General features: G+C 37.5%; 1 protein-coding gene across 2 annotated transcripts; it reads right to left on the bottom strand.

Annotated features, from left to right (window-relative positions):
- Positions 1 to 14,605: 14,605 nt before the first annotated feature.
- Positions 14,606 to 108,133, bottom strand: LOC145985192 (integrin alpha-PS3-like). Of its 2 annotated transcripts, none has more exons than XM_083118914.1 (24): positions 107,933 to 108,133; positions 103,960 to 104,081; positions 94,061 to 94,170; positions 92,628 to 92,757; positions 85,914 to 86,014; positions 83,750 to 83,798; positions 81,375 to 81,509; positions 80,856 to 80,944; positions 75,145 to 75,360; positions 73,808 to 73,919; positions 72,768 to 72,950; positions 70,877 to 71,050; positions 69,884 to 70,026; positions 67,727 to 67,856; positions 61,807 to 61,954; positions 53,091 to 53,319; positions 51,089 to 51,252; positions 32,393 to 32,477; positions 30,071 to 30,184; positions 27,370 to 27,643; positions 23,546 to 23,645; positions 23,035 to 23,167; positions 21,853 to 21,930; positions 14,606 to 16,177 (listed from the first exon to the last, which is right to left on the bottom strand). In XM_083118914.1, exons 1-24 carry the CDS (start codon positions 108,106 to 108,108, stop codon positions 16,067 to 16,069), a joined length of 3,306 nt encoding a protein of 1,101 aa, XP_082975040.1. In that variant the 5' UTR covers positions 108,109 to 108,133; the 3' UTR covers positions 14,606 to 16,066. The 2 variants fall into 2 exon arrangements, with proteins under 2 accessions (XP_082975040.1, XP_082975041.1); XM_083118915.1 differs by having other exon boundaries at positions 21,871 to 21,930.
- Between the last annotated feature and the right edge of the window lie 3,802 nt (positions 108,134 to 111,935).

Genomic DNA, 111,935 nt, shown 5'->3' with positions numbered 1-111,935 from the left:
TATGTGCTTCATCATCTAAAAAAATCTTCAGTACGTTCAATTGTGCATATCCGGACAACATCGGTTTTTCTCGATTTACTCCTTCAGGAAATTTTTGCTCACTTTGGGATTTACGTTGTTGAATTCCTTATAAAATAAGCTTTCCAACGATATATGACACGTATTCCTTAGGAAAAGGACGTAAACTAGAGTCTTACCTTACATTGGAAAAAAAACCCGCTCACACGTCATCTTGTCAAACTTCCGCGTGGTTGCTACACTGTGAGGGGGTTACATAACCGAACGCACGGAACATTTGATTCACGTAGTCGACGGTAATGGCGGCACGAGCTATCGTACAACATAGATGCATGATTGACGAAAAATACCTTATTTACAGGCAAAATACGTTGCACGATTCTAAAAAACAATTTCCCCGGCTTCAGAAAGTCCCCAAGAACGCAAATCCATAAGTACTTTCTCGTCTTTTCTCCTGTAAATTTTAAGAAATCCGTCTCCGGCTTATACTACTGTTTACCCCGATTAGTTTATCTGTGCGTAAAGTGGACTTAAAACATAAATTCAAATTCTTGCAACCAACAATTTGTTCACTGTTATATGTTGTTTTTGTTATGGACTACTGCTGCCATCTATGTCACATGTGTGGTGCAAAGGGATTTAGTAGTTGGATTAATCAAATCGGGTTTAGGGCTCTTAGTATTCAAATAATGTATCTTAAATTATTTCGTGGTTAGGTTAGGCAGGCCAGGTTTAGGGCTTTTAGCATTACAATAATTTCCATAAATGCTTTCAACATCTTGTCATGTAGGTGCTGGTGGCAGTGGTCTGTGGAATGCCTTGTTATTGGGAAGTGAATTTATTTGCATAAAGTACCTTTTACATCTTCTTTTCGCCAATAAATAGGACTTTTCAGAACTGCAGACAGTGCTGATTACTTTCAGAAAGATTCATATTTACTTTCACAATTATTTCCAGTATTCTGCGATAATTTCTCTTCTATGAACTAAAAATGCCTTGTTGATGGGAAACACGGTTGCTTGTTCAACGTACTTTGTACTTTCTTTTTTCACCGATAAATTGCACTTTTCAGAACACTAAACAGTGGTAATTACTTTCACCAAGGTTCAAATTTACTGTAACAATCATTTCTACAATTCTTATTAAGTCTTTTGTGCAGAACAGTATTCCATGTAAGCTCCGTGTTTCACAGTCAATGGCAATTTGTTGGCTATTGCCTAGCGTAGAGACATGTAAATTCAGTTTGCAGACCAAACTCTGATTGGTATTTATGTATGTTAACACATGCTTCAGAGTGTTGGTGATTACTTGTTGCATGTTTTCTGGAGAACGAAGAATTTCTTCTTTCCACTTGCTCCTACATACAGCTGACAGCTCACGAGAAGATCCTTGATGAAAGTGAAGTGATGTAGCAGTAGGAGACTCCACTATTAGGGTGGGGGAATGCACCCTGGTCTCGCTGTAACAGGTGCAGCTATTCAAGTCATGCTTCCCACTTCCAAAAGGACACTGACTGCAGTGGAAGACTTCCTGCTACGACTAAAACCTGCAAATGGACACGTCTTCTCTGTTCCCCTGCACCGTGCCTCTGCTCATATGGGAATATTCTTGTGGGCTGACTGACTGTATGATACTTTGCTTATGAGCAGCCATTTGTTTTTACTGTTGTCTTGGATACAGACTGCTACTGCATCAATTTGCCGTGCATGGGGTGTGAAGCATTACATCCCTAAATGCTCTTTTTGTTGTTGTTGTTGTTGTTGATGAGTTGTCCACTTTATGCACAGATAGGCTAATTGGGACTGAACCTACAGTTTAAAGTGCGATCCGAAACACTATGTGCCTCCACCAGGTATCGAACTCAAGACACCTTGATTACAAGGTGACGACGCTACCACTGCACCATCCGGAAGGTGCTTTTGTTGTTAGGTGGGTAAGTTTTTTGGGCTCTTGTCATTCAAATAACGTCCATAAAAATTTCCAATGTTTAATCATGTAACATCAGGACTCAAACATGACACCTCCTTTGAGTCTTTCATGATAATTCACCAGAACCCTTTGTCTGAGATGACTGTAAGAGCACTTTCACATGCACAAATCTTGTTGGGCTGTTATCAGCGACGACATGGACACTTACAAGGGTGTTGCACATGCACTGATAAAATCTGAGTTCTTGCCGATACCTTGGAGGAGGTTACACAAAGTCATGACCAAAACCTGAAAGCAGAGATGGCTCCTACCTTCATTTTACAATGCAACTTCTTTACGCAGCTAAAATGTATGATTTGGGATCTGTTCCCCTTTTTCATTACCTGAGTTGCAGTGTGGGTTGGTTCAACTGCCGAGATGATCTCCCGCAACACACCGACCTATCAGTGGCTGTTCTGGTAAATGTATGGTGTAGGGCAACATGTGCAGCTTTATCATTAACCCCTGTTGATTTCTGGTGCTGATGGTAAGTGTCAGAGCATTCATTGGTGCATGTGCAAATGATCTAAACCAAGAGCAGCTGCAAAATGCAGAAGCTCACATAAGATACTTTTCAAATCATAATATCTCCTGTAAAATAATACTTAATGAAGCTTTGGACTAAATTACGAGAGTTGAAAAGTTCTAAGAATGACCGACAGATGGCTGCAGTAGTTCAGAATGATGCATGCCAGTGGAATCCACCACCCTTCGAGGGAACACATTCACAGTATCACCCAAGCACCTTCCCTTGTTTTGTGTCGAGAGGCAGGAACAGCAGAGCAGGTGTGAGTGTAGTGCAAAATGGAGAAGATTGAGCACCGTGCAGTGATAAAGTACTTCGTGTAAAAGGGAATGAAGGTGACAGAGATCCATGCTGAAGTGAAGGACCCTTTAATGGAATCTGGTCCTTCATTTGTCACTGTCTCAAATTGGACTACCGAGTTTAAACATGACCGTGAGAGTTTAAAAGATGACTCACATAGCGAAAGGTCAAAATCAGCAAGGATGGCAGAAATAATTGGAAAGGTCCATGATATGGTGTTGGAGGACCGTCGTCTGAAGGTACGTGATATTGCTGAAGCTATAGGCATCTCAGGTGAACGGGTGTTTCATATTGAGTGTCCAATGAATGTCTGGCCCGTTTTAAGAAGAATGCAACAGGTTTTGTGTGCAGATTTATCACTACAGATACACTACTAGACACCAGAGACAAAAGAACAATCAAAAAATGGAAGCATCATGATTCAGCACCACCAAAGAAGGTGAAGGCTGTCAAATCAGCAGGAAAAATCATAGCGTCGATTTTTGGGGGTGCGAAGGACATTCTTTTGATAGATTATCTCCAAACTGGATCCACCATCAATGGACCATACTATGCTAACCTCAACCAACTGGACACAAATATTCATGCAAAAAGACCAGGATTGAAGAAGAAGAAAATCATCATGCATCAGGTCAATGCCAGCCCACACACGTGTGTTGTTGCAATGGCAAAAAATCAATAAATTGAAGTATGTTTTGCTGCCACACCACCTTATTTGCCTGAACTGGCACCCGTAGATTCTCATCTGTTCCCATTTTGGTACATAATTTCTCACAATTATTACGGCTTTTCATGACTTAATACAAGCAGATTCGTGTTCTACAAACAACAAAATTGAATTGATACTCATTTCTAAAGCTAAAATTATTTCCTTATCACCTTGTCATTTTTGGACCCTGCTTTTTAAAATATTATTTGTCATGTTATCATGGATTTCTAATGAAAATAGAACAATATCAAAAAGCACTCTTACGAAAATCATTAAATTCATTAAAAAAAGGGGGGAAGTGAACTGTAAACCATCACAACAAGAAAAGTAGATAATTAATTTTGAGAAAGACCAAACTTTACTGTTTATCCCAATCAGACATGAACATTAACAGTTATAAGAGATTATTGACAGAGCATTAGGCTTGTGGCAAAGTATGAAACAACACCAGTATTCTTAGGAAGTAAATTACATAGAAATATCGTACCATACCCCGTTCGATTAAGAAATATTGACCCTGGCAGGCCTTGTCAGCTCCTGCTCAGAATGTGTAGAATAAGCTTTCTACAGGAAATGGTAAGAACACTGGCCTTTGGCAAGAGGTGACGAGAGGCCAAGCGAGTGTTTAAATACGTGCGCATGAGAGCGACACGAGGTCTTTTAATCTGGAATCATCGGAGAAGCAGGAGCTACTGGTCTTATTTCTAAACCGAACAGGGTAAGCTAGTCTACACCCATTCTGCCATTTGCATTGCTCACTTCAGTCTAGAAATGAATCATGAGTCTATTTTAATGAATAGTTAGATATTTGTACCTGCCCGTTCAGGGCTGTCTCTACCATCAACTAGTACATCCCTATTTAAGATCCCTGCGTTCAGAGGAACGCTACGTGGTGGATTGATGCGGTCATTTTCATTTTCTTTTGGAAATGAAAAGCGTCATGCCTTGTTTTTATTCATTTATATAATTTGAAATAAACGAAAATTGAAAGGGTAGGCATCGCTACGTGGTGAGATGCTTGGGCTTTTCATCCATTTTACGGAATTGTGATGAAAATTAGAGCTACGTAGTGGAGTTGCGGAATTATTTCATTTATTTCACTCTGAAATAAATGAAAATTGAAATTTGTTAAATAGTGACATGTCAGAATTGTTTTTTTCTCCGCGAATCTTTATTTTTGGGGAAAGCTGCGTAGCACGCAGTTTTAATGTTAATGATGGTTAATGTCGATAATCAGCTTTAATTCAGTCCTTACCCACCACACCCACCCAATAGGCTAATCACCCGCTGCATTAAAGCACATTACAATGCGGAGGAAACGAAAATAGAATGTTTCCTTTGGTAGCCACGGGCAATGAGGCAACAGCTCTGCGCCCTTGCTTCGTCGCGGTTTTCCGCGTCGATGCGATGTGGCATAAGGTACGTCCGTCATTCCGCGCGCCGGAAGGTTCGATGTCGGACATTCGAGTGTCATATTCCGCCCAGAATTTGGCCAGCCCGGGCACGTCTACCGACGAGCCCTTGTCATTCCGCTCCTAGTAACGCCGTGGTTCGCTCGAACTCGGTACCTTCGGTCAGGCCCTGATGGCTATGACAGAACTACCACCTGGGAAATTATCATCAATTCCCAGGATTTTATCTAAATTTTGAAAGTGGCACTTGATTTTGATGACCCTTGTCCTTGCAGTAGTCTCTTGAAATACAATTTGGTATTTTTTTTACATGCATTTGGTGCGTGACTTATAAGAGTTCGGCTATACACGATACGACTCAATCACACAATGGTGTGTGTACTTAGTGGGTCACAGCAGAGAGTATTGCTGAAGTTAATTGTGTTTTTAATTAATTAAAGTCCTTTAAAGTTTCAATTTCATATATATTTTTAAAACAGACCGTAACTTGTTAATGATCCGAAAAGTAACGCCGTTTGTGTTTATGTGTTTTAAGTTAAACTGTTAAAGATTATCGCAAGGAGGATATTTAATTTTATCACGTATAGTTTTGAAATGCACAAGGATCAGTGGTCGACTCACTCGTAATTTAAAATGACTGAAATCTCCTCGCCCCGAAGATGGGAGCCTTGGTACTAATAATTGTAGTGCAAATTGATAAGGAGATAGTCGAGAGAATACACGAGTCAGTCGCAGAGCATTTTTATTTTTACCTTGTTTAAGGAATATTTTTTTTACTAAAGTAAAGTTAATATGTGAAAAAACGAAACGCTAATTATATTTCTAGGAATAGAGGAGCAATTATATGTCCGCTACTATACGCTGGCGTAAGTAGTAAGAGTGACGCTACCATTCGGTTAGAGTATAACCCGCTCGTTGATTCAATGTTCTAGCTAAGGATTAATAATAGGTGTTTTTAGTTGTACGCGCAGAAATACCGGTAGTGAAATATAAAAGAGTGCGCAAATGTTTATATATATGTTTTAAGGAATAGAGGAGCAATGTTGTCCGCTACTAAAGGTAGTAAGTGTGACGCTCCCTTCCATTAGTTTTAAGGTTATGTCTTCCCCTACGAATTAATTGTGTACACAGAGGTACCCGTAGCAAGAGGAATGACACTGTCATTGTAGCGCAATGACATAAGAATGACTTAGTCTGCATGACTTTTAGTTTATTAAAACACCATAGTTAGGCGTAAGCCAACTTGTAATGAAAAGTAGAACGAGACGTAAGCGGTATTCAAGGCATGGAGTATTTCACATATTAACGAGATTTTTTTGTTATTATCCATATATTTATTGTCTCCTTCAGCTATTTATTAAAGGATAGCTTAATATTCCTCCTTTTGCGTTTTCTAGCTTTGAATTTTAAATACCTTAAATTTCATGTGTATATTATGATATTTATATTTCAAGTTACGGCATTCCTTAATGTTTAAATAAACACTCTTCAGCATTATTCAACAGATTTCGTGTGGTTATTTAATCGCATCGCAAATCACTAAATAGCGATAAAAGTTAAAAAGGTTGTTTAAATAAAGGCAAAACTGGTTGTCATTTTTTTTCATTAAATAACGATGAAGTATTGCGAATAGTATAATCAATCAAGCCCTCCCTTTAGGTATAATCACGTTTACATTCCGTCAGCTTACGATAGGTTTAAACACGCAAGTTTAATCTCTGCACCGAAAGCACGATTCATTCGTTGTTTTCCTTTTGTTCCTTCGAACTCAGGATATGTGCAGTCGCAAGACTCAAGTCCAGGATTTTCCTCCCATGCAAGTCGCCAGATTTCCGTGCGGAAATTTTCACATTCGAGTTAGTGGAAGAAACATATCTTATTTCAGTCTCGGAGAGAGAGAATTTGATGACACCTTTTTTTTCGTCTAGTGTCGGGATGGATGCGGAATTTGTTGTAGATGAACTTTACACTCCTCAAGTGGCTTCGACACTGAAATTCCTAGCCTTCCAACGAGGTGTGAATAATAGCCTCTTCAAGGGCGCTTATTTATGCGATTTTTTTCCTCGTTCCTTCAGAATTTTCAAAAGTTTCCCGAATGAAATTAATTACTTCTTACAGATTAATTTCGTGTTAATCTTCGTAAAGTAGGTAATAGTGAGTAATTGTGCTTATATTTTAATCTCCCACACGTCATAGACCTTAGTTGAAGTAATTAATGATCTTAACGTCATTGGAGCCATGTTATTTACTCTTTTATTTTACTTGTGGCTAGGTCCGTTTTAACAGCTGTGACGTTACCAAATTTTGGGTTAATTATTTTTTTTCGTCAGTTCCTCATTTTTACAATGTTTTGACACTTCTGACATGATATTAATGGATTTCGTCGGGTTAATTTTCTGATTCCAGGGGATATATTTTATACCATCTACATATTACTTTTATATATTTATCAATATTTAATCCTAGATATTTTCGTTTATTTTATTGTATATTGATCATGTCCCAACAAAGGGCATTTGGTGCCATGTCATAACTTTAGTTTTATAGTGCACATTATTTTATATTTGGGAGAAGCCAGGGGCTATATATATATAATTTAGTCAATATATACATATATTACTTTTGATGAAGTTAGATTTTTATTTTAATGGTGTTCCAGTGTTAAGGCGTCAAATAACATTTTCCGCCTTTTACTTTCTTTAGCCTTCATTCAAACTTTGTTTTTATACTTTATATCACTTATTGGGCAGTTTATTTTATTTTAGTTTCCTTACTTTTACTCATGATTTTCACTTGCCTATAAAAGACGATTACTTTCCACATTTTCTATATATTTTTAATATTGAATGACTGTGAGCAATGTAGTTTATTCCTATGTCCAACCTGTTTCCTCCCCTGTTCGGGAATTCCAAGAGTTCAAGGAATTTCGAAAAAGTCCAGTGATTTTTGAGGCCGGAAGAAGAACGCATTCCTGAAGGCTTTGGAGCTCACCAGCCTCCTTTGGTTTTCAGCGGTGTATGTCACGTAGCAGCACCGAAAATCCTATTCCAAGTGACATCCCAGGATCGGATCAGCGTCAGAAACATCAGAAGAAATGTCATCTTACAGAGCAAACCCCCCCCCCCCCCACGACTCTAACCCCCTTAAGAAGAAGCATGAACATCTTTCATGTACATCGTCCCCTTTTGCTCTGTAAGGCCAGGCAGTGTCCTTCACCACATATTGGAACTTTCCGGGTACAGTCAACGACCCAAATGTGTTGAGACCCAGCCCTGTGGATCAGCAACCTGCCAGGCCACCTGTGACGTTTCATCCTACCAGTGGCCATAATTACTGTATGCAATGGCGTCTGTTGTGAACTTTCGGGGGCCTATCCTAACATCCCCCCAATGTTCGCCATTGGACAAGGCATATTTTTGGGGCTTGGCACCGCTAGTTGGAGTGGCTTCCCATGGACTACCCTGTGTTCGCCCGCCCCACGGCCAACGTCTTTTCATCTGACCTGTACTGAACAGTATTCCAGAACTTTCCACACCGGGATTCGAATCCGGTCCCCCAGTGAAATTGTGATCAGTCAAGAACCGTGTAAGTCACAGAACAGTGCTTCGTACCCCAGGACTCCGGGGTTGGAATGTATTTGGATTGCCCTGCCGTCTCATTTCTCAGGTCATAGTGTGCACACATAGTGTGCTAAGAACGTCAGTGGCATAGTGCAAACATAATCTTCAACTATTTTTTTTTAATCTTCGTGTGGTTGTGCGCAGTCCAGTGGAGCTTGGTGTTTACCACGGTCTTTTTGCTCTCGCCTCGAACTGTCATCCTGATGAGGCGGAAGATTGCGAGCATGCGGCATTAAAGTTTCTCACGGATTACGTTCTGTGCTTATTTAGCACTTGTCGCAAGTTGCATGTATTCGCGTTACGATGCAGTGTGTTGAACTTTCCGCTGACTCCACGGACCTGCGAACAACACTTTATATCGCATGTTGACCAACCGTCAGCATTGTTGATTACGAAAGACTCTTCCAGCGTGTGGCTAATGTAAACATAGGACTTTATTTCAGCATTCAAGCTTGATCTTAATTCTGTTTCATTTAATTTTCGGTGAAGGGTCTCCGACATTTTTTTTATTATTTTATTTTATGTAACCTTTTTTTTTTCATGTAATAAACAACAACCTTTTAAATTTTGGTGAATGGCAGAAGGTTCAATTTAAACTTTTCATGACTACAATTTCAATTTTAGAAATTGTCTTGCAAGAGGGGGTGTCGTACCATACCCCGTTCGATTAAGAAATATTGACCCTGGCAGGCCTTGTCAGCTCCTGCTCAGAATGTGTAGAATAAGCTTTCTACAGGAAATGGTAAGAACACTGGCCTTTGGCAAGAGGTGACGAGAGGCCAAGCGAGTGTTTAAATATGTGCGCATGAGAGCGACACGAGGTCTTTTAATCTGGAATCATCGGAGAAGCAGGAGCTACTGGTCTTATTTCTAAACCGAACAGGGTAAGCTAGTCTACACCCATTCTGCCATTTGCATTGCTCACTTCAGTCTAGAAACGAATCATGAGTCTATTTTAATGAATAGTTAGATATTTGTACCTGCCCGTTCAGGGCTGTCTCTACCATCAACTAGTACATCCCTATTTAAGATCCCCGCGTTCAGAGGAACGCTACGATATAATATTAGTGTTAGCGGCGGCTCTAAGGGGAGAGATGCCATGCCATGGCTTTACCTTCAGAAAAAGCACTTGTGTCGCCAAAATATAAAGTGTTCCCTGTGCATAGCACCATGCCTTGAAGGCGTATAGGGGGTGTGGGGGTAACGCCCCACACTTTCTTGATCCGGTCGTTAATGGGGGTGTAGTTAAATTAATACATTTACGGACTAGGAGATTCGAAACTTGCAAGCGTTCAAGCTTACGGCTGCCGCATTCCCACCTGTTCTCTCACTTCCTCCGGGCTATCTGAGGCAGAGACATGTGCAGAAGCATGAAAGAGTCTCCACAGGAAACTGGGAAGGTGGTGGTAGCCATAACACAACTAACCGAGCCAATTTTCAGCTGGCACAACACAAGAGCTTTCGCATTGTGTTGACATAGTTGCAAACTTCAGAGAGAAGTGGCTAATCCTGACAGATTGTAATACTCGTTGGAGAAGTAATTTGCGAGAAAGATACTTTCCTGCTTACTTGGGAAGAACGAATGTAATATCTTCCCAAATTTATATAACCATTTAGATAGATGCGTCTAAAGAGCCATCCAGGCTTTTTTGTTATCGATTTCTTCCTTAACCTTTAGTACGCCGGGCGGGTTGGAGGAAAGTAAGCCCAGTGTCGCCGAGGCTTTTTAGCGTGAAATTTAAATTTGTATACATAATGGAGAAAAATCGTAATAACTCTGGCACTATGGGACCAATCTACTTCGGATAACTTTTGTTTTGCAGCTAGAACATCAGCGCATGCAACCTTGTAAAATTTGGAAGCCCCAACTGCAGGGGGGTTTACGGGCGGGGGTCGCATCCCCCGAATGGCAATGAAAAAAACATAAAAATGTGGAGTTTGCCCTCTCTTCTCCAGCTATTTTATGAAGAAAATTTTGGAACAACTTTCTAATAGTCTGGAGGGAGTAATGTTTGTGTATATATAATGCCCTGTTTTTGTATCTCGTTACATTTGTACTTGATACAGAGTCTGAAGAAGACCTTGCTAGAAGGTTGAAACGTTACGCATAGTTTATGTTTTTAATAAATTACTGCCTTGGTCAGCATATTTAGTTTTTTGTTAATAGGAACGAAGTGATTGTGAGTTGCTATGTGTAAAGTACATGTTAAATATGACAGTGTGGGTTCTGGTTTATTGGATATACATCAAGATGATATAATATTATTTAATTTCAATATGAGTTAAATATTCTTTCATTTTTAGTTATATTTCTATTACTAATTATGTTTAAAAGCTCAGGACTGATAAAAAAGGCAATATTTCATCAGGAGTGCTCGAAAAATGTTCTTCAGAGCTAGGCACCAGCTCCGAAAATCATGCGCCAGGAAACTATCTACTAGCAATTGTGCATACTACAGTGTATTTCAAAAGTCGCACAACCGAAACATCGAAAATGTATATCATGAAAACCGTAAGAGGTATTTACACCAGGTTTTCTGCACTAAACTAATCATGTACGCTATCACTGGGTTAATAATTTTATGTTAGCATGTTGTTAGCATGTATCCGAATAAAAGCAATTGCATTATTTTAAAAATATTGTTAATTTGCTGAAAACATCTGAGAATTGATTTTCAACAATATAGTTTACCAACGTAGAAATTTTCAGCGAAAAATGCAGGTTCGACCAGGACTCGAACACTGGTCTCTGATATACCGTGCCATTGCTCTAACCAGTGAGTTACTGAGCCGGCCTGGCCTCGCCTGATTTTTCGCTGTCGCTGTTTTACCTGTGTGGAATCTTCTCTGCCAGTGCTGCTGCAACGGGATCTGTTGCCTTTGAAATACAGTAGACTTCGACGTTGCCTGGTTCCTCCCAGCGTGAAGATCAGGCACACACAGGAAATGTACTACATAGAAATTTTCAGCGAAAAATGCATTAACATCTCTACGCTGGGAGGAACCAGGCAATGTTGAAGTCTACTGTGTTTCAAAGGCAACAGATCCTGTTGCGGTAGCACTGGCAGAGACGATTCCACACAGGTAAAACAGCGACAGTGAGAAATCAGGCGAGCCCAGGTCGGCTCAGTAGCTCAGTGGTTAGAGAAATCGTACGGTATGCCAGAGACCCAGGTTCGGGTCCTGGTTGAGCCTGCATTTTTCGCTGAAAATTTCTACGTAGTACATCTTCTGTGTGTGCCTAATCTTCAATAATAATACCAACTCTTAACAATTTGTGGGATCATTTGTTGGTGTTGACTAGTCGTAAAACAGTTGCTTTGTGAGGTACAGCAGAAGCAGGGGATTTTTCTTGGAAAACCTCTTGCACATGAGTGTAAGAATGAGTAGTAAAATACTCTTCAGCAATGCACACGTGCTGCTCCAAATAATATGCCATGCTGAATCAATTAAAAGAACAGGCATAGTAGCGTCGAAAGTGAGCGAAGAGAATTCAGTGTAACCAGAGGCAGACTAAGATTCTCTTAAGAGTCCAATTTCGGAACAAAATCTTGGTTTATGATTTTTCACGTAAATGTTTAGTCAATACTTAGGCACATGTGGCATGCGTCTGTTGACAATATTTCAACCTGCTAGCATTGCCATATATGTCCCAAAAATGGCACTTTTTCACTCAACCCATAAAATCGCCAATAAAAAATCCATCAAATGTTGCACATGCCAATATTGGTCGGAAATGACACATTGACCTGGCATCAGTCATCAGACATCTAATTATGACCCTTTGATAATTTCTTACGTATTTTTCTCATTCAAAAGTGCATTTCTGGAAAAAAAAAAAATTAACGCTTCGTTCCGCCAGTTATTAATTTATATAAATTTTCTGTATGGAGAAAACTGATAATTTTAAGCATTGACAAATATCTCAATGGATGAGACTTTATAATGCAGAAAACCCGGTGTAAATATCTTTTATAGTTTTCATGATATACATTTTCAAAGTTTGGGTTGTGCAACTTTTGAAACACACTGTATAAGAAGCTGAGCATCACGGTATTCAAAACATCGCTAAATCATTCGAGAAAACAGGAAATGGGGTGTTAGAGGACGAAGAGTAAGAAATTATTACTGATTCTCTGGAATGTTTACAACGTTGATTTAAAAAAAAACAACTTTACTAACTTACGCTGTACTGCAATTTGAACTTAGAATCATCAAAATTTCATACATATTACTGTATAAGATCACAGTCTCCAGGCTGAAATTTTTAGTTGCCATGGCGACCGGGATTTTTCGAGCCCTGTTCATCAGTCTCATAAATAATTTCAGAACCATGGTAATTCACATGGGAAATTCAGGTTTCATACCTGGAATGAGTGATCTCAGGTTGGATATTTTCCATGATGTCCCTATGACTCTAAGGTTCACCCTGTCTCTAATCAATGGGTACTTCAGGGATATGGTGGTGGTGGTCGGGTGGGGGGGGGGGTGCTAAAGGCAGCTGGAGCATAGAGCATAGTGGTGATCACATCACCTCCACTATGACCAAGATTGAGAATGTTTCATACCTTACCTCCAAATCCATTATGTGCCTTCATAATGTGTTGCAATGCACAGGTTCACACCCCACGGTGACAAGAAGCATTCTACTGTATTGTGACTTGTCTGTAGATCTGCACATACATGGGGAATGCACTTATAAGGAAGATTATGCAAGGGAGATGAGAGAATTCTCTCTCATCCAGTTCGATCATTGAATAACTGGTCAAATGTCAGTGTTTATGGTGTGTATGTAGGGGTTCAGTTAGTATTATGTGTGTGTGTGTGTGTGTCAACATAATTGGGAAATGTATTCTGTACTGAATAAAGGTGTTTGTACATGATCAACTGAATCATGAACAAGTCGTTGAATTGAATGCTTAAAATCGAGCATTCATTTTCAGCATTTTTATCGAAAATATTGAAAGGCCAAAAAGGGCACATGTAAGCGATCATAGAAAAATTGGGACATTTTCACATTTTACCAAAATGTGACAGTGTGTGTGGCATGAAATGAAATAGACTAGCAATTAGCCATAACAATTATCATAATTTTCTTCCCAAATGAAGATTTAAAGCATATTAGAGACTCAAAAGAAGCGTGATGTATTTTCTCTGCATTAACAATCGAAATGTAATCTAAGACACCAAAAACAATGTGAACACCACAAAATAATTTCATAAAAATCTCATTTCCACAGATATACAGATAGTTGTTTTTAATTGTGTTTGTCTGGACTTCAATTTAAGATAACACAAAATATTATGTTTAACCATTGGTTGTCAAATATATTTTATTATCACATTACTCATTGCTGTAGAAATATACGTCATTCTTGGTTGTACAATTGCAATTAAATAAATACAGACAAGAATGTTCCACCGCTCCTCCTTTCACACACACAAGTTCTTTTCGATAATCTATTTCAATAGTATGTGCTCTGATTGGTCGACAGTCGGTCACGAAATACTTTCATTAGAACCATTCCTATTTAGAAATTCTTGGGCAGTAACTACGAATACGAGAAGCAGCATGACGTGTACTCTGATGCCACTTCCTTTAAATATGCCATTCAAGGAGTTGTTCGTGTTTCATTTGATCGTGTATAGATAGCTTTAGTAAATAATAACATTCCATACCCAACTTGTGCTCTTTACAGGTTTTCTGTTTCTATTTTATTAAATGTTATTTATATTAAAAGTTATTCTCCTTTCATTGAATTAATTGATGGTTATTTTACATTGCTTTTCTATCTCTCATGGTGAAAATCAACATTAAGATTGAACTAATGAAAAATATAATAGACCAACCCATATCTGTGTCTTACTCAGGATTCACACATCTAACTCCTGGCACCATAGCAAGCAATACCAACCACATGCCGTGCTTAATAGTATTTCATTTTTCTTTTTTTTTTCCATTTTATTGTACAATATAAGAACAGGTTAAGTGGAATTAATACGCCTGATATACATGACATTTGTTTACTCATAAAACTAAAATACAGTGTATTCAGATTATTGTTAGCTGAACTCTTTACCTTAATAGCAGTTAACTACAAATTGTGTAATTCCGTATTAATTTTACCGAATGTGGAAGTAACTGTGAGGTCCCATGTTTAGGTCCAAAGATTAAGTTTGCATTTTAATCTTGAAGAGAATCTCAAGTTTGAGAATACATTTCATATTTGACATTTTTTATTGAATAATTGATTGTACACACAAAATACACATGTCATATGTACATTAATTATAATTGTGGGGAAATATTTATATAGCCTATAAGGTGCTTCAAAATTATTGTTGGCATTTCTGTGCTCTGTAGTTTTCAACAGAAAAGAATTAAATAAAACTGCCTATAGAATATGAAACAGCAAAGTTTTATTTGGCAAAATTATTCTTATATGTCTGGGAGGTTATAATATCTTACTTCAATGTTAAAATTGTTCCAAGAGAAAGTAGCGTACTTATTTCAGTCTTTTGAAACAAGGTTTATTTTCACAATGCAATGTATTTAAGAAAACTCGACATGGAAAATCTCTCTATATTGGTTAAAACTGTCGCAAGAGAGTGGTAGCGTTCAGCACCAAAAAGGAGTAGGAAGACAGAGTACTTTGCAGGAAGATGATGATTTTTCTTTAGGTGAGATTTCGTAGCAAGTGAAACTCTATGAATGACCCTTTCATATTCTGTGGGATTTTTTTTTCGTCTTTAGTTTGAAAAATTTATGTCACGAAATGATAATTTTGAATCACCTTGCAAACTATGATTTCAAATGTAGGATAGGATGGCATTCCTTTCTGTACACAGAAAGTGTCTCACACCCAGCCCAATTTTAGGAAACTTTAGATCCTGTGCACAAACTAGATCTGCGAGGCCTTTTTATTTTGAAAATTGAAAATATATACAACTTCCATTTGTCATAAAAGTATACACTAAAAGCGACATTGTTATTAATTTGAAGTTTCAGTTCACTTTATGCACAAATAGAATAATTGACACTGGACCTAGAATTTAATGTAGGATCCTAACCACCATGTGCCTTCACTGGGTTTCAGACCCAGAACACCTCAATTACGAGAATAATGTTACCACCTACCACCAGGGGACCTGAATATCAGTAATTACTATCTATTTTATACACAAATGCACATCTTGCAGCTTCCTATCCCCATCAGGAATTTCAATTTCCTTTTTCTATAGTACCTATTGCTGATTACAAATGAACTCTTCTTTCTTCTTACAATTCAGTAACATCACACACTCACACACATGATGCACACACATATATATTTGGAAGCAGGTTGTGGGGGAGGGGCAGGTCAAAGGGTGAGGCCCTGTGCAGTGAACCCCTTACAGCAGCCCTGGTCACAGCTACTGTGGTTTGTCCATTTTTCAATCTCCTTCCATTTTGAAGTTTGATGTGTACATAAATAGCAAAGAGTGCTATAATATTATTGTATGGAAACAGTTTCTAATTTTTTCCTTGACTTTTTACTTCGGTTTCGTCACGGGATTCTGCAAAATTTTCATAGGTGAATTCATCGTCGTCATCTTCCTCTTTCTGTGAAATTTCTTGAGCAATCTGGAAATAGAACATGTGGATGAGACACATTTCAATAATGGCAATAAATGTAGCACCATAATGCATCAGGTGATTCTATGGAGAAAACCCAAATTGTTGTTACATCAGTGTTATATGTGGGCCAATCCATGAGTTCTGGGTGTGACAATCACATGCTTCAAATCTAAATATTTTGTAAACAAAGACATTGAGCTCATCCACATCATCATTATAGTTTCAGAATGATGACATTGTTACTGTCCTGAAGAGTGAGCTCTGTGAAAAATGTTGTTTTATTGCAATTCAAGAATAACGGGAGTTCCGGGTGTGACTCGCACAGTGGTAAAAGCTTCACCTACCACCGCACAACTTAAAAACTCTGTGAATTTTTACAACTTTTTTATCCATCATATTGTTTTGGGGGAAATGTAGATTTTAACCTTTCATCTCATGTCTTTTATTCCAGCAAAAACATTTTTATTTTTACTGTTATTAATTTTTAAAAAAAAGTTCCGGGTGTGACCTATGTGAATACCTCATTAATTAACTCCATTTAATACCATATTACTCACCTAATACTTTAACTGAATAATATCAAAGGGGCGAAGAACCTCCTCAACTCATATATTTTAATAATATCCAAATTTATGTGTGAAAATTACAAATTTATTGTGTATTGCTTATACACTCAAGTCTTAATGTAAAAAAGACAATCTTTATCACATTTTCCACTTCTTTTTGTTAATCTGTGTTCTTAAAGCCATTCAAGGACATGTAAATATCAGATTAGTAACTATTTAGTGTCCCGCACTAAGCTAAAGCTAATGCTTAAGTTTAATTCTGATTAAATAGTATTTGGATTAATTTTACTTTTTGAAGTGGTAGGATCACTTTGTCATGGATTAGCCCATCTATTACACATTCTACCTATCTGTTACAGACCTAAGGCCCACTGACCAATTCATCAGCAGGTAGTATAAACCATAGTAAATAGCAGAGCCTCCCAAAACTTATACAACTATACCATTTTGTTATTAGGGTGTGGATTTATAAGCACCAAAGGCAAGCAAACAGGTACTTAAAAAGTCACTATAAAAGAGAAAGGGCACTAAAATAGGCAGAGAAGATGAACATGTTTCTTTGCCTGTTTCACATTTATTCATTTGAATTTTTTGGTTGCTTTTCTGTAACTTGTGGCTAATCGCTACAATGGTGATGAAACTGATGAAGGAATACTCACCTTGGAGAGAATCAAAGTCAACTAACTAACTAACTCTCTAGCCTTCTTAAACCCGAAGGTTCATGGCTGCAGCAACACAGGCCTTCCATCTGTCCCTATCTTGAGCAAGATCTATATACTCTTTCGCATCCCTACCGATTTCCTTTAGGTCCATCTCAACGTTGTCCCTCCATCTTCGTCTTGGCCTTCCTACAGGTCTCTTACCATCAGGTTTCCCAACAAGAATCCTGTGAACTCCTCTTTCCTCTCCCATTCGTGCCACATGGCCTGCCCACCTAAGTCTTCTTGATTTAATTATTCTAATATCATCTGGACATGAATACAAATTATGTAGTTCTAAATTATGTAACCTTCTCCACTCACTCACCTGTCTCCTCATCCCTTTTAGGTCCAAATATTTTCCTGGATCTTATTTTCAAATACTCTCAATTTATGTTTCTCTTTCAATGTAAGGGACCAAGTTTCACACCCATATAATACTACAGGCAAAATTACTGTTTTGTATATTTTAACTTTTAGTTTCTTAGATATTAAACGAGAAGACAAAAGTTTATGAAGAGAGAAGTAACATGCATTTCCTGAATGAAGCCTGCTTTTCATTTCCTCTTAATATAATTTTCATTTGTTAATATTACTCCTAAGTATTTGAATTTGGAAACTGGTTCAAACGAGTTGTTATCAATAATTAGATTTTGATTATTACCTAACACTTGGTTTCGGCCTGTAAGCATATATTTAGTTTTCTCTTTGTTAACTTCCAAACCTATCTCTTTAGCAGTTTTGAAAAATATTTTAGCATTATTCTTAATTGTATTTATATCATCCCCTAATAAGTCTACATCATCTGCATATGCTAACAACTGAGTCATACCATTTAATTTTAGTCCTTCTTTAGTTTCTTTTACCTTCCTAACAGCATATCCTAAGGCAAAATTAAAGAGCAATGGAGATAATGCATCTTGTTTTAACCCATCATGAATTGTAAATTTGTCAGACACATTAATACCCACGCGAATTTTACTTTCTGTTTCACTGGTGCATACTTTTATCATACTAACAAGCTTCTTAGGTATTCCAAACTCTACTAATATATTATATAATTTATCTCTTTTGACCGAATCATATGCTTTTTTGAAATCAATGAATAGCTGATGGACATTTTGATTATATTCCCACTTTTTTCAAGTGTCTGTTTGATGTGAAAAATTTGATCTGTAGTTGATCTGTTACGTTTAAATCCACATTGATAATCACCTATAATTTTATTAGCGTATGGGGTTAGTCATTAGTATTAGTCAAAGTCAGGCGACTGTGATCTTATGCTGTAATATGTATGAAATTTTGATGATTCTAAGTTCAAATTGCAGTTAGCAAATTTTTTTTTTTTATCAACGTTGTGAACATTCCATAGAGTCAGTAACAATTTCTTACCCTTTGTCTCCTATTTCCTGCTTTCTGAAATAATTTAGCGATGTTTTGAATACCGTGATGATCAGCATCTTATACAGAGTGTTTCAAAAGTTGCACAACCCAAACTTTGGAAATGTATATCATGAAAACTGTAAGAGATATTTACACCGGGTTTTCTTCATTATAAAGCCTCAATCCATTGAGATATTTTTCAATGCTTAAAATTATCAGTTCACTCCGTACAGAAAATTATATAAATTAATAACTGACAGAAAGCAGCATTCAATTTTTTCCAGAAATGAACTTCTGATTAAGAAAAATACGTAAGAAATTATCGAAGGGTCATAATTAGACATTTGATGACTAATGCCATGCCAGTCTGTCATTTGCGACGAATATTGGTCATGTGCAACATTTGATGAATTTTTGACTGGCGATTTTATGGGTTGAGTGAAAAAGTGCCATTTTTTGTACATATCTCCGTATATGGCAACACTAGCAGGTCAAAATATTGCTAACAAATCGTAAATTAAGATTTTGTGCCGAAATTGGACTTGAGAGAATCCTAGGCTGCCCCTGGTTACATTGAATTCTCTTCATTCACTTTCGCCGCTATTGTGCTTGTGTTATTAATTGATCCAGCATGGCATATTCATTGGAGCAGTGCGTGTGCATTGCTGAAGAGTATTTTACTACTCATTCTTACACTCATGTGCAAGAGGTTTTCCAATAAAAATTCCCTGCTTTTGCTGTACCTCAGAAAGCAACTGTTTTACAACCAGTCAAACACCAACAAATAATCCCCTCAAATTTTTCAAGAGTTGGTATTTATTGTTGAAAATCAGTTCTCAGATGTTTTCAGCAAATGAACAATGTTTTTTTTAAAAAATAATGTAATTGCTTTTATGTAGATAAATGCTAACATAAATTTATGAACCCAGTGATAGCCTACAGGATTAATTTAGTGCAGAAAACCCGGTGAAAATATCTCTTAACGATTTCTGATATAGATTTTCAAAGTTTGGATTGCACGACTTTTGAAACATACTGTAGTATGCACAATTGCTAGTAGGTGGTTTCCTGGCACCTGATTTTCAGAGCTGGAGCCTAGCTTTGAGGTAAATTTTTCGAGCACTGGTCAAAGTGGCAAATAAACTAGGGATAAGCGAAAATATCAGAATGGGCATTTATAGGCATTATTAAAATGCATTATCAGACTTGAAACAGTATGAATTAAATTTATAACATTAAAGCATATGTTTTAATGCAAAGGATGATGTGTAGCAGAAGAAGGTTTCACTGTGCATTGCACTTCTGCTGTAGTGCCTACCAAAACAGCAGTTGTTAAGTCACTATGAACATTTAATACAAGATCAAAAATTCCACAGCATATCAATTGCTCTAAGAAACACTATTTTTAAAAGCAATTATGAGGATCTGGTAAAATAATCATGAAGATTATTGCATTGCATTGCATTGTTCCTCCTCCCAACACCCGTTTGCAGCAAGTGGTAACAGACATTAGGCTGTTAATTTTATCAATCTTTGTAAGATGATTTGGATTGTAAGAGAAAGGGTATAAAATGAGGATTTCATTCCCCATACTTAGTGCATATTCCTTTCTCTTCAAATATAGATGACTTCCCTTTCTGACAGAAGCACTTACTTGGAGATGGTGATCTGAAATGTAAAAGCCCATGAGGCCCCATACAGAACTAAGTTGGAATCACTTATAGTTATTTTATATTTTTAAAGAAGGGGGAAATTTACATAAATAATTTCAATTTAGGTCAATTGATGATGTCGTGTACTATTTTTCTAGGACAAAACTATTGACAAAAATGTGAAATAAGGGGTGTCTCAGAAATATTTATGGTTTTTAAAACGATTAAAATAAATACTTAAATTTTTTGTATAAAGATAAATTTATTACCAAAAGAAAGCTTAAACATTAAATTTTTACTTGTGGAAAAGAGTATTGGACAAATGGTGACCGTTCATGTTTTCACATTCAATTATTCTTGAACTAAAGTTTTTGATCACTCGCCAAAGCATGCACGAGGAATAGCATTGATTTCATCTATAATTCTTTGCTTCAATTCTCTCAAATTTTGTGGCATTGGGGTGTATACCTTACTCTTAAGGTAACACCATAAGAAAAAATCTGCTGGTGTCAAATCGGGATTTCTCGGTGGCCAGTTAATGTTACTGTAACCATTGAAGCGATCTCTCATTGTTCTACAGTTCTCTAATTGATTGGCAGAATCTTGTGGTTTTGTATGGGTGGAAATGCATATCCTTGTGAATAATGCGATGAACTGTCAACTGATGCAAATGTAAAGAAGCTGCACACAGTCTTAACGTTTGGTGAGGATCCTCACTAACAGACTGGCGGACACGGTCAACATTTCTGTTCGATCTTGATGACCTTGGATGTCCCGGCGGTTTACTCGTCATAGTGCTTCCAGTGTTTTCAAACTTTCTCACCCAATATTTAATTAAATTTGCACTTGGGACGTCTCTCCTTCCTGCCAGGTTATAATGATCCCGATACAAATGACACACAACAACGTAAGAATCATTATTTTTATAAAATGCACGAACACAAAAAGCACGTTGCTGCCCTGTAAAGTGCTCCATGGCAACTAAATAATAACAATGTTGCCAAGCGTTTGCGATCTATCTCATTTCTCCATAATGTGCGAATTGCCCCAGAGGGTGGATTCAAAAACGAAAATATTTCTAAATTTAGTCCTCAAATCATCTTTAATTTATATGCACTTTATGCCCATGCAGGATAATCAGAACTGGAAATGCCTTTTTAAAATTGAACCTGAACAAATGTGAAATGTACCTCTATTTGGAATAACCTCTAGATCACGAGGTAACAGGTTTAGTGGGTACACTACCATGCAGGCCCTAGACTTAGAATTAATGTTTTTGATTAATGGATTTCAGTATCAGTAAATTTTACATATAATATGTATATATTTAAAATGACATTTTTCAGTAATAATAATTTGGAGGTAAGCTGAGTTCAACTTACACCTTGCGTTCTACCTACTTCGTCCTCTTTCTTCAGTTCTTCTAATTCCTTCTTCTTCGTCCTCTCAAAGAATCCACACTGAAAAGTAAACAGTAGCAGTCAAAAGTTACGTAGTTTTCTGTACTTTGGTGTAAAGAAAGAGTTATATATCATGTTGCATATCAGTAACATAATGAATAAAACATCACATACCATGATATATTTCTTATCATTATACACCGATGTGTATAAAAAGGTGGCATTCAATTTTGATTTTCTAGTATTATTATGTATCCTTACAAATAGAATGAATTGTAATGCATTTAGAATATTATTTTAAAAGATTTTAAAATATATTTATGTGATTAAATTTTAATACTTTTTTATATAGTTGATATTGTCAGTTCGCAATACTGTTTATAGCCATGAACAATTTGAGAAGAAGCATATTACAAAAAGTTCCAAAAAGTATCACACTTATATTAATGTTTATAGCATCATATTCCATATATTTCATGTATCAACAGGAAGTTTTGAAGTATTCTCAGATAATTTATGCATAATAGCATTAATATACATTTGACGAGTTGCAAATTAATATTACTATGATGTTAATGAATATGTGAACCATCTGTATCAATTGAAAGTGTTTTTAGTGTTCTAACCTGAAAAGTGATGCTCTACCTAGGTATAACAATGACAAATGAACACATATATTGCCATTAATTTGTTTACAAAACCCTAAATAAGTTAAATTTATACTTCTAAGAATGACTTTAATTGTAAGAAACTAAGAGTTAAGAAAAATAAGTATTTCATGAATAATAATTTTTCTTAACTATCAGGATGAATATTGGTATGCTTGGATCAACCATTGTTCATGGTAAAGTGGTTATTGTGGAATGCTTCAAAACCAGGGTTATACGTCTGATCAACCTCTCATATATGCATGTGGACTGCAGAGCGAGCAACAGGACGGGAGCATTGTAACGAGTGTTGCTCGTTTGATGGGAGTGCTTGCTGGCCTCCACAAGTGAGTTGCTTGCACCTTGTTTAAATCATGGATGTTTCTTTGTGATTATCCCTTATCATTGTGCTTAAACAAGTGAGTTAGAAAGGCAACACTGAGTAACCAAGAGTATAAAATTAGAAGAAGGCATTATTTGGTGTTTGGCAGTCAAATATCTAAATATTGTTACTTACCTTAAATAGTATTAATATCAATACAAAGAATACAAGCAATCCACCAACAATAGATAATGCAATTATCCAAGTTTCCACAACAGCATCTTGTATGCTACCAAGGAATAATGTATAAACATCCATCTCGTTCTGCCTGTGAATCAAAGGAAAAAACAGAAAAAATAAATTTTATGTGCTGACACTTGGCATAAAATTAAATTAAATACATTCCTTAGATTACATTTATATACCTTGTCTCGTAAATCCCTAAAATATATTTACTTTTTCATAACTATGGTGCTCACTATGTATTACTAAGAGTAAAGATAGAAGTTATATGATAATGTTCGAAATTAGATGTCAAAAGTTTCAAAATGCAAAATTCAGGAAAACCTGTAATACTTTTGGGGATATTGATAGAGTAACTTGGGAAAAGATCAGAAACTCTCAACTGTTCCTAAGAGGGTGATGGGAAGAGGAGGAGGAGAGTGTAGATTGAAATCGTAAGTAAATACAGTTTTTTAAAAGTTACCTTTCATATATATCTGATGTTAATACATTTGAAGGTTCTAATATTGTGACTTTCCCACTTGTAATAAGTTTTACCACATCTCTTGTTCCCATCAGTGGCTCTGAAATAAAATAAGATATTTTTTCCATCAATTATATACATTGTGAGATATTTTGAAATATTTCTATTAACTATTGTGATTACATAACACTTCTCATGATTCATTTTGTTTAAGAAATGAAGTACAGATGGACTGATATAAATTTTGCCAATGTGATATTCCACCAATCTAATCTAAAGCTGCAAATGTTCCACTATAAATCTGAATGGTTCATTCATCTCTTAAAGTAATATGTGTAACCCAGCATTTTCACACACATGAAAAAACTGGAAATCTCGGGGTATTAAGAAAAGAAATCTCAGTCCCAAATTTCAAGTCCCAATAAAACACTGAAGGACTAGAATATGCCCCTGCCTGCCAATAATGATAATTTCAACTAGTGTGAACTAATAACACTGGTCTACAAAAATACACTTTTTTTTAATCTTCAGAAATAAAACCATACATTTCTAGATCAGTTTTTAATGCTGATCATAAATTTAAATCTAGATTTGTGCTGACACCCACCATTTTTTCATAATAACCCTCTTTATTAGAATGAAAATTGTCCTTAGTCTGACATATACAGCAATATTGGATTGGTAAATATTATTCAAAAATGTGAAAATGCCCATGTCTGTTGTAACATTGTACACTGCATCAGGATCATCACTATACAACATCCAGCAGTAGTCTGCCATCATAGAAACCTTGGTAGTGCTGTTCCCTTGTCTCAATGTCCTGGTAAAAATGCTCTCCTTTTTCGTCACTCACATCGCCAAGGTTTTTAGGGAAGCTATGCAATTAGAACTGCAGGAGAGTTCTTTTTCCATTGCCATCACCAAGCACGTTAGTAACCCAAGTTTTATGTGCAGAGGAGGAAGAAATATCTTCTTAGGATCAAGTCATGATTCCGTATTCGATAGTGGCAGACTCAGGTGTCATGGTATGTTGAATTGTTGAATTGGTGTTTTAAGTCCACTTTATGCACAGTAAGGCTAATCGGGACTGGACCTACAGATTAAAGTGGGATCCGAACCACTTGTGCCTCCACCGGGTATCGAACCTGGGACACCTTGATTACAAGGTGACAGGTGTCATGGTATCAAAAGAAGTGTTCGGCAGGAGTGTTCTGCCACAAAAGAAGTGATGTGGGTGATGGAACTAAACATAATTTTATAAGGAACATGGAAGACCGAATAAAGAAGATATGCACAGAGAAAGGGGAAGAAGAAACCAAGATTAATAGCCTGTGGGAACAACTAGAAGAGAATGGCTATGAAAAGAAAGACAGACACAACATCAACAAAAGAAGGAAAGAGATAAAAGAGAGAGGACTGGAAGAGAAGGAAGAAAAAGAAAAAGAGAGATGGTTTGGTATAAGAAGTATGGGCGATGCCACAGAGAAGATATGCAAAGTGCTGAGGAAAGTGGGTATAAGAACTTACAGGAAGGGAGGATGCACTATTTTAAGTATAGCCAGCAAGAAGAAAGAAGAAAAGAGAGAGGAAGAAGAGGAAGGGGTTATCTACGAGGTGTATATATAGGGGAAACGAAGAAGAGACTTAAAGACAGGTTAAAGCAACATATGGATGATGTGAGATTGAAGAGAGACAGGAATGCCATATTCAAACACACTAGAGAAACAGGACATGAAGTTGAATGGGATTCGGCTAGGCAAATAGGAAAAGGGAAGAGAGAACTAGTGAGAAAATGGAAGGAGGCCAAAGAAATCGAAAAGAAAGGAGAAGACATCATGAATTGGAATGGAGGACTCAAGATAAACAAGGAATGGAAGAGTGTGTTAGAGAAAGTTGAAAGAATGAAGAAAAAAGAAGTATGAACAAGGAAGAAAGAAGAGAAAAGAAGGAGGAGGAGGTATTCATCCATAACCAAAAAGGCAGGAGGGGTGGGGGAGTGGTAAGCAGGTGGTTCTAGACTCTTGCTAATCTTGACCTGTCAATCATCTGTCAGTTTAGTAGACCCATTAGTCAACAACTGTCAGGAGGTGATATGTTTAATTCCTTTGGAGAAATCTTCCTAGATAAGGACTGTCAACTTGATTTGTTGTTGTGTGGTTTGTGACCCTGCTGTGTGTATGTAATCTTTCTGTGTGTAGTATATTTCATCACTTTAGTTTAGTTCTTCCTCTGAGGAAGACCCTGATACAAGGTTGAAACATTACCTGTTAAGTGTTTTTATCTTAATAAACTGCCTTGGTCAGCAACTTAGTGTTTATCTTTCTGTTTATTGCAAACCAAGTGGGAAATTGAAGCAGCTGAATTCAAACGTTTCATCAGATGACTGCCCTGTGGTGGCAGCAGCTGGCAAATCAGCTGATTGGGACATCCCTATACGTTACACCCGCTGAATTTCATAACCCTGTCTCATCTCAAAAAGTGCTGGGGAAAAACTAAGCATAGATTTGGAATCAGGGGGTGAAACCTAGTCTACAACACCTATTAGTTTCTCTGATGATTTTTGATTGTAGACCAGTCTAATTATAACTTTTGAAACTTGTTTTATACAAGCTACTTTGAAGATGTTGGCTTTAGATATGCCGTTATTTTGCATTACAGATTAATTGATATTGTCTCCATTTGTAAACATGTTCTATATGATGTGTTTGAAATTTATTTTATGCACTGTAATGCAGTTTTCACACACATTAGATGAAGGGCCGGGTAATGAATCCATAACGCACAGGCCCAGCCAGCTCCAGTTTCGGAGACCGCTAAGCATGAAAAATCTATAAATATTGCTCAAGGGCATGTTTAAGTAGCTACGGACGTCGTAAACCAATGCAGGGTTCAGGAAGGGACAACTAGACAGCGCTGCAATTTCCTACCCAACCCCTATGCATAATCAACAGAATAACAATAAACGCCAGCGGTCTGTAAGACCGCACGTGGGAAGTTAAGGGTTAATTATGTGCACAAAAATTTCAACTTCGTATTATCAAACCCACCGCTGGTGCATGACATTCCTCGTCTCGTCCCTCCTGTCGAGAAGAGGTAATTTTAATCCATCTTAGAATTGGACACAGTCGTCTCACCCATGGTCATTTGCTGCAGGAGCTGAACCCTCCAATGTGTCGTATATGTAATGCTGTTTTAGGTGTTCGACATATGTTTCTCGAATGCGCCGATTTTACTTTCCTCAGACAGAGTTTTAACTTTCCCAATGATTTATCCTCCCTGTTGGAAGATGATGACAGTCGTTTAACACATGTTTTTAACTTTTTGAGAAGAGCCGGTCTCTTCCACTGTCTACGAGGAAGTTTTTTTTTGTGTATCCTTACCTTTTTAATGTGTTTGCCCTTGCAGGTCCATATACAACCTTGCACTTTTACCCTTTTTCAAGGGACTTTTTACATCCCTTTTTAATTCAGGTAAGGATTTAGATAAGGGGATTTTCACCCATATACATTGAAGGCTGCAAAATGGCTACATGCGCCAATGCACCTCTTTCTTCCACTGTCGACGTGGTAACTTAGCAAACAGACTAGTTACCAAGGCTACTTAATGGCAGTGGGCGCATGGAGCAAAATATTTTTTCGAGTTTCTCATCATGATGGTGCGAACTGGGTTTGCAAATTATAAATACTTTACAATATATAGTACCTTTATTTTGGATACCTTTGATTCAGCCATCCTATGTAGTGTAAACTACTAAACTATTTGTAACTGCTACTTCTTTTTCATATTTTTTATTTTTTACATCTCATAAACTATGTAAAACTTACTTATTAATTTTGTGTTCATCACCATTTGAACAAGGATTCTAGCAGTAGATTGTGTTCTGATGAAAGGCCCTGCATAGCAAATGACTTTTGAGCACATTATTTTGGAATTTTGTGTACAAGATGCCAAAAATGTTCTATTTGCAGGAAGATTATTCACATCTCTCTTCTTTCTAGATAACTTCCCATTTCCAGCATCTGTATCGAAGCCCTCTTCTTTGCTTGACACCAGCTTTCCATCTGTTTCGCATGCTTTTGCCTGACCATCCAGAATAACCTAATATGAGAAGGTAAGATTGCTCAATTTCATATTATTATGTATGTAAGAGGGGTTCAGAGCACAAGTGGCAGAATTCTATTCAAGACAGTTTTGAGAAAAGACACACTTTGATAACTTAGCATAATGTTTAGCTGTTGGAGCACAAACATAGTGGTGCCTCTATGAGCAAGAATTTGAAACTTCGGAGATACTTATAGCACTGAAATGTTGATACTTCACAAGTTGTAAGCTATATGTGTAACTCTATTTCCATGAAAAGTGCTTGTCCTCTGAACTCCTCACATATTAAAAATGGAATATACTAATTAGCAGTGGCGAAGCCTCATAAGAGGCCCGGAGGCTGGGCCTACCCTAATATATTTGGCTATTATGGATTATTTTATACTTATAATTTCATTAAACGACGCCTTAATACAAGAAAACTGAAATTGTAGGCCTTACGATGATTTCCACAAATTTCCATCCCTGCCAGAGTCTCTATCATCACTTCTCCGAGGTCCTCAGCTGGTCCCATACCATTCTATGTGATTCATGCAGGAAAGCATAATTTCAGGGGCACGTTCGCCCGAAATGAGTCCAGCCTCATGCAGTGATGCCAACCCTAGCATAATTGTGCTAGACATAGTACAATTTGAACTTCGTTGGCACCTAGCACCCTGTGTTTGGGATAATGGTAAAATATAGCATCATCTATAAATATGCGCCCCTGGGAGACAGATAAATTGATTTCAGAGGAATATATTTTGAAAAAATAAATTTAAAGAAAAATTGCAGATCTTATTTGTTTCAAGCAAAAGGTAGCATGCCGATCCAGCCACATCTGGTCTACCGTCTTCTTTTCATCTTTTCTTTATCTTTCCTTACGTAGCTCATGAGGAACATTTTATTGAAAGAAATTGCTAGAAAGTTGGGGTCACAGATAAAACAAGCCACCGCCCTTTGAAGTCGTCGAATTTTCGCAAACTTTTTCAAGCGATTGAACCAATTATATTGTTAAACCATTGTAATTAATTTAGTGGAGGAAATTACCAATATTGTTTAACTAATAATCAACAACGCATGTTCACATCAAAACTGCCCCCAAAATAGATGCATAAAATGAACTTAAGACCTAAGTCATCCGAGCACAATTTAGTTGCATTTAACAAAAGTTTAATCAGCACACTTTTCCTGATTGGGGGGTTGGCAACGCTGGACACACGGTACAAACTGGGCTTCACATCTGTTTCTTGTCCAGCGTGGAGTGTCCAACGAGGGGAAGGGGAAGGTGAGGGTAGAATGGCAAAGGCAACTTGTTCCGAGGGAGATAAAAAATATTTCTATCCCAGTGTCCTGAGTTTTCGTTAGTTTCTCGATTTACTCCTCTGTGGCGTTGTTGTTTTTTTGTTATATTTTATCTTGTTTTTTTCTTTTCGTTCATTTGTTTTTTTATTGTTCTTTGTTTTTTTTACTTTGCTTTTTGTGCCACTTTTGGCTAATTTGCGAAGATGGGAAAAGGGTTCATATGATGAAATTAATCAGAAATATCCATGACCCGGCCGAGATTCAAACCCAGGACCCCTGGCGTCATAGCACGATGTGCTAACCACTTCGCCATGGGGTCGGATTTGATTGTTGTGAGCGTGAAGTGAGCAAGGGGAATAATGACTTGTATTACTCTGGAATGCTACAAAAACAAGCATAAAAGCCTATTACCGGGCATAGGAACATTGAGGACTGCCACTCGAATGATATCTAAAGCATCAATTTACAATAAAATCAAGAAATACGATTTACTAGTTAGCACACATCAAGAGTTACTATTCAGGTATGTTGATAGATGCAAGAATATGTTGTTACATTTTCAAAAATAACTTTAAAGGTTATATTTATTATATTTTAAAAAAGTCGCACCCATAACAACACGAACTCACACGCCTGTGCCTACCCTTCCAGCGACACCATGCTTCGCCACTGCTAATAAGCAGAGAATTGCAGAATGGTTTATGGGAAAAAATGCTCATAATTTTAACAATCTGAGGTTCTGCAAATTATAGCTTATTGAAAATATATGAAAGTTGTGATTCAACCAGAGACTGAACAGTAGTTCTTGCCATTCTTTGCCAGTGCTGTACCATTTAGTTACCAAGTTTCTGTAAATATTCTGTAGCTCGAGTACATCATTTCTCAATTTTTATAATTATTCTAAAAAACATAATTTTTATTCACATTTTCTTCAATCAAATTCCATTTCTTTCATAATTAGTGTAACATTTAAACCAAAAATATTATATGCTTTCAGATTTGTTGTAAGACTAAATAGAACTTTATATCCATTGTTAAAATTCTACTTCTAACCTCCCAATATTGAAATTCTTTACAAAGATTATTTTCTACTTTATTTTTAGTTTCTGCAGAATGTTGTAGGTAAAAAAATGAACATACCTTTGTTTCATATAAATTTACAAAGTATACAACTCCATCTTTTGATATGAAGTGAGTGGGAATTGTAATTTCCATAGCAGCCCATTTTATTGGACTCACATTGAATTTCTGTACCTGGAAAAGTAAATGATTGATTTTTAATTTATTTAAGTACAACATTCAACATTTCCAAGAAAATAAACTTTAAAGTAAAAAAGTGACATGAAAGTCAGAGTTTGTGAAAATGTTCAAATATTTGAAACACTCTAGAAAATGTATGTTGTTTGCTTGCCGTGGGTGGGAAACGAAAACACATTTCATTATTTTTTTGTCCCAACTCCTTTGTTGTTTTTTTTGGGGGGGGGTCAATTTCATAAGAGAAGATTCTTTTATTATTTTTTAATCTTTTCAATAATATTGAATAAACTTTATTCATTCAATTCACGTGCAAAGTTGAAGACATAGTTATGGCCAATCATTAGAAATCATGATCTGGAAAGTTATTTAAAAGCACCTGGAAAAGTGGGGAATCTTGTTTTGCAAATTGGATGTGAACGTGACACATGCTTATAGAAGTGAAATCAATATCAGCTGCTTTGGTGGTCAGGTGCATTGACTGATCTTGACACCGAAATCCTCTGTTCAAGTCTCATCGTGGACTTGGATATTCGTCTGTGAGTTCCACTTTATCAGTTTCCTACTCATTATCACCATCAGCCAATAGTGGCAGAAAAGAAATGCTACAATATTTCTTGTAATTATTTGACAATGCATTTGTGATATGGATAATTTTTGGTATAATTCTCTATATTCTTTTATTTCATGCCCCTTCTCTTTAGATTTGAGAAACGGCACCCATTCGGAGTTATTGAAGTGGGAAAATTATGTTTACAAGCAAATAGTGGCACAACGGCCAACCATATGACCGCGGCGTAGGGCTTTCCACAAAGAAATGCGGCATGCTGTATTCAAAAAAGCACATGGCAGATGTGTGAAGTTGATGCACAAAGGATTCCCCAAAGGAAGCGAATGGGTATGTTGAAGTCATGGGGATAGGGAAGGGTTTAGCGAGATGTGTTATCCACGGAAAGTGATATGTGGAGACTGACAACTAAGAAGAAAGCGAAGATCCATAGTGGACATCACCACTACGTAGAAAAACAAAGATGGTGGTGGTGCTGTGCTAGGTTGCATATGTGTCTACATGTTCACTGTGTGCAGAGTAGGGGTGCTGAGGGAACCACATCACAGACGATGTTCAAACTGTCTGCCATTAACTTCCACGCAGAGATGACAACGCTGAATCAAGGATTGTCTAGTGCGAGCAAACAACCCCGCAGTGTCTGCTATCGTCGCTGCGACTACATTAATGCGTGCAACGAGATCCTCGGCTGACACGACAGGTGTTTCGTATACGAGGTGTTTCATCTCTCCCCATAGAAAGAAGTCACCCTTCAACCATGGGAATTTGTACCCTGAATGTGACCACCAACACTGTGGAATTATCCTTATAATGAAGAACATGTCTGAATGTGAATTAACCACAAAAAGAGGACATTTTCTCATCAAGATTGCAGTTCGAAAAAAGTCAAAACAGGGAGTAAATATGGTGAACTGTCCCGACCAAATTGAAACATTTAGTAGCTTCGCATAAATGGTTATAAAACTAAAATTACTAAATATAGTAGACTGCAGACTTCTCTTTAAAATTCTTGTTTGAGAATTTTAGGAGACGTTTACATATATTATATCTGTTGTTGCCTATCTGCTTGGTAATGGGAAATAGGTCTATGGCAGTAGTGTGCCCAGGATTTTTGAAAGGGAGGGGTTTTGTATACTTTTTCTTGGTAGTCAGCTCTCATTTTGTCATATTTTCCTACCTTTGACGTTCTTTTTTAGGAATACTGGACCAAAGGGGGGGGGGGTTATAACCCCCACCAACCCCCCCTTGGCCACTGGTCTATGCCACCTACAAATTTCAATGAAGAAGAAAAGAAAATGGTCTAGGAGTAATTCTAAATGGAGATTTTTTTTTTCAAAATGTAAAGAAGATATCATGCTTGCTTGAAATAAGGACCATTGTGCAAAAAGGTCATTGCATAGACAGTCAAAGCTGCAAGGGAAGAACATTAAGTTGACTTTGTTGAGTTTAGCCCATATTTTGCATGCATTTTGTTGTGACCCTCTTGTATATTCATTATTTTCTTTACTTGAAAGCCAAAGTTTCCCTGAAGGAAAAATTTAAAAATCAGCAAAACTTAAAATCGACCGTTATCTGCAGTCTCCATTGTATTGAGATAATAGGAATTAAATCTAAAAGTTTATAAGTTTACTTCTACTTACAACATACTGATGTGCAAAACTGATATTTGGCAATTCTATATCTTCTGATTTAGTGTCAAAATGATATTGTTGTCTAACAGCTTGCCTGAAATGAAACCAGGAGAACAAATATTAAGATTCATGTCATAGTTCAAAACATAGATAGTTAAATGTAATCTTAAATATGTTTTATTTAAGTTTCTGGTACATCATATTTGTTTTGTATACCATATTTTTATAACACCATTAAGCCTTGTTTCCATGATTATGAAAAACTAAATATGCTGACCAAGGCAGTAATTTATTTTATTAAAAACATAAACTAAACGTAACGTTTCAACCTTCTAGCAAGGTCTTCTTCAGACTCTGTATCAAGTACAAAAGTAACAAGATACAAAAACAGGGCCTTATATATACACAAACATTACTCCCTCCAGACTATTTAGAAAGTTGTTAGGAACTTTCTAGAAGGTGACTTTCACTTTCACCAACTTTACTTTCACCTCAAAGGCTAAACTCAATTTCTTCCATATAGAATGTGGTTGGACTTTTAATCTCATGATCTTTTCCCTTCATTTTTCTTCCTTCTCCTCTCCTCTTTCTCTCTTGTCCTTTCCACTTTTTCTAACATCTTCTTCCATTCTTTGTTTAACTTCAGTCCCCCATTCCAGTTCATTATGTCTTCTTCACCTTTCTTCTCTATTTCCTTGGCTTCCTTCCATTTTCTCACTAGCATTCTCTTCTCCCTTCCTATCTGCTTAGCCTCATCCCACTCTATGTCATGTCCTGTTTCTCTCGTGTGTTTAAATATTGCATTTCTCTCTCTCTTAAGTCGTACATCATCCCTATGTTGTTTCAACCTGTCTTTCAGCCTTTTCTTCGTTTCTCCTATGTACACACTCTGACATTCTTTACATTTCACTTCGTAGATAATCCCTTCCTCTTCCTCTTCTCTGTTCTCCTTATTCTTGTTAGCATTCCTCGCTATTCCTAAGATGCTTCTCCCTCCCTTCCTGTAAGTTTTAATTCCCGCTTTCCTAAGCACTTTGCATATCTTTTCTGTGGTCTTCCCTATACTCCTTATTCCAAACCTTCTCTCTTTTTCTTTCTCTTCCAATTCTTCCCTGCCCGTTTTCCTCCTTCTTCTGTTTATGTCCAGTCTATCCTGCTTCTCATAGCCATTCTTTTCCAGCTATTTCCATAGGCTATTTATTTTGCCTTCTTTTTCACATTCTTTCATGCATATTTTCTTGATTCTGTCCTCCATATTCTTTATAAAATTTATTTTTGTCACCTCACTTACATCACTTCTTTTGTGGCAGAATACCCCTGCTGCACACTTCTTCTGATGCCAAGCGGTTTCAATTTCTTGTCCTCTATTCCTTTTCATCAATATATCTAGAAAGCTTAATCTGTTTTCTTCTTCTATTTCAAGTTCCAATAATATCCCTCTTTGTTCATCTTGAATTTCTTTGGCAAAAATGTCAAGCTGCCTCTTCGTTCCCTTCCATATGCCAAAGCAGTCGTCCACATATCTGCAAAACAGAATTATTTTGTCACCTCCCTTTTCTATCACTTTCTTTTCCCATTCATTCATAACCAATTCAGCCAATGCTGGGCTTAGACTGGAACCTATATTTAGTCCTTCACTCATTAACAATGCAATAATTAATTGCATTAAATGCATAAAATAATAATTATTGCATTAAATGCAATATTTAAACACACGAGAGAAACAGGACATGACATAGAGTGGGATGAGGCTAAGCAGATAGGAAGGGAGAAGAGAATGCTAGTGAGAAAATGGAAGGAAGCCAAGGAAATAGAGAAGAAAGGTGAAGAAGACATAATGAACTGGAATGGGGGACTGAAGTTAAACAAAGAATGGAAGAAGATGTTAGAAAAAGTGGAAAGGACAAGAGAGAAAGAGGAGAGGAGAAGGAAGAAAAATGAAGGGAAAAGATCATGAGATTAAAAGTCCAACCACATTCTATATGGAAGAAATTGAGTTTAGCCTTTGAGGTGAAAGTAAAGTTGGTGAAAGTGAAAGTCACCTTCTAGAAAGTTCCTAACAACTTTCTAAATAGTCTGGAGGGAGTAATGTTTGTGTATATATAAGGCCCTGTTTTTGTATCTTGTTACTTTTGTACTTGATACAGAGTCTGAAGAAGACCTTGCTAGAAGGTTGAAACGTTACGTTTAGTTTATGTTTTTAATAAAATAAATTACTGCCTTGGTCAGCATATTTAGTTTTTCATATTTTTATCAGTCTTCAAACAGTACAAGTCGGCTAAATTCAGCTTCTTTTTATTTTGCATATGAATATTTTATGGCTAAGCTAATAATAACCAGCACTATTCCCACCAGTGACGTGCGGTGACCTCGGCATCGTCACTAGGGGTAGCAATCGATTGTGTCTTCAAATCATCACATATCTCTTTCCATCCCCGACATCCAAATGTATAGATTTTAGTGTTGTTTCAACAGAGACAAAAGAATTAATTATTTCATAGATCCTAAATTATAACATTATGATAAAAAAAACAACTTTTTGGTTGGGCCTATGCACGCAAGAGCCACCCGCAGTGGTCTAGTCGGTAGGATGTCTGACTGCCACGTGGGGGACTGGGTTTGATTCCTGGAGTGGGTGATCTAAGGTCGAAATTTTCCGGCCTTGTCCCCGCATAAAGCTTGACGCCCACTGAGGCGCGGAGAAACGCAGGAACAGAAAGCAACAGAACTTCTGTTGTCTGCTTATATTGAAATCAAATGGTGTAACACCCACTACAGGGAAATACACGGAACCGAAGCTGGAATTTCCGTGCCAGAAGTCTGCAGGTTATCGCTCACTGAGATGCCGGAAATGCAACTGTTGTGTTCTGTTGCAATGTTTCCAGCATCTCAGTGGGTGTAAAGCTTAAATCTGCTCTGGGGCTCACTCAACCTCAAATCAACCGTGGTGGGTGTTATGGCAGCCAGAGCATGGTGCTGATTAGATCACATCACCTCCAAAATGGCCCGAAACTGAGAATGTGTGGGGCCCTACCCCACATCCCCTAAATATGCCTTCATGGCACGGTGCTATATGCATGAGGAACTTCACCTATGCACGCAAGCACGTGCACACACACACGCAGACAAGGAATTTTAAGAAAGCACTCTTTGAAAACAATAAGGACTTGAAAGAAGGGCATGGAGTTCAAATTCCGAGTACAGACTGAATGTTTAGGACTTTCCTCATTGCTACCATGAGTTTGTGAGCCATTTTTATTGTCGCATCACAATTAAAGTTCAAAAACCAGAAAAGTGACATGAAATGGCAAAAATGTAAATTAGCACAGCGAGAAAACTGATAAGAGATTTTGTGTACGTAATTTGACCCTTGTACAGTTTTTCCCAAGCCCGAACCTGCACCCCTTCACAAATATACAAATTTCAGATTTCTAGGCTTATCAAAATGTATTGATGAGTTCTCTACTTGCGGACAAGAGATTAGTGCAATAAATGGTGCACAATGGTTTGGATACCATTTTAGAGTGTAAGTCCAATCCTGATTAGCCTATCTGTGCATAAAGCAGGCCGTAGCCAGGCAGGGGCCAGGGGGGGGGGTTCAGCCCCCCTTGCATTGTCGTTAGCACCCGGTAAAACTATTGTACAATTTGTTTGTAGTAACAAGTGAAAATGTAGACAGCGGATATTATGTGCTCATAACTTGATGAAAGGACAAATTCACAGAACGAACATCAGCTATCACATTCCTTCATCTTGTTTATGAGCTGAAGTCGAAGTAGCGGCAAGTATTTAGAAGATTCTCTAGACTATAGAATGTCCTTTCACAGAGGAGCTTCTTTATCCGTACCTTTGCTGCTCCTGTTGCAGTCTCCCGTTTAGACAGAAATCTGCGACTTTGACATTATCATCCACATTCCTTCCATTGCATCAAAGATAAACAGTTCCTAAGTTTTGGGAACGAAGGGAAGTTTTATTCCTTCAGCTGGGGGTGGAATGTACAGTAGGCACTATGATTGAATATTGTGCATATTTTTGTATGATATAAATATTTGTATCATCAAAAGTAGTGTGTAGTATGTAATAAGGGGTGATGTCAATAGCAATTAACGCTTAAAGAGATGTGGCACGAATGGGAGAGGATAGAAGAGTTTACAGGATTCTTGTTGGGAGACCTGTAGGAAGGCCAAGACGAAGATGGAGGGATAACGTTGAGATGGACCTAAAGGAAATCGGTACGGATGGAAAAGAGTATATAGATCTTGCTCAGGATAGGGACAGATGGAAGGGCAGTGTTGCTGCAGCCAGGCATGTATCCAAGGGGGGGGGGGAGGCTTAGGGGGCTCGAGCCCCCCCCTCTGAAAGTTTTCAGTTTACACTAGGTAAAATGAGCTTTTTGTTTCTTGTGGTGTTAAATAAAATAATGTGTTCTTAATTTAAGGAGAGAAATAATTATCGAGGCAAGACAGAGAATATTCTATAACCCTGTTACAACTACGCCATCATTGTGGGTGTGTGTGTGTGTGAGAGAGAGAGAGAGAGAGAGAGAGAATGAGTCCTTTTGTGGTAATATTGTTTTTATGTTTCACATCACTATATTTTTTAGAACTGTGGATGCAAACGATTCATGAACACACGAAAATGATCCCCTGAAGGATCATCATCAGGTGAAAATGCACCAAAGCCAAATGAGGTTCTCTAGGGAAGGCGGATTGTGGACATTAGCTATTTGCTGCAGAGAATCATGAGCAAACGTCATGATCCATTTCAGTGTGGTGTTGCTGACATGAAAATTGCGAAGGAACAAAGAAATGGGTTGTCCAGCATAATTTTTCTTCAGTGTGAAATGCATGGTGTGTCTGAAGAGGTATCCACGGAAGATCCAAGCAAGACAGATAAATACATGTCCATTAATGCAGCAACAGTGTCTGGGATCCTTTCAACCGGGGGAAGCTTTTCTCAGCTGGAAGAGTTCACTGCTGCTCTGGATTTTCCGTGCATGGCTAAGAACACTTACGCCAAATATCACAGAAAACTTGGTACAGCCATGAGTAAAGCAGCGTGGGCACAGATGGAAGAAGCAGGACAAGAGGAGGCCAGGCTTGCAAGAGAAGTGGGAGACGTCGACAAAGATGGCACTCCACTGATTACTGTAGTGGCTGATGGAGCATGGTCAAGGTCTTACAAGACCAAATATAATGCATTGTCTGGAGCGTTAAGTTCAAAAACATTATTCTTTTGGCTGTTTCTTTATTTTTTCACTCCCCATAATAATTGTTGCCGCAAATAGTGATGGGTCAGATTTTTTATTTATTTTCATTTGCTTTATTTTACTTCGCTTTTTGTGCCACTTTTGGCTAATTTGTAGATCTTTTCCTTCCAGAACGTAATTTTTATATATTACTGACCAAGAACATGTAAATCTATCCCATCTTGTTATTGTTTTTATCTTTTGTTATTTTTTGTTTCTACTTTGTTGTTTCAGTGTAAAATGGCGAAATAAGACTGTATCTGAAACTCTGAATAAATAAATAAATAAATAAATAAATAAAAGATGGGGATGAGTGATGATACGAGGTGTGGCTAGAAAAAAACCGGACTGTTGCTACAAAATCTTTTATTGGTTATTTTGTACAATATGAACATTATCTCCTTCAAAGTACTCCCCTGCACTATCGATACACCGCTCCATACGAATCTTCCATTGCTGGAGACGGTGCTGGAAATCATTTTCCGAAACCATGTTCTTGACCTCCGTCGCTTTTGTTTTCACAGATTCTACAGTCTTAAATCTGGTTCCTTTCAGTGCTGATTTGACCTTTGGGAATAAGAAGAGTCGGACGGAGCGAGATCCGGAAAATAGGGTGGATATTCTTACACTGGGATCCCATACTTGGCCAATAAAGCCTTGACTGACAATGCCGTGTGGGCAGAAACATTGTCCTGATGAAGAATCCATGACTTGCTTTTCCACAAATGAGGTCATCGTCTTCTTACTCGCCCACGAAGGGTTCTCAGCATTGTAATAAAATATTGTTGGTTGACAGTTTGACCTTCGGGTACACAATTCGAATCAATTCACCGACATTTGCAATGTTTGATTCAGTTTTTGACGTGCAAGACCGTCCAGGATGCTTGTTGTCCGCGATAACTTCTCGTCCCTCTCTAAACCTTTGAAACCACTCAAATACTTCAGTGCGTGATAAACACACATCTCTGTACACTTCCTGCAACAAACCATAAGTTTCTGTGGCGGATTTTCCGAGTTTCGTAAGAAACTTCAGATTGATACGCTGTTCCACTTTCACACTTAATTTCTTTTCCGACGGAGCACAGATGTACGGTTCACTTCGTCCACAGACTACAGAAGAACTGAGCGCCGCGCACCCTGGGCAATCACACAGCCAGTAGGCAAGATATCACATTATCCCTTTCCGACCGAAGAGAGATTTCTGATGAATAAATTGTCACAAATTGAATTTTATTGATGTTTGGGTGCATCTAAACACAAATTTAGTAATTAAATTTTTTTGCCACATTTAGTTTTCTAGAAAAAGTACCCTCACGATAGTGAGTGTTAGGACTTATTTACTACCATAATCTACCATATAATTATTACTTTCAAAATGAACAGTCCGGGATTATATTAGAGAAAGACAATTTAATTACTTATTTGTGTGTGTGTGTGTGTGTGTGTGTGTGTGTGTGTGTGTGTGTGTGTGGTGTGTGTGGGGGTGGGTGTGTGTGTGTGTGTGTGTGGGTGTGACTGTATTAATGGTTGTAGTTATAGGGTAAATAATATATTTCCATTAATTACAGTTTGTAAGATTTTTTGGTATACCACATATAGCAAGTGTCAATTATTTACATTATAATCTTTTCAATACAACAGATCACGTATTTACCTAACAAAATTTACTTCAAGTCTTCAAACTTTGTTTCATTATTACAAAGTAAGACATCTACTTGACATGAAAGGCAACAAAACAATTTTTATCTCGTGAGAGGCAAAGATAACAATCACATTTTACACATCTTACTTTAGTACGACTTTTGCAATTGTCAAGGCGACAACAGCGTGGCGCAGGGATGCTGTCAAAAGTAGGGAAATGATCATTGCCATCGTATCTCTTGTTAGCAACGGGCTTCGGTGATGGAATGTAGCTGTTCTTTTTGTGTCTTTTGCTACATTCACCTACAGCATATTCTTCCATGTGTGATGATTCTTCAAGACTTGTTCTCTTCGCCGGTGTTGCAATTAAAGCTTCAGAAAGTTGCATCCTAAATTTAAGGAGATCATCTGTGTCTTTCCTTCCTAACTTATTTAATCGACAATCTTCCCTGTACATTTGCCAACAATTTACAACGCATAAGTCAAGGAAGTGCAACGTCACTTTCAAGGTCCACTTCTTTGTTTTGAACCATGTTCTGTAGTACTCTATTTGCTGATCACAAACATCAACACCCCCCATACTTTGATTGTACCTTTTCACAACGGAGGGACATGTAACTTCAATATATTTATTCTCTTTTTTGCTCCATCTCTTTACTTGCGAAACTGGCTCAATTCCACAACATGTTGATGCCATGAGCACTTTCTTATTGTCTTGCCATTCCACAATTACTATTTTGTCATCACCTCTCACATACTCGTAAGATTCACCTCTCTGCATTTTCCCTTCATGTAACCTGACACCTTTAATCCTGTTTGCCATTATTGTTCCAGTCCCTTCTATTCCTATTTCCACAAGATTTTCCAGTAATGGAAGTGTTACAAAATATCTGTCAAAATAAACGAAACTACCTTGTGGAAGGGAAGAAACAAGTCGGAACACAACAGATGGACCAAGTCCTGGCTCAGGACGCTCGACTGGAGTAGATTTTCCTTGATATATTTCAAAATCTAGGACAATTCCTGATGAACTGGTGACAACAAAATTTTTTAAACCTACAGGCCGTGGTTTGTTTTTTACGAACTGTTTCAGTTTGCAGCGACCTGTGAATGGGATCATCTGTTCATCAATGGAATAGCTTGAGAAATCTCGCGGTATTGATTTGCATCTGTTTCTCACAGCATCTATCAAAGGCTGGACCTTCCAAAGCTTGTTCCCATGTTCCTCTGTTGTATTTGTATCAACAAAATGCAGGTTTTGTCTCAACGCAATGAATCTGTCACGTGACATACATGATGAAATTCGTTCAACATTTATGCCCTTCTGCCAGTACATTCTTAGTCTTGGGTATGAAATGCAGCCCATTATCATGTTAATTCCAAAAAAGTGCTTAATTTCCCAAGATGTGGTTTTGATTGACCTCCCAGACTTTTGCACACTATATAAATTTGTGTAATGAGCTACAACTTCATAGAAGTCATCAGTAAAATATTCAGACAGATAATCCAACTGAGTCCGTACAGGAGGTGGATTCTGGAAAACACAATAAAAAATAATAAGTGAAAGGAATAAAAAGTTAGTATTAGAAAACCAGAACCCAGACTGTTCGATAGTGGAAAATGCTGAATATGGTTTAATGAGTAATAGATACAACTTTTCTGTGATTTCATTCCGTAATTCAGCATCTTACACAATATACATAATGTTTGTAAATAGCTCTTACCTCCACGGTTTCATAGTCCTTTGCTGGTGGATGTTGCTTTTCTGGAAATGTCTTTTGTTTAAAAAAAAGTCGTCTTGTACCAGGGACTTCCTTTGGAATCTGTCCTTCTTCATCTGCGTCAGAAGATTCACCATCACTTCTCTCTCTACCACAAATATCGAATATCTGTGCACCACGATTTGCAGCTTCTTCTTCACCTTCACTTGAGAGGCCATCAATGCCGGAGTCCTCTAGCAGCTGCAAGACAACATCATTGGACAGAGCTGGAAAGAATAATATAATATATTTATATATATTATGCATAATATTACATATTATTATGGAAAATATGTATTCACAAAATACAACAATAAGTGACTTCAAATGAAAACAAGTTTGCACCAAGAAATATATTTTCATTCCTTCTGAAGCAAAGGATCTACAGCAAGTACAACTGACACTTCACAACAAAAGATTATTCTGCACGCGAGCTTAAATTAGACCTGACCCTCACGATCGTGCGACTTACTTTTTACATCACAATACAAGCCAGAAATTAATACAGCAAGCGAAACTAATAATCTTATTTCAAATCTGACACTTTTGAGACAAAGAATTCACTATTTAAATTTGAAAACGGAAACAACAAACAACAAAAACAAGGAACTTACCTCTGGAACTCATTGCATCCACTTGTTGCTGCTATTTTCTTCCCTCCAAATTCACCAGCAAAAGCCGTAACGTCATACAAACAAAAGAGTAATGAAGCGCACAACAAGCACGGGCGTTGCATTCCGGTTTGAGTCGGAGAAGCGATCTCTGTTAACGGGAAAAAATTCAAATACCTACCCTCACGATCGTGTTTCCCCGGTCGCAAAGGGTTATACACCCATGCACCGCTTATCCTTGACGCGCTTGCCGTTTGTCGACAGCAACATCAATCCGTTTTTTTTCTAGCCACACCTCGTATGATGAAATTCATGAATGGACACTCACAAATATCTATGCCCAGGCCAGGATTTGAACCCAGGACCCCTGGCATCGTAGTAGTGATGTGTCAGGTTCGGGTATGAAAGGTAGTGGCTCTTGTGAAGTGCCTCACCCCCCCCCCTTAAAGAAAAAATAATGAGATGGTTCTCCTTCGTTTGTACTGTTCTGTTTTTACTTTCGTTTGTACCATTACGGTTCTGGAGTAATTCCAAATTAAAATTGAGCCAGCCTCTGTGGCGTAGTAGTTAGCACAGCGCACTACGAAGCCAGGAGTCCAGGGTTAGAATCCTGGCCTCGGTATTGAGTGTCCCTTCATGAATTTCATCATCATCTCTCATTCTCATCTTCGCGATTAGCCAAAAAGTCGCACAAGAGGGAAGTAAGTCAATCGAAATTGGGGCCCAGCATCACACAACCCCCAAATTCCATTTGTGATTACTCCTGAACCATAACGGTACAAATGAAGGAGAATTGAATGATATTGTATCGTGGGGTAGGGGGAAGGCATTTTACGAATGAAAGGTTGGTCAACTTTCTTAAAAGACATAAAAGTTCGATGCAGGAGAAGCTGAGAAAATGTTTTACCATTGGCGAAACCCGTAACTTGGGCGCTGATACAGAACGAGCGAGTGCAGTAAATAAATAATTAAACAATAAGTTCGGAAAAGCTAAACGTGAAATAATGTGGGAAGTGTTTGTGATATTTATAAATTGTGAATACCGAAAACTCAGTTTGTTCTTTTTCTTTTCAGGCTTGTATTATTGGCCACAGAACATGAAAGGTCTTATTCATTGGGATAAGAAACAAATACTGTTCCATGTGTGCTCGAGCTGAAGCCCACAAGTGCTACAGAAACTGGACTGATAGTTCCACAGGAATGGAATCTGACATTATTCTTGAAGGGTCTCAAAGCAGTGTTGCGATGCACGGTGTAAAATATGCACGGCTTATAGGTGATGCCGATAGCAGCATGCATAACAAATTGACAGATGCTCTACCATATGGCCCTAACTTCTTAATTGAGAAAATTTAGTGCAAAAATTACATTTTGCGTAATTATTCCAACAAATTAAAATACATTGTATTAAAGAGCAAGTTGGGAAGTGTTGCTTTGCGCTCGATTGTTCGTCAGAGGCTGTTGCGTCTTTGTTATGCTGTGACAAAAGCAATGGAGTTTCAATCGCAGCAGCGGGAATTATCGAGAGCCACGAGGATTGAGGAACTAAGAAAGGACATTGTTAATAGACCTAGTCATGTGTTTGGCGAGCACAAACACTGCCGGGAAAGAGGATACTTTTGTGAGGGCATCAAGGATGGAGGAAACAACTACATTCCTTCTCTTGCCAAATGTGGAATTTACCAACAGATCATGTCTGCTGTACATCGGGTTGCGTATCATTCCTTAAGTCTTATACGCAATGTGAATACGAACACTGCTGAGTCATACAACTCTTGTGTGGCGAAATTTGTTGGAGGGAAAAGAATAAATTTCTCATTTAGAGGCTCTTAACAAGTGAGGTGTGAGGTAGCAGTAACTTCGTTCAACACAGGAGGACAATTTCATCGGTATGTACACAAAGCCATGGTGACAGAAAGTCCAGGTGCTTTCACGAAGAAATTTGTGAAAAAGAGAAATGATACGACTAGAAAGAGGAGGCTAGAGTATCAAAGTGGCCAGCAAAAAAGAAAATGCTTCTATTGTTCTGTTGAAACTGGCCCAGATAAAGATTATGGACCCCTCTGTCAACAAGCGGACATGCCACCTCCAAAGTACGAGGAGGAAAAGAAGAAATTTTTGGACTCCCTTCGTTTGGCTGAAAAGGACTTGACAGAGCTGCAGTTAAAAACAATACGCCAAAGTCAGTGTCGACTGTGGAGACAGGAGAGAATAAAGAGACTTACGGCATCAACATTCGGCAAAGTCTGTAAATGCATCCAACAACTTTATGCTCCAACACAGTGAAAGCCCTCCTTTACACCGACAACACTAGGACTGCTGCCATGACGTATGGTATAGAAAAGGAACCTTTTGCTGTGCAGCAGTTTGAGGAACAGCATCATGTATCAGTCAGTCCTTGTGGATTGTTTTTTGACAGTGATCACTGTTATTTTGGAGCAAGTCCTGATGGCCTCATTGGTGATGATTGTTTGCTGGAAGTGAAATGTCCAGCTACAGCTAAAGACATGACACCAGTAGAAGCTGTAGTCAACAGAAAGGTTAATTTTTGTGCCATTACCTCCGACAGACAGATGCAGTTGAAGGTAAACCACAATTCTATGTATCAGGTGCAGGGACAGCTCCATATTACATGCCGCCTCTTCTGTTATTTTGTATTTTGGACACCTAAAGGTATGTTGGTGCAGAAAATAGTGCGGGATGACAAATTCTGGAGAGAGAAAATGGAAGTGAAGTTACAACAATTTTACATGCAGTGTCTTCTTCCAGAATTGGTCGATCCACGCCATACAAAAAGTATGGAAATCAGAGAACCCCAGTACATCCTTGATGCCCTCCAAAGTAATAGGAACAGAACACAGTCATCGTCACAAGTTAGTTCTGCACCATAAATCTATTGTGATATAGTTATAAAGTTTACAATTTTAATATATTTGTAGGTGTAGTTTTCAGTTTTTGTCTACTAATAGGTTTTATGTATTCTGTGTTATGTAATGTTTCCGTGGCTTATGTGTACTTTCAATTTCCCATCATGCTTGTTATTGGAATATTTCTTGGATATACTTGGTAAATTAGTCAATAAAAGTTATTTTTATAAAATCAACTATATTATGTATTGTGTATTATGTGTTTCATAACGTCCTTGTTTTTGTTTGTGTGCATTTTCTGATAGTTTGGTGTTTTTTGTATTTCCATATGTTCTTTTAATTTCTATTGTCTTTGTTCCTTATGAATCATCTGTATGTTATTATTAATGTGTCCTTTCTTGTGTTATTGTGTTTCAAAGGGTTTGTTTTTATTTTAATTCTAAGCATGTTTGTATTTGAATCCTGTACCGTGCGCACTGTAACTGCGTAACGGTGCATCCCTCGGGTGGTGGATGAGGGGTCCCCTTTAGTACGAAGGGATAGATATCACCTGTGTAAAAGCCTCAGAGCAAACAAATCAAGGATAAGGACATGAAACATGTAATTTGGCCACGGCAACCGAACCAGAGCCCACCCAATTACTGGTGACGTCACTGCTTGTCTCAATCTTCGCAAATTAGCCAAAAGGGGAACAAAAGCGAAGTAAAATATAGCAAATCAATAATAACAATAATAATGTTATTATTATTATTATTATTAACATTATTATTATTAAAATTATTATTTTAATTAATTATAATTTATTTCGTGGTTGCGCCTCTGAACCCGGTCCCCTTCACCAGAAGGCGATAGACAGCGTTATCCACTACGATATCGAGGAGGACTGAAAAGTGGCGTTAGAAAACAGAATACAGATTTTGGAATTTGTTGGTAACAACACGGAATAACCATCACCAAAACAATCGCACATACGAAATTCCAACCCAAGCTGAGTCGCTGGAGGGCTAATACTACACAGAAAATTTCAGTAGTCAACCTTGCCTCAGGGACAGACAGAAATCAAAACAAAAGCACTCTGAGTATGTTCGGTGTTCATTGAATGTTCTGTGAGGAAGGAATTTACAGTCCTGGGAGGATGGAGAGGAGAGCTTGGATGAGGGTCGGCACGTGTTTCTTATTTTGTGGGTGGTAGTTATATTTTTGCGTATACTATTTTTCGCTATTTGTAAGTAAAATACAGAGTGATTAACTTATATTTTAGAAAAGGAATCAAATGTTGACGTTGCACACAGAGAACACCATAACACTTCCTTGTAGTACGAACATTCAATTACACCTTTTATATTTTTTTCGCTATATCAAATTGAAGTGTAAAACAACCTTTTGCATCTTGTCTATAGCATATTGGATATGTGCGTGTTACTTACTATCTATAAACAAAAATACGTTAGAGTATTGAAATTGGTCTACTTACGTAAGTGAGTATGTGTTCGTATGTGAACTACGTTTCGGAAGCTTTACTGCTTCCTTCTTCAGGTGGTCATATTTTCGGCTTGGAACATCAAGCCACGTAGGAGAAGTGTCATGCGAGAATACTGGGTGAAAGGTTTGGGTTAAAAACACTTCATAGTGCTCGACATATACAGAATTAAAACTACCTTTGTTAAAAACCCTTAAAACTCTCAATAAAACACGTTAAAACCACCACTACGGTGTACTTGAGTGGCTGTTGAAAGCCCTAGTTCCCTGATAAGGTGAAGTGTGGTGGGGTACTTCCCCTCCCATGAGAGATCCCTCCCCTCCCTTTTTTTTCTCTCGTCACCAATCCAAGGAGAATTCGCGTTCCACTTCGGCTGCTTTCTTTACCTCCGAGGTGACATGGAAGCCTATCGGGGCACTTTTATCATTCATGTTGTCCCACTTTTTAAAAAAGCTAATCCAAACATCATCCAAATTGCCGTCGTCCCGGTTCAGTTTATTTCTGTTTCCCGCACAAATAAGTGCCGTTTCGTATACGTTCCTAACCAATTTACTGTTACTTCTTTTGATAACATCTCTTTTTATTATTCTATGCCCAATGTTTATTATATGCTCCGCAAGCCCCGTTTTTGGATCCCTTTCTTTGATATTCTTATCGTGTTCCCCCCATCTAATACGCATGTTCCGGCCAGTTTGTCCAATATATTCCATCCCGCAGTGGCATTCGATCCTATAAACCCCTTTTTGTTCATCGGGGCTACTTCGGATTTTTACCCTCCTCTTATAATCTGTGAAATGCTTTTCAATATTTGTAGGAGCTTTCGTCCCGCATTTCACACCATACTTTTTCACTGTTTTTTCAATTTTCTCCGTGAGTCCTTTACAGTACGGTATCCCAACGTAATGAACTTTACTATCCAACTCTCCCTCCTCACATTCCTCCTTTCCTAACCTGCTATCAGAATCGGGGTTCTCCTTCGCAATATTCTTTCTCGCTCCTCTGGCTAACACATTAATTTCATATTCGGAAAATCCATTCTTCATTCCTACCTCTATTATCCATGATGTTTCCTTTTCTTTTTCTACGTCATTACTACATAACCTCTCAGCCCTTACAAAAAAGTTTAAATAAACATTCGATTTGACCCTACTAGAATGTTCCGATGCCTTATTAATATAAAGATTGTCTGCTAGGGGTTTATGAAACACCCCCGTCCATATTCCCTTTTCAGTTTTAGTAATCCTTAGGTCTAGGTAGTTAATTTTACCTTCTACCGAGTTCTCCCTAGTGAAGCCTATTCTGTCATCTTGTTTCTCTAACTCAGCAAAAACAGTGTTAAGATCTTTTTCTTTTCCAATTATAAGGATATTGTCCACATATCTACCGTAATATAAAAGAGGGGAGGGATCTCTCGTGGGTGGGGAAGTACCCTGCCGCACCTTAGCACGGCTCCAGCCGCATGCATGCTTCACCTTGGCAGGGAACTAGGGCTTTCAACGGCCACTCAAGTACACCGTAGTGGTGGTTTTAACATGTTTTATTGAGAGTTTTAAGGGATTTTAACAAAGGTAGTTTTAATTCTGTACATGTTCAGCACTATGAAGTGTTTTTAACCCAAACCTTTCACCCAGTATCCTCACATGACACTTCTCTGACGTGGCTTGATGTTCCAAGCCGAAAATACGACCACCTGAAGAAGGAAGCAGTAAAGCTTCGGAAACGTAGTTCACATACGAATACATACTCACTTACGTAAGTAGACCAATTTCAATACTCTAACGTATTTTTGCATCTTGTCTAGTCTAACACATAACATACGGCCAAAGTACATCTACGTTTCGTGTGCTGCACTAAAGATGGGTAAATTGTAGAGGAAGAACTGCAGCGACGGAGGAAAATGCAAATGAAACAGGGAACTATATTCCATCGCGGAATAAGCCACACTCTCACGTTGGATCTGCTCGCGAAACTATCGTTGGTGGCTGCTAGTAATTCGGAAGTTTCACCACCAGATGCCTCAGACGTAAGACAGGCAAACTCGTCTCCTTGATCCATCACGTTAAAAACTTACTCTGACAATAGCAACTTTTTTACTTTGAAGTTATGTGAAATACTACATAAATGAGTATTTGATTAGTCAGTCTTCAAGTGACACACGTGTCACTTCTGTCGTTGATGCGAAAGCTTCCTTAGAGTCTGTGAATGTGTTACAAAGCACTATGGGAGGCTCTGTGAGACCTGGGCTCTGGAAACTATCAGACAGTATCAGTGAGTAAATTTGAACCAATACTTTTGATATGAACAGATAACAGAGTGGTTCAGTATAAGTAATGGACTAAAACAGGGAAGTGCTCTTTCCCAAGTGCTCTTCATAATTACAATGAATGCAATTAATGAAGAGATGGGGAAGAACATAGGAGAGGAAGAGATGAAGGCCATGTTGTTTGCTGATGACTTAGTAATATGGGGAAACAGGGAAGAAGAAGTACAGAGACAGCTTGGTAGTTGGAATGAGGAAATGAGAAGAGCAGGAATGAAATTCAGTGCAGAAAAGAGCGAGGTGCTAATAACAAGAAACAGCCAAAAATGAGCCAAGGATAAAGATGGACACGGAAGAGTTGAGGGTAGTGGAGAGCTTCAAATATCTAGGAAGCATAATTGAGAGAAGTGGAAGAATAGATGAGGAGGCAAACAGAAGAGGACAAATGGGTGGTGGACTATATCAAAGCATTCGAAGATTAATATTGAACAGGGATGTACCTATGAAATGCAAGAAGGTAATATACAACACATACTATGTGCCAATAATTACATACGGAGCAGAGACTTGGACAATGACATAAAGAGACAAAAGAAAGTTGCAGGCAGTGGAGATGACATTTTTAAGGAGTATATTGAGGAAGACTATAAGGGATAGAATGAGGAATGAGGAGATCCAACAGACAGTGGGTGTGGTGAAGCTTCAGGACAGGATACATCAGGCACAGATGAGATGGGTCAGACACATGAAGAGGATGGATGCAGAAGGACTACCAGTAAGAGCTTACAATGCACAATGAGTGGGAATAAGGCCAAGGGGGAGACCAAGATGTTGGTGGAAAGAGCAGATATTTGAGAGTTGTAGAAGAGGACAAGATTGGAATACCGTGGAGAGGAGTGGTGGAAGACCAGGAGAAAATGGAGAGGCTTGACTTCTATGCCGACCCAGCCAGATGCAAGAAACAGCAAGGGATGATGATGACTTCTGATATTGACACCATAAGTATCAGACGTCATTGATACATAGGCATCAGTATCAGCTCAATCCTGATTATGAAGGCTTTTTTAAACAGTCTAATTTTTATAAGAAAACTTATATGTTACACAATGTTCACTTTCTCTGAGCTTTCACCATATCAGGAGGCTGGACGACAAGATTTGGGTGAAAACATGGTTAAAGATAAAGAGTTGGTTGAGAGGACAGTCAGATGAGTATAAGACAAGATAGCACTTGGCCCGTCATGATGTTCATTCTTCCATGCCCATTTTTTTTTTAGGAAGCTGCATTATATGGTAAAAAATTGAGGAATGTGCTTTAAAATTTTAAATTACTTGTGTGAAAATGCCGTTTGGCATGGGTTATGCTTCATCTAAGCAAATATGTACCAGAAAAATCCTAAGCGCAGCAAGTGTTATGTTTTTGTTTTATTTTACATTAGTTTTCTTCCACTTTTTAGGTAATTGTAGTGTTGATAATGAATGATGATGTGACGAAATACAAACATCTACTCTTTTTGTCAGTATAATATAACTTTTCCCCATCAGTCTTCCTGCCGAAAGCACAGGGTGTGCAACAGTTGAGAACTGCTCCACCTGTTCTGTTTAACTGAGGGACAGTGGCAAGAGGGTTAATACAGAGCATTCCCTGACATTCGCTATAAGACTTGGCGGCAAGCGGCCGGGCGTCAGCACTTGTCTTTCCCGGTGGGGTCCGCAACAGTCACACGCTACAGTCTGTTTTTTTTTTTCGTGCTCCCTGCCTTCGCTCTCTTTCCCTTTCTGTTGACGTTGCAGACTGACACCAGTATAATCCTCCCTCGGAAGTTGTGTTGTGTCTTGTCTGTGTGTTGAAGATTGTGGCTTAATATGACACCACAAAAGTTTACATTACAACAAAGGATTTATCTTGTCGAGTGTTACTTCGGAAAGAGGAATTGTGGAGAAGTGCGAAGACGTTTTACAACGAAATTTCCTGGTGTTCCCGTTCCACATAGGACCACTATATTAAACCTCGTAAAAAGTTTAGAGTAACAGGGTCAGTTCTGAATAAAAGTGGAAAGGAAAATGGGAAAATCTAAAAAATAAAGTACACAAAGACAATCTGCACACCATCCATGAGTTAAAAGAGAGTATTGTACGAGAAATCGGGAGAATTACAGTAGACGAACTTGCACGTGTATATGCCAATTTCCTTCGGAGATGCCAGGAATGTGTTGCAGCAGAGGAACATCATTTTCAACACCTTCTGTAGTCAAGGTTAGTACACAATATGAAAACTGTAATTTTAATAGCCGACTCTAGCGACTGTTGCGGACCCCGTTCACCAGGAAAGACAAGCGCTGATGCCGGGCCGTTTGCCACTGAGTCTCGTAGCAAATGTCAGGGAATGCTCTGTACTAGGAACCAGCTTTACTTTGTTGGTTTGTACTACACCCCAAGATTTATGACTAGTTTCCCCTTAGATGGGGTAAACAAAAAACGTTATAAGAATTACTGGACTATATCCCTGGCCAAGACTCGACCTGAAATTTGTTTTAATGCATATTAAATGTTGATCATAAACCATTGTCATATCCATCTATTCTTATACATGGCTTGACTAATTTATAAATAATTAACTTCACTTATCTCTACTATAAGGTTAACCATGACAAGCAGGTGGCTGATTGAATGTGGTGGAAAGAAAGTGACAAAAATGTCCGTGTCCTTCATTGAAGACAGTCACAATATTTACCTGCAGTAACTGCATAAAACCAAAGAAAACCCCCAGGTTTGAACATGCAACCTCCAAAAGAATAATCCATCACCTATAATAATTTGGAATTATTCAGTAACTTACCCAAAAATTGCTAAGTCAGCCACATTTTTGAATTTCAATGGAAGGACCACTTCATTATCTTCCTCTCGTGTTTCGTTGCTGTCTGTTGTAGCCTGCACTAAGACAGTAATATCAGGTATTTCTTCAGTTATGGGACTAACATCCACCAACAAGATGAGAGGCCTCTGAAAGAAAGTAGAATAATTGTAAAATAATTTGCACATTATTGTTGTTGTTTATTTATAACAGAAAGTATGTTAAAGTTTCTATATTTTCAGTGGTCTGTGGTTAAAGAACATGTAATGCTGTAAAATATAAAATTCAACCAACTCAAAACAACAACCCGTGGTGCAACAGCCCATGAGGGCCAGGGCCTACCTACCGACTGCTGGGCTGCGAAGATGGGAGATCATCCAACCAGTTACAGGGTGACGTGTGGTCAACAGGATGAACCCCCAGTTGTTGTAGGTTTCCATGAACGGATTACGCTACTCATTCGCATCTCCCAAATTTCCTCACGATGGTGGGTCCCATACACAGGCTGAAATCTCAGGAGAAAAGTTGTTAGCTTCCCCCAGGAGACTCGAACTTGTGTGTGTCTCATAGCCGGAGCGCTAAGCACAATGCCGTAGACCGCATAACCATGGTAAGGGATTAAAATGTAAAATTCAATAAGGTAAAATCAGGGGCCCAATGTGCACATTTGAATCTTTGAAGATTTAGATATCAGATCTTAATGGATTTGCATATTGAAGATACAGATATTATAATCAGATTCAGGGTTCATGTATCATCCAGAATTCAAGATTTGGGTCTCAAATCCCAGATTCAAAATTCTGATATGAATCTCAAAATCTAAGATTTGCAGCTAGGATTCATTCAAAAATCAAGTTGTGCTGGATTCAGAAAGAAAATAATTTGAACACGTATCCCTAGTATACAGTGTGTTTTAAAAGTCATGCAGGATTCTAAAAACCTAAAGTAATAGGTTTATTACAACAAAATATTGTTTGACACAGAGTTAATGTTTGATGTGGTTTAGTTCATCACCTGATCTCCAGCTGAGCACCATTCATGTCCAAACACTCTTGCAATCTTCGTGTGAATCCGAGAATTGCATTCTGACCATGCTCGTCCAGAATGTAGTGAATCACATCACGTATCTTGAACTTCAGGTCGTCAAGATCTGTTGGTTTCTATGCATGCACCTGGGTCTTGACATGTCCCCATAGCCAGTAATCACAAGGCGTAAGGCCTGGTGATCTTGCGGGACAAGGGGTGGGTCCTCTGCGACCAATCCATTTCTCCCCAAAAAGAAAGTCAGGAACTTCAGTGGCAAAGTGTGTGTGGGGGGTGTGGCACCATCTTTTTGGAGGTGGACAAGGACAAGGAATGTCTAGTAACATGTTCAGTTATCTGGTTGCCGTCCACCGTGTCATTCTCGAAAAAGAATGGACCAATGTGGTGGTCCATTGAAACTGCACACAATTAGTCTGCTATTGAACATTGACCAGTTCAAACATGAATCGTGGTGATGCAGATGTTCATCCGAAGAGGTTCCATTCAGGATTAACAGCAGGCATTGCACTGAGTAACATCAGGATGACAGAAGATAATATACCTTCTCCGGCCTGGATATTTCTTGTACTGTACACTGCCATTGGATCTCCATTGTCTGATCCACATCATTATGTTGTATTGCTCTGGCATGGGTGGATGGCAATCCAAATTGGACCGTTGTAGTGCCTGCTGCATCTTCTGAATGGAACCTGTTCAGATGAATGTGTAAGTTAAGACTGGTTAAAAGTTTTGCATTTGCTTAAGTATGAGAGATTTCTGCATTAAGAGAAGGTTATCAATTGAAATTGGTAGATATAAATCTCCCCCTGCTATATAAAATTCAGAAAAAATGAAAAAATTGAGTAAACCCACAGAAAAACCCTCAGGTTGGATGACTAGCAGAAGGAATTGAACATCTTCTACACTAAATAAAATACATGCAGTGAAAAGCAAACATTCTTACATTCATGTTCTGTTCCAGTGGGTTTCCAAGCCCACAGCTGGCTGTTGATGATTCATTTCCTCTGATCTCAAAACATTGACCGGGAATGGAATCCCAGTATATAGGCGATGGGATGGTCACCAATACAGTTGCAAGATAAGCAGGCTCTCCACTGTTACTCAGCTGTATTCTGAGTTCCATGGACCGTCGGGATCCAATTATCAATACGTTTTTATCACCTTTGATTTGACTAAAATAAATAAAAAATGAAGATAACTATTACAGGGTTCCCACACACCTGAAAAAACCTGGAAATTTCAGGGAATTCGAAAGAAGTAAAATTCTCAGGGAAAATCACCTAATTGATCAATGAGTCACATTGAAGTACATCTGAAGGGCTAGAATATTATCCTACCTGTTGATTTTCTTCACACAAGCTGCTTTGAAGACATAGGCTTGTAACATATGTTTATTTTCCATTACAGATTAATTGATATTGTGTCCATTTGTAAATTTCTGTTTCTCAAAAGTGTGAAAATATTTGTTCTATATGTGGTATTTTTGGAATGTTATTTTGTGCACTGCAATCCAGTTGGAAAAGGTGTTAACTCAGATAAATATATGTAACCGTAGTCCTTCATTATAGGTGCACAGGGATTCTTCATTTAGTTTGATTTCAGAAAGTGAACTGATATGAAGTATTTCCCAGTACTGATAAACTACTGCTATAAAATTTACTGATTCCGATAACTGAGCCAATGCAAAATTGCAAGTGATTCAATATGATTTACTTTAATAATGAACTGCTTATTTAGACATTTACTTCACAAAACTATGACATACAAATTGTATTTTTTTATTATTAAAAATAATAAAAAAAGGCTAAAATTATTAGTAATATTACTGATACACACAAACAATTAGTTTGCTTCTGTTGGGTCCCCAGTCATGAAGTCATCAAGGGTAATGAAGCAGCTGATGCTACCGCCAAGTCTGCTAATGCAGATAGCGATTTCGTTCACCTTGTTCTTGTTTTCTCTCACCGAGAATAAGTCATCTTAACTCTGCTTAGAATCTGACACAGCTGTCTCTCACATCGCCATTTGCTGCAAGGGCTGAACCATCTGCTGTGCCATACTTGTAATGTTGTATTAAGTGTTCGGCACATTCTTCTTGCATGTGCTGATTTTAATTCCCTCAGAGTTTTAACCTTCCCAACGATTTATCATCCATCCATGTTGGTAGATCATGACAGTCGTTTACCAATTTTTTTAAAATTTTTTTTTATTTTTTAGAAAAACTCCTTTTACGCTGTTTCTGAGGAAGTTTTTAGACTACCCTTGCCTTTTTAAAATTTTGTGTTTGTCCTGTGGAAGTGATGTTATGGCTATGAAGGGAAATGAAGGCTTTTGTAAAAAAAATAAACAATACTGCACTGTGTATTGACTACTCTGGGAAAATATTGAAGATTCTGGAAAACTCAGGGAAAATACATTTCAAGTTCAAGTGGGAACCTTGTATTAAATTTAATACATTACATTTTTTGTATTAGAATCTATCTCATCACGAAAATTCCTGGGTTCAAATTCCAACCTGAGCATGGGGGTTCTTTGTGAGTGCCTCTCATCAATTTCATTTAATCATCTCATCCTCATCAGCACAGTTTGCCAAAAGTTGCAGAAAAGTGGTGGTAAATAACAAAAATACAAATACACATTTTTGTAAAGTATTTTGGCTGTTATACATCCACATATCTAGGTTGATCATTACATTGAAGATGCACAATGAAATAGATGAGCACTTCAGATCAAGAATCTCCAGATTGTAGCATGTTATGATAACCACTCGGCCAAAGAAGTCAATATTGATTGAGACTCTCCTTTTTATTTTATTATTTCTCTTGTAGTCTACGGTTATTACAACCATAAAAACACAGTTTTTCGTTGTGACGTTTCAAGAGAACACACGCTCCCTTTATCAGACATTTATTTTTAGTTTGAGTAAAGATGCAGTTATAACAATGGTTAAGAATTTTTTTAAATAAGAAAGAGAATCCGTTATACAATGGATGTTGTCAATGTTACATTGTTGTAATATAGCAACATAACTGTGAAAAAACAAAAGCAGTCTGTTTTATTTTTATTTTAGATAAAAATTTTGATCACATTATTTTTATTAAAAAAATATTAAGAATCCCAAATATCATCAGGTAATTCAAAATCATCATTGCTTTCACAGAGTTTCTTGATGTTTTCTGTTACATTAAATTTTTAAGATGGTGGCTTACTTCACTTATGAAAAAGAAAACTCCATAGTGGGTCTATGTTACCATTTTCATTATTTAATTTATTCCAGTGTTGTTCTGCAATGAACAAAGCTTCCCAGACATTCATATCTATGTTTCCCGTCACTCTTTTTATAACCCTTCTCTTTTTAATCAAATGTTTCTCTTCGATTATGTGAGCTGACAAACGTGTTCTTGGGTTTAGATTTATAATGTCCAAATTGTGTTCGTGCCATCTTATTGCCATTTTCCTTGCTCTTTGTCCTACATAATCCTTTGAACATGAACAACTTATATTATATATTCCTGTGGTTTCCACATCTGGAGGAGATTTTCTCATTTTGTATTCATTAAATGTACAAAATGGCTTTCACACTAACAGAATAAACCAAATCAAAAAACAAGTCGCAAGAAAACTAAAGGAAAAGAGAAATACGGACAAAGATGAGAAATCTGTTAAAAAGAAATTTGTTTGCATTCCATTCCACAAGGGATTCTCATATAAAATTGCAAAAATTTTTAGAAGATTTAATTTCAAAATTGTTTTTAGATCACCAAGAAGTTTAGAATGTACATTTAATGAATACAAAATGAGAATATCTCCTCCAGATGTGAAAACCACAGGAATATATAATATAAGTTGTTCATGTTCAAAGGATTATGTAGGACAACAGCAAAGAAAATGGCAATAAGATGGCACGAACACAATTTGGACATTATAAATCTAAACCCAAGAACAGGTTTGTCAGCTCACATAATCGAAGAGAAACATTTGATTAAAAAGAGAAGGGTTATAAAAAGAGTAACAGGAAACATAGATATGAATGTCTGGGAAGCTTTGTTCATTGCAGAACAACACTGGAATAAATTAAATAATGAAAATGGTAACATAGACCCACTATGGAGTTTTCTTTTTCATAAGTGAAGTAAGCCACCACCTTAAAAATTTAATGTAACAGAAAACATCAAGATACTCTGTGAAATCAATGATGATTTTGAATTGCCTGATGATATTTGGGATTCTTAATATTTTTTTAATAAAAATAATGTGATCAAAATTTTTATCTGAAATAAAAATAAAACAGACTGCTTTTGTTTTTTCACAGTTATGTCACAGATTAACAAGATCGCTTACTTCCTATCTCTCCTTTGTAATCTGTGCGTATACCAAAAATGGCATGTGGAGCCACCCTACAGCGCCTTCGAAACTTAAAGCGTTGTCATAGCAACCTCTCCGCCAATCACGTCTTACTCTTGGCAGTGACAGTTGAATGCGTCTCAGCGCAATGATCCGCTCACCCCACCCTTCGATTCCTGCTTTTATTTTCTGCTAATAATTCGGATATATCTCGTAAGGTCGTATTATTTATTTCATTTAAGTGCATAAAAATGTTCTACAAGGATAAATACCGTTGTTCAGTTAATGCATGTTACGTTTGAATGATTTCTACATCTAAGTTACGAGATATACAGTATTAGTAGCCCAGAAACACAACATAGGAATATAATTTCAAGTTCCTGAAATTCCAGCACGTAAATCATTCCGTTGTGCATGAAAAATGGTCCGTGTATTATCCGTGGCAATAAGTATTTTTATTTCGTATTCTCTCTATTATGCGTTGCTTTTCTGACATTTTGGGCAAATCGCAATTTTATCTTGTGTAAACTCTACGGCGATTACTTTGTTCGTAGGTCAATGCGTTTTACCCCTCCCTCGTCGTTGTTTATTTAGCGTCGCATTTTTTCAATTTTAGGCTAATCGTGACGATGCTGTGAAATATTGATGACAAAGAAAGCTCTAACAGGGATTCGAACCCAGGACCCCTGCATTAACTGAACAATGGTATTTATCCTTGTAGAACATTTTTATGCACTTAAATAAAATAAATAATATGACCTTACGAGATATATCCGAATTATTAGCAGAAAATAAAAGCAGGAATGGAAGGGTGGGGTGCGCGGATCATTGCGCTACCCAAGGTGTTCTAAAGGGTGCTCGAGCCATGTTGCAATATTTCCCAAATTATCTCTTTCTCTTCATAACAATTGCTGCACAGTTTAACGTGGGCGGCAAACTGCAGGATACAGCACACTTAATATCAGCAACTGTTTCTGGTGCCATCACTGAATGTCTAGTATTATAGGGGGATCGGCTGTAATTTTCTCCCTTGTGTACCATATTCAATCGCAAGATGTAGACATTTGTGATTTACCAACGTAGAAAATTCCATTCAAGTGTCTATGGACTCATAAAACGAAAGACAAATGCATCCACTTTCTCTGCAATTGATATCAGTGAAGTACCCATTTGATGCTGAAAATGCCAAGGAAACAAAATACAGGATTGGAAGGTTTTGTCTCAGGAAATAAGAATAAAACATAAAACGTATTATTAAGAACTACTAATGGAACATTAGCGCTATTCATCTAACGAAACCATTACAAATCGGCTGGGGGCTTGTAGGTATGAAATATACTGGAATAAAAGATATAAACATATAGCCAGTACTTGTTTTCCAAACTTAAAATGTGATGTAATATATTAACAGGACTTTCATCGCACAGTTTTTTCTTACGAGCTTGAGTCCACCTTGGTTCAGTCTCTGGGTTTTCAGCCTGTGTATAGGACTGGTGGCAACCCACCGTCCTGAGAAAATTGGGGACCTACAAGTGAGTAGCGCAACCCAGTCTGGGAAATCTCCTATAACAGCTGAGTGTTCGATGTGCTGACCCCACATCATCCCATTGCTGTTGAAGATCTCCACACCTCTAGATAGGGTTGTGGGAGGCAGACTGGCAGTCAGGAGATAGGCCAAGGTCCTTCCAGTGCTGTAGAGGAGTGGATCTCAACCTTTTTCAGTCGGGGACCCACCTTGAGTAATATTACACTTCATGGGACCCATAAGATGGGCACCAGCGGAATTACTTTGTAGGGGTGTGCACCCAGTTTATAATCACATATTTGCTAACATCGAAGTCCTCTTTTACAACAACACGGCCTGAATTTAAATTGTTAAAACAATATATCTAAGTAATTTAATGTAATGGGTTTTTAAGACCCAGTAAACAAAGTTTCGAGCCCAACTTCCCGACCCACCAAATGTCCCCTCAGAACCCAGGAGTGGGTCGCACCCTATAGGTTGAGAAACGATGCTGTAGAACCAGGGGTTATGTTATGCTGTACATAAAAGTAAATATTTTACACTACAGTTAATTTCTATGATAACTTACATTCAGTGTTCTGTAGATGAAATAATATTTTGGAAAATACAACATGGAAACTAGTTCAGTGCCATTATGTAAATTATATTGTTAACATTAAATATACATGGAATCTAGAATAAAAGACTGAAATAAGTCTTAAAAATCCTAGATCAATTAATTTCCACTGTATTCAATGCTACCGTAATACTGTTAATGAAAGTCCATCAAATAAACCATTTACAACTAACTCACTATGGTGACATGTTCTATTTCTCGTGGAATTCTCAGAAACATTCCCGTAGAAAAGTAAAACATAATATATTATTGCTAGTAACAAATGAAAGGGATAATAAACAAACACATTGTTATACAGGTACATGTATTTATTGAAACATTGACAATTAATATTCTTTGCTTAACATATGACAATGCATTGAAGTCCTCCAGACTTCTTTATAAAAATATAAGACTTTAAACAGAACAATAAAATTTTAAAATCATATTTTAAATAATCTAAAAGTAACTTCCAGCGTCCCATTTAAATTTCCTACGAAATTTTTCACACATGAAAAGCATTGAAATAACGTCCAAAATTGTAAGATTGAATGATTTAGATCATATCACTAGTACCTCTTTTGAGAATTTAGAAGAAAACAGTATATGCTAGTGGCATGCCACGGGGGCAAATGTTGGTGAAGCAAGTGAGCAAAGTGAAGACAGCATTGACGACATTCGCAATCCACATTGCAATGTACTTACTTGGTTCTACATCTGGGAATGCATCATACACGAACTTGTTTCTTGCACTCCACATACTCTTTATTCTTTAAGTTTTGTGAATAATATCTTGTTGCCATATTTCTTTCCATGCATATCAGAGCTGTAAGAGAAAATAAATTATTTTAGAAACATGTAATAATACAACATAATGCAACAAGATTTACATATTTTCCATTTTTTTGTCATTCAAAAGAGATATTTTCCATGGTGCATAGTCATTTGTGATGTGAGGAAAAAGCTTGCCATCACAAAGAAAATATACTTAAAGGAACATCCATTTACTGGATCATTGTTAGTTTCTGTTGAATTGAGACCATACAAGAATAGCCATGTATAAAATGAAAGAAGGTCCATTATATTGGGGGAAATGTTACTTACCTGCTTGTAAATAATTTATTTAATGTAATATGTTCAATTTCTTCATATTTACTCAATTTTTACATTATTTCTCATTGTAAGTTACATTCTTTGCTTGGAACCATAAAGTGTGGGACAATGCAAATACAAAAATTACTGTTATTGTAGAAGAGGGACATTGAACTAAATTTCCGAACCTACTCAGCAGTTATGTCCCACTGAACCTTACTACCTAACCTAACTGGTGCCAAAAAAGAAACAACTTTGACTTACAATAACCCCGTCTAGTTCGCTGCACTTTTTCATTCTCCTTGCACTAAACCGTCTAGTTAGTTATACGGTGCAACACCAACTCGTATACTTCGTCGATTTGGTGCCAAGTAGTACATTTGGTGTCTGCAGCGGGGCTAATGTAACTTGGGTTCTACACCAAAGAGTTAAATATAGTAAGATGCAACATGAATCTGAAGGAAATAAGGGAACTGTACGTTTGAACTAAAGCTGAATCGCATTCTATTCATGTAGGTATATAAGTACACATTGATGAACTTTTATGTAGATAACTGTATTTCCATCACTATAATGCATATGTTTATGCTAGGTGTAGGTTTGAGGGATTTTAGCATTATAATTATGCTCCTATGTGATTATGTTGTAACAATCCGTACGTTTTAAGTGTGATAGGTTTCATCGTCTAAATATTGGTAGGTTTCATCGCCTAAGTATTTAGAAACTTTCCATGATCTGTTAAAGTTTATAATGTTTTCAATGTGGAAACAAAAAATCGGAAACAGCGATTAGGAGCACGAGTAATCGAACAACATACGTTTCAATACATCATTAGTACTCACACATTACAATTTTCTGCATCTTTAACACGGACAAATTGTTTTTCTGAACTTTCAAATTATTTCAATGGTGATTTCCAGTATTTACGATGCCTTCGTTTCCTGTGAAACTTGTAAATATCAATACATTACACAATCTGCACCATTACCCGTTCACATATACACTAATAATCAACATATGATATGATCCCATGTGTCATTCTACTTAAATGAAACAATACTAAAACCGAATTATTCTCTTTGACAACTTTTCCCCATAAACAAAATCATTTTTACACTGTAAATACACATGTCCCACATAAGAGTGAGCACAATTCATAACTAACTAACCTTTCAAGATTTCCTTTATAAAGATCAGCTCTGGATTCCCCTTCTTGGATTAGAACGACACACAGTATAGCACATTTTAGTTGTACTTTTTATTTCGAGTAATTCTTGAAGCTCTTGATTTCAAGTTCGTCGATTTATCAATAAACATCACATTCGTATGTGACGTCCATGATGGAACGATGGTTCGTCACGTCATGTATAAATAAACAGTGACTACAAAATACGATTTTGATTGTACATGTTTAAGAAGCGAAAGACGATTAATAAAATATAAAATCACGTACAATTGATTATTATTGATTAATAGAGACTTAAACTACATTTTCAATGAGAAATTTAGGATTTAGCATCGATGGTCGCGCCGACTGGTGGCGACTTCGTTCATGCACAGACAAACGAATTCTGAAATTTACCTTGTTCGGCTTTTTGCCGCCGGTGCAACGGGCCTGGTTATGTTGCTATATTACAACAATGTAACATTGACAACATCCATTGTATAACGGATTCCCTTTCTTATTTAAAAAATTCTTAACCATTATTATAACTGTATCTGTTGTCAAACTAAAAATAAATGTCTGATGAAGAGAGCGTGTGTCCTCCTGAAACGTCACAACGAAAAATTGTTTTTATGCTTGTAATAACCGTAGACTACAAGAGAAATAATTCTAGAATGCAAGCAATACATACATACAAGAAAAACTATCATCATTTTATGTTCAAATGAATTATAATTGTGAAAGTTGGTCTGGATTCTCTTCATCTTACATTTCACGAAGTGCCAAGAGATGCCAGGCCTAGAGTACAGTCAAGTAGAATTACATCAGTTTCGCAAGGGCAAAGCTGGAAAAATTCTGACTTCTGATCACCCACCCCAGGAATCAAACCTTTGTTCCTTGCATGGCAGTTAGACAGCCATGGCTCCATGTGTACATACCTGAGTCCTTCAAATGCAGCTGAAACTTTTAGGTCTGAGTTACATATTTCATCATCTCCGCACCCAATTGAGAAAGGGATGGAGAATGTCCTTGCAGCCATGTATGTAGTGTCCATCACAGGACATGACTTGCAGAATGCTTCAAGATCTGTTCAAATAATAACAGCAATAATAATTATTCCAATACAGATGCAGTAAGCTATTTAACTCGTACCTAGGCCTCCAAAGCAAAAGTTGTTCTACACAACAAATATTCACTTGTTCATCATATCATGTAGGGTTAACTCTGATCTTGATGAAATTAGAGTGTGCTACTATCTCTTTTCAGGGTAGGACATAGTTCTGTTGGTAATTAGACATTAAAACAACCATAGTGATTTAAGCGTAATTGGATTTTCTATTTTTACAATTTCCTGATTTCAGAGTTCATCTTTTATTACGTAAGAACGGAAGTGAAGTGTTTACCTGATTGCCATTTGATATACAGCATGTCCCGTTTATATGTATAATAAAAGAAAAATTCATAACTTCTAAACAAACTGTCAGAATGATGTGATTGTTGTTTTATTTTAAAGAATGACTCATAATTTTTTTTAGTAACACATTCAGTGGTAGTTGCGCATGTGTAGTAGCCAAAATGTATTGATAACTGATATTATCAGTTTCTCAGTAGCCATTCGTCATGTGGTCGCCACAAGAAAAAGGTGTTTTGTGTTTTAACGTTGTCTGAAGTGAAGTCTGCGACACTTGTGCAGAGACGATTTGGTGCACGTTATGGTTTTGGGGCTAAAGAAGTAGTTCCATCGTACATTTCAATAAAGAAATGGGAAAAACAGTTACGCGAAACCAGTTCATTTCTCAAATCTTGTTAGAGACTTCCTGGATGAGCATTTAAATGGAAAATGGATAGGAAGAGGTTTGGATTTTATTGAATGTCCCCCCACGGTCACCAGACTTCACTGTGTGTGATTTTTTGTTGTGGGGGTGTGTTAAGGACAAAGTTTACTGTACACTGGTTAGAGATTTGCAAGACTTGCATGAAAGAATTGTGGTTGCAGTAAGCTCCATTACCCCGCACATGCTTCAAAACGTGTGGCTTGAGGCTGACAACCGGTTTGACATTTGCCGTGCCAGTAACGGTTCACATGTAGAAGTGTGCTAGTTTTCTTGATTTGTAAAAAAAATTGAGTTGTTACATGTTTGTACAAAGTTTGGACAAAAAATATTGGTAAATAAAAAAGTTGTGATTTTTTCTTTTATTATATGTATAAGCGGGACATGCTTATATATATCTTGGGTCCTCATTGATACTCAATACCCTGTTCTCTCTGTCCACTTATCTATCAGCTATTAGATATCCACATCCCAGAGTTTCTTTCTTCCCTCTTTTCAATGTCCTCTTCACTAAGTTTTCCAACTACGAAGATCCCTTTTACACGAACGAATTTCTTGTCAGTTATCATTGGCAACACCTTGACTGTGTATAAATGGACTACTCTCTTATTTCAGTCCCTGGACCTTTCAGACCTGGCACAGTGTTATCCTATTGCCTTGTAATCAAAGTTTCCTGAGTTTGATTCCCTGTGGAGCATGTTTTTTTTAAATCTCGCTTTAAACTGTAGGGTCTGTCTCAATTAGCCTATCTGGCCATAAAGTGGACTTAACAAAGAAAATAAATTTCAATCTCTCTGTGGGAGCTACGAGTGGAAGGCTTTCATCCAGGCCTTGTCTGAAAGATGAAATTGAATCACATGCGTTTCAAGTATGATCTGGATTGGAGTAATTATTATTCAAACTATACTTTGCTTGCAGTGCTAGCAAACAAATCTGTTCTGAAATGTTAAGAAATTCATGTGAAAAACTGATTATGGTGCTTCATTAGGCGATATGTAAGCATATTTAAACATTTCTTTGTGATTGAGGATATTTTAGCCAATTTTTGGTCATATCCAGCATGTTGTTTGCTTTTTCAAAGCTTAAAAATACACTTAGCTATTTCTATAGTGAATTTCTTTCTTTTTCCTGTTGAGTGTTTGTGCAGTGAGGAAACTTGATGTACCTCTAGTGCTAGTGGCAGGGCCGCCATTAGGGAACGCAAGGCCCTGTGCGAACTATATCCGCGAGGCCCCTCTATTATGAAAAGTGGAAATATCGACATCATCAGTTTCTCGTAAAATTCTACGTTAAAGCAAACATGGATATTAGTATCATGTACTGGTAGTTATTATCTATTGTTATACCCACGCACGTGTTCGTACTATATCCCCTTTTACCACCAATGAAATCTAAAGTTTGAAACCCTGTAGAGGAAGGTGACATCAAGGCAAACAACTTTCCTTAATGACTTTTGCTGATTGATACCTTATTTCTGCGCTATAAACCCCCAACTCCCAAATATATATATATGATATCGCAGCCATGTACTGCAAATTTATTGTTTAAAACCGACAGCCACTCACCTGAGTCTAGAAGCAAAAGCAGAACTAATCTATCATCTGGTGCAGAAGATGAAATACACTCTTCCTCGCAATTTATTCCTACATTGCCACCTGGCTCGCAGAATAGTTAAATTTAAGATCACCACCGCCACTGGCACACATGGCTGCAACTGTATCACCAACAACAACACTAACACTAAACCCCAGGATTTCACCATTATTTCAGTTTATCGATCGTGGTGAAATTAAAGCAAACTGTATTTAGAGGTAGTAACAATTTTTCGAAAGCACCTTTCTGGCTTTTTAAAAACGCATCTCCCTTTCTTTCCTTTTTTTATATCCTTTTGGAATCCTGATTAAAATTTACGAAATTTGTCCCCGTTTCCACATTTCATTTCTTCCCATAATTGCGATTCTACACACCCGCATGCACTACTGTCTAAAACAAGAATAACTTCATTGACTTGAAACTTGGCACTTTGACATAGTTGACTGCAAACGCTCCTTCTCTGGGAGGGTTTGTGAGGAAATAAAAATAAAATGTCTCCAGATCTTTATTTCTATTCATATGCGGGGGAATATGCCGACCCAAGGGCCGTTGACCTGCTCCCCGCCTGCCTTGAGAGGTCTGTTTATAAAGCTCCTTTTTGGAAATGGATAGAGCTGTAAAGTTTGACATCAGAGGGATGAAAGGTTGCCGCAGAAAACGGAGGACATACCTGCTTAGAAATTGAAACAGGGTCGTAGCCAGGTAGGGGGCAGGGGATGCTCAGACCCCTCTTAAATTTGGTAAAACTGATTTATAAAATGTATTTGCAGTTATTATTGAAAATATAGACAGCAGATATTATTTTTATCAAGACTTGTTAAAGGTTAAATTCACAGAATAAAAAGAACAAATATCACAATCGTTCATCTGATTTACGAACTGAAGTCATAGTAGCAGGAAGTAATTAGAATATTTCCCTGGCTTCAGCTATGAATGGGATATTGATAAAATAACTTTATTCATTTGAGTGATATTTCTACATTTTCTGTGTCCTATATTAACTTATAGCCCCCCCCCACACACACACACATATAATACTGTTAAACTTTTAAAAATGAACTTGCTTTATAAAGCTTCCACTGATAACCCATGATGTCCCCCCCCCACCGTGGAGATCAATTCTGCCTACAGGCCTGAAGTGAAATATGCTTGTGTATTTTTTAATTATATTAGTTTGTTTTTTGTGAGAAATAAATCTGTCTGCAAGTATATGTTGAAACTACTAAAATATAATTTTAAAAAACTGATATTTATTTTCTGTTTCCTTCTGACAAGAAGTAGCTAAAGTTATTGAAAAGACAAATTTGAGGTAGATAAATTTGCACTTTATTTTTTCATGAGAGTGTTACGAGTGCTGTTTAAAATCTGAAGTGCTTGGAATATCACCCTATAAGGGACTAAATAAAGATGGACACCAATCCTGTGTTGCGAATTGCTCACCTCGAAAAGCCGAAATGAAAACACAAGTAAGCAGCCACAAGTAATAAGAGGCAAATGATTGATTGTGCCAGCAATAAGACTATTCTCAAACATATTTTTATTCCTGCTTTCCTTATTTTGCTTTACTTTTGTGCCTCTTTAGGTAAATTGTAATGATGAGCACGAATGATGGTTAGATGAAATTGAAGAAGGGACACTCGCAGAGAAACACCCATGCCCACCACTAAATGAAATTTATGGATACTCACAATGAAATGAAATTAAACACTGAAGCCCAGGCCAGGATTTGAACCTGGAATTTTTGGTGGGGTTGATTAATTATGCGAAAGCACTGAATGTATCCATAATTTCGACGTTCTTCACATTAATGATACTACAAACAATTTCAGCCCTCTAAGGGCCAGGGCCTACCAAGTAATTTTTATTTGGGTGACCCATGGTCTGCACATAGAGTCCCATCGCTGCTGTTTTTTTGCTTTGGAGACCGGAGACCGCCACAACTTCTTTTCAAGTAACTCCTCAATTGTCCTCACGATGCTGGGTCAACCTGAAATTTTGGGGGTTCCCACAGGGAGCAGGACCACTCGCTCCAAAGCTAGAGCACTAACCACTATGCTACGTGGGAGCCCTCTTCACAGTAATAGGTATGCTTTCTTTTTATTTAAAGTATTTTTTTCTAATTTCATCTACCATCATAGTCACAATCAGCCCAAAGAACAGAAGTATGCATCTTTTTATCATAGTGGTGCCCATTTGCCTAGGAGTTTTATCGGTTTTTAGTGCCAACAAATCTGCACCCATACTTATTACTTTACGAGAGCGTTACTAATACGTGCTTTGCACTATGAAATGGTTACCATGCATAGAATTACTTGTCCAATATATTTAGACATGAACGATACCAGCTTCTGGCAAGTTATTTTCACTTCCGGATACCATATTTGAATAATGTTAAAAATGAGATCTTTCATTGTTGAACACTGTTGAGAAATTTCAAATGGTCATGTATTAAAACTGGTTAACCCTCGAAATTTTCCTCACTATAAATGTCAGTTATTTCTTTTAGGACAGATTTCATACCAGAGAAGTGAAAGTAATCACTTTAGGGAGAAATAGTGTGTACAATTTGATACTTTCAAGGTGCTGGGAAATTCTGAAAATTCCTGTCTTCAATTTTATAAAAACAAATTCCACCCTACACACACCTTCCTTGCTTAATTGCTGCTTTCAAACTGCATTTGTGATGTCACTTTCAAGAAATCCACACTTCAAGTAATTTTAAGCTTGTGTTAATTGCACTTTATTCTCAGATAGGGTGATTGGTACTAGACCTAGAGTTTAAAGTGGAATCCGACCCACTGGGGATCAAACCTGGCATCCCTTGATTACAAGGAAATGATGTTTACCACTGTGCCATTAGAAAGGCCAAATTGCATGTGGTACTTTGGAACAATAACAGGTATTGCCTAAGTTAGCTGATCCATTGACTGGCTCATGGTGAATTAATAGGCAATAATCAAGTCCTTGTTTTGTGCTAGCTAGGATTATAGATTTTTTTATGTAAAAGAGATCATGTGTAAATCACTGCACTTTCTTCAAATCATTGGTAAAGATTTTCCATTTAAAGTATCCCAATATGCAATAAAATTTTAGTAAATAATGTATGCTAAGTGTGGAAGAACATTGTTGTTATTTTAGTAAGTTTCAATGTGTTTGAAAAAACATCTTTAATATATTAATGAAAATATGCAAATTATGGAGTTAGGAGTAAATTTCTGTTGTTAGGGATGTATTGAAAAAATCCATTCACCTTACACCCTATCCTGAAATTCAACCTTACATCATGTATCACCTTTTTTTTTTTACCATTACCTGGCCTGTCTTACCAAAATGGATATAAATTACAGGAATTTTCGTATATATTTTAACTATCCTGTAACAACTGCAAATTTTCCCAGACTGGGCAATATCAGAATAATCTTAATCACTGTACCTGCTATTTCTTCATTAGTCTCCTCTTTTTCTCTTATCCAAATACTAGTATCTCTTAGACCGTCATCTCTTCTTTTTATAAATGGTTCAACTTCAATGGCAATGGGGTTAAGGAACTGCTGATTCTCTTTCTGGAAACAAGTAAAGCAATTGTCGACATATTAAATGCAATTTACTGATATTTTTTATTGACAGTGATAAATCACAGGGATTTTTGTACTGATTTGGCATTCAGTAAGGAACAAAAATGGCTGATTAACCTCCTTAACTAATAAACGTAACTATGACACTGGTAGGTTTTAACTAGAAAAAGAAATTGCACATGTAGACATTTTTGTTTGCAATAAACATGGTACACAAATTATGCATTTATAAAACAATAACCATACAAAAAATTCTGCACTGAATTACTGAGTATTTATAGGCATAATGTGTCTGGAAAATTGTTGGCATTTCTATCTGTGTAAATTAATCACAAAAGTAATGATCAATTGGTGAAGTACTTGATGCAAAAATTTTTTTCACAATTTCTGTTAGTTCTCATTTCTTTATTTAATGCTTTTAGTGAGCTGGGCCATTTTATACGTGAAAAGTGGAATTTTCACTTTGCAGATGTGGAATGATGTACAAGAAAAATATAAAATGATAATTGTGATAAGTTTTTACCATAGATACTTGAAATTGGCTTTATTTTGGGAGATGAAATTTTGAAATCCCCTTCCTATGAAGCATAGTTGGAAGAAGAATAAATGTCAATTTTACTAATATTCCTTGTTAGAATTAGAGTTCCTTGACATTTTTTACATGACAGAAATATGTACATACTTTCTTCAAATTGTTCATTAATTTTCTTTTAACTTCACAACTTTTTGTAAGTTCTTGATGTGATGAAATACTGGGGTCTAGTTGCCTTGTGATCAGTGGTTTGGATCCCTATTTAAACTGGATGTCAAATTCTGGTTATCCTATCTGTGTATAAAGTGGACTTAAACAAAAACTCAAGACTCATGATGAAGTACTGAATAACGCCAAATGGCACAGACTGCTCATTTTCTCTAGTAACAACTTCAGCTAGATTTTTAACAACTGTACAACTATAAACAGCACAATTAGGCACAAGTGCTTTCACAGTGTGCATAGATGGAAGAAAACCCATAATTCTGTAAATCAGTGCTGTATAGACTAGAATATCCCTCTTCTGCTTCTTGGTTGCTCAGATTACATCATAACTACAAAGCCTAACTTAGAGCTATGCAGTTGCACCTACCTATTTGTCTATCCATCATGGGTGAGCCAATACAGCTCGTGCAAGAAATCAAAGTGAATAGAAGAAATCTAAAACATAGTACTATTATGACCGTGCTACAGTTATGCTAAGATCTATTGAAAGTTGTTTGATAGATGATTGTAAATAATATGTATTATACATTGTTAAGAAAAAAGAAGGGTTGGTGTCGACTATTACTTCTAGCTAAGTAGTGTACTAATAACTTACACTTCATAGGTAATCATTGTAGGTGTGTGTACACATATACATATGTGGCTGTGTTGCAGAGGGCACCCCAAAGTAAAAATTTCCATAATAAAAATATTTTACAAAATATTGAAAAAAATGTTACATTAGAGTGGTCTTTTATGACACTAGCATACAAGTACATAGCATGCATAGCCCCCATTGCTTGAACCGATGTTTGGAAATTGATGGCAACACTGCTTTCTTGGTATTGTATAATACATTTTTTTTTACAATGAACTTTCAAATGATTTTAACATTACTATGCAATTGTAGGTATGTAACTGTGGTATATTTTAGAAGTATTTTATCCACATGATTCATTGTGGTGGTACTAGTGATTCAGCAAAAGATATTTTTTTGTTTTAGATTTCATTTTTCTCCTCCTCCTTCTTTTACTTGCACTTCTTGGGAGGCGTATTGTCAAAATGTCACTTCCTGTGAAATCCTGGCCATTTACTCCAAGAAGAAATCTAACTTCATGAATATTATAGTCACTTGTTCCAGCTGTCTTTTAGTAAATTTCATGAACATCCCAATAAGATAATAGTTGTTCTGCCAAATTTTACATTACCTGCATGAACTTTAGAGTTAAAAAATAATATTATTTATCTAATTTTAAGTTTGAGATTTATCTAAACTTACCTGAAGTTGCAGATGCAACGTTCTACATGATGTATCACTTCTAATTAGAGATAAGGGATAACTATGAATCCGTGACAATGTTCCATTGACATCTAAGAGGGCTCGTCTGTGCCTAGGGTCTGGTTCTACAACTACTTCTATTTCTAGTTATGGAGAAGAGAAGTAAAACTTTATAAGAAAAATGTTAAAATACAATGATTAATGATATGAATAAAATTACTATGTAAACAAGAATTAATTAACTTACTTAAATAACCCCCTCTCTCTCATGCATACATTCACACAGCCTGTAATCAATGGGTACCTTGGTGGGGGTAAGGAGAGCCAGAGAATGTTGCTCACCACATGCTCCACTGTGGCTTAGATTCAAGAATGTGTGGAGCCCTACCTCCACGCCCTCTATATGCCTCCGTGGCATGTTATAATAACAGCCTTAGTTTTACCATTTTATCTTCGTTAATGTTAGGGTTTTATTTTCAATTTAACAAATTACTATCATTGTTTTCTTTTATCATGTTTTCCAGTAATAGTTTATTTTTCCATAATGTAGTTAATCTGAGGTTATAAAGAAATTCAGATCACTGAACTTTAATAATATATTTGTGTTTTGTAGGCTTGTTAATGTGATTATTTAAGTAGGGCAAAATGTTTACTCAATCAATAGGAGGGATTTGGATCTATTAAACTCTTCCCTTTCATATGACCATAGCAGAGGAATTTAAATGTATCTAAATGTTTAGGCTGTGCAGAACTATTGGCCTGAACCAGTAAAGTCATTTTTTTTTTAAAAAAAAAGAAACAACAAAAAATACTATATTTTCAACGTAGCCTCCATGATATTTCAAACTTGACAAAATTACATCATTTTAGAATTCATTTTATAGACTCAAGTGAATCTTTGTGTGGCTTTCTTTTGCTGTTGTCTGGATATCTGTGGTAGAAAACAGGTTCTACACATACATATATTTTTCCTTTTGCAAATAATATACATACCTATTCTTTCTGGAATGTATTTTCCTTCATATCTAAAGCATACAGTGGTATTAAAATGTGTAGTTTCTTTGCTCAACTTCATTCTAGAATTTGAATTCATTGTGTCTATCCTAACAATAGGCCGAGATCTCAGTACAACAGTGTGACCCGACAAGAAAGACCCAACTGCAATGTCTGAAATATAGAAAGAATATTATATTAATATTTTAAAAAGATACATTTCGCTAATGCCAAAATTGAAAGGGATAGCTTTAAAAAAATAAAAATGTGAATTCCTAGGGGTAACAATGTTACAATATTGGGAATGCTGTCTAGTTGTGATGATTTGGTGGCAGCCAGATGTACGAGGATCGGTCATAAAGTCTTTATTATCGTTGTGATGAAATTGAGCTGGTGTCATGAATGCCTGGGGTGGGGCTAGTCCTTCTCTACATATACACTACACATAGCGACGCACTTCTCCCAGTGGTGGATGAGCTGGTGAAGTCCCTGGTTGTAGAAGTCCCCACTATGGCCGCCGAAAAACTGCTCCATCTCAGCAATCACCTCGTTGTCGTCTTGGAAACACCTTCTACGCAGTGGGCTCTTCATGCGAGGGAAGAGAAAGAAGTCACTGGGTGCTAAGTCAGGTGAATAGGGTGGGTGGGCAGAATTTTGAAGCCCAATGCAGCTGCATGTGTCAACCTTGGAGAGTTTTTCTCGGCACTTTGATTTGATGGCCTCCCGTAACTTGGTCAGAAGGTCCTGGTAGTATCTTCCTGTGATCGTTTGACCCTTCCGGGCATAATCTGTGAGCAGCATGCCCTGGCAGTCCCAAAAAAATGCTCAGCATCACCTTTCCCGATGACTTCTGTACCTTCTCCTTTTTTGGAGGTGGCAACGCCGTGTGCTTCCGCATTGAAAGTGTCTGCACCACTTTACCACACTGTCATAGGATGGGGCATTTTCACCATACACACTGATCTGTTCCGCATGGATGGCCTTCGCGTTATTCCCCTTCAAAAACAGGAAACTAATCACGGAGCGAACTTCCACTGTCTCCACTGGGGGTGCATCTTGGAAGCGACGCTCCAGCAGCATTCCGCAGGACTATGGTGCTGGCTAGTTCTGGTGGGCTGACACTAGAGGGACATGTGAAAAACAGAAACATTGGCTTCAGTCTTGTTTTTCACTACAATAATAAAGACTTTATGACCAACCCTCATATTTATGTCTCATGCTTTAGGAGTACCTAAGTGGTCAAACTTCTTGTTTTAAAAGTGCACACTGCTTTTATCTTGAAAAGTATGTGGCACATGTGTTGCTATGGCACAGAAATGCGAACGATTAACTTTAAGTGAAAAACTGAAATCATCATTGACTGTGTGAAAGAGAAATCAAGACATGACCACATAGTTTGCTTTTGGTAAAATGTAGATCGGTGACATTTCAAGAAACAAAATATGTTATCCTTAAATCTTGAACTGGAAATGAAAACTGTGTTGGTAAATACTTTTCTGACACACCTAGCTTGCAAGTTGATAACTTCTGAATAGTTTTTCATGCTCTAGAAAAAAAATATTTCGAACCACCTGCATATCCAAAAATAGTTAAGTGAAAATACATTTTGTAAAATTGTAAAATTTACATGTATGATAAGTTTTGTCCATTAACAGTAGAGAGAAAAAAATCAAAATTGTTATGCACATAATGATAAAGAGCTAGCCCGTATTATGTACAGTAATGAAACATTTAAACACATGTCATGGAACAAATAGTGTGTTTTTTGTAGTATCACAAGCTTTTTTTTTTTTTTTTTTTCAAATAGTGGACACTTCTGAATCCCAGATATTTTTACATTCCTCATGGGTATCCCTTATATAGAAGTTCCACTGTATAATTAGAAACTTACCATTATAAAAGTTTTCATCAATATCAGCACCATTACTAATGCTTATCCCAAAACCTTGGAGATCTGGAGATATACTTGAAGCTACTATTCTCTGACTAGGATTCGGATTAAGACCACTTGCTGATCCATGGAATATATAGACTGCACCTCCATTGTTTTCATAGGGAGCACCAACAGCAATATCTGAAAAAGTAAATGTAACAATCTAGGTTAAATTGTGTGTAATTACTTCATGTTCATCACAGAATAATATTGTTTGTCTAAGGGACTTTCACCAAAGTGACAAGTAACAGGCAACATGTTCCTTGGCATCCAACTAACATGTCACTTGAAAACAAACTTTGCTCAGGAGACACACGAGCGACTGGGCTATTTTTCCTAGATTGTGCATTGTATTACATCAGTTTCTTTATTGCACATACACAATGAATGCTTTTCTGCAGACTGTTCTAGTCATTGGCGTATGCAGCATTTTTCTTTGGAGAGATATTTCATAGATTCATTCTTGCAAGAGAATATTTTCTAATTACCATTTTTTACCATTTTTAACCTTTATTTTAAAAGTTGTTCAAGAACAAAAATGGTAATCGGGTACATTTTAAGAGGGTTTGGATTTACCAATTTGGTTTTACCTAAGTTCTTAACTGCTTTCATTTGAAAAATGTATTTTTATCAAATTTTCTACAGAAAGTACAGTAGGGGCTGTAGCCCCATCAGCTTCCACCTTGTGTACACCAGTGATTCTAGTATGTGCATTTTGTGGTAAAGTGTTGCTTGTAACTTCAGTATGAAATTCCCTTGTTGCAAGTCACTTTGGCGTGAAATCTCCCTTAGTATGCTTATAATGACACCTTTGTAGCTGATGCTATAAAATATATTTTAAACGAATACATTTAAAAATATGAGAATTTAACTCTCACATATTTTACTTTAGCATAAGTTTTTTCTTAAAAAGTTTTATTTATTAAACCATAATGATCTTCTTAATGCATTTCCTTGCTTAGGAATTCCACATTTAATTATTTGTTGATGCCACTTACCTTGAAAGCCATCTTGATTGATATCACCAATTGCTGAAACTGCAGTTCCAAATCGTGCGTTAGAGACATTTCCTCTTATGTGTGGGTCTTTCAGTGCTTGTTCTAGAATTGTCTGTAAGCAAGTACATTGAGTTGTTGAAATTGGATTAGTGAAGTCACAAGTTGTGAAGAGTTATTAAATAATATTTATTACTTAACCTGTAAATGCCAGATTGACTGTAAACTCCATATCCCGTCAGCAGCACGTGACTCATTACTTCTGTGTAACAACTCTTGATATTTCACATTGTTTTCTTTTTCTCTTAAATACATATGGAGGTTAATACCTATATTAATTCGGGCTGTAATGATTATCCACCTATTACCTTTCTGTAGATACTTCAACTAGAAAATACAGGTAAGAGGTTTACATCTTGACCATGAGTGCAAACAGGCCATCCTTGTCATCTTGGTGGTCTCACATGTTGAGAGGTTGACCAATGGTCTCATTACTGAAGACTTAGGTTCCAAATTAAGGTTTGGGCATGGGTGTGTAACTCGCTAACTAACTCTCTAGCCTTCTTAAACCCGAAGATTTATGGCTGCAGCACACAAGCGATCCATCTGTCCCTAACCTGGGCCAAGATCAATCCAATCTTTTCCATCCTTACCAATTTCCTTTAGGTCCATCTCAATGTTATTCTTCTTCTTGGCCTTTCTACAGGTATCTTACCATCAGGTTTCCCAACAAGAATCCTGTAAACTCTTCTTTTCTCTCCCATTCGTGCCACATGGCCTCCCCACCTAAATCTTCTTGATTTAATTATTCTAATAATATCTGGACAGGATTGAAAAAGCATGGGTGTTCATTCATCAATTTCATGTGATCACAATTTCTTCTTCATTGTCACATATTATCCAAAGTGGCAGAAAAGAACTGCAAATATATCACCTAATCTCACCTTTTTGCCACCTGTCTCTTTGCCACCTGTTGTGCAGGATCTCAAAAGGTCGGTACAGGGATACAAGAATCCTATCCTGACTTTTCAGAACGCCGAACGGTTTGGAATTTTCAAATAATCGTGTTTGAAAGTATTTAATTCTGGATGTTTTTCTGCACTATCATTGAAATTGATTGAAAATATAAATTTTTATTCCAGAAATGCAAAATTCAATCACAAGGAAAAATTATATGTAGAATTCAAGATTTCCAATGTTGGGAAATTACCTTCCCAAAAAGGTAAAAAATTTCCCATCCTGACAAAACATTTTCCACACCACACACTCTGCCAAATATCTACATTTCATTCTGTCTGGAAAGTATATCCAATACTTAAATAGCAACTTTTTTTAATTACCCTGCTATTGCCAAGGAACACATGGATTCGTCCTTCGTCCTTGGTGTTGGTGAAGAGAGGTGCACCAACTGCCAAATCATCCAGGCCATCGTTGTTGAAATCTGCAACAGCCATGCTGGAACCAAAATATTCTCCAAACTGCATTCCAAACTTGGTGGCAGTAATTCTTATGACGTCTCTTCTAAACTGGTTTTTAGTATATTTAAAGAGGATCACCTACAAAAGGAACAAATATGTCATATTTAAACGGGCTGACATACTGATGCCAGTGTTTCTGGTATCACAAAGTATTGGTTGTACTTTAATCATCCATACCTGCTTACAGTGGCAGCCAGCGACTACTATGATGTGTAGTGCCAACATGATCAAGAAGAAAAAAGCCTCTGCAATCCGCGCCCCCTCCTTGTGGTTGCACCACTGGTTTAACTTTTAATTTATCCTCGTTTAGTAACGTGGAAAACAGTGTGAGTAATAATTATTTGGTCTAGGAATTAATTCGTGCGGTTGTTATGCACACATTGAAGCTGTAGTTCAAACACAAAATACATAAATACCTTAAGAAAAATATTGTCCATCGGGAGCCACCACTTTCGCCCATCTGTCAAGCAAGTTACGGATTCTGTGGCGAAAGAAGTCATCATCCTTTGAAGCGATCCAGTCAGAGACCCATTTTTCGATATGGAACAAGTAGTAGTCCGAAGGAGCAACGTCTGGTGAATACGGCGGGTGGGGTAAAACTTCCCATCCGACATTTTCTAAATAGGTTTTGACCGGTTTTGCGACATGTGGGCGAGCGTTATCATGTTGAAAAATAAGTTTATCATGTCTGTTCTCCCATTCTGGTCGTTTCCTGGTCAGAGCTTGCTTCAAACGCATTAATTGTCATCGATAACGTTCTTCATTAATAGTTTCACCCGGTTGCAGCAGCTCATAGTACACAACACCTTTCATATCCCACCATATGCACAGCATAACAACTTCTCTTTGCCAGTAACAATGCGATGCAAAAACTCCTTTCTTTTCTGTCTTTGAAGCAGCAATTCGCAAATGGTTTTTCATCTTTCAACGTCTCTGTCTTTCAATTCATGTGGAACCCAATGTGACATCTTTTGAATCATTCCCATGGCTTTGAGGCATTTGGAAACTGTTGTTTGATCAACGCCTAATGCTTCTTGAAGTTCTTCCTGTGTTTAGGAAGAGAAAAGGATGGGAAAAACAAATCCGTTCACCTTCTCCTCCCCCATGCACACACATTCCAACTAGAAAATATCATAGACATTTGTTGCAAAATAAATTGTTGAAATGTCAAACGAAATTTGCATCACCATAGGATTTTTCTTTTAAAAAAATATAAAAGTCTGGATGGCCCTTTAGATGCATCAATTTTATATCTAAATGTTCATTTAACTTTGGATAAATACTACATTCGTTTTTCCAAAAGTAGGCATAAAAGTAGATAGTACCTTTCTCACAAATTACTTCTGAACAGATCTTACAAATCAATCATATTTAGCGACTTACCTCTAAAGGTGGCAACTGCAGTTGATGCAGATGTAATGAACGCTATGTGGGTGATATTTCCTTGCAAACATGATGGCACATGAAACCCACCAATACTGAACTACTGTTAAATTTTCAAGCATTGGTATCCATGAGAATTGGTAAAATTTTCGTCATTGTTCATGTGCACTGGATTGTGGAATCTGTGCTCATTCCCTCATAGTTCATTAATTCCAATTGCAGACATAGGTAACCCAAATTGGTCGATTTCATTCATGAATAATAATTAGAAATCCAGAGATACCATTCTTAGATGTACCACATGTACACCTGATAGCAAATGTATTAGTGGGCAAATTGCCTATTAGCATTTTCATTCTCTATCCTTTTACACCCTGTATGTTTCTAAAGAAAGAACTTGTACTGATGATAGAGTAGATTTTATCCTCTGCATCACTGGTGCTTTTCTTTCAATACTCAAACCTCTCATTATCTAAAACAAAGTGCTTGATGCTAAACAATTTTGTGCTACACATATTGCAGAACCATGCCAGGCAAAGGGCAGCAAGGGAAAGTGGGGGGGGGGGGTGTGGTATGATCTCATTAAGTTTGTCCCTGAAATTACTGCAAAAAATTGTAATTTTTGCTGTAGATGTTAAAATCCAAAAGCAGTTTCTTTTCAGTTTTGGGTTGTGGTAACACTCATCACTAGAGCTAGGATTTTGATGCACAATAAAATATCACAAAATGCAATAATGCCCTAAAAATCACAAAATGTAGAAAATATGCTTTTACTACAAACTTATGTGCTGATTTTACCCTTCCTGCATTTCAATGCACTACTAACAATATACGTAGGTTGTTTCTTAATAAAGGCTTGAACACTTTGAAAAGCTTCTTTCGACTTCTACCTTTATTTATTAGAGGAGCGTACTTGAAGTAAACCAGGTTACCAGCTTGAAAATCCCCTGGTAGTTCTCCAGTAGGAAAATTTTCCCAAGACAAATCATCAGTAATTGATCATAGGATATTAATATACCTTTAATTTTGTTCAAACCCAGAATCATTTTCTTGGCTACCCCCTTTCCCACTAACTTTTTTCAAGTCACTTTCTTCACTAGATCTTGCTTCCTGAAGAAAGGATTTACCAGATTTACTGGAAACAAAGAACCAAGAAACAAGTGTGATGCTTTTTAAGAAGTAAATAAGAAACTAAGAAATGTCCCTTTTCTCATGAAAACATACAAGAAAAGAAATACGAGGTGTGGCTAGAAAAAAACCAGATTGATGTTGCTGTCGACAAATGACAAGCGCGTTAAGGTCAAGCGGTGCATGAGTGTATAATGTGATATCCTGCCTATCAACTGTGTGATTGCCCAGGCTGTGCAGCGCTCAGTTCCACTGTAGCTTGTGGACGAAGTGAACCGTATATCTGTGCTCCATCAGAAAAATGTTAAGTGTGAAAGTTGAACATTGTATCAATTTAAAGTTTCTTATGAAACTCGGAAAATCCACCACAGAAACTTATGGTTTGTTGAAGGAAGTGTACGGAGATGAGTGTTTATCACGCACGCAAGTGTTTAAGTGGTTTCAAAGGTTTAAAGTGGGACGAGAGGTGATTGCGGATGACTTGCGTCCTGGATGGCCTTGCACGTAAAAAACGGAATCAAACATTGCAAATGTCGGTGAATTGATTCGAAAAGATCGTTGCTTCAGTATTCGAGCTATTGCAAAATAACCAACATTATTACATCACTGTGCTGACGACCCTTTGTGAGGAAGTAAGAAGAGGACGACCTGATTTATGGAAAAGCAAGACATGGATTCTTCATCAGCACAATGCTCCTGCCCATCACATTGTCAGTCAAGGCTTTTTTGGCCAAGCATGGGATCATAGTGTTAGAACATCCACTCTAATTGTCGCATCTCGCTCCATGCGACTTTTTTTATTCCCAGAGGTCAAATCAGCACTGAAAGGAACCAGATTTACGACCATAGAATCTGTAAAAACAAAAGCGACGGAGGTCATGATCATGGTTTCAGAAAATGATTTCCAGCACTCTTCCAGCAATGGAAGATTCGTATGGAGCGGGGTGTCGATAGTTCAGGGGAGTTCTTTGAATGGGATAATGTTCGCATTGTACAATATAACCAATAAAAGATTTTGTAGCAACAGTCCGGTTTTTTCTAGCCACACCTTGTATAATGTTAAAAATGCTGCCATGAAACCCCATAAAAATGAAATATCCTGCAACATTGAGAAGTTCATGGGTTTTGAAAGAAAAAGAGCCAAATAAAACACATTTGATGGGGCATTTTTCTTATCACTGAGCAATCTATTGGGTTTTCATAAAGAGAAAAAGATGCAAGTCTATCAAAATCTCAGCCTTACTCATCATGCATGCAGTTTATGCTGAATATGTGTATATCGTTCAATTAATGTGCTTGTGCATCATAATTACAGCATGTTGATAATAATTGTGGGCGCTTCAAAAATGTCATGCCCAAGATTTAAACTTCATGCTGTTTCTTCTGTGAATATATTTTTTTTCCTGAAAATAGAGTAGATTTAATATTGACTAACTTTCTTTGCATGCTGCAAATCCCCATTCCTTTTGGTGAGACTTAATGATAATAGTGACATTCCTGGTCATCCTCATTACACGCAAACCGGACGGGACCTTAGGACACAGAATATACAGGAAACCTACTCACACCGACCTATACCTCAACGCCAAGAGTTTTCACCATCCAGCGCAGCGATCAACAGTACTCTCGACATTGTTTCACCAAGCCAGCGACACAGAGCACCTGCAAGAGGAAATAAGACACCTACACACAGCTTTCAGACATAATGGATACAGTGAAGGCATTATCAACAAGACGCTAAAGAAAGTAATGCACAAGAACAACCAACGAACAAACCCGGATCCACCTGATGATGAAGAAGACAAGAAGATAGCCATCGTCCTATACACCGGTAACCTCTCTGCAGTCATCAGCCGCATTCTCTCAATACACAACATCAAGACCATCCACAAACCAGCATCGAAAGTCAGAAGCCGACTTCGAAAGTCAGAAGCCGACTTCGAAACCCCAAAGACGACCTAGGACAGAAGACACCATATCGCCTGTGCCTGCAGTAAAGCCTACATTGGACAAACAGGGAGCACAATCGAACAGCGCTGCAAAGAACATGCCAGCTACATAAAGAATTTTCATCCGGAAAAATCAGGGTTAGCAGAACATTCAATCCAGGAGGGCCATAGAATTGACTTCACAACCACAGAGATCATCAATAAATCATCAAATTACTGGGACCGTCTCATCAAAGAAGCAATAGCCATACACGGGGAAAAGGAGAACCTCAACAGGGACACGGGACACGAATTGAACCCAGCCTGGTTAGCCATAGTTGACTGGGAGCGCGGACATCAGAGAAACACCACCTGATTGGCTCGCCACCAACACCGGACCCCTCCCACACCAAATACATATAACGTCACCCTGACTTATCTCTGCACTTCATTCTCTGAAGATGAGAGTGATGTTAGATCTCGAAAGCTCGGAAGCCTTTCCGGAAATCACCTGGCTGATTGCCCGAGAAAACCTTTTCAATATTCGCCGCCAGGAAAGCTTCAAGAATTGTTTAATGATAATAACCCGTGGTGAAACAGTCCATGAGGGCCAGGGCCTGCCTACCGACAGCCAGCCTCACTCCCACCTGCCAAGGTGGGGATCATCCAAAAAGTTGCAGGGTGACATGTGGCCAGCACAACGAACCCCCGGTCGTTTCAAAGACTGAGTTACGCTACTCATTCATAGCTCCCCAATTTCCTCACGATGGTGGGTGGCCACTTGTCCCATACATAGGCTGAAATCTCAGAAGAAGAGTTGTTATGGGGGAACCAGGATACTCAAACCTGCATGCGTCCTGTAGCCGGAGCCCAAAGCACAGCCACGGTGCGGAACTTGGTGTGACTTGACTGTGTAAAATATAACAGGGGTGTACAAATATTAATGAGAATATAGTTCCACATTATAGTATCAACTTGCCATCAATACAAGTTAGATCCCACTCTGTCTGTTCCAGTCATTTGTAGACAGAGGAAGAGACAAATTCATATTTGAGTGCCAGTAGTATATTTTATGTGGTGAGAATTATATGTATGTTTTTTTTTAATTGCGTGAAAATTTGAGCCATATATTACCTTCCCTTTATGTCTGTCAGATCGAGGTGCACTTGCTACATACAGCAGATCTCTTTCGTACTGGAAGCAGCCTGAAGTAACTGCATATCCTGAAAGTATAAAAGTGAAATCCTTAGGAATTCGTAAAAATAAACATGTCATTAAAGATTGGCTTGCACAATTTCCACACTGACCTATCCGAGTGCTTATATCCACAGCTGGGAAAGTTACTTTACTTTTCTTCCAAAAGTAGAAATTTACTTTACCCAAAAATTAGGATGTCATACAATAGACCTGGGGGTTTTCAAATTGTGCATTGTGATACCCTGAAGCATCTCCAGTGTAGCATTTCAGTTCTAGCGGTAATACAATCCAGATATTGAAACAAAGTTAACATTGAGAAGGAGATATGCATGGCTGTATTGAGTATTGTCCCCAGATTTGATGCCCTATGTGATGAGAAACCATTTCTGAAAATTATGATCTGTCAAAAACACCCTCAGAATTATTTCTTGGCCTTGCCCCAGATTCCATACACACCTAATAAACTGAAATCTCGAAGATTTTGAATCCCATATGGGTCTGGGATTCTTGCTTCAAATGACAGTGGCGAAATCTGCCGGCTAAGACCAGAGTCATCTGACAGTGTATGACGACGGTAGAGAATAGGTGTACCTGAAATATAAATAAATATTGTAACATTTAATTGAAGACCAAGGTTTATGTTAAATGTAAGATAACAAAATCTGTTTGTTATTTAAGAGCATGGGGTATAGTTTCACATGAGTTGTGTATTTATCTCAAATATTGAACAGAGCTCAGATGTATTCTTGATTGTGTATTTCTCCTCATGGGGCAGTTGTTAGCAACCCAAGATATTAAGTTAAAAGAACTTTATAAACAGTATCATCAACAAATATGTTTAGCTTCCATACATTTCTTGCGGAGAATGAAAATAATTCCTTCTCTAACTTAATGTTTTCACTTATTAAAACATTGTTCTAGTGCATTTTTGCTCTGACATATTATTCCTCAATCTTTCTTCTTTCCATTCATTTCCTTTGTACAGTTATTACTTTAAAAAATAATTCTTCCGTAAGCACCCATATGTTCTAGCTTCCATCTGACACTAGGCTGTGTAGTTCTCCACCCCATTCGGTTCCTCATGCTGGGACAATGATACTTAAATAGGTGCTACACCCTGTGTACTTAAATAAGTGCTAATTTAATCAATTTTGACAATGCAGTATTAGTCATAACAGAATAGTTTTTGTTTTTTTTCTATCCCACTCTGAATATGATTCCAATACCTACTTCATTGATGGCTGTGTGTGTGTGTGTGTGTGTTGATTACTTTGATCCTGATTTTACCACCAAAAGTTCTGATCACAAGTCTCAGTCAAATCACGGATGTTTCATTGTGTTAGTTCTTTGTATTTGATGTCACTTTTTCTGGATCTTTAGGCTAATCACAACAACAATGATGATGAATAATGATTAGATGGAATCATAGGCATGTGGAAGGGGGTTGGGAGTGCAGTTTCTCCCCCAAATATTTTCTCTTAGATAGGGAAATAGTGACCAACAGCATCAGACACAGTTTTAAATTATCTGATGTTGCCTTATGTTGAGCATAATCGTGCCACACAGGTTTGGATAGGAAATTTTCGTAAGACTGCAGAAGTTCATTCTAATGTTAGACCAACAGTGTTTCATGCTATCCAATATATGTGCATTCATATATATATTTATAATAATATATTTACATATATTCACTAGCTTGTGTATGTAACAAGCTGTAAAGATGATCTGTGATTTTTGTTTGGATTCAGCATTCTTTTATAGCCCATGGTGCAAGAGCTCATTGAGGGGCTGGACCTAGCTACCGACTGCTGACCTCACTCACACCCCCAAGGTGGTGTTACAGGGTGATGTAAGGTCACCACGATGAACCTCCAGTCGTTGATGTAGGTTTTCATAACCAGGTTACATTACTCATTTGTAGCTTCCCAATTTCTTCACGATGGTGAGTGGCCACTGGTCCCATACACACGCTGAAATCTCTGGAGAAAAGTTGTTACACTTGCCCCAGGAGACTCGAATCTGCATGTATCCTGTAGCTGAAGCACAAAGCATGATGCCTGTGATCGTACAGTCAGAGTGCGGGACCAGCGTTCCTTTACTTGAAATAAATTTGAGTTCCTTTTTCACATCAGAGGTATGACATATATAATAATGCCTAAAATTTCACTACATACACACATGAATGGGATTTTCGGGTAGTCCAGACCCACCTTAGATACCCCTCGATTTTTAAGCACCAATACAGAGATTGTAAAACAGTGAGATGGAATGTAGTTCTTTCCCCAACTGAACTTTCATCCAGGCTTTTGTTCCCCATAATCGAGTGTGCACGCCTATGGATGAAATTGATGAACACTCACAAAGGAGCACTCAAGCTCAAGGTTGGACTTCAAAAACCCAGAATGCACAGTGGCAATGCATTTGCCCACCAAGACTGCTGGGTTTACTCTTTTGTCTAATCATCATGACAATGCTTGTGACTTTAGTTTGTATCGGGAACTATGTGTCCATTGAAGTAAAATGTGCCTACTAAGGCAGCACAAATTATTGAGTCAACAACAGAAAGAGGTGCATCATGGAAAATTAACCAAAACAATGATTATTAAATATAATATGAAAAGAATTATTAGCTATTATTAGGGAGAATTACAAGTGAAGTCTTGTGAGTAATAAAAAGAAAACAGGAAAAAAATTAACATACAGATAAAAAATTCACAATCTACTTGTGAAATATAAAATATGTTATCCTTAGTATATGGCATGCACACACAAGAGAATAGAGAAAATGTTATGATACAAAATATACAAAATGCTATGATTTTTTTTTTTACCTCTCCAATTTAGAACACCTGGTGCTCCAATCAATATTTCCGTGTATTCCTGCAAATAGTGCAAAGGTTTGATAAATCTATCATCATCTATACAAATCAAAAGTAGATTAGGTTAAGTATATTTTACAAAATTGTTACACAGAAGCCATTGTGCATGACAATTTAGTAATGATACTAATTTAAATTTATGTGTGAGAACATGAGTTAATAGTGAGGAACAATCTAAAATCAACAGCGAATCTATATTGTAGGGATGGGTCAGATTAATCGATACTCTATCGGTATTTGCCAATATAGGCATATCGGTTTATCAGTAAGATTATTACCGATTATTTTACCGATCAGATATATCTATAAAGATCTTATAATTTAGTGCAAAATTATGCCATTTTGTTATAATTTTTATGGATAATCTTCATGCCTTACTTTTATAAAAAGTAATGTCTAAATATGCAACTCCTTTTACTGGATCGGTAGAATATCGGTTATCAGTATGGGTAAATTTTATATCGGTATCGGTCAAAATTTCATATTGGCCCATCCCTACTATATTGTGTCAATGTAAATATCACCTCAGAGGAGAGTCATGTAGGAAGATGAATATGTGAGGCTGCTTCAAGATGCAAGTGTTTTTTGAAGCATCTATCCTCTGATAGACTCATGTGATTTTTATCTTCCACTTTTTTTAAAACCTTTTAATCCATTAAAATCTTGTTTTAGGTATTGGTTACATATGAGGCATTGAGAATATGAAGGGAACCAAACCAAACAAACGTACATTGTGAGGGAAATGCGTTTCAAGTTGTCAAGCACAGTGTGAACTCCACAAAACTTAGTAACAGTAGATTGGAATGTTTCATACGTGATTTCCAAACTTGTTTGTGGAGTTCGCACTGTGCTTGACAATTTGAAATGCATTTCCCTCACAATGCACGTTTGTTGAGTTTGCTCTTCATATCCGCAACGCCTCATATCTACTGTGTGTTTCTTTATTTGTGTCATGGTATTTCAGTTCTTCTAATCAGTTCCTTCTTCAGATCCTTGCTTCAGCAATCCACATAGTTATTCACATGCACAATGTAACAGAATAAATCCATGTCACACTGTGCTTATTGAGGCATACCCTGGGTTTTGATTAATGCACCTGATTTGCCCTGGATGTTTGTTCTGCATTATGCTGGTCTCACAATCTCCTCACTGATCGACTCAAGTTTGAGACCTGACATGGGCATTGGTGTTTCTTTTTGAATGGCCTGTCGTCTAATATAATCACCATCATCCTCATCACTCCAGAGAATGTGAAGAGGTACTTGCCCACCCCTTCATTTTCTTCCACATCCCTTTTTCAAAACCTACTTTCAACCAAAACACAATTAACTCTTGCAATATCACATTACAATATTGGTGTCATATTGAACACAGTATGTTAGGTATTGAAGTGAAACCACTATTTGTATGCAACATGCAATCCATTGATTCTTATCCGAAAGGGAAGCTGCATTTACTTTCTTGCACTGGCAGCAGCAGTCTTTTGAAAATCAACTCCATGCAATCCTTCATCTTTGGCGAGTTACAAGAAAGCAATCATAAATAAGTTATCATTCCCTGTTCGAACAAGTGAACTCACTCATGGTATTGAAACATTATCTTTAACAGTCATCTTTTTTTCTATAAGTGGTTGCAAAACAATCCAATAACAACAAGAGGCTCTTTTTTTCTGTTACACGGAGCAGCAGAAATTGAAAATATTAATTCATGGCATGTTTCTACACCAATTTTTATACATTTGTACCAAATCAAATTTGTATTGAGTGTAAATACAGTCAGCTAACTGAACTCTTGAAAAAAAAAATATTTTTTTTTACAATTCTGGAATGCTTCTGTTGCAATTTCAGACTGATGTTCACATGATACCAATGTTAAAGAACAGTCACCTTGAGAATGAAAAATGTGTTTCAAATGTAAGGGGTTCAGAAGAAAGGTCCAGTGTAGTAAGTACTTTTTTTTTTTTACTTAAATGTTCATGTAACATTGAGCTACGTGAACCTTCAGCAAGTTTTATCAAATATTATTAAAATGTAGCAATTTCATAATTTGACTACAAGTAGATATTTTTAATGAATAAAAAAGACTACTCAGAATAGTCAAAAGTTTTGTTCCTTACCTTTGTGTATAGAACTGGTATATGCACTGACATCCCTGCCTGTCCTACTCCATAATCAAAAACAGATACAGATAGTCCAGGAATGTGGCGCAGTTGACGGTCTGAAATTTAAACCTTAAATATCAGCAGTTTTCTGTAAATGTTAGCCATAAGATCTGTGAAAGAGAAATATATATGTTTACTCAAATACCCAATGAACCTTTCTTTAACTAGAAGTTTGATAGAAACTGAAGGTGGTCATCTTCCACAGATAGAGAGAAGACGACGTCATTTATCTTGTTTAGACATGCAACCCCTGATACATGTCCATGACAATGGTATGGAGGGTGAGAGGTCACATCTGGATGCGTGTTGTCAGTTGAAGGATATGCCCAATTCTTGTGTTAAAATCTGATGGACCTTGGTGTGGTTCAAATTCAACTCATCATCATTCATTCTTAGTGTTAGTCGATGGTCAGATGCACAAGAGCTAATACTTCCACATTGTCGTCGTTGTCATCTATTTTTGAAGTTGAAAGTCTTCCAGCATGGGACTCATTTTTGGTGGATTCCTGGTCCTCTGGAAATGTGGTGTGCTACTTGAACACTTTGTCATCTCAACAAAGTGGCACTTTCCCCAGCTTCACACAAAACTTTATTGCATCTCATTACTTGAATTTGCACACTTCCATTTCTGTGCCCCACGACGTACAACAACCGCTTCAGGAAAAACTGCTATATTAATTTAATAACCTGTTGCTGCTCATGACTTGCAATTTGTTCTATGGATGACAAGATGTTTATCTAGCCTTCACCTCATCAGTGAGCCTGCAGCATTGCCAGTCTTATTACTTTATTTACAGACATCGTATTTGCAACAGAAAATATACTTATACCCACCCATTGCAAATATTTTTTTATTTTTTTAATTTTTAATAAAAATAAAACAGACTGCTTTTTTCACAGTTGAGTTGCTGTATTAAAAGAATGTAACATTGACAACATCCATTATGTAACGGATTATTTTTGTTTAAAAAATTATTAACCATTGTTATAACTGTATCTTTAGTCAAAATGAAAATAAATGTCTGATGAAAGGAGTGTGTGTTCTCCTGAAACGTCACAAAGAAAAACTGTTTTCTTATGCTTGTAATAACCGTAAACTACAGGAACATAACTCTGGCAATGTTGCTCCCATCTCTCTGCCCCTCTTACAATGGTACTGTAACCTTACTCATTCCAAGTTCCACATGTGCATTTGAGAGTTCTCTTTCACAACTAAGATGAGTTGCCCAGGACCAGGGGTTTATCCAGGATTTTTATCTTGGGGGGGTGTTGGAAACTTTGGGGATGTTAAGTGAATATTTTGGATCGTTTCTAATTCAATTTGTTCATAGATGTTTGCAGAGATTAACCCCCCCCTTTTCCCTTCACGTAACATTTCAGTAGAAAAGATATGTCAATGCAGGAAAAGATGGAAAATAGATTTTTATGATAATGTTAATATTTCAGTCTAATGTTTCGAGTATTGCTTTCCGATAATGTTCACTACTTGATTTAATCAATCGTTAGACAACAGACAAGAGATGACATTGAAAAACACAAAATTTAAACATATTATTACCAGAAATCATTTCATGCAATTCTTAAGCTAGTTATAAATAAATTAGGAACACTTGCGCAATATTCTCTAACTGTATTTGTATGGTTCTTGTCGTAGGTGTAAGTCGGAGTTCATCTTAGGGCGTGCCCAATTCATGGATGGAATATCAGTGAGAATGCATTGCATGGGTGAGCGCGCGCTTGCATGTCTGAATACAGATATACAAGGGTCGTTCAAGGTTGACCGGGATTTTCGTACGTAAAAAATCGATGAATAGCCGGATCATGATGAAACGTGCGGGTGACGTAATGTATTCCTTCGCGAGTAACTAGCGCCCGGCATGACGTATTTCGCGCATGCGCAGCAGTTGCAGCGAACATGGCGGCAAGCAGTGTGTCTGTGGCTGTGGAGCAGCGGTGTGTAATCAAATTTCTCGTGAAGGAGAAAGTGAAACCAGCTGAGATTTTCAGACGATTGCAAGCACAGTATGGTGAACAAACGATGTCGCGGACAAGAGTGTACGAATGGTGTGAGCAGTTTCGCGAAGGACGGGAGCTGGTGACAAATGAAGCGCATGGACACATTCGCCCGACTGCAGTCACACCAGTGAATATCGCACGTGTTGAGCAAATTATTCTTGAGAACCGGCGAGTAACAGTGCGGGATATTGCTGCCGAGGTGAATATGAGTGTCGGGAGTGTTGAGACAATCATTCACGACCACTTACGCTTCCGCAAAATCTGTGCAAGTTGGGTTCCCCGCCAGCTGACATTCGATCAGAAGTGGACACGCAGGACGGTCTGTGAACAGCTTCTGAATCGGTTTCGAGCAGAAGGTGATGAATTGTTGCAATTCATCATCACGTGTGATGAAACATGGTTGCACAATTCAACCCCAGAGACCAAAAGACGCAGCATGGAGTGGCGGCATAAAGGTTCCCCGCCCCTCAAGAAAAGCAAAACGCAGCCGTCCGCTGGAAAGATCATGGCAAGTGTCTTCTGGGACATGAAGGGCGTTATCCATGTGGATTTTCTGGACAAAGGGAGCACGATTAATGCCCAGTATTACTCCACATTGTTGAGTGGTGCTGTACGAAAGTCCATTCGCAAGAAAAGACCTGGGATGTTGTCTGGAAATGTCATTCTTCTCCATGACAATGCCCCCGCCCTCACACGGCCAATGTGACAACAACATCTCTGGCCGACATGCGCTGGGAAGTTCTGCCACTTCCCGCCTACAGTCCGGATTTAGCCCCCAGTGATTATCATTTGTTTGCACTCCTTAAAGACCATCTGAGAGGGAAGAAATTCACGACAGACGAAGCACTGCGGAGCGATGTCCTCCAGTGGCTACGACAACAACCAAGTTCTTTCTACGCCAAAGGAATTCGGGAGCTGCCAGAACGATGGCAACGGTGCCTCGGCACGCACGGAGAATACTTTGAAAAACTGACATAGTTTGGTGTTTCTTCTGCTACCTATTTCCTCTGCAGAAATAAAAGTCCCGGTCAACCTTGAACGACCCTTGTAATATGACACTTAAATAACACAACATACTGCGAGCGAAGCGAGCAAGAAAATTTTTAGAACTATTTCTTTGCAAACTTATAATGCATATTATTAAGTAAACATAGCGACAATACTTTCATTTCACAGTATCCCATGATGTTTACTCTTTACAATCCTGCTTTGCTCGTTTGGCACCCTCTTTACCTCAGCACATGCCCCCTGCCCCCTCCTGTTCTAGTTTCAGTTAGAAAATATGCATATATATAATTTTAATAGTTTTATGTTGCGAGTGAGTTGCAAAATCTGCTGTTGTTTTCGAATCTCTATTTAAACAATGATTCACACACTTAAAAAAGTAATGAAACTATATATTTAGAGCATGGTTATGAAGACTTTAAAATATAGTGGGAAGTTGGGATGCAAGTTGATAGATGCCTGGTATTGCTTTTGAACGAAATCGGTCAAGGAATTTCATATTAAAGTCCTATATCCTTACAAAACTTTGGAAAATACTCTTGACGCTGTTCAGAGTTTATCTTTAAAATACTGGACGAGATACTCTAGGGAATTAGGAGTCATGTGTATCTTTGCCTTAAAAGAAAACGAAAAAACATGTGCAAATAAACGTATGCAGGGTGGCTACTCACTGGGAATTCCTGGAATTATGCGAGAATTAATGGCTCCGGGAATTATGCGTGAATTCTACTTCAATTTTTCTCCGTAGATGTGAAAAATTAAAACTTTTTAAATACAAATCCAATTCACATTTTATGCAAATAAAAATTATTTTCGTAAAATTTTCTTGCTTGCTTCGTTCGCAATTCCTCCTTTTCTAAGTCTTATCAAGTTTATAACCATAGCTAGGGGGCGGCAGAAGTCGGCCCTGGGTGCAGAAACTATCTTAATGACAAAAATGTTGTAAAATTGATTGATTGATTTGTGGTTTTAAGTCCACTTTATGCACATAAAGGATAATAGGGACTGGACCTACGGTTTCAAGTGGGATCCGAACTACTGTGCCATGTGTTGAAAAAATAATTGAAATCGTTTGTTCGAACACAAATGCTTTAGCACCAACTTCTACCCCCTTTTTGCATAATTTACGAGGATAATAACGTCTTTGATACTACTACTACTACTACTACTACTACTACTACTACTAATAATAATAATAACAACAATGTTGGTCCCGGCGGTTTCGAATCCCGGCTTGGACATGGATGTTTGTGACTGTCCATTCATCAATTTCATCATATCACTCATCCCCATCTTCGAAAATTAGCCAAACGTGGCACAAGAAGCGAAGTAAAATAAAACAAATAAATAATAATAATAATAATGTCATAATAATAACATTATTATTAACACTATTATTATTGGTAGTAGTATTAGTACGTTTATCCTGACATTTTCTCCCCGCCCGCTCAGACAAAAATTCGTGGCTGCGCCTCTGATTGTAAATAGAAACTCAGCACCTTCAATTAAATATTTTAATTATATTATGTATACCGTTTAATTGAATTATAATTTTTGGATGTTGGAATCACATAGACCCTTTATATTATGAAGATATTTGTGTGTGGATGTTGAGAGGCGGTAATACGTAAGGTTGAAATAGAGAATACATCTGCTTGAATTTTTGGAAAGTTCGCCTTGAAAACCAGGAATTATACTTGAATTTTATCATGGTCCTAGAGTAACATGCCCACCCTGGTATGGCATGTTAGCTGCAAAGGAAAGGCAAGGAATTTTCACTTCTAAATTGAGGTAATGTTTTATTTTCAATTATTTAAAAATTGAAAAGCATTTATTTCACTTTCCATCACAAAGAGCACAATGAACCAAACATTTTTTTTATCTCCACGTTTTCCAGCAGGCAGTGAGTAGCAAGCGCCGTCATGCCCCCACTGGTGCCCCTATGGTCAGATATAAATTTGGGACTTAATGTAAATTAAATTTATTTTTATGTTTAATTCCTTATACTGCCTTTGCTTCCTCTTAAAAGTTAGAAAAAATTAAACATGTCATTATGTCAGGGAACCGACTACATAAAAAGAGGAAGACAATATTTACTAAATCTATATCTTTGCAAACTGACAATAACTTTAATTTAATAGGGTGCCAGTAATTTCACAGGACGTTAACGCTTTTCTGTTTTTATCTGTTTTGCTTGTTCGACACCCCATTTGTCCTTAGCTCCCAGGCAACCACCTCGTGCAGACCCCCCTTTTTTTACAACTCTCTTTCTAATATATAATTTATTTTACAAAGGTAAGAACTCTTAGAGCCACACAAATGGTCACACACATCATCTATAGATGTGAATGAATCACTTCGGTTCTTCATGAAATACTTGCAGTTTTATAACGAATACTCTGTCAGTAAATTTTATATTGGTACTTTTTGAATATCCGTTGGCAGAAATTATACCTACCTATAGTGTCACTGTTTCTCTACTCACCCCTTTCGGTTTCTTTCTGTCTGATTTCATTCCCTTTTTCAAAATCCCGTATCTTCTTCAACCACTTTTGTAGTAAAGTTTCAGACATTGTTAGACTAAGCAGAACGACAACAGACGAACTGAGATGCTACACTGAAATTCTGACCTAAGGTCTAAGGCATTTGACAGTCTCTTCTCTATCACTCCAAAATCATCCATCTCGCCCAAGTTAAAGAAAATAGTGTTGCTAACCATAGTAACACAATTCACTACAAGAAGTCAAACCTGTAGCATTGAATATCTTCCCTTACTTTTATCGTACATTTTTCACATGAAAGAATCAAAAGGAAAATGCAACGAAATGTAAATTTCATTGACTCATGGGTTCAATTTACAAATCTGTAACGTATTTAAGAAATATTTATTTAGGTATTCAAACGCTGAACTGTCAACACTGTGTGCGGTATGTGCTCCCTGGAAGGAAGGCGAGAGGTCAGTTTGACATTTTCTAGATTCCAAAGCCTTGTCAAGGAAGCTGATGTTTCCAGGAAATGACCATGCTGAACATTCCACCCTCCTTCTTTGACACTTTGGTTGTAGTTGATCGAAAGGTCCATTGGACTACGCTTCTTGTAGAGCTACAAATGGTTCCTTTATGTTGAAGTATTGTTATTCTATTGTTGATATAAAAATCCATTCTTACACCCCCCCTACAGGGGGGGTGTTCTACTTTTCTGCTTGGGGGTGTTCGTCAAAATTTGGGAGGGTGTTGGGGGGTGTTAGGGGGGTGTGGATAAATCACTGCCCAGGACTGATCTAGACTACAGCAAATACAGTCTTTTCTTTTATTTATTTATTATGTAGTGGGGTTACAGTTAAGTTTGAAGGAAGTGGAATATGAAAGTATGTGTCCTGACTTGGGTGAGGGTGAGGGGGAGACATTTTGGTTTTGAACTCAGCATTATTTTGTTGTTAACAATACACATAAGTATTGACTGAATCATGCATTCAGTGTATTAACTTGGAGTTATATGATGGTATTTCAGTGTTAAGATTCTATATGAAAGCTATGTGTGCTATAACTATAAAACAACACTAAAATTTGACAAATTTAGAATGTTCATTCATTTGTTTTTATTTTCATATTTATTATGTGTTAGATATCCAACAGCATATTTGTTTACCATCGTCAGCAAGTGGAATCTGCCTCTGTGCTTGTCTGTCAATGTTTTCATACTTTTCCATTGAATAGCATATTCCATTCATATAGAGATATTCACTTTCAGCCTGGTTTGCCCATCTGTGTCCACATGTCTAGAAAGAAATGGAAGTTTGAATATGGTTAAAATTAATTTCAATGAATAAATCAGAGTGAATGAATACTGTGTTATCCTGTACATTTGAGAGAAAATTCTCGTGTTTATAAAAAAATAATTGTCATATACTGACTAACCGTCTCTGCCCGACATAAAACATCCAGTCAACATATGTTTCTTGTTTCGTTCGTTAGTGTCATCTTTGCTGTTAATGTGTATGTCTTAATGTCTTATGTCTTATGTACTTGCTATTTTTTGTAAGTGGTTTGACTGCAATGAAGTTAAATATATGTTTTTTTTTATAAGTACACTTTTCATTCTTACTCTATCTTCATTTGTAACAAGATGGAACAAAGTGACGACGAGGTTACAAACATAGCATACATAACCATAAAAACTTTTACACATGGCTCTTGTCTTTGGTGCGAGTCATCCAAGGTTCGATCACATTGGGAGCCACAAAATTTTGGTGTTTATCCATCATTGTGAGGGCAACTGGGAATCTGCCTCTGTGTTATCCTGTAGCTGGGGAGCTACTCAAAAGGTATAGTAGCAGACTCCAGTCTTGAAAACCAGAAAACAGCAACAATGGGAGTCAGAGCTTTTATGCTTTTGAATGTTTATTGATTACAATGTACCTTGCAACAATGACTACTGAAGTTCACCTCACCCAACAACATTTTGCAGAACTTTAAGCCAACTCAAACAAAATTCCCTTCTATTTTTCCTTCTCTAATTTGGAATCAATATAAATAGTTCTTTAATTACATTTTATACACAGATTTTATTAACTCATAAAAAGCTTTCATTATCTCTCAGGTTTCCCACTAACCAGGAAAAGTCCGGAAAATCAGCCTATGAGTGAAAGTCATGGATAAGTCAAGAAGTTTTGTAAGTATACCCCAAAACCTGGAAAAGTGTCTTCTTCTTCTTCTTTTTTTTTGCAAATTAGGATTTGGGAGTGAAAATAAATTCCACTATTTTTCTTAAAGATATTCCAAATAAAAATGTTCTTGTAGTGTATTTTTGTTTAGTTGTTTCAAGCAATGTCGAATAAAGTTAATTTTCTTGAATAGCAAGTGCACTGTAACTTTTAAAACCTGGTTATTTGCATGTTAATGCAGCACAGAATTATCTAGAAGTTTATTTGCAAAATTGGCATTTTGTGTGTGAGTGTGTGTACCAAAATGAGTGGGAACACTGTTTCTGATACTACAGTAATGGATCTTTAAATTACATAAAAACATTAGAGCCACACAGCTGCTACTTTACACAAATGAAAGTTGAAAAATCAACTGTACCACAAAAAAACCACCACGATCCTGATTGGTTGTCATGGAACCTCCAATCCAAGCTGTGTCTTTTTTATCTCTTATTATAGCCTTTTCAAGATAATGGGTTCTTCTATCATCTGAAGTAGAGAAAACAATATATTAATAATTCAGCGTTAAATATATATAGCAAGTTTTGACACTGTGGAACCAAAAATAATAATAATAAAATATATAGTTACCATGGTTCAAAATTATTAAAAATGATGAGGTTAAAAACATTCAATGTGCATGGACTACGAACAAACCAAAGTGACACAATTCACAGTTTTGAGAAAAGAGCTGAATCTGAGCAACACATGCAGCTTGTGTCACGTTGGCATGAAATGTTGCATTTATTTCTGAATGTTGGTTTCCAAGTTACATTTTCTCATGTGGCTTCATTTCAGCGTAGGAGAAACTCCATTTGATATCATCTGTCAGCTTGATATCTTCTTTCCCAGATCCTTTCCCCATTAACCATTTCTTCCAATGCATCTTTTTATCAGGCAGTTCCTTCTTAGCGAGTGTCCCAGGCAATTCCTTCTTTTCTTGATCACTTTCAACACCAACTCTTTTCAACACAGTTTTATTTCTTACTTTGTCTGTCCATTTCATTCTCCGCGATAGCTTCATTTCTAAAGCTTCCATTCGCTTTTCCTCATTTCTTTGTAGCATCCAGATTTCTGCACCATACGACACTACACTCCACAAAAAACATATGCATATTTAATGTCTTGCCTTGCCTCCCTCCTCAAGCTGTAAAAATTTATTTGAACGTCCACGGCAGTGTCTGCTAGAAATAAAATGTAAGTAAATTATGAATGTTCTATGCAACAAAAAAGTACTATTATTGAATATTTAGGAACTTCTATTGCAGAATGGAAAATATTTGTGTTCCCACTGCTTGTTATTTGTTTAGTTCTGCTATAATATTCTGTGATGGTCCATCAGATAGGGTGTCCACCATGTGGTTGACCTAGAGTGGATGATCTCAGGTGGGAATTTTTCTGACAATATCCCTGCATAAGCATCTCTGGGGCTCATCCAGCTTGTACTCAAATAACAACTGGCAATGTATCTGTCACTATGTATCAGCAGCATACATTCAAATTCAAATTCAAATTCTTTATTTGCGTGGGCGAGGTTCAGCCTGAGGCTGTTCTGCCACCTAACCCGTGTCATCGATTACATTAAATTTACATTTCTTATGTTCTTACAGTATTAATACAGTGTACAATAAACTGTATGATTTAGTTACAAAATCTATTGATAAAGTAATTGTAATAAATGTATGAATAAAATGATACAAAAATTGTGAAAAGACAACTACATAAAAATAAAATAAAATGAATAAAAAATAAATAAAAATAAAAATATGTAGACAAAATACATAACATAAACATACAAGTTACATTATAGTATTTGAACACAATCTCTGCTCTGCCAAAAGAAAATTCTTTACTTCATTTAGGAAAGATTCTATTTTAGATATGCTCGACATGGTCTTAGGTAGAGCACTCCATATTTGCAGTAAAATATGAAAACTACGACTGACATGCCTGTGTGTTGCAGAGTGGAAGGTTAAATTTAAAATTATTTCTTGTATGGTGGCTGTGAATACTGGTGCGAGGGATCAACATTCTGGGTACGCGAGGTGAGCGATGCATACCCACAACAAAGTTTTTTTATCCATGTTTGAGGAACAAAAAAAAGTAGACTATTTTCACTCCAAAATCTTTCCCGCAAACAGAAACTCCAGCTTTCACTTGAAAACACTGCTCTTCTTGGGCACCTGCCCGTACCAGTGCTGGAATTGACAAGGTGGGGGATGGGGCATGCGGAGGATGATATCCTCTCAGCCAGCAAAATTTTTGCAAAAGATTTCTCCAGTGTTGTCTCATTGTCACCATGTTAAACTATAGGAGCACCCTCCCTCCCCAACTAACTGCAAAGTTCAACGGAACACCCCCACCCCAGCTAACATTTTCCACTCTGGGGCGTAACTAGGCTGGGGGCAGCGGAACTGTGCCCCTGGGCCCCCAAGGTAAAGACAAGCCCGAAGACTGTAATTGATTTTCCTGACTTGTATTTTTATTGGACTATGTTTTTTGTTGACTGGTCCATGTAAAGTCTTGGAGCAGATGAATATAACTTCTACGTCATTAAAAGCAGACTTTCTTGATAAGGCTGCATGTCATATCTTACGGAACACTATCTAGAAATGACTGAGCTTCGCGGATCATTTGAATCATTTGTTGAAATGATAAATGCATGTGCCAAGTAGGAGGATTTCAATTGAATTTTTTGACAAAAGAATCGAAAAGATAAAGAAGTACTTTGACGAACTCTGTCCAAAGACTTGCCAACCAAGAGAGCTGGTAATAAGTATAAATATTTTACCCGATGATAGACACAATTTGCTCACAAATCGTTTTAAACACTTGAAAGCAGTTGTAGATACATAGAAAGTGTCCAGTGGCGTGGTCACGTATACTTTGTTCAGTATTCAGCCCTCATTTTCACATATTTTTCTTGCGTTTGACTTTCTTTTATTTTAAGAATACTGGGTTAAAGGTTGATTATGACCCAAACCAACCTCCTCCCCCCCCCCCTTCATGGTCACGCCATGTCAAGCTCTATAGACACTGTGCTTCGGAAAGAACCAGAAAAAATTGCAAGAATATTTCGAAAACTTTATTTCAGTCAAATATTATCAAAAGTTATTTCAAACACAAGATAAATAACATAATGATGTGAAAAAGCTTGCTCATATTCTTGTGATACAACATAGTTCATTGACGTCCAGTTATCCTTATGTCTGAGCCCTGAATGGCTTGATTCATGTACAGTCACTGGCAATAAAAATAGGTCAACTAGGTCCTGAAATATTGGCTTCCCTGCAATGCGTTATGGGTTTTGCCCAACTCTACGGCGATCAGTCGACTTCAATACACACACACCTTACTGTTCCTCTCACAGTGCTGATGATGTTATAATTCTGCTAGAAGCTAATAACAGAAGGGAGTTGGAGAGGAGAGCTAATAATGCTATGATGGTGGTTGATGACTTGACCAAGGAATCCAAGATGACACTCGCTAGAGATAAAACACACCAAATCATTTTAAAGGGTAAGTTATTGAGGAAGCCATCAATCAAGTTCGCAGGACTCAATATCTCAAACACAGAGAAATTGAAATACCTTGGAGTATATATAGAACCAGAAATGAGACTTAAAAGGCATGTGGTAGAGGTTACTGCAAAAGCCACTGCATAGCATACTAAGCATGAGCAACTCAGCAGTTAAGCTACCACTTAAGATTTCATTAATATATTACCATGCGAATTTTACTTCGATACCTAGTCTGTTATGTAGCTTCCTCTTGGTCGCATCTAGTAAAACAACAACAGATCAAGAATATCTTGATAACATCTCAGCGTAACGACCTTTGAGGATGCTAGGAGTGTTTAAAACTGCAACAACTCTTTCGCTCATAGTACTGGCAGGGTTTTCCCCATGGACCTTAAAGTACTACGATGTGCGGTAAGGTATTGGTGGAAGAAGAAACAACATACCAAGATAGAGGAACTCTTAAATGTAAGAGTACATACCAAAAAGGAAATAGATCAGTACCTCTGGGACCAAGGCAAATGGAGTGAGCCTAATATCAGGGATCAGCACATACTAGGAAGTATATAAGTGATGTGAGGAAAAGAGCGAGTAACAAGGTGTTTTATCCAGCTAAAGGTTTAGTGCATTTCATCACTAGCCATGGACCATATAACACTTATCTGAAAAGATTTGGATTAAGCGGAACAGAAGATTGTCAGACATGTAAAGTACAAGATAACCCGGAGCATATCCTGCAACAGTGCAGGAAACATACTGAGGAACAGATTGTAAAGCTAAGAGGGTGCTTGTGCAACGTTAATCCCCAGGAACATTTAAATAAACTTGGAATTTTCCAGACAGTGAATAAATTAGCTGAACTGATTTCTAAGAAAGAAGAGATTAACTACAGGTACAACATTAGTGACACCTCTGGAATGGGAACTCAGACTTCAAATCAAGTGGGAACGAACGAGAGATGTTGCAGTAGCAGACTGAGTGTCAAGGACTTAGGAAAGAATACTAAGAGAAATGTGACTGGAATCAAGAGAAACAGAGCTTAAATTCTATGAACAGGGACCAACAGCTATAAATAGGAGGAAGTATTATATAATCTCCCTTTGAAGTTGTAAGTAAATAGTGCCGTGAAATGCAGTGCAGGGAAGTGATTTTGAGGAGTTGAATCGAATTAAACATCATACTGAATAATATGTTTACTAGGATAGCAGCAGGGTAGTAGAAATCACCAAAAATTAGCAGAAGAAGAAGAAAGAAGAAGCAGCAGAAGATACAAGATAGAAAACTGAAGAAGAAGCTAGAGATTCCCCTATTCGGGGTAATCTTATAAGTTGGTAATTCCCGTAATATTGGAAAGCCAAAGGTCTAAGGACCAGCACATATTCAACAAATTAATCATTATATATTCCATATTTAAAAAAAAAGCATAGCCTAACATTTTTGTTTGCACATAAGACGTTCCAATTGCATAAATAATAAAAGTACATCCCATGTTATACATACATATTGTACAACGTGTAAAAAGTAGTGTAAATACAGAGAACAGAAGTACTGCAGAAAAATATTCCCTTAGTTCTTTAAAGGATTTACAAAGGAAGCGAAGGGAATCCAATCCCCTATCTGTCCTATAGGAGATAGACTGGAGGACCTGAAAGCAAGGGCTTTCAACCATTGCAGCGGGGGCGAGGGGGCAAGGGAGGTAGAGGCAGAAATGTTCCCTTTCCCTTCGAAAACCCGTTTCTACCTGGAGCTGTGAGGCGGAGAAAGAGCGAGCTAGGCCGCTGAACGCACCGAGGGACGAGAAGCGCGTGGAAAAAAAAGTGTTGCATATGAACTGTGGCTTCAACAAAATAATAAATATTGTGATTTGAAAATAATTAGAGATTGATTGATCTATCTCTGCTAGACTAGCTACTCCTCAGTGCACGTCACTGATTAAAGTGCATTACATAAAAATACGCATTTTTGTATTCGTAAATCCAGCCACTGTAATAGCAGTAACTGGGGGCCCCATTAGAGTAGTCTGCTCCAGGGCCCCCAGGTGTCTCGTTACGCCCCTGTTTTTCAGGCACTGGCTCACACCCACCCTTCTGTGGTTTCTTTTCAATGGTCAGAAATCCCAGGTTACCAATATTTTTTGCAGCTTTTAAAAGGTTGCTATGGACTCAAGAGATATACTATCTGGTATGTTGACCAACATTTACCAGTCATAGAGAACAGCTCAACGGGATCTGTAAAGTACGGACAGCTACAGAATTCGCGATTAAAATTAACCGATATGCCATCTGGTGGGATTTCCAGGAAGTACTCTAAGTAGGATACGTTGTGTTGAAGTCGTTTAAAGCATGGGGAATATGCGAGAGAGTAAGGTCTACTGTTCAGGTTTTTTTTTTTTGCTCTAAATCGTTTTATGGGTCAGAACAAATTAAAAGTTTTCATGTGTTTCCACCCCGCGGAATCAACAAAATGAAATTTGTTAATCAATCAGGGAAAACGTAATTGACAGAAGAAGATTGGTATGGGGGATATAACACTGTAATTCGGCAAGGAAATTACGAAGAATGCACGAGTCTGCTTACTTTATTTTTCAGAGAGAAATATATATTACCATGAAAGTAAAGTTTAAAATTGTAGTTTATAAATAAAGCTTTTTTTTTTTTTTTTGAAAAATCATGAAGCGTCTTAACCAATGCGTTCATGCGTATTACCGGTATTACGTATGTGTGAAATTTGGAACAGGTGCAAGTCAATTAAGAGAGAAGATGAATATAGTTTGAGAATGAATTAATGTCAAATGTAACCAGAAAGAAAGGTGGACATGCTAATGTTACTGTTTCATTCAGTATGCTGTCCTTTTTCAGTGAGTATAGCCTGGTCATGAAATCGTGAATATTATTATTAAACCAGCCTTTCTCTTTCGAGAAAGAACTGCAACGATATGTTCGCAATTTTCTCCTGTCCCAGCTTTTCAAGTACAGGCCAATTTCAATTCCTTTATTTTCAAATAATTTCCGAGAACCCCAGTTACAACATGACGTTCAGATGATGCAGCACTGCTTTGGACAACCAGTGCATACACATAGTTTCGTCTGCATTTTCCGTGTTATTTTTGCCTATCATAATTAAATGCTTCGTTCTCAGTACAGCTTCTCGTTTGTTAGTACCTGGAATTCAAATCGTATTCGCAATATTTAAAAATAATGCGTAATTTAAACGTTTTCTACCATACCAGTCATGACAACACGCTGCTATTTTGTACTACTGCGAATGTAAACAAAGATTTATCCTACTTAGAGCGGCCATATTGGAAGCGACACTAGCGCTCAGGTGGTAATTTTAATCGCGAATAGAATACGGAATACTTAAAAGAAGGCGTAAGTAAGTTTGATAATCTGCGATTGTTTTGGGAAGTCCCTCGCCAAGCACATTATGTGTCATACATGTGTCACGTGGGAAATTTTTTCCACAATAAGTTCCGCTCGGCAGACGGGGGTTTTTGCAATGCGACGAACGTGATTTAACTACATCACTCCATTTTTCTTGATAAGAACACACGGTTTCTTCACACACTTTATTTTCTTTGAGCAGTAAGAGATCGGCTTCTAGAATCCTTATAATTTCGTTTTTGCTGGCAAGTTCAGCTCGCAGATCTTCGCAGTTTGTGCATGGCAACATTTTTGCTATTTACTTTTCTTGCTTCAGTTTGCTGGGCTCTTCAAATATTTTATTACTTACCGCCGCTCTTCATATACCGTATATTCTATAAGATAATGATACTTTTAACCTTATTACCGCTAAAACTACAAAATAATTACGAGCTCTCTAGGTAGACGTCAAGAAACAACGGCAAGGGTAGGTAAAAAATATACTCCATGGATCACAGATAATGTAAAACTAGTAATGAAACTCAGGGATAATGCCTTACGTAAATTTAAACGAACAAATAACCCACACGACTAGCTACAATACAAGGATCTGCGTAACTTCACAACGTCAATTACAAGGCAGGAAAAGAAACCATATTTCACATCCCATATAAACAGCAGAAATATGAACACATGTGGTACCTGGCAAAAATTAAAAGATTTAGGTATTGTTGATAAAACTACAAATAATATTGATGCCCTTCCATCTAATCTTAGGGATGCAGATGTTATAAACAACCATTTTGTTAGTGTAACACAGAATCTCAATTTTTCTGAAACACTTATCCAAGAACAGTACAATTACTTCATGACAAACAGGACTGAGAATACCACAGATTTATGTTTCACAATTAAAACAATAACAGAACTTGACATATATAAGGCAATACATAGTATACACTCAAATACAGCTGGAGCTGATAAAATCACAGTTAAAATGTTAAAGTTATCGCTTCCCTTTGTACTACCTGCACTAACACAAATCATCAATTTCTCTATTTGCACTGGAGAATTTCCCTCCGTATGGAAGGAAGCTCACGTAATCCCACTAGCAAAGAAGAAGAATATTCAAAGTCTTGATGACCTCAGACCAATAAGCTTGCTGCCTGTTGTCTCCAAAATTATTGAAAAAGTAGTGTGTCAGCAACTCACCAAATTTGTTGATGCGAACAATATTTTACCAAAATTACAGTCAGGTTTTCGCAGTAAACATAGTACAGCCACTGCACTCACAAAAGTAGTAGATGACTTCCTTCATTTCATGGATGAACGGTGTGCAGTCATACTAGTCCTCTTAGACCTCAGCAAAGCCTTCGATAGTGTACGGCATGATCTACTTTTAGCTAAACTCAGATATTATAACTTCAGCCCATTAGCAATCAAGTGGTTCAACTCTTATCTTACAGACAGACACCAGAAAGTACAAATGCCTGGCACTCCACTATCATTTTTAAAATCTGTGCCAATAAAAACTGGGGTGCCTCAGGGATCAATATTGGGGCCACTACTGTTTACTTTATACACAGCAGACTTATCGAGAGCAATACAAACATGTACATATCATTTCTATGCTGATGACACACAGATATACCTACCACGCCAATTACAGTTAGACGTGATGTTATGGTCCTCAACGATGAATTAAAAAGAATTTCCACCTGGTGTGACTCCAATGCACTGATATTAAATCCCAAGAAATCCACATACATGTTACTGGGGAACAGACAAACAATTACAAACGACAAGTATAACGACATAGTCTTGAAGATACGTGGGACGTGCATACCACATAAAACAACATCTAAAAACCTGGGTTTGGTGATTGATAGTTCTCTCACTTGGACAGAACACATCAATGGACTGTGTAGAAAATCATTCTACATTCTCAGAAATTTATATAGGTCTCAAAATTATCTAACAGAAAAAGTTAAACTGAAGCTCGTTAAGCTCTTATTGTGGTCACTCTTTGATTACTGTGATGTAGTTTATGGTCCTGGGGTCTCAGTCAGAGATAAAAGGAAAATTCAGGTGATGCAAAATTCTTGTATACGATTTGCATTGAACATAAGGAAATATGAACATATCCTGCCTCATTTGAACACAAAGAAAATATTAACAATGGACAGAAGAAGGCATCTGCACTATATCACCTTCATAAACAAAATTTTGAAAGTAAGTAAACCAGATTATCTATTTAGAAAACTTAAAGTAGGCACTCAAATACACTCACACTTCACGCGAGGGCATAACAAACTTTTTACATGTCATCACAGTACCGCCTCCTTCAAATCATCATTCTCGGTAAATGCAGTTTCAACCTGGAATAAATTGCCCATAACAATAACTAACCAATCAACACTGCATGCTCTTAAATCCACAGCAAAGGACTATCTACTATGTAAACAGTTTGAATCTAGAAGCACACACGAATAAAAATACATCCCACAATGTATTAATGTCAATGTAAGAATTTGATATTACTTCATGTCAAATATTTCTATTCTTGCAGCCTTCAAACATTAACAAATATGCATTTATGTGTGCATATGTGTGTGCCTATATATATATATATATATATATATATATATATATATATATATATATATATACTTAAAATTGTATTTAGAATTTAGTTTTATGTATTTTTTCTTTTTGTGTATACATATACTCATTAATTGTATCTTTACAGTTCTTATTTGATTTCAAATTATCCATGCATTTTTTTCCATCTTTCTTACTTATTTACTATTGTTTGTATTATTATTATTATTATTTTTGTTTTTCTTTCTTTTTTTCTTATGGGATATATATACCGTTTGTAACTGTAGACTGTATTCTGACAAGGGTTAGGTGGGAGAACAGCGTACGCTGAACCTCGCCCGCTCAATAAAGATATATTATTATTATTATTATTATTATTATTATAACGTGGACAGAACCCGATGGCGTAGTGGTAACCTTGTAATCAAGGGGTCCCGGGTTCGATACCTGGTGGAGGCACTTGACACAGTGGGTTGGATCACACTTTAAACTCTAGGTCCAGTCCCGATTAGCCTTCTGTGCATAAAGTGGACTAAAAACAAAAAAATCAATCAATCAATCAATCAATCAATATATTCCTCCCCGTGAATGGCCACATACAGTATGCAAGTTATTTTCCAATTAACTAAAGGAAAAACAATTGAGATGTTCGGAACTTCAATTGTTGCAAATTATAGTATCATAATAAAGAAAATCCGAAAGTTATAATGTTATTATAACACCTAAATACCTTGAGCGAACATTTTTTGCATGCAGATATTATAGTGTAATCATGCAAATATTGATAGACTTCTTACCAGTATCATCCAATAAGAGTTCACTACAGGAATTACCAATTATGCAACGAAACACAACACCAGGCTCGTAAATTCTCGGACTCCTAACTGTAGAATTGCCTCTGGGAGCTCCTATTTGGACCCTGAAAGAGTGTGATAAAATATTACTTCCTAGGCATGGGAGTCGGGAGGGACGGTCGAATCGACTGTCGCCCCTCCCCAGGAAATGCCATAAATTAAAATTTTATGTGAGAGGTCAAACAGCATAAACTTTAGGGCTAAAATTTTCCCATAACTTTTAAAACTTGTCTTGAACGAGGTATGTAAAAGGTAAGAATAAAATAGAATAACTATGTATCTTAGTACACCAACTGTATGAAATGTGTGTATATATGTATATATATATATATATATATGTGTGTGTGTGTGTTAAACATTCATCTGGTGGATCGAGGAGAAGCCTCCTCAATAATGATAATAAATTTGAAACAACAAAATTTATTTATTTTTATATAGCTTATTGTAGTTCTTATTGTATTATATATTATTATACGTATATTGTATACATATAATGTATATCTGTATTATATTATAACCATTAGATATCATAACCATGATAAAAGAAAGAAAAGTAAAGTGCTCCCCTGTGCTTTGATTCATGCCATGAAGGCGTGGGGCCCCACACTTTCTTGATCACGACCGAAAGTGGGTGTGATGTGATTAGCACCACGCCCCTGGTCGCCTTTACCCCTAGAGTTTCCTCCAGGTACCCACTTGATACGACGCTAGGTGGACGCCGGAGCCATTTGAACAGGTGGAAGATATCCCGGTTCGCCCCCGCCAGGGATCGAACCCTGGTCTCTCGATGGTAGTCAGACGCCCTAACGACTTTTTAATTTTTTTTAATGAATACCGCTATGCGGTAGTATCCCTCGACAAAACACAAACATCCATGTCCTAACCGGGATTCGAACCTGGGACCCTTGGCGTCGTAACGCGGTGAGCTAACCACTCCGCCACGGAGGTCGACAACGACTGAGCTAACCATGATAATTATTATTATTATTGTTACTATTTCTACTATTCAAGTTTTATCAATGGCCTACAAACGTTTCTGGCGACGCCCATGTTCCTGGGGTGCATGTTGCTTGCGTCTGCTGATAAAATCCTGGATTATTCGTGTTGCTAACGAAAATTATGTACAACGTCTTCTCACCCGAAATTGGCATCTTGGAAAACCTTATCACTCTGATTTAAGTCATTAATTAATTCTATAATTTCCTGTGTGGAATACATTGGCAAACAATAGTATTAAAAATATTTCAATTGCGGAAGCTTTGTAATGCGAAATCATGGTCTGAATATTCAGTGTGGTATTTGACAAATTTCTAGTGTGTGATGTGGGGGCATTGCAGCAACAATTCTTGAAGTATCCAGATTTTATATACAGTATATTATACTATGAATATGGTTTCCCTACCTCAAAGTGCCACAGATGTCATGTTATAAACGATCAAAATTAGGGTTGTGCAGCCTTTGAAACACACACTGATCAACATAAATGTTTCAGTTTTTCCTCTTCAATAACATTTCCGGGAACTCAAGAATGATTCTTATCCCCTTAAATGAATTTCATATATTGAATAGCATCTTTATTATTTTACGTCGCTTTTCTGCCACTTTTAGCTAATCGCAACGATGAGGATGAGTGATGATTAGATTAAATTGATGAGGAGATAGTCACGAAGAACACCCATACCCAAGCCAAGACTCGAACCAGAGAATTTTGTGGCGAGAACGAAAGTACCACTTAACGCGCTCGGCCATATCAGACTTGAAATACATTTGGAGGAGGGGGACAAGATTGACATAGACGACATTTTTCTGCCTCCTTGGGGGAGCAGAAAGTGCCTTGCCCCCCTTTTTATTTAATTTATTACATTTCATCATACGGTTAACTAAGCGAGGCAGAAAAGCGATGCGAAACTACCAAAATAGAGATACAAAAATAGCTTGAAAATAACAACGTTGTAGAATAGTCCCAGCACTGATTGGTATTACATTATATTAGTGACGCAGCCACGAGGACCAGAACTCGAACCCGGAACCTTCAGATAGCGACGTCGTGAGTCGGCCACTCGGTGCCCTCGGCCACCTGCACCAGAGAATGCTTACAAAGATCATTCCATCATGTTGTACATCAACTCATTCTGATAACCTCTAATTTGCAGAGGTGGAGGAACGACGTAAAATATGTGATGATGAGGAAAGGTGAACATTTTATGCCATTCATACACCATTGCCGCTTTTGCGCAATGCATGCCGTTCATTTATTCGTACACGCATTGACACGTAAGTGATAAGTTGGCATAGTGGTAATGTCCTCGCCTTCCCCGGGTTCAGATCCAACTTGAAACCGTCGGTGCAGTCGCGATTACCATATCTTTGAATAAGTGAACTTAAAGTAAAACCCAAACTCAAAAGTTGGTAACGTTGAGCTGACAAAGTCGCATAGGAAGTCCAAGTGTGGAACAGGCCTAAGGAGCAAGGAGTACTCGTAATGCTCTCCAATAACAACCCGCCTTTTTCTTTAGTGTTACAAAACGCCCCCCGATATACTCTTTTTAGTTTTTAATAGTAAACTACCCACATTTTAACATAGCATAATTTGCATTAAGAAAATGCGTATTTCACTTGGAGAAACAAGGAAATTAGAAATTATTTATCGCCTCTGTATATTTAATAGATAGGCTCTATTCTAATATAATTTTATCATGGATTCTGTAAAATATTTTGTTCAATTTTCAAGGAGGGGAAAAGGTCTTGAGAGAAATACTAGTAATACACGTAGTATGGTAGCATTATTGATTATAAGTTTGGGACTTTTGTACGTGTATTATTTTGCAACTGAAATTGTGTCAAATTAACATTATTTGGTAACATATCTTTGCATTTTATGTTACGAGTATTTGCTGTGAATGATTTTGTCCTACGTTTTGGGACAGTGTGACATACTTTTTGCTTTTAGTGATTTGGCAATTCTCTGTCCCACAACTTGGTCGAACTCTAATTCGCATGGAACACTCGAAGATCTTGGCTGTAGCAAAAAGAGAGAGAACGGTCTGTCAGATGGCAGACCAGTCGAAAAAACGAATATCGTAATATTCAACATAAATCTATTGCAAATATTTTTACACGAAATAACATAATTAGTGTCATGAATTGTTTAAGAGGATAAATGTGAGTAGCTGACAGCTTCCAAAAGAACGTTATGTATGGTTTGAAACGATTCGGTAGGTAGTAGCTTTAATAGTAAAAAATCTCATACGCACAGATTACATGCATTAGATATGATGTTCGAGATCGTTATTTATTCTTGGCTATTCTGTGTTCAACCGATTATACTGCAGGGACAGTGCCGGCGATTAGGAGGGGTATGGGCGGGAGGAGTTGCCCCACTTATTTGGCACTTTTGACCCGCAAACTATGCTAAACCTTATGTACCAAGGGAAAGTAAACTGTCATTGCCCCCCGTCCCACTCCAGTTTTGAAACCCAATCGCCGCAATTGTGCAGGGGCGTACTCAAGCGCAACTCAGTTTTCTGAACGTTATCTTTAATGTAGAAGTTGATATTTTAATAGTTTCATACCATAACAGTTTCTTGTAGCTAAGTCTCGAAATACATTTTCAGACACGAACATTTGTACACCAGGGCCTCCTCGATGCCGTAGTGGTAACGTCGTCGCCTTGTAATGGAGTCCCGGGTTCGATACCCGGTGGAGGCACATAGCACAGTGGTTCGGATCCCACTTTAAACTGTAGGTCTAGTCCCGATTAGCCTTTCTGTGCATAAAGCGGACTTAAGACAACAATTCAATTCAATTCAATTGCACACCACCAATACACACTGTAACATCATGAATGTGCCACTCGCCTAATTATGGCCGTAACAGAATATTGACATAACCTCGCCATATGCATTGTCTCACTTACCAAGGTTTCGAATTATTATTTTCTCCAGCTTGCAGAATTACGCTGTAACCGAAGTAACTAGATCTTGATTCAGTACTTTTAAGCGGACTCTCGTAGATTATGGCATATCTAGTATCGAGATTAAAGCCATAACACAAAAGAGGGAGATAAGCGTACAAGAGAAAAGGGTAGTGCATTGCGAACTGACACTGTGGCACAACACTTAGCTCAACGTTCCAAGACTGAGAAGTGAAGAGGAAGTTTTGTGGGATTTCTTCATTTCCTGTCTTTTCCAATACCTTCCTAGATTGTCATTTCCTGTCAGAACAACACCACGATCAGGATGTTAATGAGGTAAGCAGTCTGGGCGCATGTACTATAATTTTTCTTAAACATTTCTTTCTTTATGAAACATGCTGTTTGTTTCGATGTAAAGCAATTTTAATTGCGCTACCCATAAGATAGAACCGTTCATCGAGCAACACGTATATTCCTTGAATTATATTGCCTGAAAATTTGCAGCAGGAAATAGGTCCCTACCCTCAATGAAAGCGAAATGTTTTGATAAGAAATCCTGATGTCATCTTTGCACATAAGCACAATCAGGCCTAAGCAGTGCTATACTCTGTCACGGCTATATCTGGAACAACGTCACGCAAAGCGGCAGAGAGGGGAGGAAGGGGGGGGTCGAGTGGACAGAGCGAAGCAGTACACGCTGCTGCGAAGGCTGGTAACTGCAGTCGCTTTCCCCCTCCGCTCCATCCCATTCCCTCTCACGTGTTCATTGGTGGAGCCGTCTCGCGTCACTACTTGCGCACAGACTTGTTTTCGTTTGCTTGCTCCAGAGATAACCGGGACAGAGTATAGCTCTGCTAATCAATAGTGATTTCTCACTACAACGGGGGCTGAACGAGTCGATAGTCTGCAAGTCGCCACTTATAGTTAGGGATGTGAAGTTTTCGTTTTATTTTCCCCTGAATTTCGATGTTATTTTTTACTGCAATTCGGTGTTATTTTTGGCGGTATAGGGCAAAATTCGGTGTTACGAGGGTCACTATTTATATTTTGAGCATAACAATGAAAATACAGGAATTTGGCATTGAAAACTGCTTTATTGTTTTTCGAAGTATTCTCCTTTATGGTCAATACACTTTTGCATTCGTTCGAACCATTTCCATTTGTCAAAGCAGTTTTTCCAATCTTCTTGAGACACCTCCATAAGATGGTTTTTGAACGCATCAACGGCGTCTTCCGCTGATGAAAATCGTTGTCCACGCAATTTATTCTTGACATTCGGGAACAAGAAGAAGTCATTGGGTGCCAAGCAGGACTGTACGGCGGATGACCCATCAATTCGATTTTTTGACTGTTCATAAAGTCGGTTGTTAGACGATATGTGTGACAGCTGGCATTGTCTTGATGAAGAATGATCCGACGGCGTTTGTTTGTTTTCCGTATTTGACCGAAGACCTCTGGCAAACAAATTGTTGTGTACCATTCAGAGTTGACCGTTCTACGTTCCTCTAAAGGCACAGTTGCCACATGACCAGTTTTCCCGAAAAAACAGGCGACCATTTGTTTCGATGTGCTTCGAGCGCGAACAACTTTTGTTGAATTGGGTTCATCTTGAAACACCCATACAGTCGACTGCTGTTTACGTTCCGGCTCATATGCATATATCCATGATTCGTCACCTGTTACAATCTTATATACGTCTTTTGAAGCACCACGATTGTATTTATTGAGCATTTGTTTGCACCAATTGAGGCGAGCGTCTTTTTGAGTTTTTGTCAAATTGTGTGGGATCCAACGAGAACATACCTTTCTCACAGCAAAATGATCATGCAATATTTTATATATGCTGGTGGAACTAATGCCTATGGTTGGCTCAATCTCACAGTATGTCACATGACGATCTTGCAGTATTAGGTTTTGCACAGCATCAATGTTTTCTTGAACAACAACTGATTTTGGACGACCTTCGCGAATCTCGTCGGTGAGCGAATGGCGGCCACGATTAAATTCGTTACACCAGCGTTTCACAGTGGCAAAGGATGGGGCTTCATCGTCAAATGTGGAAGTAAGGTGATCGATGCACTCTTGTCTTGATAATCCACGTCGAAAATCGTAAAAAATCATCGCACGAAAATGTCCACGAGTTAATTCCATTTTATTGTTGTCGCGCAATCTCCAAGGCAACATAAACAACACAAATGAAGCTATTGACAAAACATTTGAAGTACGTTATGGTCAATAATGCCAGACGATTCCGTGCAAACGTCAAATCGTGCCTAACTTCAATCAGTGTTGCCAAGGCTCAAATTGTAAATAGTGACCCTCGTATTAATTTAAAATCACTGTTATTTTTACATGCATATTTAATGTTCCTTCTACGCTTAAGATTTTCACATTTCTTTTTAGCTCTGCAAAATGGAGACAAATTTTAGTTTTATTGACAAAATTATTTTTAAAGGTTTACCTTTGTGAGAAATGACCAAATTTCTTCCATTTGGAAAACTATTTCATCTCATCAGCCAGTAAATGTGAAATGTTTATTGAATGATATCACCCAAATCTTTGAAAATTGTCATACCTAGGTACATATCACTTTCCCCCAACATAGCCACGAAAATCCCTCTGAGACCTCAAAATATCGTTTTGTGTGTACACATACACACACATACAAAACCTCCTCCCCTCCCCTAAAACACAGCAGGTGCTTCTCCCTGAAAATTTTACCATTCCTAACAAATTTCCCTTCTGGGAATATCCCCCCAAGCAAATTCTATTTCATGAAGAGGTCAAACACTGTCGGTCATGTCTGTACCAAACTGCAATAAATGAAGCGTGACAATTTCTATTGAATCGAACTTTCACCAGCTACACTAGAAACAACAGATCAATTAGCACTTCAGGTAGTTCTTTTTAAACAGAAGAAGTGATATTCCCAGTTTATATTGCACATTTCGTGGCATTTTTCGCGTTAAAGTGCAAAATTAGGTTTTATTCTGAAGAAATGGCATACTTCACGTTATTTCGCGATTCCGAAACATCGAAAACTTGCCTCCTTGACTTACCCAAATACATTTTAGACACTTTATTGTGCTTTCCTCAACTTTTCGGTGTTATCGTTAAAACGAAAACTTCACGTCCCTACTTATAGTCGTTCGTCTTAACCTCCGTAAAGTCTCGGAAGGCGATCGTTCTTTGCCCGCTTGTGTAGAACAGGGATGGTATCGAGACGAGATTTGACACTCTCGGTCTCCTCTTGTTCTCGTCTCAAGTCTTGAAATATGTGCCTTGTATAGCGCTCACGGCAAAAAATTTCCAAACTTTTTTTTTATGCCTCGTTTCTGCGCTACGAGCCCTCGAATGTATGTATACATATACATTGGCGGATTTAGCGGGAGGGGTATGTGGCACGTGCCCCCCCCGTCTCAAAAGAGATGATTAGGTATGGGAAATTTTGATAGCATTATATTACAACGAACAAAAATGTTCGATCAATCTTTTGCCAGATGGTAAAAGAATAAATCAAAGTCTACTAGTACAAATACATTAAGGAATGAAATCTCAAGCTTATCTCCTTCTTTCAGTAATCAAAAACTATTACCAAAAATATAATTGGCGCTCTTTTCACTTGCAATCGTGTAGAAAGAGTTGTACGCCCTTTACACCAGAGAGACATTTTCGCTCTCTCGGGTGTTTTTTTTTTTTAACAAAAAAGTGGGAACCTTAAATGTAAGGCTGATAATATGTTGGAATAATCTATTATACCGTTAATTACTTTGTAGAGATAGAATCGTCGGAGTGCTAAACCTTGTACATTCACGTATGGATCAGATGTTGGATATTTTCCACAGGCTTTGAATAAGGGATATAATTGCAATGTCGTCACTTGCCTGTGTGTGTTTATATTATACATATATATAAAATCACACACAGTGAATAAATCGTATGATTAATTTATTTGTATTCTTTATTAGTGTACCGTATTGCTTCTCAACCTCTTTAAGTTAATCGC

This window comes from Lepisma saccharinum, chromosome 3 (assembly GCF_977018435.1).
Source record: "Lepisma saccharinum chromosome 3, izLepSacc3.1, whole genome shotgun sequence".
Taxonomy (NCBI): Eukaryota; Metazoa; Arthropoda; class Insecta; order Zygentoma; family Lepismatidae; genus Lepisma; species Lepisma saccharinum.
Note: the sequence above shows the minus strand (reverse complement) of the source record. Positions and strands in the feature narration are given on the sequence as shown.

Coding starts and splice junctions, on each gene's coding strand:
- LOC145985192 (XM_083118914.1), bottom strand. CDS start 108,108: ATGCACTACCCTTTTCTCTTGTACGCTTATCTCCCTCTTTTGTGTTAT. Junction 86,015..92,627: donor GATTCCACTTGCTGACGATG/GTAAACAAATAT, acceptor TTTAAATTTCAG/ACCGTCAACTGCGCCACATT. Junction 53,320..61,806: donor GCTGCATTTGAAGGACTCAG/GTATGTACACAT, acceptor TATTTATTTTAG/TCAAATCAAAGGTGATAAAA.